At 39.1% G+C, this 140825-nt stretch overlaps 1 protein-coding gene across 1 annotated transcript; it reads left to right on the top strand.

Annotated features, from left to right (window-relative positions):
- Nucleotides 1–25832: 25832 nt before the first annotated feature.
- On the top strand, nt 25833–124904 carry RSPO2 (R-spondin 2). The gene is made up of 5 exons (XM_021546429.3): nt 25833–26443; nt 79366–79554; nt 83636–83779; nt 84415–84603; nt 122788–124904. Exons 1-5 carry the CDS (start codon nt 26350–26352, stop codon nt 122895–122897), a joined length of 726 nt encoding a protein of 241 aa, XP_021402104.1. The 5' UTR covers nt 25833–26349; the 3' UTR covers nt 122898–124904.
- The last annotated feature ends 15921 nt before the right edge of the window (nt 124905–140825 follow it).

The raw sequence follows: 140825 nt of genomic DNA, 5'->3' as shown, positions 1-140825 counted from the left end.
TATTGCTTTGAGGATTGATTCAGATTTTTTTAAGGAGGATGGCAGGCTAGGAATTTCTTGGTTTTGCACTTTAATTCAATTCCTGGTGCTGTCATCACTGACAATTATAGTACACAGGTGCATTTCAGGACAGGATTTCAAAGTTATTCACACTGATTTCCAGAAGAGATATTTGCTAGTCAGTTTATTAAAATAGAAATCATATAATGGATGTAATATTCAGAGCAAACTATATTCACTGGTGACATCTTGGGTAGATGCAATTGTATGTTTTGCTTCCCATTTTCTGAAATTGCAATTTTAGATGAAAGGGATTTTAAGCAAATTATTTCTTTTTAGTACTTCTGTCAGTACACCTCGTCTCTGCTGAGGAGAAGTTTAGAAAATGTTCTTGACACTCTTCAAAACAAAAAATGAAACAGAGAAGGGTGGTTGTTTAGTTGGAGAGTGGTGCATGTGTTCTGAAGCCCACCTGCTGTTACACATATGAAGTAATGTTTCTAAAAATCATTCTTGTAAATGGATAGATCTCCTGTGGTTTCAATGGCTAAAATGCCTCATTCGAAATGTTGTTATGAAGTACTTTGGTTCCAGGTACCTCTGGTGAAGTAAATCTATGCTTTCAGCGGCCCAGTAAGAATTCAGTCTGCTTGGTTTTTTTCTCTTATGTCCCAACACTCGTGTTCAGAGACGAAAGCTTGGCTGAATCTAAATCTCCAAGAACAAGCCCGGTCATGGGCTCTCCTGATGGTGCTGCAACAGCCCTGGGCTCTGCCAGCAGTCACCCGAGGGCTTTTCCATGTGGCTGAACGTGTGCTTGGCTGGGACTGTCCCCGTGGTTTATGGGGAATGGCTGCCTTCCCTGCCTTGGCAGTCACAAATAACTGAGTTCTGATTGAATTACACAGGCTGGGGAGAGCAGAAGGGGGAAGGCAAAGTTTGTTCTCAGGCAAAGGGTGATGCTGGCCAGGGCAAGTGTGCAGTAGGCTGGCAACAGATGAGACTTTTTTTCAAGCACAACAATTGCAAATTCTGTCATAACTTTCCATTGACTAAGCTTTAGCAATCTCATTAGTAGCAATATTTTATAAACGTCCAAGAATAGTTCTCTAAATTGCATGAAGATAAGGTCTACTTCGTGTTTCTTGTTTTGGCTTTGCTTTTACAAAAAAATATTTGTAGTAACTGCTAAAAGACTTGGAAAGGGGAGAGGAAGACTGTTTTAAGACTTCCTTCTCTTTCCTTTAGTTTCTGGGTGAAAGAAAAATTTTGTTCTTCTCCTCCAAGGACTCTTAAAATGAATTTTTTTGGTTTTTTTTCCATAAGCTTCTTGAGCAGAGACAATGTTATAATACCAAGTTTTCCCTCTTTTGGAGAATATAAAGATTGTTGTTTTCACTTTAAGCAACTGTAACATGTAAAGCTATGATTGTCTGGGTGTTAAAATAGTTCATCTATCCTATTTAGAGAACATGTGGTGCCATGTTTGTAGTTATTTTAATAAAATTTTAATAGTTTCAGTAAATGTCTTCTCAATTACCATTGTAGAAATGCCATCATAAATTAAGCCTGCAAAAGCCATTCAAGGATCTTTAACAGGAGGGTTGTGGTAAGGCAACAGTGCTACTTCTGGTAGAGGGCTCCTTTTATAGCGTGTGAGAGTGGAAGAACTGTGTGAGGGACTTCCACTCTTCCGTGCAATTGTTTATGTAACCTGTAATATATAGGAGGGAAGTGAAATCAGATGATTGTAAGCTGTACATTAAAATAAAACTTAAACTAAATCCCACTTGCAGCTTGCAAAGGCAGACATTTTCTGCTCCAAGTCATCACTAGGTTTTATAGCCTAAGACTCTGTTGTGCCAACAAAGAGCACTGACTGCTGGAATTGTTGTGAGTCAGAATGAGGAATAAGCAAACGTAGGAGATCAACAGAAAACACCAAGAGCACAGGGGGGCTGAAAAGTGGACTTGACTTTCCTTGATCATTTTGTAACTCAGCAGAGGATTTGGTGTATGATCTATCTTTGTAAATAAACAAGATGGAAACAAGTAGGTGCCTTCCTCTGTAGAGCAAGACTTCTGAAGCTTGTGGATAACAGCACAGTAAGGTGATCAGTACCAAGAACAGGCTGCCCAGGAGCTATGGGAGGTGCGTGTGGGCTCCCTGCATCTGGATTCATGAATAGGAGTGTCCTTGGAAAGGATGTCAACTGGCAGTAGAAGCCAAATTGTGAAACAAGTTCCTTGCTATGTGTGAGTAGCCAGCTGACCAGCTGTAAAATTACTTCCTTCTTGTATCATGCAACCCTGGCTAACTAAATACATGTGAAAGAAAATGTGAATCTGTGAGCCTCCTAATGAATACTTTCATTCTGTGTGAGAACTAGCAATGGTTTGCCAAGAGCAAAATAACTACTGATTTACAGCTCTTCAAAATACTCCATAATAATAATCCATTAATCCTCCATAAAGAGGATGGCTGTGGGAAGAGTAGTCTCCTGTTGCACGGTTGGGGTGTAGGGAGGCAGAGATCTCTGAAGCTTGCTCTTGGGGGAAGAGGTTTATTGGAGAATTCAGGGATGCCCGAGCCTCGTGCTCTCAGGCGTAGCACGTGGCTGGGCTTAGGAGGACGGGGGAGGGGAGAGAGAAACAGAGGGTTTAGGAGAGGGGAAGCCCCAGAGGGGGAGGAAGTCCAAGAGAGGAGGAGAGGGCCAAGAGAGGGAGGAAGTCCAAGAGGCCGCATGGCCGCTCAGAGCCCCCTTATCAGGGGCTCCCAGGTGGGCTGGGACAAGGCATGGGCCAATGGGGTTACAGACTCTGTTTTAGGGGCAGGTACAGAGGTGCGGGATGAACCACAATCTTTTGCAGGGTGGGAGGAACAGTCCATTTCACTCCAGGATTCATCCAAGGGTAGAAGTGACATCCGGCTAGCTAAAATAACAATCGTATCTATCTATCCTCTGCAACAATTGCCCCTTTTCGTTAAACTTTTGAAAAGGTAAATACAGACTTAATTACTATTTTTGCACAACTTGGGGTACATAACATATTGCTAATGAAACTACACTTATTACTCTAAAAACAATCAAGCTTACTTTACAGAGTTCCTTCAGCCAAGATGCAGAGCTCAAACCTTCAGTTAAACTGTTTAGCTAGATTATTAATTGTAATCAAGGTGGCGTTTATTTCTTTACTGATTGAGCATTTTAACCATTTGAATACTTTAGTCTAATGGAAGAATTTAACTGAGGTAGTGTTATAAAAACCTTTTGGGGAAGGTTCTATAATTGACTAGGTTGAAAAAGTCTATTAGAGCTTTGTATCAGTTAGAGATATGGTATCAGAGCTTGCAGTCTTGGCCAGAGTTACCCAGGCATTTGTCTTTGGTTAACCTATAGGTGAAACTTCAATACAAAAATAAGAGAACAAATGTAACAACAAGCGTACAAAAGTAACATGCATGTGAAAACAAATGTCCATAGTCTTGAGTTGTTTTTGGCAGGTAGTTTTCATCTCGTCTTAGCACAGTTCAAATCTGAGCGCCTGCTTCTTGGTTTGCACCTGCAAAGTCATTGCCACTGGTGAGGGCACTGCCAGATTTTGGTGTATGGTAAGGCTTTACATTCTTTGCCGGGATCCATCTGAGTCCTTCACCTGTAGAGACACAAGCAAACCCTCTCTCCCATGTTACAAGGTTATATGGGCTTTCTATTTCTCTTGTGACTGAGGTTTTGATCAAGACTTTTATTTTTACTTTTTTGTTGTTCAGAAAGTGTCTGTAAATGGGGATGTCAGGCTGTCCTATACAGCAATTTGAAAAATTGTATGCATATGGGGCTTTGCTGAACCTATTTTGGGGTGTGGCCTTATATATTCCCCTTTTCTGTTTTAATAAGCTGCTTTCTAGGGCTTTAGATGTTTTTTCTATGGTACCCAACAGCTGGTAACCATAGGAGAAAGGGAAGCTACTATCTCCTGCCACTACTAGGAATTCTCTCTCGTCCAGAGATGGGACAGCTGTCCACTCTCTGGGACTATGAGGCTTGGATATATGCCTGTCCATCAGTTGGAGGCCATCAATGATCCCCTGAGCATCTTGGGAAACTGAGGCAGCAGGGGTGGTACTGGTAGGGCTAGCACAGTTCTTTGTGGATCCTATACTCGTCAAAGCAGCTGCCAGGTGCTGTTCCTCTTTCCCTGGCTGCATGCTAAGCTGTGAATTAGATGCAGTAGCTGCCAACAGCTGGGGCAGAGGGGCAGGAGTGGAGACTGTCAGCAAAGGCTCATGGGAGAAACTTGAGGATGTGGAGGGCTCTCTCCAAGCTGAGGCTGCAGCTGTGGAATGTGGATGCAGCCTAGGAGAGGAAGTGGGGGCATCCAGGGGCTGTAGGGGCGGCGGTGGGGTGACGAGAACTTGTTGCGCGGCTGGCCGGAGTTCCGGGCGGGCACCCGGCACGGAGGGCTTTAGCAGCAAACCCGGAAGCGACTCGAAATTCCCCGGCAGCGGCGGTGGAACTCCTTCTGGCGGCTCCGGGGGTCCTGCCGGCGCCGCTGCTGAGCTCGGGGGTTCTGGTTGATCGCACATCGCGGCACGGGCGGCGTGGGGATCAGCAGGCTCCATCGGCGGCGGGGCAGAGGCGGCAGGAACTGGCCGGACCGGGGGCACCGCGAACCGCGCATGCGGGGAGGGCGTCACGTGGTCCGCCGGTCGAACCAAGATGGCGGCCGCGTCTGCCGCCCCGCCGGAGCTCTCTGGGGTTGGGCCCGCACCGCGGGGGGTTTGCCGGGAGGCGGGGGGTGGTGGGGTCTCGGCACGGGGCGCGGCGGGAGTGGCAGGCGGCGCGGCAGAGGCGACGGGGACCGGCCGGACCGGGGGCACTGCGAACTGCGCATGCGCGGGGCGCACCACGTGGTCCGCCGGCCGAACCAAGATGGCGGCCGCGTCTGCCGCCCCGCCGGAGCATGCTGACGATGGGGACGTTCCGCGGGGGGGTTTGCGGGGGGCGGGGGGTGGCGGGGTCGCGGCGCGGGGACCCGGGGTGTCCCCCCACGGCCGCGGCTCGGGCTGGGGTGGGCGCACCGGGCTTCCCGGTGCTTCCTGTCGCACGTCCGGGATTGGGGGCGTGGCCAAGCGCCCTCCCGGCGCGGGCAGCGGCGGCAAGGCAGCGGCGGCGGTGATCGCCGGATCGAGCGTTTGTAGAAACGCGGCGAAGGCGCTTTGTAAGGAGCCAACGAAAGTAGCAACAGCCGCTGCTAGGGGGGTTTCGGGGGGAGCCGGGGCGGGCACGAGCCCCGCGGCCAGTGGGGGGGGCGGGGCGGCCGCGGGGGCCGGGACAGGAGCGGCGACCGCGGGGGCCGGGGGTGGGGTCATGGTGGAGTCGGGAGGGGCGGGGGCGGCCGCGGCGGGGGCCGCCGAGCCCGGCGGCAGGCGGCGCGGCGCGGGGATCGGGGGGGTGCGGGGGGTGGTCGCGGGGGCCGGAGCAGCCGCGGCGGTTGGGGGTGGGGTCGCGGTCGCGGCGGAAGCGGCAGAGGTGGAAGCGGCCGCGGGGGCCGGCGGCCGGCGGCGCGGCGCGGGGGTTGGGTGGGGGGTCGCAGGGGCCGGGGCGGCGGGAACCGCGTCACTCAGGGGGGCGGCCGCAGCCGGGGCCGCGGCGGGAGGGGGAGGGGCGGGGCGGAAGGGGATCGCGGCGCGGTCGTCAGCAGCCGCGTGGGCCGGCCACATGGCCGGGACCGGCTTTCGTGGAACGAACAGTTCGGCCACAGCTCTAAAAGCTGGGAGTAACCTGCAAGCAACGGCGTCTCTCCTGGAAATCTCAATAAAAAGCTTATCACCTACTGAGTCCCAGAATTCTTTGGTAAAGGCGGCTGATCGATCAGTATGAGGGAAGTGGGGCAGGACCCATTCCAAGAGGGATTTTAACTCTTTCTTGGGCAAAGTACTATTATGACTACGTAACAGATGGTTCAATTGTTTATAGAGATCTCTATCTTGGGTAGAGTGGGATTGTCCCATATTTTAGACCTGTGTAGCTCACCTCAAATTCGCAAAAGCAGAGATCCTCTCCTCAGGACTCTGCACAGGTCCCCTCAGAGCTCCGGGCGTCTCTCCGGACGGCTTTTCCGTGCTCGGGACCTTCAGACCTCCCCCCTCGGGGCTTCCAGCGCAGGCAGTGCTGGGCAGTGCTCGGTGCGCTCTCTTAACGTGGCCACGTGCCACCAGCTCACAGCTCCTTGCTCGGGCAGTCCCAAGAGCTCCAAAAGCCGGCTATTCACAGGCGATGGTGCTCGAGGGTAAAATGCCTCGGCAAACTTTAAAGAGATAAGGCTTCTACGTTGCTTAGCAACGACAGCCTGTGCTCAGAGCGAAGAGGAGGCTATCACAGGTAATTACCGTGCATGGAGGTGTCGAAATTCGTGGATTCCTTTTTCTTCCACGTTGGGCGCCAGTTGTGGGAAGAGTAGGCTCCTCTGCACGGTGGGGGTGTAGGGAGGCAGAGATCTCTGAAGCTTGCTCTTGGGGGAAGAGGTTTATTGGAGAATTCAGGAATGCCCAAGCCTCGTGCTCTCAGGCGTAGCACGTGGCTGGGCTTAGGAGGACGGGGGAGGGGAGAGAGAAACAGAGGGTTTAGGAGAGGGGAAGCCCCAGAGGGGGAGGAAGTCCAAGAGAGGAGGAGAGGGCCAAGAGAGGGAGGAAGTCCAAGAGGCCGCATGGCCGCTCAGAGCCCCCTTATCAGGGGCTCCCAGGTGGGCTGGGACAAGGCATGGGCCAATGGGGTTACAGACTCTGTTTTAGGGGCAGGTACAGAGGTGCGGGATGAACCACAATCTTTTGCAGGGTGGGAGGAACAGTCCATTTCACTCCAGGATTCATCCAAGGGTAGAAGTGACATCCGGCTAGCTAAAATAACAATCGTATCTATCTATCCTCTGCAACAGATGGCTATGGTTTCTTAGCGGCCTGGGCAAAGGAATAGGCCACATAACCACATCTTCCTTGACTTCACATCACACACATCTTCAGAAGTAGTTTTTTTTTTTCTTGCTCAGTGCATCCAGGCTATTTTGAATTACTATTTTTGAATCCATATCTCCCCTTGTAAAACAGTAGGCTACATGGTAGCAGGCTAGACCAGGCATGGCCCTGTGCCAGTAGAAAAACCTAAATTTCTCCATCCACTGTGTCCCAAAGAATCTTCAGTGTGATGGTTTGTGTTTGTATGTGCACTATGTCCACTGGACAAAGCTGAACTTCAGTGACAGAAATCACAATGCAGGATATATGTTCCACAGTTAAGGCATTTAAAGGGTGTGTGAATTACATTGTCATGTTGGATCTCATCTTCCTGGAGCTAACCAACCCTGAATATGCTAAGTTGGCCATGAGGAGAAATTCTAATGGAAAGAACATAAAAGTTTAAGCTTGTTTCAGTAGGTTGAACTTCTTGTTGCAGTGAACATCTACTGTAAATGCAAGAATTTGCTTTAAAAAAATGAGGTGCTTGTGAGAGCTTGCACACACTGCAGTAGCATCTGGGAAGGTGCTGGCATGCTGCTCAGCTTCAGCTACCTTGGCTGAAGTGGCCACAGGCTGGAAGCTGCACTGTGTGAGTTTGTAAGAGTTGGGAACATGCATATAGTATTTCTCTTATAAGGTCCCTGGGCAAGGCATGTAGAAGCAATTGTTTAGGGCAATTATCTGTTGAGAAGATTAAATTGTGTTCCTGCAGAGATCAGGAGTGATGGTATTTAAGGAAATACTGTGCTGTGCCAAAGAGCCATTCACTGAACATGTAAAAGTATTCACCTTGTGACAGAACAGTGAAGCTGCCTGTATCAAGATTCTACATATGGACAGAGATTTCTTGTTTAATCTCATGGCAAGAAAATGTATGCTTTATGTCACCTTTTAGGAATTAGAAGTCAAAGTACCTCTTTGGAGTTTTGGGGTGTTAATTATTTCTGTATGTTTTCATATTTTACAGTAAGGCCCACAGAAATGCATTTTGTTATTTGATGATAATTGTTTGCATAATGCATAATTTAGGTGTTTTCCTCCCTATTTCTACTGCTTTAAGGTGCATTTTTCCTCCCATGATGCCAGATTGATGTATTTTTGAAGAAACAAAAGGTGATGACATTTAGATAGTAATAGTTTTTCTTTCCTACATGAGGTTAGAGTTCCTCCTTCTCACTTGTTGTATGATTTCCTTGTGTTTGATTTCCTCGATGAATTTCCTAATGAATTTAAACAAAGACATTTTGTTTGCAATACAGGAAATTTTATTGTTTGATCAGTGTATAGAAGAGAGAACAAGCTGTTTATTTCTTTTCCATAGGTTTATTTTTGACCTAAATAGTACTATTTGTTTGGTGCTGTGTCTTCCTTACTGCATATGTTGGGAGAGGCTTATTTCAATTTCTTTTCTTCCCTGTTCCACACTTCATATTGCCTTATAAATCTCCCTGAAGGGTCTGAACCTCATTCATGGCAGTCAGCTTCCAAAGCTTTGAAAACACTTATTGGAAATTATTAGTATGAAAAATATAATCCAATATTTTGTATGATTTGAACATAAAGCAAATGTTGCCCAGAATGGGAAATGTCAGATAATTTCTGTGAGTCTCTAGGAGGTTCATATTAGGTTAAAAGTAACAAGAACACTCATCTATTTTGGCTTTCAACAAGGTTAGATTTTATTTTTCTGGACAAATTCAGTGAGTGTTTTCAACAAATACAGAGTTTAAACTATAATTATACATCTTAAATGTACTAATAATTTGCAGTGTCCCTGCCAAGTAAACAGAATTTATGAGAGGTCGAACACTTGTGATTATTGAGTTGTTACTGGTATAGCCAACTCTAGATTGAGGAACTTAACTTAGACAGCCACATCATTTCAAATTTTGGCTACGTTTAGTGGAGCGTTATAGGAACCTTTTGGATCAAAGGTGCCTGATGTCAGTAGTACAGTGGAGGAATATCCCTGATGTGAAATGAGCTTTCCATTTTGACTTCACTCAATCCTCATCCCCCCAAACACTGACAACATCTTGTGTATATAATTTATCTGTCAATTCTCTCAAAAAGGAGAGCTTATGTTACTTGGAGAGCCTTCATGCCAATTCTAAAATGAAAAGCAATACACACTGCCAATGCAGCAATTGCCTGCAGGCTTATTGAATTTCTTTCTTCACTCCTACTTACCACCAAAACCAGCTCAAGGAAAAAAAATCCCCCTGAAAAGATTGTTAGAAGTCAACAGAACTGAAAGCTGATAAAATACTAAGTGCTTTCCCGGGGTGAAAAAAAAGAGGAAAAATTAGATAATAAACATTATTAATAAGCTATCATGTATATGCTTTGCTCTTGAATAGAGCCATACTCAGCAGGACTGTTGTATGTGCAGGCAGAGGGAGCCACAAAGAGATATATGTGGTGTTAGTTTAAGGCCACATATTCCAGTACCCCACCATGTTCTCTTTATCTTCACTTCCCCTGCAGCTTCCAAGTTGGAGAGAGACAACCCAGCCCTCCCCTTCCCTCTCTTTGTCAGTGCTACACTTGTGGGAAAAGTAAAGAGCATGTAAGGGGATATCCATCAGCTGGCAGACTCCACCTAGGTAACGAGTGGCCTCCAGCCATTAGTTAAATATCCGTGATGCAGGAACCATCAGCTCAACATCACCGCTTCTGGAGCAGCAGGGAATCTGAGATGCAGTGTTTTCCTCCTGTAGGTTTTTCTATCTGTATTGTTCTCAAACTGAGGAATTATTATGGACCCATATAAGGGAGTAAACATAAAGGATGTGAAGGGAAATCATGGGAGAAGCTTCTACTCCAAAAGAGTGTTTAAAAGGGATTTCTAAAGAGACAGGAGAAGGCAAAGGGAGGAGGAGTCTGAGGAAAGTACAAGAACAGTGAAACAACATAGAGCATGTTATGAAAAAGAGAGAAAAGAAGCTGTTAGATAAGAAGAATCAAAAAGTACTAGGCAAAGTTTGGAAGAAATTGGAACAGAGATAAAAATTCCAGATAGCTACAAATATTGGGGAGCAGTATTAAATTTGCATCAGTGCATGGGGCACATTAGCCAATGACATTGGTTGAAATGTAATTTTTAAATATTTGTTGGTGGTAGTGGTAATAACTGGGGAATAAAACCTGGACAAAACATGATGGGAAAAGAAAGAAGATGAAACATGCTCTGCAGTTTGTCTCTTTAATTTTATCTGTTTTCTGTGTATTGGCTTATTAGGTATCCCCCCTGCCTGCCAAGAGAGAAACCATTTTGGATTTGCATAGTTGTAGCCATATGGGGAAAAGATACAGTGTTCTCCCTGAAAAGATTTGTTTTCTTACTAATGTAAGATAAGATATTTTGGACACACTATGCTGTTTGCATGGAAATATTACAGTTGAAGAGTTACATGGCAGAAACAGAAATGGAATAATAAACTTGAGGGAAGTAGTCTGATTGGCAGCTTATTGGAGGTTTTGGTTCGTATTTATGACAATCCAAAGGCTTCTAGTGCCACAAGCATCTTTCTTTTTGGTTTATTTGTGATGAGGGAAGAATGACAGAAAAGATCCAGTTTTAAATTTCCAACATATTTATATTTTTTCTCTAGTGTTTGGAATGATGATTTATTAAGTGACAGGGAAGGAGACTTGCCACTGGGGGAATGGCACACTGCAGCTCTTGCTATGCAGTGGACAAAGCCTCCAAGATCTAATTTGCACAGGAGCTCTTATACAAAATGCCACAAATAACATAATGTGGGGATGGCTGAGAGTAAGAAGTCACTGCAGTCCAAACCTCCCTGAGCTAGAGAAGTCTGGCTGAACCATCCTTTGTTTCAACAAGGGATAGAAGGCTTCTCATGTTGGGGCAGACTGCCAGGAACCTTAAGAATCAATTTATTATTGCTAGACTCATCTAAAATGAGGATGAAAATTTCCAGAGTGTAATTGTTCCAAGTCCTATAGGTGGCTTGTGTGTCTTGATCCTGTCAAATGGCCTGGAATATGGAACTACAAATGTGGCTGTTGTGTTAGGACCTTTCAACTCCAGACCTGCTTTCAAGATCCTTCATGGTGCTTCCAGATGTATGTGTCGAAGTTATGAATGGAAAAGGTATAAAATTCACTGAAAAAATAGTCTATTAAGCCTATTTACATTCTGCTGATCTGCCCCTAAAAGTTTTATAAATAGCCGTGGGCTACCTCATAAAGATATTAGTAGCAATGAGGATGCAATGTCACAGGACTTGGTGCAGATGGAGAATCCCAGGAAGGCCTGGGTGTGCACAGCCCATGGTGAATCCCAAACCACTGGCACTCTGCTAGCACCTGTCTGCTGGCTTACCCTTGGAGTCTCACTTGCAGGACAGGCTTAAATCTGTGTGTTAAAAATCCCCTAAACTATAGCAGTGCTGGGTTTGCCCTGTAAATATCAGAAGGTAAGGATGTGCTATATTGCTGCAGCAATATTGCCCTAGGCACACTGTGTTCCTAAAATTGTTTTGCTTTCAGGTGAACAGCACATCTGTCTATACTTTTATCTGACATTAAGTGTGTGACAGGTTTCCTGCAGTCTTTATTCAGATCTTCTAAAACTGAGAGAATAGTGTTTTATAATTTTTTGTTTCAGCAATAGTTACTGATAAAGAAGCCAGAAGGAAGAGATGTGGTAGTTTGCAGAAAAGGTTATTTTAGTCTTGTGGGCAGAAATGCATAAGAACACAGTATTCAACCACCTTTCTTCAGCCAGGTAGTGGGATTACAATGAGTAGGGAATATCTTTGAAAACCATTACTCTATTTGTCATCACCCCACAGGCTGAAATAGTGATAGAAAATAGTTTCAGGTACCTACATCCAAAATTTAAACCTATTATACCTTTTATGGCTGCAATCTAGCCCTTGAGACTTCTGAATTCCCCATGTGGCTAAGTGCCTAATTTCATACATGCAGGCTGAACTTTGCAGGAGCTGAAGTTGTGTTCCTTTTCCTGGAGTCCATCCTACCTGGTGGGCATGCTCTGAGATCTGTCCTATCAGGAAAACTAAGAAGAGGGATTTGTCAGCTGTATAGCCCGAGTGCGTGCCTAGGACATTTAGCACCACGCTTACATCCCTCTTTTTCCTGATTTTAGAACACAGATTTGCACCTCAACATCTGACCTCTCACAGGGCACTAGGAGGTCTTTCTGGTTTTGCAATTCCTAAACGATTTTTGGATCAGGTCTGCCCCAGGAGTTTGATAATTTCTCCCTTATAATCAATGTTTAAATGCTTTTTTTCAAAGTAAACCAGCTATATCTTAGAAAAAGAAACAATCTATTGTTTGGGAATCCAGTAACCCCAACACAAATGCTTTCTATACCTTGTATACAATATGATGCAGTTTATGGAAAGGTTTTGGTAAACAAAAACTCTCCAGCAGTGTAAACAAAGTGACAAAGTGGATTTATTTTAACTCTGGTGATATCTGAGAGATAAGAGATATCTGCAACAGGAATCATTCTTAGCAAAGCTCTGCTAATTGCTTACTTCAGGTGGTTTACTCAAAGGGTGCCTTTCTTCTACTGCTTATTTGAACAAGTTACAAAGTATTGCAGGTTTGTTTTTGTCCACAGTCTCACACTGGACATGCATGATGTATATAGTTTGGGTTTTAACATCTTTTTTTTACTAAAAATATTAAGTTTTTTTCATTAGCTACTCTGGTGTGCTTTCTCTATATTAACATACTACTTGCTTTTATAAAAAACTCTCCCTTTACAGAGTATCTTGCAGGAAGTTTGAAAAAGCAAATCATGAAAATAATTATGTTGTGTGTGTTGCAGAGTCAAATGGAAAAACAGTTGTTGACAATTTGGCATTTAATTAAACATGCTGCAGCTACCTCAGCCAAATCACTCGCCTAGTGTAAACACCACTACCAGGTTAGATGTTAAAATAATATTTGTAATGTAATTTTTATGGCCTCTGTTCTGCTGGATCTGGGATTGTACAATCGTGACAGTATATCAGCCTCATTAGACTGTCCCCAACCAGGTTCAGATATTTTGTCCTCGGGCTTCCTAAGTAGTCTCAGACCTGATACCTCAAAACAAGTCTCCATCTCACTTGGCCTTTCTGTGCCAGCTCAGAAGACCCACCACTCATTTTCCCAGTTAAGAGAAGCATGGACTTGCTGGAGTGAGCCTGGCAGAGGGGGACTAGAATATCTCACTTGGGAGAAGAGGCTGAGAAAGCTGGGACTGTCCAGTCTGGAAAAGAGATGGCACAGGGGGACCTTATATGTATAAATAAATACCTGGTGGGATGGGATGAAAAAGAGAAAGACAATCTTCCCAATGGGGTCTATGACAAGCTGAGAGGCAGTGCTCATAAACCTAAAAAATTAAATTCAATCTGAACAAAAAACCCTCCACTTTTTTACTCTGAGTTTGACCAAACACTGACACAGATCAAAATTTTTTACTTTGAGTATGATCAAACACTTGTTGCCCAAAGTGTTCCTTGGATGTATTCAAAAGCCATCTGGCCAAACAGCTGTTGCTACACGAGCAGGGAGGTTGGAGCAGGTGACTTCCATTCCAACCTCAGCCATCCTGCGATTCTGTGATAATTTCTTTGTGCATGAGACCACTGCATGGAAATGTGCCAGTACCAAACACTGCAACATACCCAGATAGAATACAGAACTCTAACATGGCAATGCAGCTGTGCCAGAGCTAAACCAGGCCCCAGAAATTGGAGTGTATTCTCCAAGGCTGGCATGACATGGATCCAAGGCCCCTCCTAGTACAAACCATACACCCAAGAACAATAGTTGGAAATGTCCAAAATAAATTTCTCCCAGCAATTTCAATGTGATTGTGGCCAGGGTCTGGCACAGGACAGGGCTGAGATCTAATGCAGGTCTGCAAGAAAGCTGGGTTTAATGGATCATCTGAAGATGGAGTATTATCTTGTGTCTGATGTGAACATCTGAGTCATCCCTGAGCATAAACATGAATGGAAGGGGTCCTGGAGGAATCCTCTTCATTAAAGGTAGTTTGTATTTTACAGGAGCAAAGGGTTTTTTTGGAGTGAAATATTTTTCAGGAGCAAACTTTAATGTAAGAATGATATATGGTCGAGAGAGAGTGAGAAAAATGTCAGCAGAATGGAAAAATCTGTTCTAAGTCTTGCCAAGAGTTTAATGCTTCTACTCTATTGCTGCAACTGCCACAGGTAAGTATGATTTGCTACCTTCCTTCCCTGTAAACTCACATAAGGTTTTCAGGACTTCTCCCTTCTTTCCATATTCCCTTTTAATAATGGCTGATTTTACAGTTGTGAGCTGTGGTTTCCTTTGTTTTAGCAGCTGCTGGATGCCCTGCTGCTGGCTGGGTAAGAGCTCCTGGTCCTGTCCCCTCCATGGATAATGCCATTTACTTTTCTCCAGATGTCCTCCAAGCAGGCAGTGGTAATTTTAGATAAAAAGTTAGCAATAATAGTTTCCTCAAAAAACTATATGCTGTGATTCTATCATCCTGGTCTTAGACATCTTCTGTGCCCACTGCTTTTTGCCCCAAGATCACATGCAAGCACACATCCAACTGAAATTTGGGAATTCAAGTACATGCACCGTGATAACAATCATTTCTTATTACAAAAAGAAGAGCATGGAAAAACCCACCTAGCTAGACTGGCTTTATGTGGTGTTCCTCACCTTTCTTTTCCACCCTCTCCCTGCAGATGATCATTATTTAAGCATCAAGGAAAAAAATCTGTAGTGTTATGTGTGAATTGTAAGCTGAGGTAGCAAAGCTGAGGTAGCAAAGCAAAGCTGTCACCTTTCACAGAACCACAGCCTCCTCAGCTGACCCAGCAAGCACTTACTTGGCTGCATCAGTGTATCAAGGGACATTAGAGAAGCAAATACCAATAAAAAGCATCTTGGCATGGGTTCCCTTTACCTTGATGAGAAGATACCTCAGTCTGAGGCACCTGAATGGGGCTCAGCAAACACTGCTAGTTCTGGGCCACTTTTTTATTATGTTCTCATCCTTGACTTGTGAAGGGCATTTGTTAGAAGTCATGAAACATAGGTAGCTGTAAGCCAGTGATCCACACACCTCTGCTCCCTTCACGTATGCTCCAAAGCTGACACATGTCCAAGGCATCATGTGGGGCTACTAAGGAAACTGTAATGGGAGCTGGGTTGCAGTTGCCTGTGAGTGGTGATCTGATAAAAGGTATCTGGGAGGCAGCAGTGATCCTGCACTTCTCCAAAGAGCCACCCAAAGGGAGATACTGCTTTAACCAGTGAAGAGGGTTGAAAACATGCACCATGTGCACTTATCTAAAGCCGTTTTGTCAAAGGACAGACCCAAATCCATAATTGTCTTTTAAAAAGACTCTCCTTAGGTCATGTCTCTCTTTGATACTGTCTCACACAGCGGGATAAACACATCATGTGTTTACATGTGTGAACAACTGGCTCATGGGTTGGTTACAAAGGGTTACAGTGAATGGGGTGACATCAGACTGGAGATTTGGCCCTAGTGGGGTTCTGCAGGGCTCCATCTTCAACCCTGTGGTCTTCAACATCTTCATAAATGACTTGGGACTGGAAGGAATACTGAGCCAGTTCACAGAAAATGCAAAACTGCAAGGAGCTGTTGAGTCCCATGAAGGCAAGGAGTCCCTACAGAGAAACCTCAACCAGTCATAGAACTGGACAATCGCCAATCACATGCAGTTCAACAAGGGACAATGCTGGATTCTGCTCCTGGGATGCAGCAACCCTGGATATATGGACAGACTGGGGATTGAGATGCTGGAGAGCAGCGCCATGGAAAGGGACCTGGGGGTCCTGGTCGATGGCAAGATGATCAATGAGCCAGCAGTGCCCTGACAGCCAGGAGGGCCAACATTGACCTGGGGGGCATCAGGCCCAGAATCACCAGCTGGACCTGATGGAGGGGAGCTGGTGAGGGGATTGTCCTGCTCTGCTCTGCACTGGGGCAGCCTCACCTCGAGTGCTGGGGGGAGTTTTGGGTGGCACAATTTAAGAAATATATTAAACTACTAGAACATGTCCAAGGGAGGGCAGCAAAGATGGTGAAGGGCCTTGAGGAGAAGCTGCATGAGGAGCAGCTGATGTTGATTGGTCTGTTCAGCCTGGAGAAGAAGATGTTGAGGAGAGACCTCACTGCAATTACAGCTTCCTCATGAGGTGAAGAGGAGGGGCAGACACTGCTGTCTTCTCTGTGATGTCCAGTGACAGGACCCAAGAGAATGGCCTGAGGCTGTGTCAGGGGAGGTTGAGGCTGGATATTAGATAAAGGTTCTTCACCCAGAGGGTGGTTGGGCACTGGGACAGGATCCCAAGGGAAGAGGTCACAGCACCAGCCTGACAGAGTTCAAGAAAAGTTTGGACAATGTTCTTGGGCACATGGTGTGACTTTTGGGGATGGTGCTGTGCATGGCTGGGAGCTGGACTCAATGTGGTTCCCTTCCAACTCAGCTTGTTCTGTGATTCTGTGCAGTAATTTACAGGCTGAGTCCCTCAGCTGGGGGGTCAGAGATAGGTATTCAAGAACATCCTCAGCCTCAATGTATATTCAGAGCCACATCTACTGCTCCCCAGGCACTGGTAGCCATGTGTTCCCCTAGATGGAATCATCAAGAGATGCATTGCTGCCTTCACTTACAGCAACTTCATGGACAGGGTTTGCAGACAGAGCTTGTGGGCTGATTGCTCCAAAGGCAATTTGTAGCTGAGGGCTCTCAGCCCCCCATTCCAAGGTGCTTTTCTGTAGTGGAAGACATAATATTTTAGGCAGTAACTGATGAATGCAAACATAAAACTTTTGGGGGACAGAAAATAGGAAGCCATGCATGGATCTTCCCTAGAATGTGGGCTTCTTTCTCCTGTTTCTTTCTAGTCTAACAAATCCTGATTTCCTGGGATTGTTTAGATAATTTCATCCCCATTCTGCTTTCCACTATTAATTACTTAGGATACATTCAGAGATGTAGGTTTTGATATCATTAAACAAATGGGAAATAGTCAGTTGTGTAGTGTTAGGGTACTGTTGCTGCCTAACAGAGGTTACCACCCATATTTTGCACGGACACCATTCCTGGATATTTTCTCAGAATGCATCTGATAAGCCACACTGGCAGGGCAAGGGGCATACATTGAAAATACTGAGGCACATTACATGTTTGTTTTGCAATTAAGGTTTGAGAATGTGTTTGCTGAAGAGGGTCTCAGCCTTCCACATCTGCCAGTTTGAGGTGGAAGCAAAGCTTCCAGGATCTTTGAAATCAAACTAAATGGTGTTATGGAGATTAAAACCTCCAGCTGAGAAGCAAGCCAAGATACTTTTTAAAAATTATTATTATTATTGGTTATTTCCATTTTGGATTTGGTGCAGCAATTCAGGTAAAATTTAGTTGCAGACAGATATGTTCTTTAGGGATTTAGCCCCTAGTTTCTATCCCATATGTATAAGGGATAAGAGACAAGGCACCTTATCTTTCCCTAATATTTAAAAAGCATCTAAAGTTTTGAAGGTGACATTTTGTAAGGGGCCAGCAGTAGCACAACATGAATCCGTTTTAAAAATTTAAAAAATTTAAAAATTTGCCTAAAACAGTTCCAGCTACATCCCTCTGCATCCCTCATGAGGGGCAGATAAAATGTGGATTTTGATACTTCAACAATTGCTTACTGTGCAAGATGCTGTTCCCCAGAAGTACTAAACAGCAGGGAGTGGACTTGGGCCCAGAGACATTATTAGTTGTACTCACCAAGCCAGCTATCAGTCAGAAAATATTCAGCTGCCAGCTGTGTGCCAAACCAACACTGGGGTAAAGGAAGGTTTGGGACAGTCATGAGGGCATTGAAGATGATGATCAGTAGCTGTTTTTAGACTGTATCATGTGATTTGTAATATTCCCTTTGTTAATTTTTATGCTAGTTAAAAAAATCCTAACTTATCATTTTCCCTAAGGAGAGAAGTTGACATTAAATAATGAAAATCAACACAAAGGTCCAGCTGATCTGAAAATATCCCTCAAAGTGATGATAAAAAAATTTCAATATTGAGTTCAGGGAAAGGAAAGAAACATCTGCATTTGGCATGGCCTCACATTCTCCTCTGCTTTAAAGGGCTCAGTGGACAAAGAAAAATGTCCAAAATAAAGTAGAAATTAAATCTTCTAGATTATCATAAGTATTATTCTGCCAGTGCATGACTGAGTCCTTTAATACTTATTTAAGCCTTTCAGTCCCTAAGGAGCATGATTTATGGGCTTTCTGCTGATCATCAGAAGATAGGCATGGCTACAACTACTTATGTACTGTGGTTCATGCTTTTGGCTCCAGCAGTCTTCTCAGCCCCTGGGGTGCTGTTGAAATGGCAGCCATCACAGTTCCTCTGCCCTATGCTCTAATTTAATTTTACTTTGAAGAATTGTTCTGAAGAATGATGGCCTCAAATTTTCACTTTTTTCCTCATATGGTTTATCTCTATTTTATTGTAAGGAAAGAAATCAGTCTAAATTTGGTTCCAGAAGATAGATATGATGCACTTCTCTAAAACTTGCAGTGAAGTAAAAGCTGACATTCAGCTCCCATCATGACTGGCAGGGTATAAAACTCAAATAAAACAATATTCTACTGTGATTTATTGCACTTTTTAAAAATTAAAAGCTGTATTTTCCATCTCTGACATTTAAAAAATATGTCTTCAGTTGCATCTATACAATTCCTCTGACAAAACTGAATGTAAGCTCTTTTGTTGCCCTTTCAGAAGACCCTTGTTTTCTGTACTTAGGTATTTGTACAAGGTCATCCTGGGGGCTGGCATCCCAAGTGCACAGAGATCATGCTCCCCTTTCCTATTCCTGTCACTATTTACTCCTTCAGGGTAGGATCACCTACTGCTCCAGGCTCTCTCCTGAGCTGGGCTAAAGGAGGTGACAGTGTTTCAGAGAGAATGCTCATGAGTTCTCTTGTACTTTGTTTTCCTGAGCTGTTTGTTCAATATATAAGACAAAGAGTAAGCAATGATGTGACAGTGGAAAAGTATAATATTTTGCAGATTATAAAACTATCCTGAACATATGTTTTTTTGTTACTGGAGACAATTTTACTTTTGCTTTTGAAACTTGGTGTAGATTAACTACACAAATTTCAGGATTTTATCTAAGAATTCTCAACTGTCCAAAATTCTTAAACTCCCTTCTTTATTATCATTTGGCAGAGATATTTCTTGTATATTCCAACAAGTATTGCAATCACTTTATTGCTAAATAGATATGCTCGAGAAAACATGCACTTAACATCACAACATTTAACACTTAGCCCTTATTAACATTCAAGAGTAAATATCTCTAAATTATACTTGGAAGACATCTCCAAAGCCAATTACTAAATTAAAAGGCTACTAAGAAAGGATGTTGAATACAACATATGTCTATGTGGAACAATACTTCTGTTACAAGAAAATAACCCACAAATTCTAACATATCAATAAAAAAGTTTCCACCTTATCACTTTTCTCATTTTGAAAGCCACTTTTGATTGTCATTGCTTGTTGTGGTAGCAATTCTGTGTTTACAGGTACACAATCATCTTTGCTCCCTTCTGCAACCAACAGAAACAGTGGGAAAACAAACTAGACATTTCAAAATTATACAGTTAGCCTCAGATATTTTCTCTATTAGATGCATAAGTGATAATAAAATAGAGGAAAAGTAAAGTAGAAATAAAAAGCAAACATACATTAAACCAGAATATATTATAAATATATATATATATAATTTTAATATATTTATTATATAGATATAATTCAATATATAAATATATATCTACAAACATATATATATATTCAGGTATAAAAGGGAGCTTATAGGAATATGGGCTTCACAGACAAAAGCAAAAGGGCAATAATTACAACTTGCAATGAGGTAAGTTTTCTCTGGAGATATGGCACAAATTTTCACTATAAGGATGGACAAGCACTGGAAGAAGTCACTCAGAGAACCTGTGGAATCTTCCACCTTGAACTTTTTCAAACCTCAGCTAGATAAGGTTCTCAGTAACCTGACCTAACTTTGAAGTTAGCTCTGCTTTGAGCAAGAGGTGATCTTCCATGGTCCCTTCCAAACTCAATTACTCTATGATTTTTTGTGAAGGGAGGGGTGGATTTCTATGTGCATGAGAGATAAAATGGTGATTGCATAAAGTTTAGGGCACATGATGTAAAATCTTTGTAAAAAAACTATGCAAATACCAGCTCACCATTTCATCTTTGCGTTCTTGTTGAGGCCATATTCAAGCAAATTTAAACCTATATATGTGTAATGCAAACCTCCTCTGTAGCTCTAGTACCATGAAAAGCATTGCAAAACAGAAAGCCTGAACTTTGGTATACATTAATTTTTCAGTAATTTTCTGACCTATATTCTGGCAAACTAAAAACATTATTCTCCGAAAGAAGTGAATTTTTTGCAGCTGCCTAGCTGGAATTTGAACTCTCACCTTCAGAATGCAGTATCCACACAGGCGGACACTGGCTCTTGCACACTCCAAGAAAAACATCTTGTCCAAAACTGGCAGGCAGGAACTGGTAGCATGGTGCCAGTCCAAACTGGGAAAGGAGAAAAAGGAGTATACACACCATTTAGAACATATTTTTCTTACTATTTTCTGTTTTTTTTTTTTTTTTTGAAAGAGCTGAAAATTATATTTGAGAGCTGCAGAAGTTCAGAAGTTATTTTAGAGATGTTAACCCTTTTCCCCCATCTTTTCTTCTCTGAGCCCTTAATAAAAACATATAGCTTTGATGAATTGATGAATTTGTTCTTTAGGCAAAACACTCATGGACACTGTTGGAAGCTCTGCAAGAGCAAAATCTGCACAAGGAGGTAAAAAATCGAGGAGTTTGATCATGTTTCAGAGAGGCAGGAGAGTCAGAAGGATGTCAATCTCTTGATCTCCCCAGGGTTTGAATGGAAGAGGTGTGGTGTTGCAGAGGATATAATCATGCCACAGTGTGGGTGTGCAGAGGTGTGCAGGGCAGTCCTCTCAGCCTGTTGTCGGAGCTGATGGGTTTTACAGGATTGACAGATCATGAAGGCTGGCAGGGACCGTGGGAGTCCTGAGTGCAACCCCCTGCTAAAAGCAAGTACAGTCAGCAGAGGCCAGACCAGGCTGCTTAAGGCCTCATAGGAGGGAGAGACCACAATTTCTCTGGCCAAACTACTTCCAGTTCTTCTTCATCCTCGGAGTGAAAATTATTTTCTATTATACCCAGCAAAAATCTCCCATTTTAGTACATGACCACTGTCTCCTGTTCTTTTGTCCAGCACCTCCGTAAGGATCCTGGCACTTCCTGCTTAGGAACCTCCTCATAGGTGTGGAAATAAATGTTTGGTCTCCTTTAAATCCTCTCCTTCAGGGTGATCAAGCCCAGCTTCTTCAGTTTCCTTCACAGGACTAGTGCTCCAGCCCCCAAACATTGTGGTTTTCCAGTAGTCTTGCTCTCATTTGGGGAGACAGTATTCCATTATTTTTATTATTTCAGATGACATTTTGAAGAACTAATGAATTAAGTATATTTTAAGAATTTAAAGAAGGTAAAATTTGACTTAGAAATAAAAAAGTTTGAAGCTGGACTTTATATAAATATATTTATTTTTGAAGGTTAGATATAAATCTTGTCAGATTCATTCTTTTCTTTCACTGAAAATAAATATTTGTCTTTTCTCCTGCAATGTAAGGCTGGTAAGCATTACATGTTATTGATGAGATTCTAGTCTTAGGAAAGATCATGACTTGGACATAGCAATGAGTTACCCAGTTATAAGAATATGGAGAAATTTCTTCTAAAGTAAACCTTAGTGTTGTTCATTTTAAGATGATGAAGTCAGGATACTTACATATCAAGTCCTAGGGAGCCCAATAAAGAATGGAAAGATTCAATTACAATTACTTAATATTGCTAAAGCAGCAGTTCTTCGGCTTTAATACAGCTGAAATGTAAAAGGTAAGATCTTTTACAGTCAGTGAAACCTCTGTAGAGCACAACACACAAAAATTAATTTTCTATGAACTGAAATTTAGATCTAGAAAATATGATTTCTGAACAGCATGTAATGAATCCTCTCAGCACTATTCAAATACATTAATTTGGCTGCTAAGAGTTTTGAGTAATCTGTGTAAAATACACCTGTTCTTAGCTATCCCCATTGCTAAAGCTGTTGCCCAGACTGTCATGATCTGGTATTTCAATTATTGCCACATCATCCACCTGGGCCTTGACTAAAGCATTATTTCTATGGCTATGTTAATTGAACATGCTCAGATAATTTTCCCAGTTCCTCACTGTGACAAAACCAGCCTTAGAGTGAGTGCAGTGTTCATTGGAGCTGCGGTATACGAGGTGCTGTACCTACAGTCAATTCCTCTCTGTTAACTGAAGCTGCAGAGACAGAGATCTACCATGACCTACAGAACTCATCCCAGCTCTTTGCCTTTCTCTGACTTTTAATCTCTTGGAGCCCCTGCCTTTTTTTCCCTCTGACTGCAAAAAATGTTCTGGGCTCTGCAGACTCTGGTTTGGCTTCCAAGCCACTGACACCACACTTGGAGAGATATCAGTCTTTTTGAATGACAGCTGGACACCTGTCAGAAAGTCCTTTCATACTTTTATTTCATACTTTTGTTCCTGAAGTGGAGCTGTGTTAGTGGGGAGGTCCTGGTATCACTGGTTGCCAAAAGGACTCCAAGAGTCTAAAAAAATGGTGTAGAGTCAAAGTCGCATAATTTGTAGATGTGAAACAGTAAAGGAAATTAGTTCCTGGAGTCCTCACAAAAGTGTAGTTAACACCTTTGCTTGATTTCCCCTTCTTGTAGTTTGATCTCTCTCTCCCTGGCATTAAAGCTTGGGAGGTCTCTAGGGTGCTGGACACTTCTTATTTCTGCACCAGGAAATCTCAAGGACATACTCTAAAGTTAGTGCAAAAAGTCTCACTTTTAGCTGTCTAGGGTACACAGCATGTCACATGAAACATGAGTGGATACAGGGACTACACGTATTGTAGAGCTCCAGCTGACAGTAAACACACTTGGCTGAAATAAAATATGGCACCAGTTGCAACAAGTTTTACAGAAAAGTTTCACTGTGTAAGCAGATTGGGCAAAATAAAGACCATAAACCACATATACACGTGCCTTTTTTTGGCACTCTTTCCCTTAGCATCCACTCCAAACCCACTTGAATACCACTGACACTGAGCTAGACTGATCTTGACTGACTTGAGTTGTTAGATCTGTGTTTATTAGTTGACAGGTCACATCTTTGTCGTTCTTAGATTATGACAACATTAAAAGATACTGATGTTCTGCATAGCACAGTGGAATCTCACACACTGTAACTCCATCATGACAGTTATAATAAATAAATATTTTGCATCAGAAAATACTCATATCATAGAATCATAAAATGGCTTAGATCGGAAGGGATGTTAAAGAACATTTAGTTCCAGCGTTCCATGAGACCAGGTTGCTCAGAGCTCCATCCAGCCTAGCCTTGAGCATTTCCAGGGATAGGGCAGCCACAGCTTCTCTGTCTCACACCCTCACAGTAAAAAATTTCTTCCTAATAGCTAATATAGAACTACTCTCTTTCAGTTTGAAGACATCCCCCTTTGTGTCACTACAGCCCCTTGTAAAAATTCTCTCTTTTCTTGTAGGCTCCCTTCAGGTATTGGAAGGGTGCAATTAGGTCACCCCAAAGCCTTCTCTCTTCCAAACTGAATAATTCCAATTCTCTCAGGCTTTCCTGAAAAAGTGCTCCACCCCTCTAATTGTCTTGGTGGCCTCCTCTGAACTCACTCCAACAGGTCAGTGTCTTTCCTGTGCTGTGAACCTCACAACATTCCAGGTGGGTTCTCATGAGAGCAGAGTAGAGGGACAAAATTGTCTGTGTTGACCTGCTACCCACACTGCTTTTGATGCAGCCCAGGACATGTTTGTCTTTTTGGGCTGCAAGTGCATTGTCCAGCCATGGACAATGTCTCATGTTCAGTCTCTCATCTGCCAGCACCCCCAAGTCCTTCTTGGCAGGGCTGCTCTTGTATTGGTATTAGGGGTTGTCCCAATCAAGGTGCAGAACATTGCATTTGGTCTTGTTAAATCTTATGAGATTCCCACATGCCCACTTCTCAAGCTTGTACAGCTCCCTCTGGAGAGGATATCTGAGAGCTTGGGAAATTCAGGACTCAATCTCATATGCCCCTATTTATTTCAGGCAAGTTATTTACCCTTTTTGTAAGTCAGTCTTCAGTATGGAAACTGGTGATACTGATCCTTCTCTGCTCCAAAGGAATATTATACAATAAATGCAGTCAAAAATTCTGAGGTCTCAGGATGGTGTGGCAAACACCATACAGTCAGACTTCACTTATCTATGGTTAGATTGTTCAGGCCATGGATGAAACGCCAGCTTGGGTTTAACACTAGATACTAGCTCAGGCACAGTGGCACATGAAAGGAGTTACGCTCTTTCTAAGGCCAGCTCTGCTGTGGAAAGAGTACATCTGCTTTTGTGAGAACCTAGCTGGCTCCATCCCGAGGCAGCTCAGGTATTTCAGCACCAGAATTATTGGCACAGGCTTTGGGGGAGGGGGCAAGAAGGAGGAGCAGAAACACCCAGCACAGACCCAGCCTTGATCCTGGATCTAGCTGATTTTATTAGACTTGGCTTTGCACCAGCTGTACCAGATCCACGCTGCCTCCCAGCTTTTGCACCTGCTTCACAGAGCCCCAGGTCCTACGGGGCTCATTAGGTCAGGGATGAGAACCACAAGCAAAGAGTCATGGTCTGTGCATACCTGGCTGGGGAACAGCCTGTGAGTGAGGAGCGGAGAAATAAATGGCACTGTGGACTCAGTGTAGTGGATGTTATGAGGAATTAACAGATCTTCCTGTATCAAAACGAAATTCACTTGGAAACTCTTGGTTTTCCCCTTGTTTCAACCTTCCTTATATGTACTATTGAGATTCCCATTTTACTAACTTTACAATACCTTTGTCAAGTTGAGATGTGGTTAGAAAGAAGTACAAATCACTTACTGAAGTCACACTTTAGGACTTCCAGAGCCATTTTGCCAAGACAATGAAAGTGGTTCTTCAAGGAAGAGACTTTGAAATATGTGAGATCAGACTTTAGGAAGCCAGAAGGAAAGAGAGTGGAGGGGCTGTAGGCAGAATAAATCAATCAAGGTCTTAAATCCAGGCTTGAAAGACATAGTTATCAAGAAGAAAAGAAAAAGGAAAGGAAAAATAAAAAAGAGAGAAAGAACAGGGCTAGAAGTGAGGATAACTAAGTTTCCCCAGGCTGTAAGCAGGGCAGAGAAAGAGAAAGGACGAGGAGGCTTTGCGGGGAGAGGGAGAAGCCCGCCGAGGAAGAGCCTGCAGGCAAAAGCATCAGCGGCTCCCGGGCCGGCCGGCGTTAGGGCCCGGCGGGGCGGGGGCGCGGGCCGGGCGGGCGGCGCCAGGGCTGGGCGGCGGGAGGACCGGGGCCGCGGCACCACCCACGGGCCGCGGCACCACCCACGGGCCGCGGCACCACCCACGGGCCGCGGCCCCGCGCCGCCGCGCATCCCCGCGGAGCCCGCACCCCGCCGCCCGCGCCCCCGCCCCGCCGCATAAAAGGAGCGGGCGGAGGCGGGCGGCCGGGGGCCCGGCGCGGACACCGCCTGATGTGCCCGGGAGCCCCCGCCGCCCGCCCCGCCGAGCGGAGCCGCGCTCGGGACGGGGCGGCCGCGGGAGGTGCGGGGGGACGGCTTCGCCCCGCCGTGCCGCGACCTGAGCGCGTGTGGGCGGGGAGCGCCCCGCGCCGGGATGGATAAATAGCGCTGTCCCCCGGCTGACAGCCCGTCCGGGGCCGGGGCAGCGCTCGCCAGCTGCCGTGGGACGGGCCTGGGGCTCTCGGTGACTCCGCTCCACGGCCCCGCTCCTGCCCCGACACGGGTTGTGATTTTTCTCTGTCTGTCTGCTTGCTTTTGGGGAGAGCCAGAGCAGTGCAGGACCAGGAGAGCCCGGGTCCCAGCTTTTCACCTCTCTCTCCCTGCAGCACAGGGGAGATGCTGGAAGCGGCGGTGAGTTCGCAGCGCCCGAGGAGGGCGGCAAGAAGCGTGTAAACTCCTGCGGTCCCCAGCGGCAGCCGCTGCCCCCGACCCTCCGCCGGCCCCTCCTCGCCCCGCACGCCGCCGGCCTCGCCGCCCCTCGCTGTCGCCGGAGGAGGCTGCCCACCCCAGCGGCCCAGGATGCAGTTTCGCCTCTTCTCCTTTGCCTTGGTCATCCTGAACTGCATGGATTACGGCCACTGCCAGCCCGGCCGCTGGAGACGCAGCAAAAGAGGTGAGTGGCGTCGGCTGCTCAGGCGGGACGCCTGCCGGGGCAGCCGCGGGACGCCGCGGGGAAGGGCCGCTCTCCGGCAGGTGAGGCGCTCCGGCTCCGCGGGCCCCGGGCCGGCACGTGGGGCGGCAGCGGGGCGAGCCCGGGGCCGCGGGGCCGTGCCGGCGGGGCCAGCGCTCCGCGGGGCTGCTCGCCGCCCGCTGCTGCGGAGGGCGCGCCGGGAGCGGGCGGAGCGGCGCGGACGTGAGCTCCGATGGGGAGGGAGCGGCCGGAGCCCGGGGCAGCCGGGCACGAGAATGTCGAGCGGCAGGCGCACGGCCCTCGGCCGCACGGCGGGTCCTGCCCCGGGCCGGTGCAGCCGGGGTCTCGCTGGAGCTGCCCGCCGCGGGAGGGCCGCAGCGGGCAGGGAGGTCGCTGATGTCGCCGTCGCTGCTCGTCCAGCGGCTCGCGGCTGCCGGGGGATCGCTGTTAGCCCGCGCAGCTGGAGCCGCATGTCCGTGGGACGGACTTGGAGGCTGCTTTCTCCGGACGATTCCAGACGAGAAAGGCGGCTTTTCCCCTGCCATCCTCCGGCACCGCCGTGCCGCTCCCGCGGGGTTTGGCCACCGGGAGAGCCGCGGCGGCGGAGCGCACCGCGCCATGCCCAGCGCCCAGGGGATTTCTGTGCCGCCAACTTCGCTGAAAACGTGCAGAGCCCTTTGAGGAAGGACAGAAACGGGGCGTTGGGATTTATCGCTGATGTCGGGATGCCGGAGCTTGGGAGCCGGAGCGGTGCAATATGCCAGTACAGCTCCCGTGTGGACAGAGAGGTTACTGCAGCGCCTTCCGGCTGGCAGCCTGGCCCAGGCTTCGTCTGTTTATTTATTTATTTTTTTTCCCTTTTGAGTGGTGGGGAAGTTCACCTTATTATAAAATGCTGTATTACCCACATATCCTGAATTATTTTTCGTTGCCTTTTCCTGTTATTTTCTCGGCCGTGCATCCCCTTTGCGTTTCTAAAAGTTCGCTGAAAATCAGGTGGCTCAAGCTGCTGAGAAATTTGTATTTCTGAAAGAATTGCACTTTTAGTGGTATTATTTGGAAGGGGAGGGACTTAATATCTCCAGTGTTAAGCTACTACAAATAGTAATAAAACTGTGACAAGAAAATAGTTTGCACTTTCATGCATATATCACCTTCAAAGTAGGTACAAATAAAATTGTAAGGCCGTTTGGTTTTGATGGTTTCCAGAGTTTAATTTATGTGTGTGTGGCTAAAACGATAGCAGTCCTTTAAAGTGACCAGACTATCTGTGCTAACAAAGGGTATACTGTGTCTTTAATTAAATGTGGAACTACTTAGAGTGCTGGCTAGACAGCGGAGGGTGATAGTGGTATTTCTGCTTTACAACAGAGCTTAAGGGCTGCATTGTGGGACTACTGAAATGAATAGACATCTAACTCAAGTTGTGTGAATTGTCCTCTTACAAAAACTTAAGCTGGTTTTAATTGATCTCATGTTCACTGATTGATCCTGGACCAATTGTTGTGCTTGTTCAACAGTTGGCTTTTCCAAAGGAGATTGATTTAAATTAGGTTTTAGTTTAATTATGGGATAAATACGATCAGTATTGACTTACTGGCTCTGTTTTGTGCTATCACCTATGGGTTTTGTTTTGGGCTTTGAAGAATGCAGTCTTTTTCAGTTAATAAGTATAAAGAAGTAAGCATAGCCAGTTCTAAGCGCAGAAAGCAGAATCTAAGAATGTATTGAAATTATAATAGGTATTTGCCATGACACATCCAGTCTGAAGTAATGCTTTCGTACAGGACTCAAAATTCCAATAATTTCACAATTTTTCCATATCCCATCTGCAAATAATCAGGCAGTCACTGTGGGGTACTGGCAGTTAAAATTTCTCTGGCATTCTGTTTTGTCTGTTACATGATCTCAGATGCTCCATAATATAGTTTTCTTAATGAAATATAATTTTTGGCATAGATTAAGTCTCCTGTGTGGTAGGAATCAATTGCATTCAGTCTGGAATTATGGGCAAATATCACGTGTAGCTGATTTTTTTAAAGCAGTTAAATGTACAATGGACTTTAAGTGTATATGCCTGCATTGGCATTTGCTTGGATTCGTTGCTGATGCAGAATACTCTAATAAAGAAGACTTCAGTAAATTTGGGGAGGTGTTCCCAGAATTCCTCATTCGCCATCTGCTTGCAATCCTTTCCCAAATCAAGGCTTGCAAAATTGCAGTAAAAGTGGAATAATAAAATAGAGTTTAGAAAGTGATTCCTACCTTGCATTGATTTGTGTTTTGTTAGTCAATGTCACTTCACTAATTTTTTTTTTGTAAATACGTAATAATCAACAGGCTCTGCTTATTCCACCGCTGCTCTTAAGTTACTTTTTCAGCTCATTAGAATATTGCTTTACATAGTTACTCAGAACAGACCCTTACTTTCCTTAAAACACCTCACCAAAGTCTCCCTCTGGAAGTCGCTGCTCTGAGCAGGATTAAGGCCTTTTTGCCTTTCCTGCAGAAGATATTTGAAAACCCATTTAAGGGTTACCTAGCTTAAAGCTTGATGGTGTAATATCACAGCTGGTTTAGCCTAATCTTTCCTTTTCTTGTTGCATTGTGTAACTTGTTTCTTTGTTTCTCTTGTAAGTCTTCTTCAATGAAAATTTATATTTATTTTTCAGATTTCTCTTTAGCAATCAATATAAGATGGGCAGCTTCATGTCTTAGCATTTCACTGAATGTCACAGGGTGTGAAAGACCAGTGATTTTTCCCTTTGAGATGTAATGAAAACAACTTTTCCAAAGAGTACTGCAAGTCAAAATGGGGGTATATAGAAATGAAGATTCTCAGGGAGGTGTGATGGTATTCTGCAAAAGTTTTGACAGAAGAGAATACAGGGATCATTATAAACAGCCATCAAAAACCAGATGCTAACAAAATTCCTCAAGGGAAAGAAAAGTCAATGTGATAGCAGTGCCTGCATTGATGGGAAGACTCAACAGTATACAGAGATGCTCTCCACAGTTGGTAAAACCAACATTGGAGTAACAAAAAATGTGAATGGGACATACTCACATGGTTAAAGCAGAAGTTGTTTATATCCAAGAGCTCAAAACCTGTGGCTTTAAAATACTTGTCTTTCCATTTAGTTCTTATTCATGGAGTGTCATGAGGGCTAGGGTGAACACTTATCTCTTAGATGCTTACGCTCTGTGTTAGAAGTACATAAAGGCAGAATACCTGTGGCAATGAGTGAATAGTGAGTGACAGTGGTGATAGCAAAATAGTCACAGGTGAAGGAGGAATACCTGGGGCAGGAAATTTCCCAAGTGTTTCTTAGACATCAATATAGCTTTCTGCACAGCATTTATTGAAGAATATGCATTTATATATGGAGAGGCACAGTTACTGGGTTCAAAATTATGTCAATTAAATCTTTATCATCTTAATGTAAGATGGAAATCTTGACCACAAACCTGTTATTATTATAGGAAGTTGTTACATGGATTTTCAACTAGAAAAAAAACCTGCTTGGATACTGGGGGACTGTGATTTAGCTTTCCTAATGAGGTACTTACCTGGGATAATCTTGGAACCTATCTCAGCTATATTGTATGGTCCAGCTTTGGGAAGGATGGATGACTTAAGCATTAGGAAAATACTTGACTGAAATAAATACTAACTCTTCTTTTACAAGGACTGTACTATCTCCTAAAGAGTAATTTATCTAAAAAAAAAAAAAAAAAAATCATACTACATAACATTTAATTGTCTAGCATTACCCAAATATTCTAGCTGTTCTGTCATCCTCTCTTTGAGGCTGAAACCTCAAATGTTTTATGTTTGAAGGACAGTTAACTTATTTATATGTGGGTTAAGACTTAAACTTCTATGTGGAAGCAGTACTTTGAGATAATGTTTTTTTTTTCCACAGTTGTGGCATGAAGCAGTTGTAACAGAACCTGTGAAAGAACTGAGATGTGCTAACGGAAGTGATAATTTTTCAGGCACTCATGATCAGGAGAAATGCTTTGGAGTGTAGCTTCTGTTCCTCAGACCTGTAGTTAAGATAGTTACTAATCATTCTTTATACATATATTGTTACTACAGCCGTTAGAATATCCTAACACTTTAACCATTGAAAAGTTACAATTTCTAAACCTTTGGCCACTTATACTTATTGTTGGGTACACCTGAGGAAGTCTCTTAAACTGACAGTAATCCAAATTTGTGTGTGAATGACTGAATACTGAACTAGCTAATGATGCAGTGTTACTCAGGATAAGCAATGCTCAATCAGATTGTGAAGATTTGCAGGAGAATGCTCAAAGCAACAACAGCAGGATTCAAAGTCAAAAAGACATCTAAGTTTACGTGTTTGATTCAGCTTCCCAAAACTGGTTTTTAGTGCTGCTTATAATATTTCAGATATATTTCTGGGTTTTATATGTATGTGACTCTCTTTAGCAACCCGAGGCTGGGCAGGATGCCAGGATACCTTGGGGCAGGTCCTATGCATTTGACACCTTTGGGTTCCCAAGACCTGTTACTGGAGAAGCTAGAATTGGGGAGCATGTTCTGGCACAGTGTTGGGGTGTGAATGCTTTTCCTTGCCTGTATCCATCCCTTTAGGTTCCATTATAGGTCACTTGGATTTAGGATGCAGGGCTAGATGGATGTCCCTGATCAGACCTTGACGTCTGTGTACATGATTTTATGTTAAAATCTGCTGTAAGATTTACACTATGAAGAGCATAGATTTGTATGCTTGATAAACTTGTCTTAACTGTATATTTTCCCCTTTTGGGGCATGGAGGGGATAAACATTTTCTAAGGCTTGGCTCAAGTCTCTCACTAAAGCAGGTCAAAATGCATGACAGATACTGAAGTGAGTTTTCACACTAATATAGGGACATTATGGCAATAAAAGTAAGAATGCAGTTTCTCAATTCAATGTGTCATTTACAATATACAGGCCAGCATAATTACTATGTTAAAGTATGTTAGCGTAGTGTTGTTTTTATAAGCTGCCTTTAAAAATACGGAAAATATGAAATTATTTAAAAGGTAGAAAGTGGAAGAGGTGCTTGCTATCAAAATTCAAAGAATGAAGAAATAAAGGGCTGTTTCTTTGTTGGGTTTTTTCTTTCTCTTGCTCTTTCTGCCAAGACTCTGACTATCCCATGGAGGCCTGCATTTCATTTCTGATCATCTAGATATTTTTTTAATACCAAAAATGTTAGCTAACTAGAGGGACTGTCTAATCAAATCTGCAAATCATCACAGGCTGAAAACATTGCCCAACTTACTGTACCTCCAAACTGAAAGCTTATAACTCACCATAATAGCCTTTCCTTAAAATGCATCTTTGGTTTTGAATTCTGGGGTGGGATTCATGTGACTACCAGTAACTATCTGGAACATGAAGGTCTACATGTTATTTTATAATTGATCTAGTGCTAACTGGTGCAGTCCATTAAGCTGTTGGTACAATTTATCTAATCCTATGGTAGGTGCCTGCCTTTGATCAGATAAAGCATACCGCTAATTAAATAAATATGAGATTACTTGATTACCTTTATCAGTAATTGAAGTGTAGTTTGGCTGTACATGTCTTCAGAGTTAGCCCCTAAACTAAACTGAAATCAGCCCTCAATGAGAAAGCATCCACCACCTATATTAAAATTAAATATTGGTGCAGCTCTTAACTTTAACAGATACTGTTCCTGAAAGTTTAAGTCTCTCCTGTATTAGAGATTGATTTAATTTCAGGTATTTTTTAATATATTCAATTCTTCAAGCATGCCCTTTCTTTTCACCTCAAAGTTTTGTTCAGGCACAGTTGGAGAACCTTCTGTATTTGTCTAGGCTCCAAGTATTTGCTAATCCTTTTCTTAGTGAAGAGCATGACTTCATAAGTACTGGCTGTTGGTAATGCACAAATGTAACAGCTTGATCCTTTCATCATGGACTGCTTTAGAAACTGAAATCAGGTGCTGCCGTGGTCTGTATACTCATTGTGTTCGTAGTACGTGTTTAGCAGATGTAATGCTTTGGTGTCAGTGTGATGCTGCAAAGTAATTTTGTGCAAGAAGAGTAAATCTATTACTTTTTGGGACAGCAGTGGTGTATTTAAACCTGTTCCCAAGTAATTTTTGGTGTAGAGGATGGAATAGGCTTTGTATCACTTTTTGTTTCTTGGATTCTAACTAATACATTTTAGGAAGTGAGGTGTCAAAGTGTCACTTGGATCTTGCTTGTGAGCACCATCAGGCAGATGCAGAGCTCTCTTTCCTGCCTACACGATAGCTTTGTCCAGGCAGCTCCATCCATGATGAGCACTTACTCATCAGACTTTAGTGTTACACTTACTGAGCTTCGCATATCTGTGGGCAGTAAGGTCACTGGGAAGTCTAACTTGAATTCCATCTGTGTCAGTTTATTCTCTATATTAGGCTCCTGTCCATTTTTGCTAATACTTTTCAAAACTCTGAGGAGAAATGAAGTTGAAAGGGATCAGGGTGCCCAAAGAGGCAGATGGTGATGCAACACAGTGTCAAGTGCAGGAGAGGCAAGAGTGAAAACGTAAGTTTGCCAACACTCTAATGTCCTTACCTGACGTTTCCCCCCATCTCAGCCCCCTGAATTATCAGGCTAGCCCAGAGATGCAAGGCTTTGAGGGGAGGAATATCAGGAGAAGGCCAAGATTTCCAAAAGAGGCTCTTACCCCAATATAGGTTGGTGCAGCTCTCTTTATTCTGTGATGTCCATGGGGAGAGCGGGGCAAAAGAGAACAAACAGGAAATGTCAGGGGTTTATATAGACTTTGGACAGGGTGGGCTTCCCTGGCTCTCCACCAACCCCGTTGGGGCAGGAAGGAGGGGTCCAGGGTTATCTGATCAGTCACAGGGTCCTGGGGAAGGGGGAACAGAGTGCCCATGAGCACACTGTACCACTTACCTTTCCAGTGAAGTTTCTGCAGTGGAGGGGCTGGGTGGGATGGAGGAATTACAAGAAATTGGTATTTATATGTAATACTATTTCAAAATACTTAATTGGTGTGAAACCTGTGTTCGGAAAATGGAATGGAGATGACAAGGGTATCTCCTATGAAACAATGGAATATAATGATATTTTCCTTTGTAGATCATCCTCTGAGCCTAAAAGGATTTGAGACTTTAGTTGTATGTCCTTACTTTGGGATTTCTATGTCTTAGCACTTTGATTTCAAACAGCTACATGCATCTCTGACCTTTGTCTATCAAACTGTGGTCTGTGGAGCAGCTGCTAGCATCTTCTGGATCTGTAGAGATCACACTGTCCCATCCTTGTGTGTCTACCTAAATACCCTTGAATGAAACACTCCAGTGAGCTTATATAGCTCTGCTTCCATCTCATCCTCTTTTGATGCAAGTACTTGTTACTTAAATTCAAATTTAAGCTTAAAATTTCTTTTTAGGGGACAGCATACGAAAGATTGGCAGTTAAATTTTCTGAAATTTCCTCTTGTTTGTGTACTTGAATGTGCAAACTGTGACGTTCAAAAGGATGTAAAAGAAGGAATGGAATTATAGTGTGGGGAAGAAATTAATAAAGCAGAGAAGCGATGAGTATTTGAGTACCTTGATTATGTGATCAATGGGTGGCTTTTAAGATCCCATCTGTTAAGATCTGGTGAGAAATACAAAAACCCTTCATGTCCTGTTTCAGTAATTTATCTGTTACGTATTTCTTTTTGAAATACAAATTTCAGTAGAGCCAAGTAGTTGATATATCTCTAAGATTTGTCCTTTTGTGAGGAAATATTGTCTCCTTTCCTTCCTTTTTTATTGAATTTATGGGATGGTTGTAAGACTAACTACAGAAAAGTGAGCAATTACAGGTTGTGCACAGAATATTTAAAAGAAGTGTGCAGGTCTGTAATTTTCTTTCAATCACCACCCTCCCCACCCCTCACAATTTCAGTGGAATTATGTGTGTTATTTGATAAGAATAATGGCAAATCTCATGTACAATTAATATAGATCTAAAAATGAAAGTACTTCTACTGTGATTTTCCTTTTGTAAAAATGTTTTTTCTCTCTAGGATTTTAATCTAAAAGTAATCAAAGGTGTATGCTTTAGAGACTGAGTCTTAATTTTACCTTGCAGAAGATTTTGTCTATATTTTTTTGAGAATTGTCAAGATTTTCTCCATTGTGATGAAAACTGGACCCAAACCTAGATATAGTGAGATGGAGGAAGGGATATGAAAGATAAGTAATGTTTGTGATATTGGCTTTTAGGTTGGTGGTTTTTTTAAAATCACTGGACAGTTGCATGAGCACTAACGCCAAAGCAGACCACGTGTAGCATTGAAGACAATGTTGGTGGCTTTTTATCTTGGAAGGCACTCGTACTGCTTTACACTGCAAATGGACAAGTGTGTTTCTGTTAGAGAATTGCAGTGCTGCCATAAAATATATTCTTCCTGATCCAAGCATATTATTTTCTTTTTTGAGTTGAAATGCTGGCTGAAATATGTTGCACACAAACATATACTCTGCAGTAATGTATGGTCTTCTCAGCCGTATGGTTGCCACCTTTGAAATACCAAAAAACCCCCAAACTAGCCACATCAGACACATGGCTGTTGTGCATGCACAGATTAATCTGCACGTGTATAGCAGCGCTGACAACACCCATCAGTCCATACCAAAACATCATGGGCAGGATGAAAACTACTGAAACAGCAATTGTGCTTAGTAAAGATGGATGTTACTGATTTGCTCATTCTTCTTTCTGGAATTTTTGGTAGATACCATATGTTTTTATTATAAACCTTCCAACTTACACAGTGTTTCCATTGCCAAATGTGTGGCTGTGACTCTTTTGAATGGGCACTAAAGTTCCGTCATCTTTTGCTTTATCAATATTGAGATGGTACTTAAGCATCCCAGCTAAGGTGAGGCCCTGCAGTGCTGGCCATGCTGACATGACAGCCTCTGAACTAAGGTCACCAGAGCTGAAATCAGAAATCTGTCCTGGATTCCCTTCCTATAGCAGACATGTTCTTCAGCCCTTCATGCAAGCTAGTTCAGACCTGGTTCACATCTCAGTTTACACAATGCCCACCAATAATGTGATGGGCATGGCTTCAGTTTTGACTCAGCAAGAGTAGCTGTAAGTTGGCACAATCACTTTGATGCACATTGGGTGCATTAGGTTCTGTTCACAGCACAACACAGCAGCTGGTGGTTTTAGTTTTCTTAAAGCTTTTATCACTTTTTGTGAAATACTTACAACTAGCCTCTGATCTGAGATGCTTCAGTCTTGCAAGAAACCTAAACCTCTAGAGAGCATTCCACAGAGCTTTTTCTTATTTATCTGTTGGCGTCACTTTACGTGTTCTACTTTCACCAGGAACATTTTCAGGAAGTGATTTTACCTCTAAATTTGGGTTCCTATCTTCTCCAAAATGCTCAGCATTCTCTCCCCTGCTTTATTGTGTGCAAGGAAAGCTGACACTCAAGGGACATCTGAGAGAAGGCACTTTTTGGAGTAGAGTAGTTGTGTGCCTTTGCTGCTGTGATCTACTTCTGTGGCAGCAGGACAGTTCTTCAACTTATGTTCCTTGCCTGGGCCATGCAAAATATGCCTGGCCTGCATGCATCTGTCTTGGTCTTTTTTAAGTTGTTCAGCAAATATTGATTGTACATGGGTACAATCATTGTTATGTGTTTGGTTTTACTTGACATGTTTCAGTGCTGGGAATTGTGCCTCCCCGGTTAGAGGCATCCTTTAGGATGTCAGAGGGATTGCTTTTATTGTTAGACTCCCTACCTGTAAGGCTTGTGGTTTGTATATATATACATCAATGAAAATGATAACAGAAAATAAAATGTTATGGCAGTAGGGATGTAAATAATGTCAGCATCTAATTGAAATGGTGCTTCTAGACAAGTGCTTTGGCTTCCACCTCTTATTTCTAACAGCACTACTGCAGTATGCTGGAATGCAGCATCTTTGCTGATGCTGAGATGACACTGGGTCATGATTTCTCTTTTTAGCTATAATGGAACTGCAAAATTATGAGTAGTTATCATAATTCTTTTATTAGTCACAGAATTTGCTGAATTTTGTCTGTGGCCTTCAAAGTTGTTTTGAAATTCAGTTTTGGGAAATGCATATGGCTGTAGTTAGGAATTAAAATGAGAGGGATCTCCAATATTTGTTGTAGTGTTTAAAGTAACTTTTTTTTTGTGGTGGTTTGTTTTTTTGTTTGTTTTTTTTTTTTTAAAGAGAGATTCTTATAGAAGTAGCAACTATGACCTTCTTTGATGCAAAATGTGTGGTGTGAAACTGAGAAACAGATATGCAAAATCTTGTATTTAGGTGAACAGAACTTGTAGACCACCGAGTCTAGTGCTGTACGAATGTGGAGTAGTAAAAATATATATACTCCTTTTGAAGTATTCAGGTAAACAAAACTGTCAAATGGAGAGGAAAAAGAGGCATAGAATAACCTTTTTATTAGTGAACAAAGTTGAGTATCTGAGCTTTAGTTTTGGTTCTCAGATTCATCCATATTCCCTGGATTATATAGCCCCTCTGTGCTGAGGGCATCTACTTGCACAAAAAAAGTATTTTCTCCATTTCAGATTAGTGTTCACCTTCATCCATATCTCTTTGAGCAAGAAAGACCATCTTTCTGCTATTGTTCTGCATTTGTGCTGTACATCCATCTCTTCTGCATGGTGTCTGCAGAGACTTGTGTATTGTGTCAAGGGGAATCTAGTTTTGCTCAGCTGTGAGTACAAGAAGAGGATTATACTGTCTGTTCTTCTGCTAAAAATGTCTTGTTATTTGCAACTTGTGCCAGCAGTATTCTGGAAAATACTCCCAATCCAGGCGACATCAACAAGCTGGAGAAATCAAAAGAAACCTCACAAAATTCAACAAGAAGTTCAAAGCCCTGCAGTGCACCTGGGAAAGAGCAGCCCCAGACATCACTGTAAGTTGTGGGGCAATCAGCAGGAAAGCAGCTTGGCAGAAAGGGCCCTGGGGGGACATGGTGGATGCTGTGCTGAACGTGAGCCAGCAATGTTCCCGTGCTGCCAAGAAGGCTCACGGTGTTCTGGATTGCCAGCGGGGGATCACTCCCCTCTAGCAGCTATGGTGAAGCACAGCTGAATGCTGTGTCCTTCTCTGGGCTGCTCAGTACTAGAGGGAGTTCAGCAAAGGAACACAAGGTGAGTGGAGCATCTCTCCTGTGAGGAAAGGTTGAGAGAGGTGGGGACTGTTCAACCCAGAGAAGGCACAAAGGGGTTCTCATCAATGTCGCTGAAAGGGAGGGTGCAATTAGGTCAGGGCTGGGCTTGCTGGGTGCTCAGTGACAGAACAAGAAGCAGTGAGCACAAACTGAAACACAGGAGGTACCCTCTGAACATCAGGAAAGACTTTTTTACAGTGCAGGTGACTGAGGACCGATATGTGTTGTCCAGAGAGGTTGTGGAGTCTCTGTCCTTGGAGATACTCAAAAGTCATCCACATGTGGTCCTGGGCAGCTGCATTTGTCTGGCCCTAATTGAACAGGATAATTGGACCAAATGATTCCTTTCACCTCCAGAAGTTCCTTCCAACTTCAGCCATTCTGTGGAAGATGGATTGGAAATGTATTGAGTACCTGGCTTGAGCCTGCTTTTTTCTTTTTAGCAATAGCCAGCTGTGGAGAGGAAACAGACAATCCATTCTCTTTAGGAATCCTTAGGATAAGTGACAGAATCATGCACAGTTGCAATTCCCTTAATGTTGGAATACTAAAATCAACCCAGAGAAGCTTCTTGGTATTTAGTAGTAGCGCAGGTCATCATAAAAATAGGATTCTATGTCATGGGAATTTTCCATCCCATGAGTTCCTTGCTCCCCCACTTTTCCTCTCTCAAATATTTGCAGATAGAAAAAAGTGCACTGTGAATGTAATAATTAAGATACTAGACCTAACTCTGGTCTCCCTCATTTTGTTGTAAATCTGGGGGTCATATCCACTCTCAAATAGTGGATATTTCTGAGATGGTGCTTGCTCTGGGATATTGTTGTCACTTTGCTGATGCTATATTTGAGAATTCTTTAATTACTTTAACTCTTTCATCAGACTCTTGGAAAAAGTCTTGCTGCTTTCAACTTTTATTTCAGTTATTGTAATTAGCAGTGGCATCAATATGTAGGGATTTATTTCAGCTCTGGAAGAGGGGATTTCTCTAACAGTTTTCCAAGCAGGCACTAAGTGAAACTGCTGCATATTGAACCTGATGTAACATGAGGCTCATTGAGTAAAATAACATTGGTCTCTGCTACTTAAACACACTCTGGAAGGCTTAAGGAGGAGAGGAAAGAAAATATTTGAAGAGATCAACTGGATGTGGTTGAATACGTGTAATGTCACCTGAGAAGGAGTAGAATTTGCCAAAGCTTGACCTGAACGAAGACCTCCATTTAGGGCTTGTGTTCCTACCAGATCAACTACAGTAGTTTTTCTATGCAGTTCTCTACCAGCAGTCATAGAGTGAAAGAGTTTAGTGATTTACTTGGCTTCTGGCTCTCAGATGTAGTAAGTTAAAAAAAAAAATAAGAAGGCCTCAGTTTAACATTCCTTTTCCTTATTAGCTGCAGCTGGCATTTTCTAATTACTAAAGTCAACATTTTTTTCATCTGCATTCTGTTGCTTTTATCTTTGCTGGGAGCTCAGTGTATACACTCTAGCTGATAAGCAGCTACACGTGTAGTTCATATCCATAGATGTGGACAGCTTAAAAAAAAATACATGCACTGACACTTCAAATTCCAAAAGAAGACCCAGTGGAGTAGTTAGTAGCAATGGTACTTCATCTGCCATGGTATTTGCTTTCTGATTATGTGGTGTTAGCAAACCCAGTGACCTTATTTTTAATAACATGATTACTGTGATTGTGTCTTTGAAAATCATGTGTTTTGTGATGGTGTTTTAGAGTGCTCAGAGAGCTTTCCCATGCACCTGTCAGAACAGATGGGTGTCTCTTAGAGGTGTGGAAATGGAGTCCTGAAGTTACAAAATGAAGTAAAAGAGAATGATAACTGGGGATGCTTAGTACCTCTGAAAAAACAAGTCACAAGTGATGTTCTTTTTTTTACTTAAGTCTGCTACAGTACAGAACTGGGACAGGGGTTGAAAAAAATTAAATGACTGTGCCAATATCATGCAACTAGATAGATGTTCACCACAGCAGGCCCCTATAGCCATACCTGCTAAATCTGAGGTTTGACTATTGAAACGTAAAGTAGGTAATACTTGTACATAGCAAAAAAAAAAAAAAAAATAAAAAATTACAAATTTTCTTGTTATGATTATAGGAATTAATCTCATGCTTCTATATAGACATGAGTATCTCAGACACAGACTGGGAATACTCCTAGTTGGGAGATGAATTTGCCTTTACCAACAGGAGGTTTCTGATACCTTCCTCTTAAAGCATTGGCTGCTGCTGGAGTGATCAATGCTTTTGCTTAGTATAAAGATTTCCATGTAAAATTTTTGTTGCAGAGTTTCTTTTTCCATACAAAATGGTAATTGAGTCTATATTTTTGGGGTTCAGTACAGCATGGGCTTGATCTTAAAAATACCTTAAGTCACAGTTAACTTTGGTGGATACGTAATGAGAAAAAGCACGCAATGAAATGCAGTGCTGTGGAGGAATAGCATGTCTTTCAAGAGACTTATATTGCAATGATTTAATGTCAGAACTATTTAGAGTTAACCTTCTTTTCATTTGCATCTCATACTACTAAATTATGAAATTGTGAGTAAGATTTAACCATTTTTGTTTAGCCACAAACAAAGTTATCACTGATTGTTATAGTGTTTGTTTTTTTGTTGTTTTTTTCATTCTTTGTAACAGAAACACTGTCCTTGTAGTAATTATGTAGAGATTCCCATGATACTCTACTGTGTGGAATAATTTTTATTTTTGTTTATGTATGTTTAGCTAATAAGAAATCTGATTAGTTGAATGCTCTTGATAATATTCAAGTGTATCCTAGAGCTTTGCATTTGCTGTTTGATGTTCCATTTTACAGCTTTACTTAAATGCTCTGCAGGGATTGTGGTTTAGTGGTGAGAGCATGAAATTTGAATCCAAGGTGCCTGGTTCTCTTACCAACAGAGCTGGTCAGTGTGTTTAAAACCAGATTCTTCTACCCCACCACCCCATAACGGATTTTTGCATGTGTTTACAGGTTTTTTTTTCCTCTTTCTGTTTTTCTTAAATAAACGTTGAGCAGCTTAAGCAGGCACTGCAGGTCTGTCTTTCCCTTCAGTGCCTCAGTACCTCTGAGTACTGGGTGTAGAGGGTAGTGTTTCATCACAGTGCAGTTTAAATTATATCAGTGATATGCATGGCTAACAGGTCCTAGAGTGTTAATCTCTAGGCATTTATATGGTTATTATGAAGGATAATAAGCACATAAATAAGTTTCCTGCCTCCAAGTTTATTGACTGAGCACACACCAGCATGTAGAACATTGCATTTGTGGCAATGATTTAGGAGTTTTAGAAAGTGCTGGCTCTATGTGATGTGAAGTCTTTTGTGCTGTCATGTCTATCAGAGCTGAGATAGCAAAATTTGTTTCACTCTGCATCAGTGCTCTGCAGGGTGCAGAAACTACTTCTGCCTCTTTTCATTACTAGGTAAGTGTCTGAAAGTATTTAAATGGGGTTTTATCCTGACATTTAAACTTTCAGATACAAAGGATGGAGCTCTTCAATTGAAAGTAGGTATGTCCAGTAGTCTGTTTAATTGTTATATTAAGAAGTTATATATTCTCAAAAAAACCCCCAAATTGTTTTGTTTCTTTCCAAACTGAGGCAACTGTTATCAGATACGTCAAAACTGGCCTGTGAAATGAAGATGTCTCAAAGAGGCCCACACTTAGAGTTACTAAGCCAAACACCTTACTAAATTTACCTTTTCTGAAAGTGGAAACATAGCTTTAAAATTTAAGGTATTCCCAAAATTAAGAAATATGTATTTCTTATATTAAGAATATAAGAAAATGAGATTCCATCTTTGCCTTTGCCTCCTCAGAGCTTCCACTTCTTTTCTTTAGTTCTCCAGTCCCTCATTATTCACATTGCAAACATAATTTGTGTAATGTCAGCCAAGTAGCTCTTAGTTTTTTAGAAATATGACCTGTCTGTTTTCTGCATTTCCATGGAAGTATGAAAAAAAAAAATCAATAGGCTCTTGCTAAATTCTTATTCTAATTTCTGCTTGAAATGTACTGAATGGTAAGCACTCAGAATACACAGGTAAATATAATGCATTTTTATCTTCATTATGAGGGAATTATCATTTGAATTCAAAAAAGCCCTGTAGTCATTAAGTATCATTTTTCAGGATGACACCCAGCCTGCTGTGATTTAAGTGGACCTGAAATACAGAAGCTAGTACATTTAATTTCATTTTTAGTAGTATTCCTGCAAGATGTCCAGATAGCAATATAAATATATCTGAAAAGCAAATATGCTCCATCTGTTCTAGTTCAAGATTCCCGAGTCTGGTCCATCATCTTTGAAGTCTCAGACTGGTGCCTGGGGTTGACAACAGGGAGGATGACAAGATTTGGTGGATGTTTTGAATGTTGCAAGTACAAGCAGGATGTAAAGCTCAGTGATGTTGGATTGAATTAAAGTGATGTCCTACAGTTAAGTGTAGGTTTGTGTAGTATGGAAATATCCAGTTTGAGTTGTCTTTTTCATGTATCTTTTTCTGAATCAGATAGTTTCATATTTTCAGAGTTCTAATTTTGCAATCCAGCGTTTCTCTACTGTGTTTAAAGACACCTATTCTGCTCTTCCACCTTCCCCTTTCTAGTTAAATTGTTTTGCTCCTCTTCTCAGTACTGTGTGGCTATGGCAGCATAAATAACATTTATTCTTCCTTTGTTTGTCCAACTGTTGATAAACTCTTTTGTTTGGCTGCAAATCCAGCATTTTCTCAGAGGGTATTGCTGAAAACTCCATATTTATACCACCTTCTTGTCTCCCAACAACAAAAAAATCTGTCCTTATTGGGAGTGGTTACTTTGGTTCATTTTTATCTTGCAAGATAACTTTATAGGAATTTTTGACATTTTTAAAATCCAATAATTTGAGTTTTTAAAAGAGCTCTGTGAATTATGGTTTTGCAATTATTATGTTTGGTTTTGCTAAATGTTCAGAGCAGAATGACTGCAGTGATAAGGAACTGTTTCAGGTGCTCAGAAGGTATATTTTCATTTCCTGATTCTCAACATATGTGACCTTGGTGAATTTGAGAAAATGTTCTATATCCACATTTATTTTTCTGGAAAATGAGACATTTGCTCCTTGTGTAGTCTTGCAGCAGCTCTACAGTGGTGAAGAGTCTGCACATCTGAGAAATAAATTCAATTCTGCTGTCTAGTATTTTGCTTTTTCTCGCATTCTGATACATGCTTTTTTTTTTTTTTTGTTTGCATATTTATAACTTGGATGATCTTTTCCTTAGCACTACATATTTTCTTCTTTTAGTGCTTTTATCTGGCATGTTCTTTGGAAGCTTTCTTCTTAGAAGCAACACAGTGGGCAGAATCTCATGCTTGGACTTTAGTGCATGGTATTTCAATTTGCTTAAATTAAGCAAAGTAAGTTTCTTAGGGCAAAGACATAGGGAGAATTCTGGCCTTGTGAGATGAATTGCTCATCTTATGCTGACCTGGGTGGAATGAGAAAATCACCATTGGTTTGCAAGTGTCAGATGAAATGTTGTAACAGTTGGATGTGTTTGTGAAGAGGCTTTGTTTATCCAGTGCTTTTCCTGGGTTCTGGTAGCACTGTTCTCCTTTGCTTATTTGCCCAGTAGTTTTCACATCTTACAGAGATTATAATGGAGCCTTAGGTGCCTTAGATATAGCTGAAGTGAACTGGAAAACAGGCTATTTCCAATACAGAGCCAAGCTTGTTACTAATGCTCAATAAAAATAAGAGAATGGGATTTCTTTCAAGTTTCTGAATTTTATTTGCTCATCTTGGTCTTAGCATGTAAAATCTTATGGGCACGAAGGAGATTAAGTAACACGCGCTCTAGTTAGCATTGTTTCAGATTTGGCAATAAACAAACTTTGCTCTTTTCATCCTCTCAGTAGATAAATACTTCATATTTTATTAGAACAATTTGGCTCCTGACATGAACTGTAAGCCTGTTAAGTCTGTAATATAGTGATTAAAATTGGAAAAATACAGGATGCAAGTATGTTCTTCATTATGCACTTTAATGCCAACCAGATATGTAGTGTGCAGTCTAGAACATGATAGTTGGAGTGAACTAAGCAACTAGCAAATTGTTGACAAGGCTCATCTGCTATTGGTTTGTGTTGGGGTTAAGAGCAAAAGACCTTAAGAAATTTCAACTGTTTGACATTATATCTTGATGCCTGTTGCATCTGGCTGGATGCAGCTTAAATAGACAGGGCCAGTACCTTTATTACCTCAAGTCAGTATTCTTAATTGAAGCAAGAAACAGGACAAACTAAAGAATACGAGAAGAATTAATCAGTAAATCTCACAGAAGAAAAAGACTACTCAGTTATGAGAATGGCTACTTTTTTTACATTGGGAATAATAATAAAAAGTAATTCTAGTCTATGAAGCAGTAAATCCAAGCTGTTCTATTTTGCCACAGTCTTTTAATGTGGAACTGGTTTTCCTTCCCAGATTTAATCTGAGAGTTGTTCAGATTACTTAAAAGGTGAGAAAGAATGAATTCCTAATGATACCATAGCATCTGCTTTGAGGATTTTGGAAATGATGGTAATGGTCTCAGTTGTCAATGAATGAGTTACTCAGTGGGGAAAATCAGCCTCCAAACACTGGTCTCCACATTGGAATGCATGTATCTTATCTGTGGGGAGCATGCATGTGGAAAGGAAGCTTGAAAGCCTTTTGAATACAGTTTTAATTTTCCCATGCAATGTTTTCCTCTTGGGTTGTCAACATATTAGACTTCTGCTTGAAATTTGTGAAAGAATATTGATCAAGAGTCCTCATTATACAATGGAATCGTAAAGTCATTCACCTTGGAAAAGACCTTTAACATCAGTGAGTCAGGCTGTTAACCCAGCACTGCCATGCCCACCATTAAACCATGCCCCTAAACACCCCATCCACGTGTTTTCTAAGTACCTGCAGGGATGGGGACTCAAATGCTTCCCTGGGCAGCCACTACCAATTCTTCCTTACTATGGCTATGAGAAATATGCAAGTTATCATTGGTATTAGTGGTTCTTCCATTTCTGTAGCTAAACGCAGCAATACATTCCTGCACTTGCTTGGAGTTCCCTGTGTAAGCCATTGTCCAGTAGCTCCCCAGCCTTTTTCCATCTCATCTGGCACAGCCTCCCCATGGAGAGCTTGGAAACATGGCCAGCATGGACCATCCCTTTTCACTGGGTGACAAGGACAGCTTAGACCCCTTTTAGATCCTCTTTGCCAGATTAAATCAATTCAAGATCCCACAAGGTACACAAAACGTGTGGGCTGGACTCACAGCTGCTTTCAGGAGATGTTCACTCCTACAGAAATCCCACTCTATTAAGCTGGACTTGCCCCAGGAGAAAAACTGTCCCTCAGCACTGTCTCTGCACAGGACAGGCTGCAGAGGGCTCAGCCCCTGCCCCACCCCAGCCCTGCAGACACCTGAGGCTCCGTGCTGGCCCCATCCATGTCTCTCTGCCCCAGGACCAGACTGCCTGCTCACACAGCTGCTTACAGTGGTGATTTGTGATGTTTCCAAAGGTTTTGAAGTCCATAAATGGACCTGTTCTCCTGAAATAGGTTCTTTCACCCAGCATACATCAAGCTGTAGAGAGAGATTTGTTTTGCTTATACTGAAAGTCATCATCTTTTTTTATAATGTTTCCCTTTCTACTCCATGGAGTTTGTCCTGAAGATATTTCTGTTTGTTGGCTTCCAAGCCAGACAGACTTCTAGTACATTTGCATAAGTGAAAGAACAGTCCTTTTATAAATGGAGGAGACATTATTTTGAAATCACCAAATTAATGATTTAATAATGCAGCAATATTAGTGTATTGCATTAGCGTGATGCTATATTATTTTTTTTCACTTAAGAGACACCATAGCAGAATTTCAGGTCTTCATTAATGGCTTTTTTAAGAATCAGACAAGTTCCATGGCACTGGCAATTGAGCAGTAAGAGATACAGTGAATCTGTAGCCTTAATTTGTCCCTTTCTTAATCCTCAGACCTCTCCTTTAGGACCAAGAACACTATGCTTCCACAGCACAGAATGTGGAAAACGGGTGAAGGAATCAGTGTACTTGGTGAAGAAAAACAAAAAGGTGCTTTGTATTGGTAGTCACGGTTTGGCAAAGAAATAGGAAAAAAAACAACCCAACTTTTTTCATGAAAAGCAGACAACTATCATAGAAAGTATCATTCAGTGAAAAGAGAACCAATTGCCAAACAAGATGTCAGTCTAGAAGCTCACAAGAAGCCCCAGAAAACAGTACCAAATTAATTGTTGTGGGATTTTGGGGTACAGTTTTTATTGGATCTGACAAAGTGTGCTGTGATCTCTTTAGAATGAGACTTCATAGAACTATATTAACAGCCTGCACACAGATTCAGAAAACATTCCTCTATTTGAAGTGGTTTAGCAAAATTCATTTATCCATTAAATCAAGAATTATGTTTAGGCTGCAGGACCTGATGGTCCACATAATGTGGACTGGGCTTCTACCAGTCATATGTAAACTGTCTAATTGCTCACAGCTGTGTTGTAACAAATAATTGGAAACTGAATATCCACCAGCAGCCCTACCTGTAGCTGTAACAGTAGCAGATTTCTCTTACAGTTCTAATAAAAAAAAAAAAAAAAAAAAAAAAAAAAAAAAGAGAACCCTCAGAAAAAGTTTAAGTTTTTCTTTTTCCTGCTACTTTTAAAAGCTGTTGTTGCAGCATGTCTTGCCTGCCTGTTGTCTGTGTTGCATCGCTTTCCTCGAACAAAAGCCAGTTGCCTTTTTGGCAAGTACTCTTGCCAAGTGCACCATTTGAACAACTGTCAGTGGGGAGAGATACGTTTCTGTGTTGATACAATGATGATTTTAACAGCTTGCTGTTGCAGTGGAGGACACTCCAGAAACTTTCCTGTGTATAGAGATGTTTGCCGTGAATCCCAGGGGGCTCTGTGGCGGCCACTCTGTCCTGTCCATTTAGACTTTCATGTCTAAAAGACCAGTAAACAGCCATGGTAGCATTTGATGTTATGCATTGCTCAGTTTATATGTGTGGGATGCAAAGGCAATGAAAAAAGTCATAAAGTCATACCAAATGTTCTGTAAAATGATTGCTTCTGTTTTTGTAATGTTACCTGATCTATTGGAATTTTCCAGATATTGAACGAGGGAACCCAAAGCTGCTCAAATGTATTACAAGAACTGGGAGACTACCCTGAAGGTAGGGTTGTGGTATTAGGTAATAGAACTGTGCACTCCTCTCAAAAACATAAAGGACATAGTTGTGTCAAAAATTTGGAATAGCTGAAGCAAAGTTGTAATGAGATCTCTTGAAAGCTATAATTATATACACTTTCATTTTAATTCAAGTATGAAATGGGAAATCTTTTCTTTCCTTCGTGGCTGTGTCTGAGCAGATGTAACTATTTTGGTGTTCTATAGTTAGCCCAGTAATTAGCTGATGATTGCTCAGCAAAGAAACCAACAAATCAAGAATGTAGAGAGTACAGTGATTCATCTGAGAATATTTGCTGTGTGTTATATTTGATTGTTAATTCTTGGTTATATTAATGCTGTATGAAGTACCCAAGGTTTCATAACTGGAGAAAGGAGATAAAGTGTAAGAGCAGGAAAGTATTCTCTTGAGTTCGTTTGGAGAGGATCTTTCATATTCAGGATAAGCCAATGAGGCCAAAACAGGAATGAAAAAGCTGTAAAAGTGTGACTATGAAGTTGCACGTGGTAGTATGATTTAAAAATTTAATTGTGAACCTTACATTCATCTAAGTCTAGTTGTGTTTGTAATGTTTAACAGATGCTGATGTGTATTAACCACCAACATCTTCCAGGATATGATCACCTGCTCTTGGTCTCCTCCTGATCTGAACTGAGCAGTTGATGGGCTCAGTGGGACATGGATCTGCCCTGTAAAGAACCTGGCACATTCTCAGCTTTGTGGCCTTGTAACACTTCACAGGCTGCAGGTTGGCACATGAGAACAGTCAATCTTGAATCATAGAATCATAGAATGGCTTGGGTTGGAAGGACATCAAAGATCATCTAGCTTAACCCCCTTGCCATGGGCAGGGACACCTTTCAGTAGACCAAGTTGCTCAGAGCTCTTTACACCCTGGCCTTGAATGCTTCTAGGGTTGGGCCATCCATAACTTCTCTGGGCAACCTCTGTTCCAGTGCCAGGAATGTGTGGTCTTCTCTTTCCTCTCATTTTTTTTTCCATGTATCTATTTCTAATGGCCAGCATCTGCGTGAGATTTTTTATTTGTGGACTTTCAGATTGTCTTGGAACACCTAGCAAAAGTTCAAACTTCTTGATATTCAACATATGTTAAGCTGAATTTGGTGATTGTACGGCCTTGAAAATTTGTAGTTGTCAGTAACAGTTCCTTTACTTCCATTTATAAATTTGAAAATAGTCCTTCTTAACTACTTGAGTAATTTACTAAATCTTAGCATTTTAACTACATTTCATAAGAATAAAGGGATGAATAAAAATAAGGAAGTTTTCCCATGCTTATCTTTTTTAGTTACCCTCTGCTGTGATTTTGGCTGACATACATTTTGATTGACAGTCCATATATATATATATATGCATACAAGCGCAGTGCAGCTATATTTTTCTAAATATTTCTTAAACTTTACTTCCATGCTGTTCATTATTTGGGTAGGATGCATTACAAGAACATGGTCCCTTGAATCTTGAGCATGTACTTTGTTCTTTGCCTCTTGGGTTTGTTTATTGTAACCCTTATCTTGAAGTAAGGTATAGTACAAGGTATTTTTTAGGTCTGTGATGAACTCTACTGAATTCAGGAATCGCAGGTAAGATCAAGGCCTAAATACTTCAATCAGGAAGTCCTAAAGAATATAAATAAGGAAACAAAGGTGGTAAAAGATAATGCTAATGCAAGGGAGCAGAATGTGGCACCAAGTGGAAGGAACAGTGAAGGGAGTTTTTATTGTGGAAGGGAAATCAGTTGAGTTGATTAGTTTCATATGTGAGATTCTTTTTTTTTTTAATATTTGTTTAAGAACCAAATGGAAATTCTTTACTTGGGAATATTGTGATTGAGAATGATTATGCATTTGTGGCAGAGGATAACAATGCATACATTAAAAAAAAAAAAACAACCCAAAGCTACTTAAAATATCAGGGGATTTACAGGAGAAGCACCTATTCATTGACTTTAACAGCAACAAAATTGTGTCCCTGAATTAATCAGTGTCAAAGTTACTTGGGTCTCATCATACTGGTCTTCTATTTGTAACAGTTGACTGAAATACAGTTCTCAAGAGTGTTTAAGTTTTAGGTGCTAATGGACAAAGTTTGTGCATCTTATAAATTGCATGCACTGTGTAGAACTCTTATTAATTGGTGCTGGAAGTTACAATCCATATTTTAAATAAGTAGTATAATACAGCCATTCAGAATTACACCACAAAAAAGAGAGGGGTTTAATGGACTCCATATGTTTGCTTTTAGAACTGGTTAAGTAAAACTTTGTTATACCACATAATGGTAAACCATCAGTGCTACAATGTCCTTGGGGTCTTTTAAGAACCTCCTTTATAGACACTCTCCTGACAAAGATTAATTCACTAATGGATTCAAACTAACAGGAATATAGTTTATATTGCTACAATGAACAGACATCAGTGTTGGTTGCATTGTCCCTTTAAATTCCTGGAAACTGAAATGCAATATCCTTGCTCCTGAGGAAGAACTACTTTTGAACAAGCAGCAGCTTTTCAAGTATGTCACTTGCATTTTAAAACAATTGTTTCAATACATACCTTAGTTTATACCTTTCAGAATAAAGACCAGAATAGTAGATGTATCTCGGATTACAGGAACATAGAATGCAATTTTCCTGTATGAGTGATAATTTGTGATATGGAAATGTTAATAGCTATTTCCTAAAAGTTGTTGCATGGTTAAGGGTTTTAATAAACAGCTCTGTTTATAATTTCTAATTTATAAATAGCTAAGGTACTAATGGGTAGCTAGCCTAGGGCCACATTATTTAAAACAGTTTGATGGCCTGCATCTCCTTCCCCCCACCATTTCCCCTCCCTCTCTCCCTGTCTCAAAATTGTGCTTATGCTTGGGAGTATTTCCAAAGCCAGTGAACTGTACATGTGTGCTGCCTGACCTAGCCTGTGGTCTTCTTTCATATTGAAAATCAGGCCACTGGACTCTTGATCAATATTGCTGTGGGGGAGCATGTTAAAAACTGTAGCAATTTGCCCTCCTTCGTTTGCTCTCCTGGGGCACAGGTTAGTGAGAAATGTGCACACTCGCATCACATCACATCACTCGCAGCACATATTCTGCTTCTCCATTCACTCCTGGCTGGGTCTGCTGCTCTGTGCATCAAAACTGCCCAGTTGCACCAACACATCTTCTAGGAGGCAGGCAGAAACTATTGGTGGAAGCTGATTGCAGGAATTCTGGACATTCGCATAGCTGAATGCTAATGAGACAAGCATGTTTTGGTAGAAAACAAATGTCATGGCTCTATTAAAAGGGCCTAGACAGGAAGCTAATAATCTGTTTTTGAATTAAAATGATTTGTGCTTTTCAGAATAGTGTATGTAAATGTGTATGTTTCTAAGTATGTGAGCACATACAAGGGAGTTACTGCATACTTCTGAAATTCTTACTACGTTCTGTTGAGGTGTTAAAATTAAAAAAAATTACAAAACAAGTATATAAAAATTGTCTTTTCCAAGAATCTTTTGAAAGACTAATACATTTCAATCTTTTTATTTTCATTAAGAAATCTCTTTCATATTGAATTATTAATTCCATGAAATGTTAAACTTTTTTAAAAAGGTAGACTGACTTTGAAAGGAACTGTTTTACTACACATAGTTGACCCCCTCAAATTCATATTCAGAGCATTTAATTCTTCCTTTCAAAGCAACTGCCCCATGTTCAGGTGCATCTCCCACTTCCATAGTCCGTGTGGGTATTCACAGTAAGTCTCAGGATGGCTGTGTGTGTCTGAGCACGGTGGGCTGACCTTGGCTGGAGGTCAGATGCCTGCCCAGCCACTCTCGCTCCTCGTCAGCAGAACAGCGTGGGGAAATAGGATGATAAAGCTCACAGGCAGAGATCAGGACAGGGAGATCACTTACCAAACTAAATGTTCTTTTGCTACATGGGAGTAACAGCAGTGAGGGTCTATTTATAACTCCTAGAGAGACAAAAAAGGCATATAGGCTGCTTCTTCAGTGACGTCACAGTTGATATTACTCCTTGTCATAATAAAGTAAAACAGTTTCCTCAAAACTTACTGGAATTGCTGGTAATTTCTATAAAGAAAGAGAAATAAAGCAAAAAATTTGAACAGTTTTTCATGGTCCGTGAAGTAACCCGTATATTTCAAGGCTGTTACACAAACTGACTGCAAACTTAGGCATTGCTTTGTCTATTTTTTCTTCATAGTTTTTTTTCGTGTGGGTTTTTTTTTTTTTTTTTTTTTTTTTTGAGAAGAAAGAAATGTTATAGCTTACTCTTTTATTTATCACAGAACCCAGGACCTGTAGATTTAGGGTCCCATTCTCCCATATCTTAAGTGTTGGCAATACCTTTGAAGGTTCTGCAAAAAGCCAGTTTGATGCTGGAAGGGAATGATATAGCTGTCGGAGAAGGTCAGGATCTGTCTCCTCTCTTGAAAGTTTATTTATTTGTAAGTCATCATTTCTCCTTTCAAAAAGGGCTGATTATTAATTAGTTTAGTTATTTGTAAATTCACTTTTTTCATCAAGAGGTAGTTACTGTAGTAACAAACATAATACATTAGTTATTTCAGATGTTGGGATTGAATACATGCTTGCAATTACCTTCTGCACATATGTAATACATTCTAGCATTTTATAAGGCTGTTGGTTACAAATGGCTTTGAAATAACTACCATGCCTTCCAGCTATAAAATCCCATAATAATTATTCATTATATCATCATCACTTTTATTATGTTAAAAGGGATTCTTCCACACCCCCTCCCACAGCAGAATGTTGTAGAAGAGATTGTTTTGCCCACATTAATTCAGGATTGTTCAGCACTGCAATACAGCCATATCATCTTTGTTTTAGAGAAAACTGAATGGAGTGAGACAGCTGCTCCATGAAACTTCAGTAATTGGATTCATGTTTAAATAACTTGGGCAAAAAAACCCCTTCAACTTCCTAGCTTAATTCTTTTTATTATCTGCATGTAATCTGAGTAGGTTCTAACTAGAAGTTCTCTAACAACTAGGCTAGCTGGCTTTATAGCTATAATTTAGGCATAGTTGAACATACCTCTGACAATTCCCACTTCCTGTTACATATTCAGAACATAAAAGACAAGGATGTTGAGATGGTAATTTGTTTCTGAAAATGAAGTCTGATTATTTTAACCCCTCTTCCTTAAATTTTAAAATTATTTCTGGAGCTTAAGGCCATTTATTTGTTTTTAGTTTTGTTTTCTTCTCTTTTATATTTAAGACTACAGAAAGAATCTGATTTTAACTTAATTTTAATGTAGTATATTCTGTTAAAACATGCAACTGCTTAAGCATATTCTGGACTATAAAATACAGTAATTTAAACTGCTTTGCTTCCAGAGCATCTGATTTAGATACTTGTGCATTCACTTCTTAAATAAAGTGAAAGCATATTGTGTCATACAAGATTATTTTTTTCTTCATTATCTGATCCTTATACATTTGAACTTGGGCTTCTGTGACAAAGGCACAGTTGTTTGTCTGCTGATTGAATTTAACAAGAAGCTGGTGTTCTCTAAGTACAAGTCCCTCATTTCCTATAGCATAGCTGTACAGTAATGCTAAGGGCACGCATGTACCAAAAAGCATTAAACTCCAGAAAATCCCCTTAAATCTCAAAGCTGGAAATTCAACCACTGAAAGGTAATTGTATTGAAATTTAAGCCTGAAGTAATTATCTTACATGGTTAAGGAGTTTTAAATGTGATTAATAAATTGCAATAAAACGGGTCTTTAGAGGTAACTTCAGGGAGAAGTTATGAACTCATGTGCTGATCAGTGATCATTGTTCCCAGCCAAATGTTCAGCAAAAAGATATGTTAAAACCTCTAGGGAAATAATAATAGTAATAATCCATATTTTACTGCAGCTTCTCAATTTCTTCAGTTAGATATTTATGTAAATGAGGTATTTTTGGAGCTGCTGCCTAATAAGCAGGGACTATTGGCAAGTGTCTCTGCACCTACCCCTGAAGTGTGGCCCCTTTGTACAGCAAAGTACACCACTGGCTTAGACTGAAGTTTAGAGAGGGACACATTTAATTTTACTGTGGCCATCTGAAGGTTAGGCTCTGTCTGACTTAGCCATTAGTCAGTGAAACCAAATGGGCAGCTCAGCAGGGATGCTCATCCCTCTTAGCTTTTAGGTTTCTCTCTAGTCAGTGGAACCTGATGAGCATCTCCAAGGGGTTTGTCTTATGCCAAAGGGCTAACCTAAGAATGAATCCTTAAGGTTTTAGCTGCTGAAGTTAGGTGAGGTGAATTCCATCCCTCACTAAATATTGTTATTAGGGCATACTTGTTTATAACTTGAGAGTGACCCAGGATCTCTGTGCTGGATATTAAATCAGCTTACAAATTGCAGTAAAGCAGAACATTTGTTTCAATATCACAGAGCAACAAAAAATTTTGAATTGTGAATTTCTGAAAAGAAATACCTTTGTCAAATCTTGGGATCCCCGTGGGTGCGCTCTCATCTTGGAAGTTTTGATAGAGTCTAAAGACTGAAATTTCAGTGGTTTTTTTTTGAAGTATCATTCCATTATGATAAAGGGCTATGGTAGACAAACACTTTTAAGATGAAACCTAAACATGTATTTTACATTGTGCATCATGCACAGGTCCTGTCCTGTTCTTCATTCCTGTATTTTCTAATCCTGACCTTCACAAAAGTTGGAATCAATATATCCTGCAAGGCTTCAAGTGCACAAAGCTAACACACTTCTGTGAGTGACATCCTTTTTCTCACAACTATCAATGAGCTGATGAAAACACCTAAAACAAATGAAGAAACTTGCTTGTCTGTACTTCTGTTAAAGCAACTAAAAGTTTCAAATTATTCAGCAGTATTGTTTGTGGAACATCTTGCCATAGTAGGTTAAATTTCTGGATTGCCTAGAAAGGTGTTCTGCTAAGCTTCTAATCTTGGTATGTTCACTTGCACAGCAGTATTAACCTCTCTATAATATTCTGTATATGTCAATAGGTTGTTGTTGTTCTCTGGTTCCTGTCTGGCTCTAGTTACCACCCTGGGCTTTTTTTTTTTTTTTTTTTGGTAGAGAGCTGGGGCAATGGATTGGCTCTTAAATTATTCTGCTTTTGGCACTGGTGCCTGGCTGGCTTCTGCCTTCTGTTTAACTCCTATTTTTTTATTTTGATTGTAGTCACTGTTCTTTATCTCTAGTACTTACAATGAGATGTGTTTGTTTTAGAGTTTCCACAGTGTGCAATAGTTTGTTCTTTGCATAGTCCCATATGTTCACCTACTGACTTGGACAGCAAAGAGGAAAAAGGAAAAAAATAAAAAGGAAAGAGCATATGTATTTTTTTCCAACATTTGTAGTCAACACGGAATACACTATGGAAAACACAGTTATTTCAGCAGACTCAAAACTGAGACCTGGGTAAAGTTTATAGTTTCAACGAGACTCAAGGGAACATGTATTTTTCTGCCAACTCTAAAAAGACTTGAAAATGTGTTGAAATCTTATACGAGTTGTATTTGTTTTGTCTGTGCATGCAAGTGCTTCTGTGTGGCCCCTGTATTTCTTGATGTTCTCTACAGCTGACCTTGTAGGTGGGTTTTATGTCTCCAGTGTTGACCAAAGGGAGTTTGTAAAGTGCTTTTTAAAAGTTGAGAGTTGGTGTAACTCGTGTTTCATAGGTTTGAAGGATTTATTGAAAATATGTTCAGCAAATTGATTTTTATTTCTATGTGGAATTTTTATTTAGTTTCTTGAGTGTTAGGATTTTTTCCCCTCTCCACTACAAAAAATAGGGATTTCCAATGGTATTTGAGTGGAAAACTGAGAATTCTCATTTTATAATCTTATTCCATATAACTGAGCATGTAATTTTGCTCATGGCAAAGTTACTGCTCACATGCAGGTGAACATATAAGACTTGTATGCACCTGTACATTAAGGTAAGATTTTTAGAGTGGCATGTGTTGAAACTTCTTACACATCATTAGATTAATTATTTCTTTTTCAAACACATACTATTCCTCTTAGCAATTGTTAGTAAATATTACTCAGTGCTAGGGAAGGGTTAGGGTATTCCACTGTGTATTCCACTGTGCCACTTCAGGTGTCGAGGAGGGAACAGGTACCTGCTGCTTGATGTCAAGTGAAAGAACAGATCTCTGGCACGTGGCTTAATTGATTGCTTTATTGTCCCAAGCATGCTTGTTAGGTATCATATGTTACCTAAACTCTGCTCTAACTTTGAAAATTACTTTCCATACTCATGTTTCCAAACAAATTCAAATGCGTACAGACATAACTGATTTTAAATATCTAGTCAAGGCTGGTTTCAAGACCACTGGAAGTTAGGAGTGTCAGTATACTTTCCATTTTGAACGTGTTGGAGCTGTTTTCATGAAATTGCTTGGTAAAGTGGATTAAGTTGGTAGTGAATTCCTCCAACTGCCAGTGCAGCTGAGCAGATTTTAGCCTTGTCTCTCCATCATAGTGCTTTCTTAATCTGTGGAAAAGCTCTGCACAATAAGTATGTAAAGATGGGAGCTCTCACAGGAACATACTTGAAACTGCACCACATATGTAAGCAGATGTTATTTTGTGGTTTAGAAACATTAAATTATTTTTTCTTTTCTCCAGCTGTGTACCAGGATCTTCCATTTGTGCACTTTCTGGATACAGTCAGAAGTTTATGTATCAGTTTATCAAAAACCAGTCTGTTCTCTCTTGAATTTGTGCATGATATTTCCAAAGACACTTAGATACATTTGGATGTTCTTTTTTACTTTTGGATGAATTTCTATTTGTTTATTTTGATACATGAAAATTTGAGATTGCTGCTCAGCAAGACCAGCAGCCAAAACGAGATGAGACTAATCCTTTGTTTAAACAGTTCAAAGACTAAACTGATATAGTAACTGCTTTTAGGCTTTCCAAATTTCTTTGTAAAAAAAATAATATATTTAACTATTTCCCTGTTTTACTAAATGTAGTTTTATGTAATCATCTACTCTATTTGACAATGAAGGGATTTGGGGTATTGCAGTAGGAGTCCATGTCAGTCTGGGTTTTTGTCTGCCTTTTTTCTCTTCTGTCACACTGAGTCATGGTCTCCTGTTTCTCTAGAACAGCACATCTCTGCTACCAATACCTGCTCAGCCACAGAGATTGAGTGTGTGTGTATGTATAGCTTTTCTTTCTGGGCATTGTTTTCTGAAATTTGTATTAATTCCTGTTTCTAAGGTCAGGTACTTTTCATTGCATTCTCTTGTATTGCAGTGTTGAAACATACCTACTGCCAGGAGATGGAGGTTGATTAAAAAAAACAAATCAATTGGTTGATCAATCCTCTTTATCAAAAGTGACATTTTCAGATATGTTCAGGATATCTAAATTCTTTTTTCCTGTTCTAAATCCCACTTCACCATAACCTGTTAATTTCTGATGGTGAAACATTTTAAGCCAAAAGGGTGTTTGGAGGAAGATCTCCTAAGCTGCAGAGGCTTTTGAGAAAAAGGTGATGAATGGGCAGAAATATTGCAACTGCCCAGGAGGATTCCCGTAACACTTCCTGTGCCTCAGAGAGCCTGGCAACTCTCTGCCTTTCCATCTGAGTGCCACTTTGAGACTCCTCTCCAAAGGAATGAAAATCATTTAAGATATCTCTAAGCTGTGTGAAGTGTCTTTTATCTATTTGCTACAGCAAAGCAAGAGGAGGGAAGGTTTGAGGATTTGCATTAGCAGTTAATAATTTCAACCTTTTTGATCTGATTCCAATAAGCTTTTTTCTTGATCTTCCATTTTGAGGACTTTAGAGATAACATACTACCATGGGAGATCTCAGGGTCAAGTTTCTATTTAGCCTAAGGTGGTCTGGTCTTAACCACTGGGCTTATGAACTAGGTTTGTGTTTCTTCTTGGGAGTCAGCAGCATCAGAAACTCAGGGCAACCTTGAGCTGTGTTGGAGGCCAAGCTCTGCTGCTTGTCTCCTCATTGCCTCTCTGATAAACACAACTTGTAGTTCTGCTGACTCCCTTCTTCCACTTGAGAGCTGCAGTGCTCAGGTTTCTCCAAGGCTGTGCCGTTGCAGGGTGGCAGATGCTCCCAGCCCAGCTGTGCGAGAGGCAGCTGGCTGCATTGCCTCCTCCAGGGAAAAGGCGCTGAGCCAGATTCAGCTTGTTAACTTCCAGCTGCATCCTGCTAGCTAGTCTGTCCCAACATCATGCAGAAATGGCAGCTGACATTTAGGAGATAAGCATAGAACTGCAGACTGTCAGAGAACATACTTTGTCAAAATTTGAAGCATCTCTAAAAGCATCGAGAGGGCTTTCATGTTATGAAGAATTCATCTAATAATCCTTGGATTATTGTCAGTTGTGCATCTGAGCTGGGATAGGTCGGACCTGAAATCAACCAGCACCATGAAACAGACTGTTAACAAACTCCTTTTCTGGCTTTACCTTAGCATTTATTTTGTCTTCCTTATTGCACAAGAATTTTGGTCTACATCCACTCCTCTGCACACCACTTTCTTCAAGAGCCTTTCCTTGAAGCCTGAGGAAGTGGTTTAACATTGCACACAGACACACACAGGCATAAAATCCCACTGATAGAAAAGGAGTGTGACTTCCTGTACACAGCGGGATTGATGGGGGTGGGAATGGCACAATTTCTAAAATGCAAACAGCGGAAAGGCAATCCCCAAAGTATATAAAATTCCTATGATTTAAATGACTAAATCAGCTGAATGCTGGTAAATGTTCTACTGGTTCAGTAGAGAGTTTAAATGTGTAACCCGCAGCCTCCCCACCAAACAAAGTCAGACTGTGGAGCCAAGCAAAGACCATGAGGATGGACAATAAAATAAGGAAGTGGGAATGGTTTTAAGCATCTTACTACACTAACTTATTTGCCATTTTATTGTCAAGTAAAACTAAAAATAGGGAACCTATCTGCAGCATAGGAAACTTGAACTGTAACCGGGGCTTCCTTGTTACTGAATTTCAGCTTCTCCTTTGTTAACATGCATCTGATACAGTAAAGAAATGATGTAAAGATCTCAAGTCAAATGTATCCTGGCCTGGAGTAAGGTTCAAGGTGGAATAGCAGGAAAATTGTGTGAATGTGATGGAATAATTTTAATTTTGAAATTTTTGTCTGTATTTCCCCATACATGTTCTCCTCCTGTAAAATTGTTGTGCTCCCATCTCTGTACAAACTTGTTGAAACTCCTTCTGAATGCCCTTGATGGTCACATGTGCCCTCAGACCAGCCAACTTACAGTGGGGTAAAAAGTTGACGTGACCTGCTTCCCTGCTACAGAACCCATTTAATTTGGTACTTGGACATGTAAATGCCTGAGTGTCTTGCTTCCTGAGATATTCCTAATTCTCTGTGCTCCTAACTAGAGAATGCAGGTTGTTCCACAGAGATCCATGCTTTGCTAGGTGGTTGTACAGCGGCTGCAGGAGGACCTGGTAAGACAGCATTTGTCTGGAACTTTATGAGGAAAAGGGAAGTATAAGCAGATGCTGGTGTAACAAAGAGGTTTCTGATGGCCAGTTGAAGGCTTTAGGGGTGTTTGTCTCTGCAGCAGGCTCTAGCAATACCTGTGCCATCAGTAGGAACAAAGCTATAAGAAAGATCATACTAATTTCTAAGTAGAAATGAAAAGCAATCGGCTGAATAAACCCAGAAAAACGCTTCAGCTTGCTCATTACCAGCCAAGACATTTCTTGCTTCTTAACCACCTATTTATGGGGACAAAATCCATTATTGAAAAGAAGTGGTGTTGAAAAGATCACCTCTTTAGCTGAAACTCCTTCTAAGCCTCATGGTGGTACAGATTTCTAAGAGCACAGTTTGGACTGAGTTATGACGAGCTTTTCTTTCTCTCCTGATCACCAGATTCTTCAAAAAGACTGTCCTAGTATTACTTATTGTTCTCTGTTTCTTTTCTCTTGTGTTTTTGAATATGATAAACTAAGTTTCACCCTTAGATAACCTTGTGTCCCTACAAAATTTTATTTAGATGTCTACATTCCTAAAAATAATACATGAATGAAGTGTTCCAAGAAGCAAACCGCAGCTTCCTGAGGTATCAGTGGCTGTAATGCAGTTTCTAGTTCAAGGATTTTGTTTTATAAGTGATATAACATTGTGGAATCTACATTCAGTATTGCTTTGCTGTGCACTGTTTGTGGGTTTTTAACCATTTTTGGGTGTAAAACATATGCCATTGAATTGACTAACATAAACAGAAGACTGCTAAGGTAGGTTTTCTGTGATATGTGTGCACACTCCTCTACTTAACAAGGTTTTTTTACTATATAATGCTTCTAGCCTGCAATCAAAACACTGCCCACAAGTTTTAGTCATATATTTTATCACTTACATAATGAAAATGCATTTACTTTTGCAGAAGATTTCAGTATATTACTCTGATTCTTGGTATGAATTGTTTTCCTGGTGTCTAAAGCCATGTTTGCTCAAGCAAACTCTTCTGAAAAGGAATCTGACTGGGATTCAGTAGTCAAATGTTTTTTGAAAATGCATCATAAATGGTAAATTATGATTTCAAGTTAATTTGTCTGGGACAAAGCCAAGCTCAATAGGTGTTATGTTCCAAAATTAGTTCAGCAACATAGGGTGGGGGGAGGTGAAGGGGGGAGTGAAATGGTAATTTGGCAATATCAAAGTACTTACTTTTCTTGACAAAGTTCTTATATTTTAATGCAATTCCATTATTTAGACAACAACCATACACTTTTCAACTACTGGCAGTAAAACTAAGGATTTAAGAGCTAAGAGTGTTACAATTGGAGGAAGTTATAATTAAGGCTTGTTTTCTTAAGGAAACAGAGAGTTCAGGCAGCTTTTCAAAGGAGATTGTAGTTGTACGTGAAGTTCTATGTAGACTATGTATTGATAAATACATGTTCTCCAGTCTCAGTCCAGTAAGTTTAGCAGTAAAGTATATCCTAAGTAATGTTTTAATTTGTGTCTCCAGATGTTGTTTCAGGTCTAAGATGATTTATCTAGTCATAATTTCTTCTGATTGTAAATCAGAATTCCTTAATTCTATATCTTTTATTGTTGACTGAGAAGGAGAGGTGGAGAACGAAGTAAAATTTAATGGATATGGTTAAGAAGCAAGCTGGTTCTAAAATATGTACAATGTTTGTATTTGCACTCAATTGCAGCCTGTCTGCTTCTAGAGAGTCAGGGAGACACGGCTACTAATGAACACAATAGCTGGAAGACTGCTAGTCGACAAATAAATGTGGGTGTACTTAAGTATTGTCAGTCAGCAGGTCATTACATACAACTCAGTCTAGACCATCTTGGAATCACTGCAGAAACCACTGGCACATAAATCCCTCTTAGTCTGATGGGCTTCCCTGGGGCAATATTTTTCAGTCGGGAAAGATGCTGTGGAGGCTGGAGCTTGGAGTGGTGATTGCGGCAGCTTCTGTGCGCTGCAGCTCTCAGTTTACCACAGCGTTCCAGGGCTCTCAGGATTTTGGCTGCTTGTTCCACTGGCTTCCCAGGCACTGTGGGGAGAGCAGACTGGTGTGTCCTGGTGCTGAGCCATGTGGGCTTCCCCTTAACCTTAAATATGCTGGAAGGGCATGAGCACCTGGGAAACCCTGTGATACCAGTTCCCAAGCGCCCGTGTTCCTGCTCTTGGTGCAATGAAATGCTCTTGTCAGATGGGCATCACCAGAACTTGGCTTTGAATTATTTGTTCCTATGTTATCCTGCACTGGAATGAAGACTGATTTTGAAACAGGAAGATCTGTAGAGTAGGGTAATATTTTCTCAACATTACTGCAAATGAGAATGACTGTTTTTGTGTCACAGGATTTTGAAGTATTAGGTAGATTCAGCTAAAGAGTTACATAGTTAGGGAACGGAATACCTTAGAAGACTTAATTTAGGAAGTCATCACACTAGTGGTGTAGAAGAATAGTGTGACATATAATATTAATCTTCTACTTTATATTATTTTTCTAATAAATTCTCCTTTTAACAGTCATTGTTGAATTGGTAGATAAATTGTTGTTTGCAGAGTCAAGCATTTGTGGTGATTTTATTTTAATTTTAGTGGAGCAGAGCTCATGTCTCCAGAATTAAGGTTTATTTTGTGAGTGAGTTAGAGTAATCAGAAAATTTTGTGTGAGTTTTTGTAAACAGATAATTTCACAGTGCTGTGAAGAGGATGTGTGATCCACACCTTAGTGTCCTGATGGACAGTGGTGGCAAATGGTATCCCTCAGGGGCCCACGCTAGGCCCAGTACTGTTCAATATCTTCAATATTGACACAGTGGGATCAAGTGCACTTTTAACAGGTCTGTGGAAGACACCAAGCTGAGCAGTGTGGGTGACATGCCTGAGGGAAGGGTTGCCATCCATATGGACTGGGACAAGCTTGAGACATGGACCCATGGGAACCTCATGAGGTTCAGCAAGGCCAAGTGCTGGTGCTGCACCTGGACTGGGACAACCCTGAGTATCAATCCAGGCTGGGGGATGAACGGATCAGAGCAGCCCTGCCCAGAAGAACTTGGGGTGCTGGTGAATGAGAGGCTGGACATGACCCAGCAATGTGCACTTGCAGCCAGAAAGCCAAACAAGTCCTGGGCTGCATCAAAAGCAGCGTGGCCAGCAAGGAAGGGATTTCTGCCCCTCTACTCTGCTTTGCTGAGATCCCACCTAGAGTGTTGCATGCAGCTCTGGGACCCCCAACATAAGAATGATCTTTGTATATAGGACAAGGGATAATGGTTTTAAACTAAAAGAGGGTAGATTTGAACTAGATATCAGAAAGAGCTTTTTTGCAACGAGAGTGGTGAAATACCAGAGCACACTGCCCAGAGAGGTTGTGGATGCCCCATCCCTGGAAACATCCAGGTTGAACAGGGATCTGAGGAATCTGTTCTAGTTGAAGATCTCCCTGCTTGTTGCAGGGGGTTGGAATTACATGGCCTTTGACTGTCCCTTGCAACCCATATTGTTTTGTGAAATTGTTCCTTCATCCTTCTGTCTTTTCATATGTGAATAATTTTTAAAAGCTGAAGTAAAATGAATGTGTTTTACAGCGCTTGCAGCAAAGCAGAGCTAAGCATAGCATCATGTTTTTGTACAGGTATATGCAGGTATATGCCACAATTATGTTTTTTCTCTCGAGCTTTGGAGATGAAGGAGGCAGTTGTTCAATGAAGACCATAGTGGAGAGTGAGGGAAAACTGTTCTTTTGGCACCTGGGATTCTTTTTCAGTTTCTAATTTTTACATTTAACCAACCCTGAAAAAGTACACAAAATGTTGAAACACAAAGTGTTAAGAATGACTTTCTAGGTCACAGGTTATGTTTTAAAGCAGACTCATGTTTTTTTGGCTCCTGATAATATTTTTGGAATTAGAAACCTGTCAGTGTTTCCATTTGGAGATAGGGAGCTATAACTGGCTATAAAAATATGTTCCCAGCCAAGGCATGCCATATGAGGTTGTTGATGAAAAGCAATTAAAGTCTGGCAGCTTTGAAATAAGAGGCACATCAACAAGATTAGGAAATCTGCTGTTTTCTGTTTGTGCTGCATTTCTAGAAGTCAGGAAATGTATGAAAATAGGTATATGGTGGTTGTTGAGGGTCTGCTTTTATGGGTCACTATGCAGAATCAGGTCTGGGTGGATGATTTTGGTTTGTCTGTGCTCTGGATGTCATTTCATAAATTAAGATCTTGATAGATATTTTAACACCTTCTATCCATTTCCTAAATCTTTTGTGCAATTGGTCCTTTTCCTTTGGTTCACCACAACTTTAAGTAGCTCCAGCACATTCTTCCAATTTACGATGTCTCCCTGACTCGCCAGCTGGACTCCACACATAGCCTTGGTGCTCCAGGAAGGAAGACTTGGCATCAAGTGAGTCTGGGGTTAATGAAAGCCTGGAGTGGGAAGTTATAAAAATCAGATGGTTATAGTAATTTTAAGGGGCTGTACTGAGTTTAATAGCTCCCTGGGGAATGGTGTATATATGAGGAGTGGAGAAGGAGAGAATGGGCATAGCAAGGTACCATTATTTATATATATTAATGTGTGTGTGTGTATATATATCCCTCATCCCTCTCCCCTTTCATTCCCTCTTTTCATGAGGTTTGATATGTTTTGGCCAGAATCCTATTCTGACCTGACTGTACTGCATCATCAAACAATCCCTACAGAAAGCTTGCAGAGAGGGGAAGCAGTTTTCAAGATTCAATTTTCTCCTCTGGATGCAGTGAAATATTTGACTCTGATAATCACACATGAGTATCTCTCTTCCATTTGCCGTGGTAATTCTAAATCATCTACTTTATCTTTTGTTATGATCAGGTGAAATTTATCTGTTTCATTTTTTGTTCAGGAAAATGTAAGATAAGTTTCTTTAAAAGGAAAATAGCCCCAAAGTTAACTTGGATTTTGGTTTGCCCCACATTCAGGGCCAGAATCACATGGGCCAATGCTCCTGCTCAGGTGGAAAGAGGTAGTGGCTGGAGGCAGGTAAAGGGTTGGCTGTAATCACAAACTTCTCGTGGCTGGCTGCCTGTAATGCCCAGCATGGAGGCAGGGGTGCAGACTCTGGAGTTCACAGCTCCAAGTGGAGGCACTGGCAGTTGCTGTTTGTACAGGACTTGATGCTCCCATCCTTGTCCCTTTGTGGAGCAGATGCCAGGTGCCTGATCTCAGTGAGATGGGCTATCAAGTCTTGTCCCATCACCCTACCTATAAAGAGATAGTGATGTTAATTTTTAGGCATAAGAGGGTGTGAAAATTAGGAGTTGCCTCATGTTAGGGTTTATGCTGTATCTTAATGATTATAATCTGCAGAAAATTAGTGTTTAAGTAACAGTGAATAGTACTATATTGAGGCATGATGATTTCAAAATAAAAAAAATAGATAATATAACCTTGGAAATATAAAAAATGTTTTATAAGACAAGATTTTCTATGGGACTGTCTTGCATTCATTCTCTGTCATTCTAGTTCCATAGTGTTAAAAATTGGTTGGTTGTCTCGTTGGCTTTGCAAGGTCAGCATTGTGACAAAAAATTCTTGTATATTTAAGAACAATGAAATAAAATTGCAACCTATATTCTGCTTTTGCTTACATCTTTTAATTATGAAGGCCACGTTTTTTGATGTAGTTGGAAAGAAAGCATAGGGAGTTCAAAACCTTTGAGGGAAATACAAGCCCGTTTTATGACATTGTTTAATTAGTTGTTTTGTAGGGCTGGTTTTGGCAGGGAGTATAAATGCATGTGTATATGTGAGCATGTACATATATGCATACACATGCTCATAACTTCAGCAAATTATTCTGGCAAGTCTTTGAGACTCAGCTGTGGAACACCAATTTGTTGTTTTAGCCATTATGTTTTGGAGCTGTACTGTGAAGAATATTCTAACTGCATAATTTACTCCATTTAAAAAAAATATTCTTGAGGTTAGGCTAGCTTCTTTTCTGTGTTTCATAGTGTCAGAAAAGCAATAAAAGCAAACAAGCAAAACCCCAGTACTATAGAGATATATATCTTGAGGTTTCATTTTTAGTAAAGTGTTCAAATAGACATTTGAATACAAATGTGTTTAATGATGTTTTTGCAGAGGCAAAAAATGTGTTATGACTTCCTAAAAATATATCTGGTGGTAGAGATGAAAATGTTCTTATGATTCTCAGCTGCAGCCTTATAATCTTAGAAAATCTTAGAAACTAAAAACTCAGTTAAGTCTGAGCTACAAAGTGAGAAATTTATTTAAATATATTGCTTTCTTCCTATGAAATAATAGTGAAGAAAACAGGTTTATTAGGGGTCATTTGAGTGCACTCTCCTTCCCAGTACATGAGCTTTCATTTCATATGCAATGAAGTAATTTGTTCTGAGTCATTTTGACTTCTCATTTTAGAGCCCAGATGTACCCACATGAAGGATTTTTTAATTACAAATAGTTTTCTGAATGAAGAACCTTAATTTTTTTTTTTTAGGTCTTAATGTGGGACTTCAGACAAATAAATAGGAGAGCATATTTAGTACTATTAATTTTTAGGCTTCTCTTGTTAAATAACAATGTGGCTAGGATTTTTTTTACTCAGGCGTTGTTATTTGGACTCTCCACAGGCTTTCTTGAGTGAGAGTTTTTGCCTATCTTTACAGAAAACTCATATCATCTGCTTTCACTGGGAAGAGAATTTTTCTTTCTTCCAGTTAATTACTTTGAGTCAGAATGTCTTGTAATGGAGTCGTACTCATGAGCAGGTTGAGTTAAAGACCATAGCTGCACCACGGCTGTTCTACACCATCCTTTCTTTCTGGAAAACGACCAGCAAACATTTATCATTCAGAAAACTGTACTGGGTCTTACAAATGGAGCATTCCTGACTACTATTGTCTTAGTTGAAATGAATGGAGTCTGTTCATGTACAGCAATCTTGAAACAAATACTGTTGGAATATTTATTTAGCTGATAAGTTTTCAGTGCCTCATTAAATTTTTTTCTGCATTTTTCAATAGCTGTTTATTTCAGTGGCTTACGTAATTTTTTACATCTGGTGGTCTCTAGAATGAAATGTTTTGAGAACTGATAGAAGAACTTTGGAGGATTAATTTATCTTTTATTAAATGCTCCAGAAATGAAATTGTTCTATTTTTGATATATTGAACTCTTCTCTCTCTCTCCTTTTAAAATAAGATATAAGCCCATGTAACTTCTTACTTTAAGTCGCTGACTGTCTTTCCATTCAGAGATAGTGAAGTTCTATTATTTGACTTTTAAAAAAGAGGGAAGAGTAAGAAAAGCTAAAGTTATTCACCCAAGTCATAAAAACAGCTATGCCCAAATTATTGCTTGAACTTAGGTGTGTCTTATCCTAAGATGAAGGCTCACTGAGCTAGTTCATTCCTCCTCTCAGAGGTACAGCCTTTGTAATAAAAGGGGATAAAAAATAAAGTGATTTATTTATCATATTGTAATTTGTTTTGTCATGACCAGGAAGGACTGTTCCTAAAATACATTGACAAGTATTATTACCTTTTACTTGAATGCATGCAGACTAAAGATTCAAACTGGCACAAAGCACTTCAAGTCAAAGGTTACATAACTATGTGTCACTGACTGTGACCAAGGAGCCACAAACCACTTCTGGTCCTTGGAAAAGTGAGAATTAACTAAGTGAAAATTGCCCAGATAGTCCCAGCTAGTAAACCATGTCACATGCTGCAAGTCTGAGCTGATTTGATGGAAGAAAATTCTTTTCTGTATGTAATCTGATAACTAGCTTGACTCTGAGTATGTTGGAGATATATATTAATTAGACATGAGTTTTTATCTAGCATATTATTTCCTCCTCATTATGGTCAGTCTCTGATCATTCAGAGGAAGAAAAATAATTTTTGTTCGTTCTTGGGAAGCTGTATCTGCTTGATGCTTGTTGAAGTGGGTAACCTTTCAAGGTTATTGGCTGTGCCCTGAAGTACAAGACTATGTGTAATTTATAAACTAATGTGTCTGCTTTTTTCAAGAATTATATCTGTGGGGAATTTTTAGCAGGCAATTGGCCAGTAGTGGATATTGTCTTGTTATTTCCTGAACTTCATGTCATTTGAGCTGAGCTGCATTGCTACCTAAAGGTCTTTTCCTCAGGTAGGCAATTTTTGTCTGTTAAGATGACTCGCCTTGTGTGGGAAAGGTACTTTCAGCTGTGAAGATACCCTTTTTGTTACCTTATTTGCAGCTACAACACATCTAAAATGCTTTGTTTCTTTTTCATTCATTGATACTTGTCTCCCTCCATGGGAACTCCTGTGTAAAGGAATATACCTGGACATCCAGAAAACTTTGCATATCCTCATGTGCTATGTTATCTATTCCTCCTCCATCAAAATCTCTTTCACATCATGTAGCTCAAGCTACCTCCTTCTTCAGGCAGGATCTGATACTTCACATGCAGGTTGTAGGACCACAGGGTGAGTCCTGTGAAAGAGACCTCTCTGGCAGGACTTTGGACTTCATCAATCTCCTGCTCAAAGCAGGGTCAGGTGTGATGGCAGGCCAGGTTAATTGGGCTTTATCTATTTCGGGCTTGAAATGGCTGTGCCTTCGTTAAACTGTTCAGAAGTGTTGTGACACCACTTGGAGTCCTGCACTTACTCAAACTGAGCAGCTCTTGGAATAATCACAGCATCCACATTACTTTGAATCTCATTCCTGGGCAAGGATAAGACAGTATTTTCTCTTTGCCTAGTGCTTCAGGAAAATTTTGACAAAAATTCGCCTTGAGTTGTAATTAATTCAGGCCAAGACATCATGGAAACTTAAGTGCTATCAGTTTTCTAGTGCAAACATAATCATTATCTACTCCTTGCCAGCTGCTGTACTGAGGAAATGCAGTGCTGCATCTACACAGTACCCAACTCCGTTTCTCTTCAGACAAATCATATGTACCAGGAAACTACTGGCTTAGTCCTCCACAATATTTTGAGGAGCAATTTTCTTCTGTGTGGTCAGAGCATCATTCTCAATTTCTGATGCCTAGACTGAAGCCATGGTGCCCTGCATCAGGCTTGGACATCTGGCAAATCTACTTCTACAGGCCCTTACTGAAGCTTAGGTCAGAGCTAGCTTTGCTCAGTGTTAAGAGCTGTGCAACATTCCTTCTGCAAAATTTCTTATACTGTGAATATAACCTTACATGCATTTTAAAGTTCCCTACTTAGTTACTTATATCTAAGGATATTAAATCTTCCAGACTATTAACAGCTATCTAGACCTTGAATTTCTTCCTTCCAAGAGTGTTCACTGCTGTATAATCTGGAGAACTAAGACAAATTCTTCACTGTTACAAATTTACAAAAGCATTTTTTTGTTTCCTTTGTAATTTTTTTATGTGCCAGTTCTATTGAACAATAAAATGTGACACTATCAATAGTTAAGGTGTGGTCATTAGTTTACTGGTACTAATATAACTGCAAATAACTACTTAGTCTTTGCTTCTGTTATTTCTGCTGAAATTTCTGTATGAGTCCAGATATGGTATCTATGACTTTTAAAATATATTTCATTTCATCTTTCGAGAAGTGAAAAGAAAGACTTCGCTTAAACTTCTCTAACTGCATTTTTTTCCTGTTCATCAGTCTTTTTTACCTTTTTAGGAATTTTTCGGTAAAAGTATGAAAAGGTAAAGTGAAATATCACCCATCATGCATAAAGTCTTCTTGTATGTCATTGTACTTTTTAAACAGAGTGTTCTGGATCTTCACATCTATGGCTTCTGTTCTGCCAATAATGTTTTGTCTTCTGTGGTTTGGGTGGATCTGGATTTGGAACTGTGTTTTTATTGGAATGCCTCTACATTGGATCCCTGCAGTTTTCAGTGCTTGGAAAAGTTATGACTTACAATGGAAAACAAAGTAAACTCACCATCAAAGGGGAAAAATTAAATCTCTGTTTATTCACCTGCATGCTAAGATGAATCTTATTGACAGCAGCCTAGCTGAAATATTCTAGATATTAAAATTCTTGGGAAAAAATGATTTTTTAAAAGATTACTGGGACTTTGTTTCAATAGGATTTGTGTCCCAGATGTTGATTTCCACCAGCAATATGCTGGATGAAATTTGTGTTGAATGTGCCTATCAGATAGTGGCACAGAATGTGCGGGAAAAATGCATTACTATGCAATTTTGTAGTTAGGGAATAGGCTATGACAGCCTCTGCATTTATGGGAGACTATAGCATGGGGATTTGAAATGGAAAAGTCTGAGAATGGTGTCCAAGTAACTTTTAAATATATATAACGGGTTGGTCCGAGGTATAGTAAGTCTAACTTCTAGACTTCTTCTAGTTTCCAGAAGAAGCATAACTATTTTTCTGTATTAGAAATGTAACTACTGACCTTGGTTTGAGCATCTGCTCATGCTTCCCAATGAAATTTATTTTCAATGGAAGGCAAATAAAACACCCACTTGAAATAAGCTGGGGAACATGGTAGTTTTCATGTACTGTCCCCCCTGCATATCTCTTCCCACATACAAAGCCTAGAAAGAGCTCCTGTGCCTCATATATGTGTAAGACATAGTAGATTAGATGTAAGTGGAAAATAAATAAAGCCTCAGCTGAGGAATGTGATTTTTCAAAACCCTGTGTTTGGAAGAACACAGCAATTGGTTTTGAAAACCCACCATTTCTGCTGTAGCTGGTCCAAGGTCAGCTCTGTGCAGGCTCCCTGTCTGAGCAGCCAGGCTCTTTGGTAGACACACACTGTGCAGCAGGGCTGCCACTGGTGAGTGACTGCGTGGTGGCCTGATGGAAGGGAGCTCTGGCTGGCCCTGCACTGAAACCAGCCTGCTGGCCTAGTGTCCTGTGAAAAGAGATTTCCTCAACCCTTAGTGTGGGGAGATTTCCTTGACCCTTAGTATTTCATTTGTCTGTCAGTGTTGCAGGAAAGCTGAGGCCCTTGTGCCCAGCCAGTCTGCCAGTGTCCATTACAGGAGCCTTCACTGAAAGCCCTGGATCAGAGGGTGGTGGGACTGGCTGAGCCAGGGACACACCAGCAGCATAAAGGAGACTCCTCACTGGATCTTCCCATTTGGAGTGTGTTACCTGCTGCCAGTGACTGCTTGTGCCCATGAAAGATTCAACACTAACAGTTTACAGAATAACACTCTTTAACAATATAAAATTGTGACAGATTAAGGTTCAAGAATTGCCAGTGATAGTATCTGACTGCAAAAATGTATTCAAAGCAATATTGCTAATCCCCAGTAAAAGTATTCAGTGTGCATAGAGTATGGTTCTTACCAAATAGGTAACCCTATTTGGTAAGAACCCTGTCGGGGGGAAAACAGGTTCAGCCCATTGACTTCTCCCAGCAGTTGAAATGGAGTCTTCCCTAGTGTTTCCCCGTTCTCAGCTTACTGTTTCTTTATGTTTAGGTGGAGCTTGAGTGGCTCTAGTCATACATACCTTTGTTACTGAGTGGTGTAAAATTATCTTGCTTTGCTCTTAAAAATACAATTTAAAAAATATAGCACACATGTTTAGTGAGGGGTGATCATATCTTGGAGTAGGGTAACTTTGGATGGAGATTAACATTATAATTAGGCTACAATGAACAGAGTTCATCCACAGAGAGCAATTTCCCGACACTTGCTGACTCAGCAGCTGGACACCTTCTCCTGTCTCCCCTGGTTGACAGGCACTGTGTAGTTTATCAGCTGCAAAGTACCACTGAGTTCCCCTTCCTCCAAGGATTTCTACAGAGCCTGGCTGTGGTGTCTCCACTCCTCTCCACCATCCCTCTTGGCTGCAGATCATGTGTATGGGGAGTCATTGTGAAGCATCCAGGGAGCAGCAGCTATATTTTACCCTGTAATTTCCACAGCGTTACATTTTATGTTAGAGTGTGAATGTAATTTCTCAGTTTCCACTTATTTTACCCCCAGCCCTCTTTCCACTAAGACAGAAGAGCCCTGTCATTGCATGAAAACATTTCAGAGAGAGCGGAACATTGGGGTAGATCTGAGAGGTAGAGCAGACTGGCTGTCTGGCCTCTGTCTTATCACTTGATTTGTATAGTCTTCATCAGATATAAATAACCTGTGCTGTGGCCAAAGTCAGTGATTGTGATGCTCTTACTCTCTGTCTGAATTGCTGGGGTTTGAGGAAGAATGGCAGCTTCTCTTTAAGGATTGGTTTTGGGGGATTTCTACATTTACTCAATAGACATGGACAAAGGAGGAAGTAATTAATATAAAATCTAAATAGCAACATTTGAAATTATTCTTCAAAAGTACTGCTTGTTAAAAGTCTTGAGTTTTATGATTAGAATTTCTCAAGGTTACTATACATGAAGCTACTGACATTTCATCACATCATATGGGACTTATAAAGTATCCTAAAACCCAATGGAAGTTTATGCAAAGCTTATATCATGAATATTTTTACAGAGACTGAAGATGCCATAAAAGAAAAAGACTTTTGAGATATGGAGTAGACAAAACTGCCCAGAGCTGTGTAAATAGTATGCAATTGGCAGATATTGTCTATGCTTCAGTACTGTTAGACCTATAGGGTTTCTAAAAAAGCATCAATCAACTCATAAGGAGATGAAACAGTGGTCATCTTGGAAGGACTCTTCTCAGTGTGATGAAAACTGAAGCAGCCACTTTACAAATCAGCAACTTTAGCTGATTAAAAGAAGCAGTTGGTTTATTTGTTGGAGTAATGGAATTTTGTACCATATCTGAAATGGAATGGCCAATAAATTAAAACTCCGAAATGGAATTGGCAACATATACATGAATGTGCATCATGTAAGACTTGAATACCAAATGAGTACTTGGTGGGGGATGGGGGCCGAACTAGGCTTCAAAAGAAATGACCTGTGAGTGGTATTTGTGAATTGGTTGGTAAGGCTTGGTTGTTGTGTGGTTTCTTTTTTTCTCTGGACAGATTCTTTAGCTGTCCTGTTTGCATGAGTGCAGTGGACCAGGACTTTTTAAGTTTAATTTATTTTAGCTTTTTTTTTGTCTTTAGTATACTCTATGGTTGTGATATGTGGACCTTTTATCACCAATATTTCAAGTGTGTGTGTTGTTTTACTCTCAGTTGTAACAGGAAGACCTAGAAAAAAACTGGTGAATTTGTGAACAGAAAGTGTCAGTAAAAGCTAACACTTCCTAGGACATTGCAACAGGGAGTATGACACTTTAGCTGTCTATTTCTGTAGTTGTTTTTAGGAAGGCAGGTGATAGGGTGATGTTTGTGCCTGGAACAGATGTCCTGTATTTTTTTTTCCATCCTGTAGTCAGAATGAACTTCCCATGGATAAAATGTAAATTGTTGACAGCTCTGGATTTCCCTACTGGAAAGACAAGTACCATTAGTGAGGAAACACTGGGGAAATGCAAGAGGCCTGATCAACCTGCTCCATTTTCAGGGGAAGAGAAAATGTCTAGAACTAAACAGAGAGAAATTGTGGAGGAGAAAAAGGAAGCAGCATTCCGTAGAGTTAAGGCAAATGAGGATTAGTAGGCTGAACAGCGAACAGAAGAGGACAAAAAGAGATAAATGTTTCCAGATGACAATAGGTATCCAGAAAGTGAACTATGATAGATACTTTTAAAAGCTCCAGATGGTCAAAAGAAGAAAGATGGCTGAGATACCTGTGTTAGTAGCAGTTCATCCCAGCTGGAAAGAAAATCAGAAATGTTCTCAAAATATCTAAGTAGCCAAGCATCCTGAAACCAACATACATGTCATTTTATTGGTAGACTTCTGAACTTGGTAGTTGGTATGCAGTGGTGCTAATGCCTAGAGTCAGTAAATATTGCAAAATATCTCAACATGTAGGTGAGTGGTGAAGGCCTGGTGCCCTGAGAAGGAACACTGGGTGATCTCCTGTATAAAAAAAAGTGGCTGCATCCTACCCAGAACAACATGGTACCTGGGAAATGGCATTTTCGTGGTCAAAAAAAATTACATAATACATGAATGTTTCAGGAGAGTAAAATCTAGGAAAAGTAGAGAAGATATATCACTTCTCTATTTGGCATTGGTACAGTTGCTTTTCCAATGTTGAGCTTTTTTTGAGTATCCATAAGCCTGTTGATAAAATTGTAAGGGATTGATCAAAGGACTGGATACTTTGCCTTGCGGTGAGACATTCTGGAATCTTGCTCTGTTTATCTTACCCATGAGAAAGCTTGGATTTGACATGATCAGAGGATATGCATTGAGAAAAAAAAGCGTTGAAAAACTGTTAACAAACTGGCAGGCAAAGATATAAAAAGGTCCAGTGGTTGGTCCTTGAAGTTCAAAATTCCACTGCACATTTTCAAGAGTGTGAGTGACTAGCCCCTATGATATCTTAACAAAGGTTGTGGTGGTTTTGTTACCACTGACAATTTAAAAATTAAGATTGAATGGTTTCTTAAATTATATGTTTCAGTAAAGCAAAAGTTCTGTGGCTTCTTTGTACAGGGCATTGGCCTAATTGTTCATAAAAATCCCCTTTGACCTTGAATTTTTAAATTCTCTTAAAAGATAATTACTAGAAACAAGCTAGTCTTTCTTTTTTTTGTTAATTGAAGTTTTCTCCCTAAAACTTACTTTTGCTTTTACAGTGTTCTAATGAAAAATAGGTATTTTTAATGGCCAGCTTCTGTTCATACCCAGTCAGATGTTTTTAAGCTGTAGTGGACTTGCAGTGTTACAGTCTCAATGGCTTGATATATTATGTAGTATTGGTTTATCTATAAGGCTGCATTTTTTGTTCAATTCCTTGGCACCCCTGAAGAAATAAGCTAAGCACAAATGTATTTCATTGAGATATGTATGGGATGTCTTCAAAGCATTAATTGAATTCAGGATTATGAAATCTTCTGCTTTGCAGTAAGTGCAGCTTGTAGTGGTCTTTTAGTTCCTCACCTCCTCTGAATCCCATCTGCACATCTCGTGTTTACAGTGGTGTCTTGGAGACATTTCTGCTAGATCTGTACTGAAATCCATTTACCAGCATTCCTGTGGCTGCAATCTCAGTTAGGGTGAGAGTGTCATTAAGCTGGCCATTGTATCAGCAAGCTCAGTTTCTGACTTCAGAGAGCTCAAAAGACCAAAGGCTGCTGAAGAGAGACGCAGCAACCAGATAGCGAGTGATACTAGGGACATAGTGAGCATGTTAGCCTGGCTGTCTAAGGAAATGTTGTTTAGGGAGCAACTTTACAGCTTGTTTCTCTGCCAGGATCTCCTCTTTCTCCAACTGGTTTTGGATTCATTTGTCTATTTCAGTCTGGTTTTTACAGAAGCATAAAAATTAACCAGGTTTTTGTGGTGAGCTGAAGCACCAGGTTCAAAAGAGCTTTGTAACACCCAACAAATGGGTATCCAAGAAAGACACAAATTAGAAGCAGTTGTACTATGGACTGCAGGACAGTAAGATCACAGAAAATCAAATGTTTTAAGGTCTCTTGCTTACAGAACAACTTGTATTCTTGTGGGGAACAGGCTAGACTCATTTTGATTCTCTTGTGATTTCAAATAGTCATAACAACTCACTTAAAACTGCTTCAGCAATGTGGATTAAATACATTTGATCTAGACAAGAGTTAAAGTAATTAGCTGATATTTGATTTTACTTGATATGGATCCAAACCATGAAACTTTGAACACCCTTGGGGTTCAGAAGTGTTTCATTCAGTGTTTGGGTACTAGTCTGTGTTCTCAAGTAACCTTTTGAAACTTGGCAAATTTAATACCAGATTTAAAATAAAGACACCACATAGGGAATCAAGTCTGTAAGTGTTTTTTCTTTAACTGCAGAGGTGCTCTGGATTATCGCTGTAGAAGCAGAAGGAATACAAAACATGTTACCTGTATTAAGGTATGTGCTTGTGTTTATGTGCAGTGTTCACACTAGTGTGCATTACAGTCCTAATAGAGAACCCAAGGCAATCGTGCTTTGAGAGCCAGAGGATGGTGCTAACTTACAGCATGTGTGCATTTTCAGTTTTGTGATGTGATGACAGCAGCACTCTGACAGTGGTTAACATTTGTGGGCCTTGTGGAAGGAGCAAAGTCTTCATGAGGGATTTGGCTGGAAGAGACCTGCCTGCCTGGCACACAGAGATGAGGAGGGTGTTCCTGCCAGGGTTGAAATAAGGATGAGTAACATGATGTTTTACATTGCATGTGATGCACTCAGTAATCTGGAATGTGATAGGCCTTGTTTTATAAGCTTTTTATTTTTTATTGCAAATGAATTTAGTGGGGGAAAAATAAGTAATGAAAAAATTAAAAAGGAAGTTTTCTGTTGAATGTTTCTGTTGAAGGCGGAGGCGTTTGCTTCCTCTTCAAAGAGCAATTATATGTGAACTGGAAAAGCTGTGTATGATAACAATACATCCAATTTGCTATGCTAAGAAACTGAGATGGGAAGGGAAGACTTTGAGGCAAGGAGGATTTTATAGGATTAAATTATGGCCTATGTATACAGGGCCAAAAGATGCACAGTTAAGTGGGTGGGTATTTTCAAGATGTCATCCTTACATGATCCCAAAACCAGTGCTATGGTATTTGATTTGTGAATGTGTATGTTCATTGTCCAAGTAATTTCTTAGCAGATGATATCACAATTTTCCCTGGCTCTGGAAGAAATTGAAATAATGGAAAGGTCTCAGAATTGAGACCTTCCCGTGAAGCTCTGAAAAGAAAACAAGCAACAACAATGTGGAAGGAGATCAGTTTGGTGGTACACATTTTTCAGTAATTTACTATATGCAAATTACCCAGAAGTTATTCAGTTTAATACCTAAGCAGCACAGTTGTAAGTTTTCAGATTCTTTCACAAAGTTTGCTCTTTGTGAAAAAACATATTATCATATTCAAATCTTCCCCTTACCATTAGAATTCTTCAGTGGTTGTTAATTTCTTCATGTGCTAAAAAAAGAATAAAGCTAGGAGACCAACAGGGAAATTAATCAATATGTGACTGTTAATTAAGTGATGATTTTGAACACTGTCCAAAGTCAATGTGTGAATTAAATAATTTTTAATTTAAGTAACAATAAATATTATATATCTGAGGATTTCAGAGCAGTTTACAAGTTCTGAATCTCAGAACATTTCTATAAGAAGTTAAAAATTACAGCTATAGAAATAAAAAAAAAAAAAAATTAAGGCTGCTCAGGAGATAAAGAAGGAGGAGAGTCCAGGTATCATGGCTTGGGAAATCTATAAAATCTACACTTAATATATTACCAAACTTTTTAATATATCTTGAGTTGACTTTAATCTGTGAAAGATGTGCCATCCATTTCCTGAACAAATAATAGCATAGGAAGATAATTTATGCTCTTAGCTCCTTTTCTATGGAGCTGAAGCCAAGAGAAGTCATCATAATTAAATTTGCTTAAAAAAAGAAATGGTTATCAATGGTTATCAAATATGGCTTGCTAGAAATAGACAGAAAAGGTGCTTGGGAAGAGTAACATGTGGCAGTGATAAAAGAAAGATGGGCAGTAGAGTTGGACAGTAGAGTCAAACTCTACAGACACGTTTTGTGGCAAAGAAGTCAGAATTTTCATGGAGATCCATGAAAGAAGATGGCAAAGAAATCTACATGTATCCAAAGCCTAATTCTTGCTCCACAAGTTCATAGAATTGTTTAAGTTGAAAAAGACCTTTAAGATCATTGAATACAGCCATTAACCCAGCATTGCCAACCACCACTAAACCATGTCCCTAATCACTGCATCTACACATTTTTTTTAATAACTCCAGGGATGGTGATTCAACCACTTCCCCGGGGATTCCTTTCCAAGGCTTGACAACCCTTTCCATGGAAAAAGTTTTCCTAATATCTAGTCTAAACTTTCCTGGCACAGCTTGAGGCCATTTTCTCTCATCATATTGCTTGTTACTTGGGAGAAAAGACCGAACTCCACCTTGCTAGATCTTTCTTTCAGGTATTTGTAGAGAATTATATGCTCCCTGACCTTCCTTTTCTCCAGGCTAAACAACCCCAGCTCCCTCAGCAGCTCCTCATAGAACTTGTGCTCCAGACCCTTCACCAGCAACACAGCCCTTCTCTGAACATGCTCCAGCTCCTCAGCGTCTTTCTTGTAATAGGAAAGACACTGAGGAGCTGGAGCATGTCCAGAGAAGGGCTAATGTGCCTAAAAGCCAACAGCAGTTTTGAGTTGTGGCCTCAGCAGTGCCCAGTACTGAGGTACAATCACTGCCCTGGTCCTGCTGGCCACACTATTTGTGGCACAGACCAAGATGTCACTGGCCTTCTTGGCCACCTGGGCACAGGCTGGCTCGTGTTCAGCCACTGGGCAGCCTTCCAGCCACTCTTTCCCCAGCCTTTAGAATTTCATGGGGTTGCACCTGTGACCCAACTGCAGGACCCAGCACTTGACCTCACTGAAATTTGTACTCTCAGCCTTAGATCCAGCCTGTCCAGATCCCTCTGCAGAGCCTTCCTACTCTCCAGCAGCTCAGTGCTCCTGCCCAGCTTATGTCACCTCTAAGCTGACAGAGGGCATCCTCTGTCCCCTCGCCTGGATCACTGATAAAGACATTAAACACAACTGGCCCCAGCACTCAGCCCTGGAAAGCACAACTGTTCAGCAATTGGCCTGGCCCTAAATCAAAATCCTATCTATTATTTCAGCTGTTCTGAACTATAAAAGACACTCTGAGTAATGAATCCTTGCTTTTGTTTTATTCAACTCTTTTGTTAAAAGACAAAATTATTTCTTAGAATAGACTGGAGGTAAAGATTTACGGAGAGTGACATCCAGGGAGACTAAAAGAGAAGTCAGAAATCTACAGGATTGCCCACTATGTGTTAAGCAACAATTGCTTTTGTGTACATGGTCACACATTATTTGATGTGGTTACAGTAAGGCAATCCCTGCCCACAGTGAGAGGAGGGATGCATCCATGCCTAGTTTATAATTTGTTTGTTTGTCTTGTATGTCTTTGAAGAAGTGAATAGGGAATGAAAATAGTTACGAGATGAAGTGTAGGAAAAGTTATATCTCAAGTCTTTTAGGCAACAGGAGGTGGGAATTGTTTTAGGAGTGTAAGGATGTTGGTCTGTTAGGGTGTCTCATTACAAAAGGGTTAATAGAGTCCTGAAGAATCATACATATACTATGAAGGGTAAGGATTCTTTTCCCTTCAAGAGGATCTCACCTAGTGAGACTGGTACTGGTTCCAGCACTCAGAAAGTGTTCCACTGACTGAGCTGTTTCACACCAGATTGCTCCACTTCTTGTCCTGCCTGCCACCCACTAGGATTATTTGTACAAGATTGGAGTTGAATCCTGTCATGGTGAATGTAGTGACTCCTGTGTGGGGGATGGGAGCAGAGAGGGAATTAGAATGTGGTGTACAGATGTGTGAGGGTGAGAGTAAAGCTTATCAGCTACTGGTTCCAGAGGGTGGTGGGCTTTGCCTTGTTTTATTTTCCCTGACTCTGGTGGTGAAGTCATCAGTTGAACAATCTTAATTATCAAGTCATAAAGTCATACAAGGTAAAAGTACTACATCACTACATAAGGGTGTGAATAATTTTAAATATTTAAAAATATAACAATTAAACATAGGCCTTTTTGATAAGCTGCTCCCTGGGTGGCTTCTATTAAAAACCTCTTGAGACCCTAAAGACACTTCCCTTGTTGCATAATATTTTTTTTGTTTTTGGTAAACCAGGTTTGAACTGGCAAATTTCTGTGAAGTTCTGTAGCCAATTTAATATTTAAAACAGACCTGCAAAGTTGTGCTGGTTTCAGGAATGTCTTGAGTCTTCCTCCCTCTGCTAACCTACTGTGCTGACCCAGCACCTGAGAAGGACATGACAGCCCGTGGGGACAAAGGAGCATTCTGCAACTCTGCAGAAATGCAGGATAATAAAAGCTTGTAAGAACAAAGAGTGATGTGGCTGAAGTTTGTGTTGCAGTTATCAGCCAAGCAATTTAAAAGAAAAAAGAAAATAATCCAACAAAATCAGAGCATGGACTTTGAATGCACAGCAGCTGGTGACCTAAAATGGTAACCTGCACTAACTGTGCTCCTTTGGTAATAACATATGGTTTTCATCCTAGAGAAGAAGATGCTTAAGTCAATATATCGAAGGATGGATCGCAGACCGAAGTTGTCCCCACCTCAAACTTGTGATACCCTGATAGACCCAAGGACTACTTCTCTTTTCTTGAAAAATTTGTCTTTATACTCAGGTCAAGAAGATTCTGCAAGAAGACAGCTGTTCTAGGACCCTGAGAGCGAGGGGACTGCACACATTGCTAGTGCTGTACCTGCTCTGCAGAGGCTTCTGTACTCTGAATATTGCTCGCTTCACAAATCAAAAATTGCATTAGTGGTGCTGCTCAATTTCCATGGGCATGTCATTCCATGTGCATATATCAGGGTGTTGAAGTTCTTATATTTTGTTGCTGTTGTGTGCTTATGTCTCCAGCTTTAACTTGGAATCCAGCATTGCATTTTTATCTAACTTTATACTGTGAGCTTTACAAAGCTTCATCTCTCCTTGCCTGTGCTTGTATTTTAAATATGTGTAAAATCATTAAACTGCCCTACATACAATTAAAAATGTAGAGATTGCATTTCTTTTTATTCAGTGCGAGTGCAGATGTCTGAAAGTGAGTTCTGAAGTGAGGGTTTCAGAACCCTCCTTTCAAAACTTTCTGTAGTCATGCAAAAGATGAGTAACACTTTAGAGAATAGAGGACCTCCAGCCAAAATACTTTCCAAATGACCTTAAAGTGTAATTTATATTTTTATTTTGCAGCTAACTATGGGCCAAATCCAATTTGCAAAGGTTGCTTATCTTGTTCAAAGGATAATGGGTGCATCAGATGCCAGCACAAGTTATTCTTCTTCCTGCGGAGAGAGGGGATGAGGCAGTACGGGGAGTGCCTGCACTCCTGCCCCTCGGGGTACTACGGGCTGCGGACACCAGACATGAACAGATGCTCACGTGAGTTATTTCTTCAACCCTTACTCTCACTTGTGTCAGAAGGCCATAATTCATGGTTGGTTTTTAAGATGATAATCTTGTGAAATGCAGTTGTATTTTCACAAATGTCTCAAGATCATCTGAAAACTTCTTTGCTAAGGGAAGTCCCAGCTCATTCTGAGATATATAACATTCAGCAGATTAACTAGTTGATGAATCGACCTATTTTTTATTGTTATTATTATTAGTTTAATTAGAAGGGTAATTTAGGGAAAAATATACAGTTTCACTCAGATACTCCTAGTTTTAAGAAACAAATTCCCGCTATCTGAAAAGAAAAAGGATTCAGAATGAATTGAGCATGTAGGTACAAGTCAGTATAAACACTGGGTGGGCTTCTTGTCATATTTTTTCTTCCCACACAAATTTCAGGTGACCAGACACCTCACGCCAGACATGCTTTAATATGTAAGTGTTGCTAATTTAATAAAACAGATGTACTATTAAAACAAACAAACAACCTTTCACTTTTAGTGAAACATTTTATTTGGAAATTTACAACCTGCTAATGTGCAACAAGATTCCCTGTTTGCATGTTTCTGCCTAGAAGCACAACTGTTTAAATCCACAACTGCTCTGGTATCTCACATTATTTCACCTCTGTCTGGCAGTTGTGCTGATTTGTATTGATTTTTCCATATGCTCATATGGGGAGTATTACCATATGGATTATTAATCACTGCTGTTACCTCTTATTCCTATTTAGGGAGAGAATGTTTTTGTCGTAGTCTAGCCAGAATCAGGTCACCTGACATAAGAACCTGAAGTGAGAAATAGCTTTTCTTTCTTTCCTGCAATAATCAAGTGTCTGTTAAATGCGTGGCACCCTTCCCCTTGTGCTGTGCCATGTCATTGGGAGCACAGAGTTGTGAGAAAGCGTGTGCTGGTTTTCACATCACACATAATCCTGAGCCTCACATGAGGTCACTCAGTGGCAGTCTGGCTGGATGAGGAGCACTTATGGCCATGCTTGGATCTGTCCCAAGCTATCCCACCTCTTTCTCCACATTCCCTGCGTGGGCTCCATGGATATAGTATTCCCAACTGCTGTGTAATATTGCAGAGTGCTGCCTAATCTGTACCAGGTGCTTAAGTTTTGATAAAATATTCAATGAGACAGTATATGGTTCATGTATCCATTCTGTAAAGGAATTTAGAATCTTGGCCTTAATCTTTATAACACATTTGTGAATTCAACAACCTCCGTACTTGACATCTTTCAAAACTCGGCTGTAAATACTTTCCCATGTAAAAATATTTTTGAATATATTTATATATTTAGGAAATTGATTGATATTTCTATTAGCTTGTACTGTGCTTGTGAGAAAGGCAAAATAGTGTGTATTGGGAGTATTGTTTACTTTCTTGAAAATAAAAAAAATAGAAAAGTTAATTGCAGAAGGTTGAGGGTGAATTCAAAGTAATTTTTTTTTTGTTTTACCACTTATGGAAAGTGTCCTTTTCCCTTGAATAACAGGATTGATTTTGAGAAACATAAATACAAGTTCTGTCTAACCCATACTGGCATGTGTTGGGAACTTGATGTTTGTCTCACCCTCATGTCTTTGACAGTCTCCTCCTGTGAGAATAATGATGCATTTGTGGACCAATCTTGGTTCCCCTCTGAAGATTTTTGTACTGTATACTTTTATGTTAGTGTAACTGCTAACTGGTGTATTTATACATCACTTCTCTTTTGTTTTCTTGGTTTGGTGAGCTGGGTTTGTACATATGAAGCATTGTGGACATACAGACATTTTGTTGATTGAAGTTGAGTTGAAATAGACATCCTTAAAAATGGAATAGGTTTCTTCCTACTTGCTCTTCTTAGGTATGCTTACAGATTTCATTGCTCAGATAGTAATATCTCAGCTAAAAATAATCAAAAAATTTGGCTATGTTAAAATCCTTACGGGAGTTAAAGGGCTTGAATTACATAAACTGAAATAATTTCTGCCCTAAAAATGTCTTCATAGGCACAAAAGCTTTTTAATTTTTTTTTTACTGAAACACTTTCCCATTTTTGTTAGAGAAGCTATAGAACATATTTTTATAGAAAATGTCTTGATTTTAAAACCCAAACCTAGTCAGTGCCAAATGTAACACAGTAAATACCACAGCCAAGTGCAGCAGCTCTAACATGATGAGAATTTTGGATTTGAAGACAAAGTTTCTTTTCTACATGTAAGCAGTATGTGTTCTTAGAATTTGCTAAGTGGTTCTAGACTATTTTTCTAGTAGCAGTGAATCATGAAATTTGAGACTGCTTGTCTTTAGAAATCAGTGCAGTTTCCTGCTGGATATGATGTCCACCTTGGACACTGCAGTTTTGCCTTGCGATTCATTAATGTAGGAAAGTTATTTTGCAGGATCACTGTGTAGAAATTGACCAGGATCTTATTCTTTAGGGACTGGCTCAACCTTTGTGAAAAAGAAATTATTATTCTAATGAATTTCCTCTAACCATAAGTGTGGACAAGAAGCCCACTTTGTGCTGCTTATATAAACTGGAGTTTTAAAAGCCCCTTTGAAAAATGCTGGACGCAGGAGTTGGTAGCATTCAGGTTATGAGTGTTTGTGTCTAAATAGAGCTAGGAGAAGTTATCTTTGTCAGGGCAAGGCTTCAAACTGATGCTCACATTCTTTTTAACCAAGCAAAGGCCAACACCACTGGAAATATACATTTTTCTTTTCATTCAATCTGCCTAATTTTTTGCCCAATGCCACAAGAAATCTGATCTGAAATGATCAGATTTGAAATGATCTCATATTTCCCTAATTGCTAACAAAGAATTTTACACAACCACACTCACACACACACAGTTTAAGTATTGTGGGATGCCCTGTTTTGGCCTGCTGAAGTTCAAGAATAAATATTAAAATCTGTTTTATAAATGTTGGCTAAACTTCAAGTGTTGATTTGAGATATTTACTAATTGCTATTTCAGAGTAGTGACCTTATGGTTTGTACTTTTTTTTCCATTATAAAAGAAGGAAGAATAAATGAATAAATTACCAAAATTATTATTATATTGTTGCATAAAATGAATAAAAAAATGCTCCTTGCTGTGGCTTCAGATAGCTGAAGAGAGGATACAGCTATTGTAGCTTATTTATTGTATTTAATTAGTTGAAGGATTAGATTTTAAAAAAATTAATTATAAAATTATCATTACTGTTCCAAATATAATGGCTTATCCTTTTTAATCTTTGGAATATTTTTTCCCTGGTATTTTTTGTAGGTATGTGTAGTATACATATGATCATTTATAACTAGTTCATTTCCAAATTGACATGTTTTAAAATGGAATAGGATATTTCTGAAAAGCCTGCACCTGAGTCTGTCATCTATGGCAGGTTATACTTCTCTTAAATTTTCAGAGAATACAGTATTTTATAAAGATAATAGTTGTTTGGTTTGGTTTGTTTGGGGTTTTAAAAATTTTTAATCTATTCATTATGGTGTATGTCTCCTAGTAATTTAAGAATGGTTATTTTTTGTGGATTAAGTGTCTCAATAATAGAGAGGAGATAAATCCAGCAAAATTGAGGCTTTTTGCACATGCATATGTGTAGACACAGATATCAAATATGAAAGCATCCACTCAGCTATTCATATGGTCAACTCATAGAAAAAAAAAGTATCCTGTTTTCAGTGATAAATTATAAACTGAAGATGATACATATAATACATGTGTACTTCCCAAAATAATTTGTTGCATCTCAGTTTCATTGAAATTACTTACATATGAAAATAATTTATACTGAACATTTTTCCTCCAGAGAGATGTCAGAAATTCAAATATAATTAAACTAGGAGTTTTATCTACAGTTTGATTTAAAAAAAGCAGGATTAGAAGGACATAGAGGAAAATGTGATAAACACAGTTACCTCTAATTCTGTCTATATACCAGATGGATTTAAGGATGACAGTATTGCAGCATTTCTGGCTTTGCTATTTTATTGCTTTATAAGATCCTTCATTTTTAGTCTTACCCTAACTTTGCTGTCTCATTGTTCCTTATGATCCTTTTGATTTAGGATGCAGAATAGAAAACTGCGACTCCTGCTTTAGCAGAGACTTCTGTACCAAATGCAAAAGTGGCTTTTACTCGCACAGAGGCCGCTGCTTTCGAGGATGTCCTGCTGGATTTGCAGCCTTGGAAGAGCTTATGGAATGTGTGGGTGAGTCAAGCAGCTCTTTTGCCAGGTGGCCATATTCAAATATGGCACTACTTTATGATGATGCTTAGTATTTCTTATCAGGAAATATTCAGTAATGAATTATTATTGATTTCTTTACTTATAATACTAGTACATTTTTCCAAACTTTAAAATACACTTTACTAGGAATGCCACTGTCTTGTGCATCAGAATGTTCTGTCCTCTTAACTGTAAAATCACCTTTATGAAGATTTGCAACTCAGAATTCATAAGATTTCAGGACTTGTGTCAGAGCAAACTCTTTCTTTCAAGGGTATTTCTTGCATTTCATGATGGAGAGGGCTTGGAAATGTGAACTTCTGAAGTTTACAAACCCAGGTGACAACCAAATAGGATCTATGTATTAGATAGAGAAAAAAAGTTTGATATTCTGATTTTTTTTTTTTGGTTGGGTTGATGCTGGCTAAAAAGAGTCAGATTCTGTAAGAGACTTTAATTTTGTTTCTAGGTTTTTACCTGCTAATGGTAAAACTGTCAAGTGTTGCTTTCTAATAATGTACATTATATTCTAATTAAAAAATAAAAGAAAAATTAAAAACAAAACAAAACAAAAAACCAAAATAATTGCTCACTTGTGTTTTCTTTTGCTTTATCAGAAGGCTGTGAAGTGGGTCAATGGAGTGAGTGGGGAACTTGCAGCAGAAATAACAAAACATGTGGATTTAAATGGGGCCTTGAAACAAGAACAAGACAAATTGTGAAGAAGCCAGCAAAAGACACAATACCATGTCCAACCATTGCAGAATCCAGACGGTGTAAAATGGCCATGAGGCATTGTCCAGGAGGTAAGTGTAGCCTGAAAAATCTTTATAAGCTGAAGGCCAAATTCTGTCTCTGTTCTGCCAGCCAAGGCTGAAAAGCAGCAATAGTGCATTAGTCCTAGTCTGGGCAGAGAGACTCTGGGGAAAGGCTCAGCATGGGAAGGTGCCATGAGCACCATCCATGAGGTGCCTCATGGAAGAACTGTGACAGGTTGCAGTTTGAGCTTCAGCATGGAAATGATGCTCATGGTGGAAGAGCTACTTGTTCTGCACATGAAAGGAAAGACTATGATTCTAAACCTCTCTGCAGGTGGCACATACAGTGGGTATTTAAATTCAAATTAGTTAGTTACACATGGCATTGTTAGCTGGAACCATTAGCTGGAACATGATATTTTGAATATTCTGGAGCAAGGTGAAACTGTGATAGATATCTGATACAAGCAGAACAGTGATAGATATCAAGATTCTCAGCTTGAGACCAGCCTATGGCAATTGCCCCAGGTAAATAAAATAAAATTTCTTTATCAGGGTGTTGCAAGACTTAAGTCGTGATGCTGATGTGGTTTTTGTAGACCCCAAACTGAAGACACATCACTGCTGGAGAGTTTTTGTTATCTTTTAAGTTGAAAAGTTTAACCTCTCAGGAATGGATCCTGACAACTTAAACAGGTTTCAAAATTTGTAGGATAGGTGAGTGATCAGCAGGTGATAAAGATGCCATGCCTTTCAGAGTCACAGGGTTAAATAAAGAATGGACTTCAAAAGATCTCTAGTTCAGCCTCCTACTGCTAGCTGGGTCAACTGTGAAATCAGAAAAAGAAATAAAGGGTTGAGGAATCCTGAGGAAACCCTTAGCATGATGAATAAGATAAACCTGAAACAGTCTTAGAAAAGATACCTAAATAAGTTGCTTTGTATTCTGGGATTGTTGAAGGTGTCTATCTTGGCTTGAACATTCTGCCTACCAGTGTGTATGTATGTTATACAATAGAGTTTTATCTTATGGATATGGATTAAATCTCTGTAAGCTTCATTTTTTTGTCTCTAAGATGACAAGACAGTGTGGAAGAGTATATAAAGTTGATTGATTCTCTGTTATCCATGCTGACAGTCTATGATGTACTTTCCTTCCCTGTCCCACTCCCTGTATTCATACACACATGGGCACACAGGGCACAGTCACAGTGGCACAGTACAGCACAGTTAATCTGCAACCTGAATGAAATTCTCAAAAGCATTGAAGAGTGGAACCTACAAAATTAACATCTCTGTAGGCAAGAAGAAGAAAAGGTAAAAATGAAGGTTGATTTGGGCTGCCATGGTGTGTGTATCATGGTATCCTTGAATATTAGTCAGCTGCCTCTGCATCAAGGTAGTGAAACTTGCCAGTGCTTGCAGCCTGCTGAGGGATCCAGTTACTTTAACAGATTCTGAAGCCCAAATAGAGTTAGTAATCAGATCAACTGAGGAAATGTTTTACTGCTGAAATTAAAGGAAATAAAAAGGGCCTATGACAAATTCTACTAAATCTCCAGTGTTTTCTTTCTTTTCATTTGCCTTCAAATGCAGGTAGTTTAGCTTGCAGTGAAAAATTTGAGAAAATTGCAGAATTTTTTCAACATCATGTGGTACAGATTTAGTCATTTATATACTCAGTGTGTACAAAGGCAGGTATTTTATGGATACAGCATCCAACTTCTATAAAAACTCCTAGCAAGTAGAAATATGGGTTTAGTCTTAATAATTTAGTTAGGATACAAATTATTCAAATTGTTGTAAGTAGTTTGAGAAGTGTGCTTAAGTGAACCATAATATTCAAGAATGCTGTAGCATGCTCATGTAACTATGTTAATTTGAACATTCATACCTTTTTATGTCATATTATCTTAGATTGTTTCAATTTTTCTTGTCTAGCAATTCAAGTCACTGCTTAAAGGTTTGCATCTCAAATTTATCTTTTCAAAGGCACAGTGGCTTTCCTAAGAGTGAGGATATTTATTGCTTAGTGTCCCTCTTAGTTGCCTCTGTATTAGGATTTGATCCATGATCAAATCTTTGCTTTTTTCCACCACATATCAAGAAAGTTGTTGCTGCAAATACAAAATCATTGTGGTACTTGCAGTACTCTTTCATGGGCTCCAGTAAATCCTAAAGATTACAGTCCTCTCGTCCCATGGTGTGGAATTCCCTGCATTTCTTTTCAGAGATAAAAATGAATGTGTACAAAACTGCAGGTTTGAACTGTCCACACTGAATACAATGTTTAATACTGCTTCTGTGCCATCATAGAAAGCACCTCCCAGAGTGTAAGCTCCTTTCTCTCTCCTAAGAAACTCCTGGGAGAGTGTTAGTAGTGTTTTAAGTGCCATGGGTGAGTCTTCCCCAGACCTGGTTATCTCTGCAGGTGAGAAAGCCACAGAGGCTGCCCTTATAAAACTCCTGCTTTGTAGTATGTTTTAATGTATACTATATGCAGGGCTGGTCTAAGGGCCCGTTCCTTTATCATATTTTAGTTAGCAGCTATTAGACACTGAAAATGTTTTATTGCCTATTTGATCACTGTGACATAGTGGGAGGCACAGACACGGCTTACAGGTTCTGGCTGCTAAGGAAGAGATTCTGAGTCTTTAAAAATATGGTGTTTTCCTAATGTTAGGAATTTGGTGACTGAACTTTTAAACTGAAGAAATAATAGAAAAAAATGGTAAGGTTAGCACTTCTGGGAGACTGAAGAACCATAATCCCCTGTAAATGTCAGCTGAGAGGCTGTTAATAAATCCTTTCATCCTAATGTTCTCAGTACATAAAATCACACAAATGTGGAGAATAAGTAATGGATTATACAGCTAAAATGATTGAAGATTGTGATGGATTAATCTGAGCACAGGAAGTAAGGATATTTTTGGTAGAATAGGGTCAAATAAAGTGCTTTTGCTGTGTGCTTTCTACTTCTCTTTATTTTAAAGTTACTATTTATGGTCCACACTACAGGGAAACATCCAAAACAGATTTTTATGCATTTGCAGTAGAAGGAGATTTAAAGAAGGAGAATTAAATTCTGTTTTTGTACAATTTCAGTTTCATAGTTTTAACGTGCTACCCAGCTGATCATATGGCTGTGGTACAACTTCAGTTTTTAATGAATTACTTATCCCTTTCCCAGTATCTGCAGAGCTGCAGAGATATAAACTGGACTACAAGAGAAAGATTATTTAACTTATTTCCTACTGAAGCCAGCAACATAAGAATAGCATTGATTTAATATTTGTTACTTGGAGATAGTTTCTTAGTGTCAGTAGTTATTGATTTAACTGTTATTACCGTACAGAAATGTCACATTTGTGTATCTGTTAATTTTGTGTAAGTTACCCTGTGGCTTTGACTGTAATGTGATTCTACTTTGAGAGGTTAGACTTGGGCAAAGGAGACTTGGATTTTTCAGGCCACGTTCTACCCATGCTGGTCTCTTCTTGATAAGGAGTTTTCTCCTCTTTAATTCAAAAAGAGAGAAAGCCAGAATTAAAAAAAAAACAATGGGGAAATCAACAGTCAGAAATGTACAATAGACTAATAAATCTTGCTCTCTTCATGTTTTCTATATTTAAAATATTTACTAATTTAAACTATTTACTATAAATAGTTTATTTGTACCTCTTATGGTATTTATGTACCTCTTGTGTATGTTGCTCATGTTTACCTCAGTAATTGTTTCTCTTTTGTTTTTACACTCTCGAACCTGCAGATTGATTTAATTATTCATATTAAGTGTTGCATAAGCAAGCAAAGGAGTTCTCTGCTCTTTTACTGTTCATCAGACTGCAGTTCTTCAAGCTCTCTGAAATTTGAATATTAATCTATGCCAAACTAATACTTCTGCAAGTGCACATTGCTGGCCCATGTCCAGCCTCTCACCCATCAGCACCTCAAAGTCCTAGGTCACCAAAGCCTTCTGTTTTCCAGGCTTAACAAACCCATTTTTTCAGTCTCTCTTCACAGGGTAAACGCTTCAGCTCATGACCATGTTGGTGATGCTGTGCCAAACTCTGTCAATATTTTTATTTTCTTGAACTAGGGGACCCAAAGCTGCATATGGTATTCTAGATGTGGTCTGATGAATGTCAAATAAAGGGAGATGGTTGCTTCCCTTAATCTGCTGTCACGCTGTATTAACAGGTCAGCAGATTGAAGGAAGTGATCACTGCTGCTATGACACACATTTGGCTCAAGTTTCATCAGGGCCTTCCCAGGAGAGCTGTTCCCCAGACAGTCCATATCCAGCCCATAGTTTTTCAGGGAGTGTTTCCTTCCCAGATGCAGGACTTTGCAGTTTGTTGAATTTCATGAGGTTCCTTTCAGCTACAATGAATCTTTTCCTCACAAGTGAAATAAAAAACAGTCAAAATAAATATAACACCAGACTCAGTGAATGATCAGTCAGTTGATCACGTTCTTTTGAGCTTTTTGATACATCTACATTGTAGTACCCAATGTTGAAAAGTTTGTAAGCTGGGACTCTTTTGAGACCATAATTTATATATTGCACTTACTGTCTGTCTCAGTGCCAAATACCTACAAACACCATCTGCCCTTTGAGTCAAGGCTAGGGCATTCTCTAGCTGGGTCTCAGGAAACATAACCACCATACTTTATGTCTCCTATTGGTTGTGCTGTGTTGCCACAAGAGCAGATAGCTTAGTGTCAAAGGCTGGTTCAGGAACAGCAAGAACTGTTGCCTCCTCCATGAGGACTGTCAAGGATTTGGCTGGATTAGTCCAGCAGATTGTGTAGGCACCATCCCTGGAAGTTCCTAAGACCTCCCTTGACAAACTCATGAACAATCTAGTCTGAATGGTCTCAGTCCTACTGAGGATGTTGCACTGGGGATCTCAATCCTACTGATGTTTGGACTGGGGACCAGTTTGGGTTTTGCAAAATTTCTGGTAATTTCTGCTTTGAATTAGAGAAAAGCTGGAATGACTGCTTGTAGAGAAGAGGAGCAAACTAAATCTTTATTGTGGCTGCTATAACATTGAAATATCTTCATTTGGCCTATTTTATTCTAGTTGAAATTATATGCAAAGTATGTGTCATATTTTGAATATAATGCTAACCTTTGTTTCATGCATTTCCAAATTCAGCCTTAACCAGGATAAAATCTTAGTTCAAAGTGCTGGTTTCTTGATTTATTTGTTATTACTTGACCTGTTAACTTAGTTTCCTTTGGCTGAATGCTGCAAACTTCTAAATTCAAAATCATGTATAGGATCTAAAAGATTCCTTGTACAATGTACTTCTATTTTAAGTTAATGCACTATGAAAGTCTAAGAAAATATTAGAAGACCAGCAGAACTATAGAAATGTAGCTATATAACTGTTTTGGAGTTGCTATGACTTTTTACATCTTAAAGAAAAGACTGATTTTTATACATTTTTCATAAATTGAGGATTTCATTCCATTACGAGTTAAGTTATGACATAAATGTATGTGTCAAGTTAGACATAAAAGAAGATTATCCCACTTAGAAAAGATTATCTTTTAATATAGGAAAGATTATCTATTATTATTAGGTTGAGGCATGATGTGACCAGAGATGGTAGCAACCAGAAACCATTGTACTTTAGGGAAAGATGACAAGATTTACAAACAGATTGTACTACTTTGTTAGTATTGCATGGTTCTTTAAGACATTGGAATATTAATTATCACTTTAAGACTAAAATGAGGATTTACAAGACTTATTTTTAAAAAAGACTGTAGTACATAGAATATACAACAATTATACTGTCATTGCCTGCTGCAGCTCTGTTAATTTTGAAGTTGCACTGGTCCAAATCTGCCCTAGTTTGCACTCACCAGACATGTAGAAGCTGCATTAAGTGTAGCTCCACTGAGTGCTGGCTCTGCTAGAATCCTGCTGTCACCAATCAGGTTTCCCTCCTTGATGTGTTTTTTGCACGCCACTCTGGACAAGAAGGCTTGTCCTTACCTTGTCTGAAAATATAGCCCATCATTTTCATTTACAAATCATGACTCAAAGCTTTTGAAGGAGAGAAGGAAAACCAGCTTCAGCGCCAGTTTACAAGAAGTAAACTCCACCAAAAACTTAATTGCACAGAGCAGGGCGAGAAAGAAATAATATTTTTGTGATCAATTTTAGTTGATGGCCATTCTACAAAGGACTAAATAAGTGGGAACAAGAGAGGACAAAATAGTAATCCGACATATTTTGGAGGCTTTCCAGGAAACAAGAACTGTTTTACAGTGTGGCTCAACCCTCAGAGCCTGGCATGCTTGTTAGTACATTTGTTCAGGAAACAGGCCTTTGTCAGCTGCAGGTTCTGCTCGTCTGGATTGTCATTATCTACTTTGTACAGAGAATGTTGTGCTGCAAGTATTAAAATGTGGGTCTTTTTCTACCCTTTAGCTGATCACATTCAGAAGGGACTACAGCCAGTGAAAACTAATTGTAAAGGAAATCTAGATCCTGAAGAAAATGAAACACATAATACTGCTCATTTCAGTGGGAGTGCCTGCAACTAGACTGTATTTTAATTAAGGCACATAGGCAGGAGCTATAGTTATATCTTCAGTAGTCAATTAAGTTTATACCAGCTTCTAAGAAGAGCAGAAAATTTGCAATCTCTGGTAACAATAAAAAAAAAAAGGAAAATCAAATCACAAGCAGTTTCAGGTTGGAAAAGAACATAGAATGTCATCTAGTCCAGCCTCCTGCTTAAATCAGGTCCATTGTGAGAAAACAGATTAGATTAGCCATTACTCTTACAGTCCTCAGACATTAAATAGTCTCCATTTTTTGGTCTTGGTTATGTTCTTCTTCATATGCTTATTTCAGAGATGATGATTTACAACTTGTTGTTTTTATTTGTTTCAAAGTGAAAAATATATAAAAGCACAGTAAATTTGTAGTTTTATTTTCATGACATTTGGATTCATTGACAGATATACATGCATGCATTTGCCTCTATTGGAGTACTTCTATACCTGATGCTTCTTAGATTTGCAGGTAAAAGTTAGGCAGTGTACCTCTCAGGTGATAGCATACTATAAAGTAATTAAAATGAAGCAACAAACTCTGATTTTTCTTTCCTGCATTAAAATACCATGTTTTCTATAATCTTCCTTCTTAGGAACAAAAATTTGCATAGATATTTTTTGTGCTTTTTTTTTGGGTGTGGGGGGGACTGGAAAGAGCAAATTGCTGTGTTATGCATGCATTTTATTCATATTTATTAAAATGAGTTTACAAATAAACTTACTGTGACTTTTAAACAATTGCTTTTATTTTTCTTTTGTATTAATGGGAGCAATCCATTCTGAGTTATTTTCCAAAGAGAAAATGCAATCCAATTGGACTCATATTTGAAAAGTAGTTAGAAATAGTTTTTATAAGCCACATAAACTTGAACGTCAGTTTGAGTAGCAGTCATGTTCAATTATTAAACCAAGTACTATCCATTAAGGACCAGCAGGCAGACTTTGCAGGAATCCTCCTCTTTGCTGCTGCTAGATTACATCACATTGCTTGAAGGTTGAAGTGGCTCTTAAAGCTCTGTGAACAAGACATAGCTGTTGAGTGATCCTCCTTTTTCTACATATTTGGAATCAGGTCTGTTAAAGTAAGTAGTTAAACAATTAAGTGCTCTGAAACAATATCAACACTTATTGAAAATAACCCTTCTGAGATTTATGTCATTTAGGTAACTGTCACATAGCCATATGTCATTTAGGTAACTGTTCAGTGTTTGAGTTTCTCTTTTCCTTGAAAATGGGATGGTGGTTCTTGCATGGGAGTTGAGGAAGTTTGTTACTGTGTGACTGTGCTCCTACAAAACATTTTTCCTGTTTTTGTCTGGATAAATACTACTATAGGTTACAATTACAATTATTAAAATTTGTGGTTTTTGTGAATGTGGTGCAATAATGCATTACTTTTTAATTGATGGATTACATTTTAAAGCTTTTAAGTGACTTCAGTCTCTTTGAATGAAGCAGAATTTAAAAATGCATAAACCAAAAGTTAAATCTGTCTAAAGTGATCTGTAGAGGGTACTTTTCATGATGGTTGCAAAACACTTGTGTAGAAAAGCATTGTTGTAATTTGATTTCTGTTTTAGCTTTCCTCTTCAGTACCACTGCCCAAAGCATATTTTGTAATGGACTATGTATACTGAGCACAAGGTTTTAACTCTACATTCTTTATCAGGATGATAGAGCTTGCGAACATTTATGTATTGTTTTGTCATATTGGCAGGCTACATTTTCAGCTTATTTTTAAAGGCTTTCAAGGGAGTTACTGGCAGTGCAGAAAAGCAAACTTAAGTGCAACTTTCCCTTCCTTCTGAATATAAATTATCCTTCAATTCTTCTTTTTAATTTAAGTAATAGGAACTATTTTCTTGGGAAGACATTAACATAGTTTTCCCAATCATTAAAAGGTACTATGCACAATTTATTTATTTATTGTAATTATTATATCTTAGACCAGATAGGTACTTCTAACATGTGTGGTTTTTTAAGTATACCATATTTCAGAAGTAGCATGAGTATTGAGTGGTGCAGTGTCTCCTATGGGAGTTATTTGTTTTTATTGAATAACTGAGTGTACCAGAGTGTAAATCCTTGTAAATGACCAGAGTATGAGTTAGAATGGTCCCATGGCAATTTTACAATTCAGGGTTGTTTAAAAATACTGAAGGAGAGCCAGCTTCTAATCCACATGGAAATACAAATATTGAAAAGAGCTGTAGCTGATCCAAGTGCACAGATTGAATTTGTCCATAAAAGGTACTTGATGGATTTTATTGTTCATACCCTTGTGAAGTAACTCCTGTTGGTTTTTGTCTCTTGCTCATTTTGAAACCACAATCCACTTGTAGGAGGAAAACTATGTACATACTCTTTCCTAATTCTTGACCAAAGAGCTATTTTTGTACATTATGGTGTCAGCCATTTCAGTTACAGCAGAGAAACCAGCAAATGCTCACCTGCCTGAGATTATATGTTCTTCCCTTAGGATAAATCTGTTAGGCACAGTTCTGTGCATATCCTCTGCCAATCCACAAGCGTGGGTATGTCAGGTCTGGAGAGCCATCTGCCTCAGGTGTGACATGACTAGAGAGCAATCAGCCTTTCTCAGTTTTTAAAGGTTCAATAAGGCTTTCTTTGCACAGAAGTCTCTTCTTAAGTAAGAAGAGACTTACTTAAGGGTATTCTCTAAGTAAGTAGAGAATACCCTTACTTAAATAAGTAAGTAAGGGTATTTGGGTATACAGAGAGTATTTGTATTCACAGCATTGGTACAAGGGCCACATCCTGACTTTGGTATCCTCAGGCACAAAGGTAAAGCTGACATGTCTGCATTCACCAGGGTTCTGCCTCCTGCACTTTTTAAAAGTGAGTATAGTGTTTCTCTTTCTTCAGTCACCTGGTATTCATCTGATTGCCATGATTTTTCAAACATTATGGAGAGGGACGTGGCGACTACATCAGCCAATTCCCTCAGGACTCTGGGATGTATCTTAACAGGCTCCATAGGCTTATATACAATCAGGTTCTTCGGGCAGTCATGAACCTGAACTTCTCCTGTAGGATGGATTTTGCTCCTCCTGTCCTTCCAGTCCATTCTCTCAAGTGGTGTGAGAAGAGAGGCTGCTGATAAAGACAGGCAAAAATGTTGTTGAGTACCTCAGTGTTCTCTTCATCTGTTGTTATCAGTTTGTCAGTTTTGCTCATCAGGGGGGTACACTTTCTCTGACCTTCCTTTTCTGGCTGATGAACCTATGGAAGCCCTTTCTGTTATTCTTTGCATCCCTTGCCACGTTTAAGTCCAGCTATACCTTGGCCTTCCTGACTGCATCTCCATGCAACCAGGCAGAGAGCCCATATTCTTCCCAGAATACCTGGCCCTGCTTCCATTTCTTGGGCATTTCCTTCTTGCCCTTTACATTGATCAGTAGGTCTTGACTCAGCCATGCTGCTCTCTTGCCTTCCTTTCCTGATTTCTTACACCTGGTAATCATGAGCTCTTGTGCTCTATGGAAAGCTCCTTAAAGTTCTACCAGTTCTTGTCCCTGAGGGCAGTTTCCCAGGGGGAAACCAGGGGTTTCTAATGAATAACAGAAATAGGACTGGGGGGTCCTATTGACCAGTTCCTTCACCTGCTGGAATTTCACTTTCCTAAAATTCAGGTTCTCAACTTTTCTCTTTGCCTGACCTATATCCATCAAGACTACAAACTCCACCAGTGTGTGATCAGAACAGCCCAAGTTTCCTCCAGTCTTGGTGTCACTGGTGTCAATGATCATTTGTATTAGTAACCATCAGGTACAGTACTCCTTGTCCAGTACCAATGCAAATTATCTAGACCACCCTCCCACGTGCAATAGGCCAGCAGTGTATACAAGCTAATTGCAGCTGCTTGACTGTTAAGATGGAAACTCATTACACTGCTGTAATTGTGATTGTGACATCTCATCTCTACCCTTTGTAACAGCTTTGTTATTCTGGAGTATCATTTTGAATGCTCTGTGGCCTGCTTGCTTGACAGCTTGTGGCAAGCTAAGGTAGCCTAAGACAGGAGCCTCACAGCTTCAGGCTAAATTCAGCAGAAGTGGTTTACTTCTTATGCTACAGCCAGAGAGCACAAATGTGGAGGGAAAAGAATCCAGGAAAGAGAAGGAGAGAGGAAAGAATCTAAGAAATAGAGTGAATGTGTCTTCCCCTTCTTTGGTTCTTTAGAAAAAAAATCATGAAGGTACAGACATATGGTGCCTAATTAATGCCTTTTTTAGCCAATGGGAGAAGGTAAGGCCTATTAACACATGATGATTCACTGAATGGTTTCCAGTGGCTTTTAAAATCAAGCAAAGAGTATGCATTTCTACAGTGATGTGTAGTTCAGAGACTCCTAAGCCAATGCTGCATAAAGTAGCTCAAGAAACAGAGCTTAAAAGTGTCAGCATAATGCTGTGCTGCTAATGGTCCCTGCTGAGACACACGAGTTATTAGGTCTGTCATGGTGCTGTGCAGATAGAATGTTTTCAGGTCATGAGGTACTGTGTTTGGGATGAAGAATTGTGATTTGCTCTGTGGGTGCATAGATCATCTGGGGGACTCATTCTCTTGTGGGATTTATTCCTGTCTAATTATTACAGAGTCTCACAATAACTCTGGAAGGCCACTCTGCTCAAATGCATAAATGAAGCAGCTTCCAGTACTCTGCTGCAGGCCAGATTTAATTTAATTAACTTGCAGCAGACATCTAGAGGAGTGAAGGGGGAGTGCCAAGAAGGAATATGTGAAGGAGCAATCTCCCCAGCTGCTCTCACTTGTGTGACCAGAGTGCTAGAACTAAGCTGCAGTCAACTGCACTGATTTTAAGGCTGTGCAGTGAAAGTTCTTCACAGAAAGCTTCTAGATATGTCTGCATCTTTATCTCTCATGTGCAGCAGAAGAAGGACAATAGAAGAAGGGGAATGAAAGCACAGATCTGATACTCTTTTATTTTTTTAATTGTTGCTTGTTTTTGCCTTTGTTGTCTTTTTAGAGCTTTTAGAGATAATTTGATATTTTATTTCAGGTTGGAAAACTTGGGCACCACTGATTCCTGTAGTACATTTTGCTTTACACTTCAAAGGTGAATGCAAAGAATTTCATCTTGAACCATTTGAATTCCTAGTTCATTCTGAAGAACTACAAAAATTACTGCAGATAGTGTTTGGCAAAGGAGTGGGATCCTGAGTATAGGAAAAGAGTGAGAGAAAGCAAGAATTTCTCGTGATGGACAGGACATCCCCACTCTGCACTGATGTTACATGGCATTGTAACCATTAAATATGATTAGGTTGAAATACTTTTCTGATCACAGTCTTAAAAACAAATTAGCCTAAAATGAGTAGGAGCATGTAAAGAACAATGCAATACTATGGAGGTATCTCAATACTTTTGTAAATATAAACATTGTGCACCAAATGATCAAACACAGAAGCAGTATTAATTATGATGGACACAATACAGGGCCCTTTTGTGCAATATCTTCAATCTAAAACATATTTATTTTGTGTGTCTAAACTTGTTTAGATTTTGAATGGGCCCCAAAAGTCTGTTTTAAAGTGTCCTCCACTGAGTTAGTATTTTACATCATCTTTGCTATTTAATGTGAGAGTTTATCAGTTTGTGTTTCTTTATAAACTGTGTATCAGGTAGAAGGCTACTGGGGTTCAAATGAGGCTGAGTTTATACAGCTTTACATAGCGCCTTCAAGTTTGACACTTCAGTTGTATGTAGTATGCACATCTATTTACTGTGTAGAAATATTGCAGACACAATAGCCAGCTTTTAGATCATGATTTAAGACTATTCTATTTACACAACTGTATTATCTTGGCTGTTCATATATTTGTCTATTTTAAGCCTTTTATTGGTTTCCTGTGAGCATTCCTTTGCATTCTTAGGTACATACATGTAAGTGTGATGACTTTTGCAAACCTGGTACCAAGTCAGAGGTATCTACTCACAAAGAGCAGCAGCAGCAGTCGGACACCAAAGCAGGTGCTTTACATCATGTCAGATTTATTAAAAACTTTAAGAATTTCAAACAAGGGACATGACTTGCAACTCCAACATAGCTGCTTGGGCTATCATGAACACAAAGATCACATGTATTTCCAATGACATAAATATCCCATGTTAACACCGTGTCACTTGCTAGAGTAACTCCTGATGAAAATTGCAGCCAGCACTTAAATTACTCTGCTTCTCTGTCAGATACAAACGTGAACATTTTGAATGGGTTGCCAACTGTACTTATACAGAAAGTTCAGTAGAAAGAGTACTGTAAAAACTGTCACACTCTTTTAATTCATTGCTTTTAATGTTGCACAATGAAACCTTAGCCGTTGACTAGAGGCGAGTGCCAAGCAGCTTTGATCAGATCTAGCATAGCTGCCCTGAAGCTAGATTGCATCTATACTATAGCTTCTTCAAGACTGACAAAGTTGCTACATTTATCTGCTATTTGACATGACAAATGTTTAAAGGGTTTCTAAAACAAAGCTTGTTATAAGCTACCAAAAAGATGATTAAATGCTGGCTTTTTATTTTTGCTCTGAATTTATGGACCAGATTATTTTGTTACCTCGTCATTTACCATCTGTTCCTTGTAACTTCTAAACAAGAAGAAAAAAACTTCTGTTAGGATTTGCAAAGGAAAACCACAATTTGGTGAAATATAGAGGATAATCTTAAGCCTCGCAAAACATTGTGCAGGGGATATGCACTAGAAATCAGTTTGCAACTCTGCCATATAGCACTAAGAGTGATGTATGAGTAGGACTCTGAGTGTATTTACAACAGGAAACAAGGTTTTGTATTTGATAACTGATGGCTGAAGAAATTTCTGGGCCATAAAAACCTGACAGATGAAAAATATCTACTGAGCAAGTCCTGTGTCAGGCTTCAGGTCATTGCTCTGGTTAGGCAACTGGAGTAACTGGTGGGAGGTTTCTAGCTAAAAGAAAGTACTGTGGCAAAATAAAGGGAGGTGAGTCTGAAGAAAAAGGAAGTTGTTTCAAGATCGTTACAGATTGTGTCAGTGTAATGATACAAATTACTGCCATTCTGATGCGAGGTCAGAATCAGTTTTTCATAGTCACCGAAGGTGATTCTATGTATGCTCTCTATGGGATGAATAGATGCTATCAGCTGTAATTCCCAGCACTCAGCACATGCTTATTCTGCCACCAGACTTTGTTAATCATGTCTGCAATCCAGTGCCAGCTTGAACATATGCTGCAATAATTCCTCTTTTGAGAACAAGGGACGCCAGTGGATAATGAGCCATAGACATATAAATGGAAAAATCCTGGGAGATAAGTTCATTTTTTTTCTTGCAGCTGTGGCAAGGAAAAAGAGAAGAGGATTTATTATTTCTGCAAAAGTCAGAAATAAACATGACCCAAAATACAGCATAGTGTTTTGAGGGAAGGTTTATAACATGCTGAATAGTTCTTTCAAGTGGAATTTTTTAATAATATAAGTAATTGTTCTTCAAATTTCAAGCTCTAAAAAAAAAACAGTTGTTTCGTATGTCTTTTCCAGAATAATGTTTTTTTGGGTGGAGTATGTTGTGAAATAATAATGTTTTACTTTCTCTTAGTTTTCTTCCAAACAATTTAGAGAGATAAAAGAAATTAAATTTCTTGGTGGGGAACTTTCTCCCCCTTTTATTACAGTGTCATAGGTTTACAGTATCTCAAACTGTGACACAAGATTATAAATCATTCACTTCCTAGTTCTTTGGGTAAGATGCTTATCTGGAATAGGTTGGTGTAGTTTCATAGATGAGTTGCTATTTATCTCTTACAGATATGATGAGCATGAACTTCTTGATGGTTATTGCCAAAAATCAGAAGTCCTATCAAAGCCAGCAAAGTTTAATTGTTTGCTTGGTTTAAGTGAGAAGTAAATCTATCTGTTTTGTAAATATTACTTGTTCCATGAAGTAATGAGACCTCAAAACTTAAAAGTGAATGTAAAACAGCAGCCAAAATATAACTAGAGTCCTTCTCACTTCAATGAGCAATTTTAGAACCTCTCTCTATTTCAGTGAAGGTTGTTGTCCTAGAAGAAATAATTAAAAAAACCCAAACAGTGATACGCTTTCCTCAACTGAGTATAGACTAAGAGTTTAAATAGTGTTGCTGGACTTGGAGTTATAACTGTCTGCATCAGTGCTCTTCAAAGCTGGGAGGAACATGCTTCAAAACAACCACTTAAAAATGATTATTCAATTTTAGACCATTGTTCAAGTCAGCATCTCTGTATCATCTTTCAGGGCTATTAAAGAAGGGAGTGGATCTATTGATAGGAGTTTCATTTTTCTATGTGAACCGAAATTTCATGTAGTTGGACAATTAGCTGTGTAAATTCTCTAGAATTGGTAAAGGCTTCCTGTCAGTTCAATAGCAATTGAATTGGTGCATTTACCTTTTGCTCCACTTACAGTAATTTTTCTAATTATCTTGTTCTAAGACAAAAGCAGACATAAGAGAAGGAGATGCCTTCTGAGAACAGTGTCATGTGCAAACTTTTTTCTTCTCCCTCAAGCACAAATGAGTGATTTTGGAAAGACACCTTTCTTAGGGAGTGAAACTCCAATGCTGTCCGTGTAGCAGTGCTTCAGCTGCCAAAGGAAAGGTACAAATGCCTTAAAACCTATGAGAGTATTTCTTCCTTGTGGACACCTTGAGAAAGCTCAGGTACTTCCTTCAGCAGAACTCACTAAAGTGAGAAATTTACCCTGTATCACTTGCAGGAGTTGGTATAGAAAGGTTTTTACCTCATTACCTCCTAAAACGATTTAGAGAATAAAGTAGTAGTGAGGACATTAATGGTAGTGCCCTGTATTGCTTTCTTGTGTAATTTTTGTCACCAGTTTCCTCATTTCTTAAAGCTCAGCTGCTGGAACCACCACATAATACTTTTAATGTTTTAGCTGTTTTTCCAGTCTTTATAGCTGCAGGCAAAAGTTGGAGAAAATGGACACTTTGAATGTTTCAACACCAGAAATTAAATGAAAAGCACTGGAAATTAATTATTCCATTAAAAGCCAGTGGTTTTAAATTTTACTTGCAACTGGCTTATGATTTTTGACTCAATGTGGTTGTCAAACTTTTACATGACATCAACCCCAAAGGGAACATGTTTAGAGGTAGTGTTTTTCAGTGTTTGTTAAAACACTGTCTCACTTAGGTATTAATGTGAAAACTGATTTATTTCTGTGTGAAAACATTTGGTTTTCATTTATGTATTTAATTTTACATATTTACGTAAAACCTATTCAGCAGCAAAAAATCAAGTGTTATTAGTGAAGGAACACTGCAATGCTGTATCTGGCATGCTAATTTGAGAAGATTAGAAATTCATATTCTCTATTAAGCTCTAAAAAATTAGCTAGTGCAATGCATTGTGACTGAGCAAAATAATAGCTGGTAATTTACTTCCTTGGTTCCTGTCAGCTGTTTCATTTGTCTTGAATAGGTATAATTGTGTGTCCAAAAAGAGGTTGCTCTAAACCCAGTTGTGATATAGTCAGACTTTCCAAATCCTCTATTAAGCACGGCAATTTCCTGCTTCAGATAAAAATACTTCAGTCTTCAGCTATATTTATGTTCTGCTAGTAAAACATAGCTTTTTTTTAATGTGAAAAAGAAACATTTCTTCAAAAGTGAATTGATTGAAGTTGTCCTATTTACAGCAGTGTTCACATGAGTATGGTGTTCAGCTGAGCCTAAGTTAAAATCAAAGAACTCATTTTAAAGGACTGTTGAAGGGTAGAGGTATCACCATGCTACCTCAGGTATGAGATTTGGAAAGCAAGCACTTGCTGATTGTTAACAGTTATGAGTTATCACAGAGGTCAAGTGTGAGAGGTTTCAAGCCTAAGCCTTTTTACAGAAAATGAAGTGATAATCGTTACTGCCATTAGCCATATGAGTCAGTAGTAACTCAGAGAAACATTGTTTATTCTTGGCAGAAGTTAATACTAAACAAGCCCCATAATCTCATTTTAGCTAACAAACATATTTTCCCATTAAAAGGGAGCTAAATTTTACTTATGGTGATATTACACTTCTGAAGATAAATACAAGAGGTACTTTGCCTTGTTTGGAAGTTTCGGAGTGTTTTTCTACCAAATTTATAAAGATAATGATAAAAAAAAATCAGATCTAAATCTTCCTTTCTTCATACAGTGTTTATTGCAGTCTAGCTTTATTTTGATGGAAAAATACCAGGAAATTGAGTATCTAATTGTGTATATAATAATAAAATGTAGAAACATTTTTGACTGAATGATTGTACCTCAATAGCCAACACTTATTATTCTGCTTTTATTTTTCTACTACTCAACACATTTGGCTAAGATATGGGAACTTAGATTTTGTGTGTGCTTGATTAAGTTTGGTACATATCATGGTTTTCATTTATACCTAAAGCTTACTGCTTTATCCCAAAAAGCTAAAATCCCCACATTAGAGAGACTGGGACAATAGTCATCTGTTTAGATATAATATTAATACTAAAAAAATAGTGTTTACATATAATACTAATACTAAAATGTACAAGCACAGAACTAAAAGTATTTGTGTGCTCCCAGGCTTTCTGGTATTTCCTAACTCCAGAAGATGCTTGCAGCTAGAATAATTTTAATCTTTCACTATTGGTGTTTCTTTTAATACACAACTGCTGTTGTTCAGGCTTTCAAAAATTTGTTCCATAACAATTTTGTTATTATCATGCCCTACGGAGTGCTGAGCACTTTTGAACATTTGCTGCTGAAGAGTTTTCTTTCTGAGGGACGAGTGTGTTCAAAGGTTCCTTCAGCTTTTATAAAAATGCCTTACTGACTTCTAGATGGACTTGATGCTCTAAATCCCTCAGGGGCTTGTGAAAATGTTCATCATAAAGTTAAGTCTTTTCTGCCCAGAGTAATCGTATTGCAGAGCATGCTGGGAGGTTTTTGTAGTCTAGGTTTTGTTCACACTAAACTTCAAGATTATAAAACGCTAGATTACAAATAGTCCCATAAAATCATATTCTCATGTTTTCCTCAGAAGCAGTGTCCTAATTTATGAAATGCTTCTGATTATGTTACAGTTACACGTATCAGCTCAAACAAGACAAATAACTTCGTGGTCAGGCGTGCAGAACACTCTGCAAGGAGCCCTCCCTGACTGGTTTAGAAATGGGAGTTTTAAACAGTTTGTCAATAAAAATGTTGTTGCACTATTCTTGGAATTGCTTGATATCAGTGAAAATATACACAATTTATTTTCAAGTATTTAATACCCTATTTTTGTAAGGCTTAAATCAGGGGATGGAATAGAAGAAGGACAGAGATTTTTGTGTCATATCTACCTGTGAATTAGATATAATGGTAGCACCGTATGTCTTTGAATAGAGTCTGGATATTAACCCACAGCCCTAGAATCCTAACCATGACCTCAATAATATTTATCTTTGTATATCATTGCAAAAAGTCTTTATCATGATTTCATTTATCTTACCATTATAAAGGAATGTAAAATTGTCAAAATCATGCCATAAGAACAAACTTTCTTCCAGGATTTTGGAGCTTCCAGTACTGGCTAGAAGTAGAAATTGTAGAAGCATATGAAAATATTCAAATTGTGGTTAATGGATTGTGTGTTGTTTTGTATGATTATATTGCTATTGTGCTGTGTATAATTGTGATACTTGATATACAACTATTTTTCTAAATGTCAAGATGTGGCTACTAAATAACCCTAGAACTCCAATTCTTGGTTCCTAAAATAAATGATTTTCAATGGAATAATGCAGTTTGGAGAGGAGACATAGTAGTTGCTCACACTGTGCATTTTTGTTGGGATATTTCTACTTCTGGGTATTTTTTTTTTTTTTTATTTAGCTTTCTACCACAACCACAAAAAAATTTGATATGTTTTCTTAAGTATCTTGAAGAAAAAAGAAAATTCATAGTATTTCATAATATTCCAGTCAAATAATGTATTTTTTCAATCCTGTACTGAGACAAGTTTTGGTATTCTTGTTTGATAGAGAGACTCCCCACTCAGGATGCTTGTACAGAGATAGATCCACTCTTACACAGGTGCTGGCACAGTGCATATTGAAAATCCCAATTTTGAGTATTCATGTAATTGTTGTAGCTTCACCAAAACCTCCATTTTTGAGGCTGCTGAGCTTAGCAGACATGCATAGTGACGTGAGTTTTGTGCCCTCCATAAAATAATTGCAATGTTTGATTTTAAAAGCATTATATTAAATTATTTATTACTTTTTTTGATGGATGATTACAAAAAGCATCACTTAACATAAATTCACCAAAATGCCAACATGTCAACATTTCTTCTGTCATGGTATTGGTTGTGTCTAGTGACTGCCAAGCTTCTAGCACTTTTGCACCTTCTGAAAGTATTTCTGGAGCCTTGTGTGTTTTCTTCTTCTTTCAGTTTTTGACACATTTCTTCCTGTTTAGCCATATTCTTCTCCACTTCCATGGTTTACTTTTGCTTCCTAAGCTTGAGCTTTATTTTTCTTCAATAAACAGGGGTTTCTGCTATGTACATATTTTCTGCTTACTCATTAACGCTATAATTCATTTGTTCAAATTTGCAAGCTCTTTCAATCTGTATAAAATTATTGATGTATCTAGAGTGATAATTTTTATCAGTCTGCCCAATAATTTTGGTACCACTTTGTATTTAGTAGGTAATCTAAGTGGATGGGATATATTTATCTAATCTTTAAATAAGAAATCTCAATTTATTTATGTATTTGAGCCAACAATGTGCCATAACAGCCTTTGCAGCCTAGAAGATTAATGGTGTCCTTTGTTGCATTAGGAGAAGTGTTGGCAGTGAAATGAGGGAGATCCTTCCCCTCTACTCAGCAGTGGTTGAGGACACAGCTGGAGTAGTGTGTCCACCTCTGGGTTCCCCAGTACTGGGATGCCATGGACATGCTGGAGAGAGTTCAGTGAAGATGATGAAGGGGCTGGGTTGTCTCTGCTGTGAGGAAGAGCTGAGAGCGGCAAAGCTGCTCAGCCTAGAGAGAAGGCCCAGGGGGATCTTACTGATGTGTTTAAATACCTGAAGAGAGAGTGGAAACAAGGCAATGGGCATGAACTGAAACCCAAGAAGTTCCTTCTGAATATCAGGAAACACTTTTTCACTGTGAGGAAACCAAGTGTTGGCACAGGTTGCTCGAAGAAGTTGTGGAATCTTCCACCATGGAGATGTTCCAAAGCCATTTGAACATAGTCTGGGGCAAATGGCTCTGCAAGGTCCTGCTTGAGCAGGAGATGTTGGACCAGATGACATCTCTTTTTAAGCTCAAAGTCCTTTCCAATTGCAACCATTCCCTGCTATGAATAGTTCGATTTCGAATTTGAAGTGGTAGTAAATGAATCAAAATTGTTACACTAGCTATCTTAAAAGCAGGCATATTGCCAGAGGTAAAAAAGTTAATGGCTTTTTTATTAATTACATGGTTCTCCATTAAAAAAAAAACTAGTGATGTAACATTTGCTTTCGTGCTATGTAATTTAGAGAACCTGACATTTTAGTCCACCTGACATTCTCAGTCTGTTGCTTTACCAGGGAAGGGCAATTTATATGACAAGATGACTGATGGGAAGCTGTGCACCTCACTGGAACATTGAGGGTGATTGTAGAGAAAGTTTCTGAAAATGGCAGAGTACTATGGAAAAAAATTAATGAGAACTTATGTGAGATATATAATGCCAGCAAAATGTCTGCAGTTTACTTCATGTGGCGGAAAGTAGAATGTAGTTTGTGCTATACTGTGGATGCTTTTTTTCTTACAACTGAGATATTAGCACCATTTGTGTCTTTCTTACTATCCTAAAGTAATTCCCCGATTTTATAGTCACTCTATCTCTGTCTCTTTGCTACAATAATAATAAAAACCAATATAATAAGTGACTAGAACCTAAAAAGATTCTATCTGCCTTGAAATGTCAATGCACAAACCTGAACTCTCTTAGCCACTTGGACTTTGATTTCTGAACTGATCTACATTTTAATTTCCTCAAAATAACATTTCCAAGTGAACATTTGCAGTGTTGGTGGTTGAAGCAATGGGCACTGTGCTTAAAATTCTCTTTTATAATGGTTATTAAACACACCAACATCTTCTGTGTATAGTTTCTTACTTCAAAAAGCCCAGAGGATTTGGCTGTATTATGTTCCACTGCACATCTGCAACAAACTGTTACCATTTGCATTAGCACAATAGTTGGCTGAATAGGCTGGTCTCACAACAGGATATTAACAGATGCCTTTCTCTTTTCTGACCCTATTTAATCACAGTGAAATCACACAGAAATTTTATGTTTTCTTTCCCAAGGGTGATAGAAGTGTTACTTCAGTGTGTTGTCTGACGTAGTCAGCTTATAACAGAAGTCTTAACCATTCATCTTATCAGAAATTAGTATCTCCACATGCTTTCATGTTTTGTAGCTACCATCCTGGACCAGTCTTTCCAAACTGTTGTACATGAAAACCTTATGCAAAAAATGCAATTATTTTTTATAGTAGGAAACTGCATATAACCGAAATGCAGGCACTATGTGTCTGATTTGTAAGGCATTTAAATTAGAGATAGAGTCATGCACACATTTTTGTATGACACTATGGAGCTACGAGTTTGAAGTGGCAGCATCTTGATGGCTACATGATGCTATAGGCTGGCATTACAAAATAAGTAGATTCATGACCTGTCATGTCAGGAATGGACCTGGTGTTCAGGGCATAAGATAATAAATATCCTGATTTTAGCATGAAAACACTGTTATGGTGAACTGTACCTCCACTCTTTCTTTTACTCTCTACTGGTATAATCTCATACAGCAGTTCACATTTTCCCTTCTTGTTTCTGATCTCTCATGTCTCAGGCAGTACCTGTGGGACGTGCAGGTTCAATCCATGTCTTGTGCTTTTTTAATAAGCCTAGATTTCATACATTTTCAGTTTCATGCAAAGTCAGCTATTCCTTTTGTGCAAAAAAGTTTGCCCTGATCTATTATCAGCTGAAAAATTGTAAGTCAGAGTGTCATAGTTAGATGGTCCTAACCTGATTTGCAGGATTAGCATCATGAAGTGGCAAAGAAGCTCCTGAGTGGTAGAAGGTCAGGCCACGGCTTTCACTTACAAAGGTTCTACCAGAACAAAAGTTCTCCAGCAGAAACCTCTTTCCAAGCCCTTCTGCAGTGAGTGCCTCCATATGGCCATGGACATGCCAGGCCTCATGTGTTTTAGGGAAGCTTCTTGTGAAAGGGAGTGCATGTCTTTGTCCTACTTTTATACTGTTACTGACATGTTAGTTTTGGGCTACTGCTGCAGTAGTGGTTTTGGTGGATCCTTGGTTCACCCAGAGCAGCTACTTTCATGTTTTTGTATTCTGATGCCACCAGCTAACTCTTGCAGCCCATAACATTATGCACATAGGCTTTTAAGGATTTGTGAAATTTGAGTTTCAGTGATTGTTCAAGACTTATGGCCAACATGGAATGAGCAAAATTCTGCTAGCAATAGTAACTTATATCTAAGTTGTTTGGAAGCTCAATTATGTTTCCAAGTAGTAATTCTTGTGCATAAGAAGAGAATAAATCAGTTCCTCAAAGATGACCAAAATTTCATTGCCAGATGAAATTTCAGAAGCGAATCATTTATCAAAACAATGTTTTTGAGAAATGATGAGATCAGGCTAGTTAAGTTGTTCATTATATAAATTATGGATGAAATCAATCCCATCTATTATAATTTTAAAAAAAATAAAACCCTATCTTCCCACTTAGTAATACATTGTATTGTTCAGTGTTAGTTTTAGCTTCTGTACTTGGCCTATTCATAGATCTGCAGCCCATTACAGTGGCGCCTGTTAGGGCAAATACTATGAAAGTTTTGCCAATTTTTCTATGATAAACCATGTTTTCCAGGAATTCATACTCAATCATAAAAAAATCCCTCAATGTTGAGACTTGGCTTGGAAAGTCTTGATTCATAAAAATTTCAGTTGTATGTTTATCCAGATATTTAAAAATAAATCAGTCATCTAATTTATAAAATCAGAGGTATTTAAAAATAATGTATTGTTTAAAGATCAGAGAATTGTATTTGTTGGAAAGAAATAATATTATGATCACTTAATCCAAATAGACACACTTCCTGACAATGAATAATTGATTTATTGCTCTTAACCTTACTAATCACTTTTAAATGTTTCTGTGTGTTTTGTCTGTTGGATAGATCCGTAGTTTTAAATGGTCATATTTTTTCATTATTCTAGAAATATTCAAATGTCTAAGATATTTTCCTTTGAAAAACTAGCTGTGTATCAATTAAAATCTAAATATATAAATAACTCTGTAACTTGGGGTATGATGTTAATATTCTGTCTTAATTGCATTTTAAAACTTTTTTTTTTCTAGATATCATGCTTAAAGTGCTGGTGGCAGGATTTTATAGTTTAATTAATTACATATGAATAATGACTACTGCAAATTGTGAATGTTCATCATGGAGATATGAGAGTTAATCTGCTTTGTTATTCTTATCTGGGATGTTTCCATAGTTCTGATAGTGACAAGCTTTAACACTGGCAATTTCTAACTAATAATGCAAATAATTGTTCAGATTTAAATTGCTTGTAATTGACAGACAAACTAGTGAGAATTGCTTATTCTGTAGTACAAGCATTTCTTTTCAACTGTGTGTTAGTGCTTTACATTTCCTGTTGAAATCAGGTTTGAGGAAAGAGCTATTACCTAAAGTTTATTTACACAGAAATGAGCAACAACAGAAATCACATGTTCAAAGACTGTGTATGGGGAAAGAAGTTAAAAGAAGAATAACTTGTTAGCATTAGGGAGTAAGTACTTATTTGGCTACACAGAAGGAAACTGGAAGATATTATGCATTACTGGAAAGATAATAAATTCAGACAGGATTTTGAAAGGGTTTTTGTGAAGTCAGTAAATGAGGAGAAGAAAATGCTTCCAGTCTCAGAGAGAAGGAAACTGGCTGTAATAGTGGCTTAATTGTCTCAGTAGAGAAAATAAACAATTGAGAGAACGCTTGTAACCAATTTGATAAGTATGTCACACCCTAAATGATCCAGTTGTCATCCACTATTAATCTTACAGGACAGTTTAAATCAACATATGGAATAGATTGTGATGATTGTGCTGGCCAAGAAATGAGTATTTGCTGACATGATGAAATAATTAGTGTTTGGTAGAGATCAGTCATACCTCAATGTGAAGAGCTGATAATCACTTAGCTGAGCTTGGTCCAAATTAATAGTTCCTTTCAGCACTTAAAACGATATCAGCCAGTCCAAGTATGCAGCCAAAGCCATACATTTGTGTTAATTTTCTTTCTAGTAGCTGGTACAGTGCTTGGATTTAGGATGAGAATGATGTTGATAACACACTTATGTGCTGGCTGTTGCTGAACAGTGCTTACACTAAGGTGAGGACTTAGCTTCTCATGATATCCTGCCAGCAAGAGGTTGGAGGGGGCACAAAAAGCTGGGAGGGGACACAGCCAGGGTAGCTGACCCCACCTGAACAAAGGGATATCCCAGACCATATGGCATCATGCTGAACAACAAAACTGGGATGAATTGGTTGGGGGCTAGCAGCTGCTTCTCAGGGACTGGCTGGGAAATTGCACTATGCATCACTTCTTTTCTGTATTCCATCTCATCATGGCTGTTGATGTTGTTATTGTTATTTTCCCTTCCTTTTCTATCCTATGAAATTGTCCTTATCACAATCCATGAATGTTACCTTTTTTCCAATTCTTCTCCCCCACCCAGCTAAGAGGACACAGCAAATGGGTGTGCAGTGTTTAGCTGCTTGTTGGGTTAAACCACAGCTTGCATGTCTGGTTTTTAGGACCATGTATTCCAGCCCAGGCATTTATCACTCATGCATCTAATCTGTAAAAATTGTTCAGCTTGAAAAACTGTTGTAAATTTGAAGTTAGTGAAGTCTCAAGGGTTCAGGTAGATGTTTCATCCTCTCTTAATCTTTTGCAAAGAACAGACAAACAGGAAGGCAGCATTCTTGGAAGACAGTTGGCACAAGAAACATGCCCGGAAACCTGCTAATGTTTCAGGACAGTGTTCAAACTTGTGCTCTTGCTCTGTTTATTTTCATATAAGCATAGAATGGTTTGGATTGGCAGGAACCTTAATGACCCTCTAGTTCCAACCCTCCTGCCATGGCCAGGGATGCCACCCACCACACTAGGTTACTATTTTTTTTCATAAAGTGTAGCACTTGCAGCTGGCCACCAGTTCAGGTGGTTTGTGTTGTTGTACTGTATTCCAGTCTCTGACAGCCAGCCTCATTCTGTACTGGTGGAAGTACCTCTGGTGCAGAAAGAATTATTAGCATCAGGAATTTCTAATTAAAAAAAAAAAAATTAGATCTTTAACAGTTTCAGTATTTAAGCTAATACCGTCACAAAATAATAAAGGCAAGATCTCACATACATTAGAAGCTCACCAAAGTAGCCATAAGAATCTGATGATGTGGAGCTGGAATAGCACATGCATTTATATTTTTCATATGGTTAATTAAACCCATAGAATCATTCTGTACATACTAGGGTTTTATTGGTATTAGAATAAAGAATTTCTTTTTTTTTAAAAAATGAAACTGATAATTACTTCTCTCTGTGCTTCTAATCAACAGTCTTTGATGTACATCTGTTTTTTAAGCACATGTGTACTGTAACTTCCAGTCAGGAAAAGCCTTTTATGGCAAGTAGCCTTTAAGCTACATTCTGTGTTTATTTCATGTATTCTTTTTCCTTTTCTTCTTAAGAAAGTATCCACATATTTTCCTTCAACTTTTAGTTTAATTTTCAGTGAATGTATACTTTAAAACATTTTATTCAAGAAAAACTTGTTTTTCAATTTAGTTTTGACATGTTCTTTAAACTGATGGTAGAGGTTATAGTACTGTCTTTCTTGCAGATATATCTCAGAATAAGAAGAGAACCTATTTGTCCAATCCACATGTATTATTGGACAAAATGTTATATTGCTTCTTATATCATATGGTGCCAAATGTGTCTCCAGCTGCTGTGTATATGAGGGGAATCTGAGAGGAAAGACAGCCAGCTGTGGTGCTGAGAGCATCTACAGTGCTAGGCTGCTGCAACTGAGATGCTGCAGACCATTTATTGATTCCCCTAGCAAATCAGTCTCTTACCTCTGGAAGGGGAAAAAAGCCATTTTTTAGTTGTGTTTCTCAGGTCAGTCCTGTATGTAAAAAATACTTGTAAGTGCAATGTGCTTAAACACTGATGCACTTAGGGTTGAAATACATATTCATTATTTAGCATATTTAAGCATGTGAATAGCTCGTGTGGATAAATTTATTGTCATGGTCTTATTTCAGTTTAATGAAAAAAGGTTCAGATAAGCCTTTGTTCAGTTCTGGGTGGTTGCTGTACGTGAGGCCCGCACTGCCCTGCTGTAGGTGCTCCTGTCCGGAGCAGGGACATGGGAGTGCACAGCTGTCTGGAGAGGGGACATGGGAGTGCACAGCTGTCCAGAGCAGGGACATGGGAGTGCACAGCTGTATGGAGAAGGGACATGGGAATGCACAGCTGTCCAGAGAAGGGACATGGGAGTGCACAGCTGTCCAGAGAAGGGACATGGGAATGCACAGCTGTCCAGAGAAGGGACATGGGAGTGCACAGCTGTCCAGAGCAGGGACATGGGAGTGCACAGCTGTATGGAGAGGGGACATGGGATTGCACAGCTGTATGGAGAGGGGACATAGGAGTGCACAGCTGTCCAGAGAAGGGACATGGGAATGCACAGCTGTATGGAGAAGGGACATGGGAGTGCACAGCTGTATGGAGAAGGGACATGGGAGTGCACAGCTGTCCATCTAGTCTCCAGCAGCATGGATGGAGCTGAGCCCTCCTGCAGGCACACTTTGCTTCCATGGGCTGACAATTTTATTACTCCCTCTTCTGCCTGCAAAGTTGTGAGTAATAGTTGCTGGGTTGGTGGGCACTGAGGAGGAGCTCAAACAAAAATGTGCCCAGCAGCTGCAGCTGGATTCAGAAAAGTGCCATTCCCTGTAATTGTAGTAACACTGATTTCATTCTGAAAATATACTCAAGTCATGTTTCTAATGTTTTTTCTTAGACATACATTTCAGTAGTGAAGATAAATAACAGACTTGGGCTCTGTGGCACTGCCCTGAGAGATCACATTTTGCTTATTGCAGCTTCTGATATGAAAGGTGTTAAAGGCATATAGTTAAGTCCAGCCCAGGTTGTTTTGGTATTCTTTCTTTGGTGTTGTCATGCCATTAGAAGTGTCTAATCAAGCAAAATTACTTTAACATAGAATTCTTTTTGTGAGACTAAGCCTGTATATTTATATATTAAAAGCTTCTGCAAGGTTTGTTCCTTTTGGATTAATATTTGCAGCTGTAAAATGAAGCTAACAAGCATCACAGGAGTCATGTCCAGATCTACCTACTGCACTTGAATGTGTTCACACTTCAACCGTTAACAGACCTATTGAATTTTCTTTATCTTTACCACAAAATAAAATTAAAACATTTGCTGGCTGGATATCTAGGAAAAAGTGGTGATGGCCTCTAGATAAATCTGTAAGCATTACTTAATCTTTTAGTCAGTTATATAAACATCTTCTAGAAGAAGAAATCATTTGAGGATAATGGGAAACTGTACTATAGGGTAGACCCAAAGTAAAATGTAGGTTACTTAGTAATAAAATCACAGTTACTTTTCATATAGTTAAATATAAAGTTATTCTGGAGAATCAAAGAGTTGTAGAACTAGGAAAACATAGCTGCAGGATGAGGAATGGTGACCAAAAAACAGTGTTTCTCAAAAGAAATCATTTGAGTCCACTACAATATATAGAGAAAAATTTCAAATGCAATCCCTTTCTGTATAACTTTAGTAATAAGGAAGAAGCAAAATAAATAAATTTCAGAATTTTGCCATCCAAACTGAGACCTGTATTTCATATAAGATATTGGAAAAACAGTTCAGTTGGAAACTGCAGGTACAAGTAGAAAGAATTAGATGAGGACTACAAAAAAACTTTTAAGAAAGGTGCACAAAATCTTCTCAAACATTTATGGATGGACAAACATTTATGTACAGTCTGATCTAGGACAGAAAGGAATAATGAGAAATAACTCCTGCGTAATAAAATTCAAGCTAGGAATTGGACAAAAATTCTGGTACTGGAATGATTAACTGTTGGAACAGTTACCAAAGTATTGGACCCTCCATCTCCTCTTGCCTTTGGATTTCGATTGGACAAATTTCTTCAACAGCATATGAAACTAATGTTTCATTTCTTGTGTTTATGTAAGAAATCCCACTAAAGGTTCTCTTTATCCCAATTCTCATTTGTAATCACTGCATCATCTTAAATTTTAAGCAATAAAACATGCTTCCTATCATATTAATATAAAGTGTAGGCATTCTAAAAGAGACAAATATTATCTCATTTGCCTATGTATTTGTTATTTATTTCACAGACTTTGAAAAGGTATGCAGGTATGAATTATTAGGGCCTCATAGTCTTGGGAAAGTGCTTCTAATTAAGCCAGCAAGAAGCCTACTGTAACACATTTAGGGATAAAGCCCTCAACTCCGAACATCCTGTAACTCCTGACTGGCCACAGTTCAAGGACAGTCACTATCTCTAGGGTATTTCACTGAAGTTGCTGGGGTCTGCACTGCATTGAGGGCACAGGTTGGGACACATCCATATTGTTCAGCTCAGAGCTCCCAAGCCAGGGAGATGCCTGCAGGAGCAGCCCTGGTCTGCTCTGCCTCTCTGGGAAGGACAGGGCTGCTCCAGATCAAAGTCCAGACAATTCAGGCAGGCTCTGGAGATGTTCTCTAGCACTGTTGAATTTAAGAATGCAGTCCTAGCATTACTACAAAGAAGTCTGTGGCCACAGTGTGTGGGATGTACAGGTAAAGGGAAGTCCTCAATGCTAAATTTGGATCACTGGCCTGATCAAACATCTGTGGGGAAGGGAAAGGTGTGTGCTGTATTCAGTGGTGGAGTTCCAGCTACACAGAGACTGCCTGACCAAATTTGGGCGGGCACTGGAACATCCTGAGCACCCTGACAATGTAAATCCAGAGAGGGCCAGGGAGCAGTGCAGGTGCAGCAGCTCACCTGGTACACTCTCCACTGCATGCAAAGAATGGGGCAATGATTTTACACCATATTAAAAGAATACATTCATACTCACTTTCAGTTATTATTCAGAAGGAGTGTTCCTGCTGGACTATACTTTACTTTGATGTCAGGTTTTTAATTTAGCCTTCTCCTGAATATCTATAGGATTTACTGTGCAATACTTAAGGAGGGGCATGAGTGATAATAAAAATAATTCCTGAGCTGTTTCAGTTATAAAAAAGGACTACAATAAAATAAATAAAATAAATAAAATAAATAAAATAAATAAAATAAATAAAATAAATAAAATAAATAAAATAAATAAAATAAAAAGATCCTGAAACAAATATATTCCTCAGTTCTTGACCTGAATCCTTGAAGGGAATTTAAAAAGGACTAACTCTTCATAACTAAATAGTATTCCACAGAAGAAAATATATCTCTAAGAAAAAATTAGCTTCTCAGTATAATTTTCCTCTCTGTAAGAAACCCTTAATTGAATAAAATGCAATTTCCAGTATGAAATTAAACCTTGGGGTGCCAAAAATAAATGTTGATTCAATAAAATTCATTTTTTATTCCCAATATGATGAGATAAACATAAAATTAATTAAATTCACTTGAAAACAGGAAGAAAAATAAAATAATCCATTTTGAAATAGTGAGAAGAAGGAGTTTAAAGTCAGATTAATATCCAGTCAATCCTAGAGAAGTTCAAGCCAATTAGTTTTTAGCTATATATTTTGCCTGTAGGGTTAGAATGTATTTACATGTGTATGCATACTCTTGACAGTGTATACATTTTTTTATTATTATTTTGAAATTTGATTTATATTTCTCTGTAAAAGGAGGGAAAATAAATAAACCTGAACATTCCATTGTAAATATTTGGCTTGGCTGTGCTTGCAAAGTATCTGATCTGACATGGTGTTTATTAAGATAAGAATAGTGAGTCCTCTGCATGCAACTGATATTCGTATTGTTTGAATACTGAGCTAAATTTACATTAGGCAAACATTTCGGTTGCAGTGGAGACTCACCTGTTTTCATGGGACTGTGACTGACAGGGCAGTGGAGCCCAACATTTGAGCATCTGTGTATTCAGTTAAACATGGGGTCTTCTATGAGAGTTCTATAGTTTGCATGTTCCCTTGAGTTCACTGGTTTTCCTCTTCGCTGAGAGTGCTTACTCTTGCTTTCTTTTAAGAATATGTTTTTGAATTTTTAGTCTTTCACTTTCCGTATTCTTTCTTGAATATATACCTCTACAAATAAATAATAATATTCCTTGAAATGTTGGGAGTGCAAGCCAGTTTTCAGTTCGTCTCTCACTGCCATCTACTGTATATGCTGGAAAACTGCACTGTGGAAAATGCATTGCATTTCAGCTGTGTAAGATGCCTCTTTTCCCAGTTAATTTGCCCTAAAGTTGAGGGAAAAAACTCCTGAACTTCCAATAGGCTGTGACATGTGAATTCATTCTTTGTTTAGGAATCAGTATTTCATAAACAGATGACAATGTCTGATTACACCATATTGTCCAGAAAGAAAGAACATCAGGTTAGATAGTATTGCTTAGTTAGTTTGTTTTCAGGCCAGATGAAAAATAGATGGGTAGTTCTGGAGAAAAAAGAATACCTCACTTTGCTTATTCTTGTCCTAAGTAGTAATAATTTTGATTTCTTAATTGATATATCAAAACAAAAGTCTAGCAGGATTTCAATGCAGGAACTTGAGATATTTTGGTATTTCTTTTAGTTGAAGAATTAGTCTTTGAATCTTTTAAATTAGCTGTCATTACAGTAGCTGATGTCTATTGTATGCAAATATCAAGTATATGCAACACTAAGTGCTGGTTGGGACAGTTACAATAATTTATCTAAAGTTGTGACATTATTAAGTTGAAAATAAACTAGCAGGATTCTGGGTGTCAGGAGCTGAGTAAGATATATCACTTGATCAGCTTTGCACTGAGTGATTTTGTAATGGTTTGTGTAGAAATTGCAAGGTTTATTCAAGACAGAAGTTTTTCTGATTTCTTCAGCAAAGCTGACATCAAATAGGAAAGAATGCATACAAAACATCAGACTGTGTTTGCATAAGTGAATTCCACTTCTTAGTCTATTATTAATTTCATTAGGCTGGGAATATACCATTAGTTACCAGTATTACACCAAAAAGAATAAAAGAAGGCCAGTAAGCTTGCAAAGTCAGGCATTTCAAAGCTGAAGTGCCTTCATTTGCTTCTTATTTTTATCTGTTTTGATGATGGCTATAATTATGTTATGATTTTTTTGTATTCTTACTCAGTAATTGTTCTAATACCTCATTTGCTGAACATTATTTAACCCTTGCAAATGAAGAAAGAATGATTAAAGAATTCCTTGATTTTTGTGGTGTCCATTGTTGCCATGTTTCAGTGCTTTGCAAATGTTTATTAACCCACCTTTACACATTCTGGCCTTTGGGGATTTGAAATGGTACTGTGAGCAGCTGATGTACTCTGTGTGATCATTCCATCCCTTCTGGTGTCCTCAGAGGCAAATACCTGTTCACAAGACTTTGTCAAATGATATCAGAAATTCACCCAAGAAAATGAGGAAGTGGTTTCTAACACTTGATCCTTTCTGGTTCATCTCCTGAATCTTATTTCTTTTCCTCTTGAAGCTTATTTCTTTTCCTCTGTCACCATCCAAGACGAAATGTCTTTCACTCCTTGTCCAAAAAGATATTTTACTTTGGCTGATTTCCTCCAAATCATATTCCTCCTAAAGCACATATCAAGCAGAGCAAATTTCAGCCTACATGTTATGGCATTAAAAAAATCCACAACCACAAACTAGCTTAGGAAAACTGTCGTGAATTCACTAGCAGGTGAGGTTGATAGGGATACACATGGGTTGTGGTTTGCAAAGTAATTAAAGCTCTGTATGTCTCCTTCTCGTGGGCCACTTGTCAGTGTTAGTTGGTAAATCATGCTTTAGGAGGAGGATGACTCTGTAGCAGTGAGGATTTTTTTTTTTTTTAAATTGAGTGTGTTTATAAGATTTCTTAACAATTTTTCTGGCAGTTTCAGTATCCAAAATTTTTAACTGAAAGCCCTGGGAAAGAAATTATTTCTGGGGAATAATTTCTGGACCGAATTCTTTATTTGCTTGGTTTGGATTTTTGCAGTCAGTGTTTATATGTTGCTTGATGTGTGGTGCAAATGAGGCATCTGTGGGTCTGTGCATGACCACTGTTCTGCCAGAGGGGCTCCTCCAGAAGCTGACATGAGGAATGGCTGAGGCTGCTGGGGGTATTTCCCTTGGAGAAGGGAGGATCAGGGGAGACCTCATCGCTCTCTGCAAGTACCTGAAGGGAGGCTGGAGCCAGGTAGAGGTCGGGCTCTTCTCCCAGGCAGCAGGTGACAGGATTAGAAGACATCACCTCAAGCTGTGCCAGGTGGGGTTCAGGCTGGACATCAGAAATAATTTATTCACAGAAAGTGTTGCTAAACCAGGGAAGTGGTGGGGTCACCATTCCTGGAAGTGTTGAAAAGACAGGACATGGCACTTAGTCTAGCTGGCAAGATGGTGATTGATTGGACTGTGTTTTAGAGTCTTTTCCAACCTAAATGGTTCTGTGATTGTGACATGGTTTAGTGGCAAACATGGTGGTGGTGCTTTATTGATGCTTGGAGATCTTAGATGATCTTTCCAACCTTAATAATTCTATTACATGATTTTGTGACCTGCCGTCTTTCTCTTGAGTTGATCTCATTGACCAGTAAATCATTAAGTATCTATCATCTTTCCACTGCTGTTGTTAGTTCCCTGATATCCTTCCGTGGTATGTCTTGATAATAACTTTTCTAGCTTTCCACATGGATGAAATGCTGCCACACGTGAGGTCTGTGGTAGAACTGTGGCTGTAGGAGCATGATGTACAAACGTGCAGCATTTAGCTCCTTAAAGGACAAGTGAAAAGGAAGAAAAAAACTAAAAGTTGTATTTAGCAGAGTCTGCTCTTATCTTAAGATTCCCCTGTGCTAATAGTGAAAATTCTGTGTATGAAAATCCAAGGAAGGGAAACAGGCCCACTCATGTAAATCCCATCATTTACTCATCATCAATAGAAGAGAAAAATGTTTTAAATAAGGAAGGGAGTATTAAGCATTATGGTAGCTCTAGTATGATGATTTGTATTTAAGACTGCTGAAATTACACTGTGAAATAAAACTGCAGATGGTCGCTTTTGTTTTTCCCGTTTATTAAATGTTTTAAATTTGCTGCCCTCGTGTGGCTGTATGGTCTGCTTTCTTGCTGAAACTCCCAGTGGACAGGATTCCTTAGGACAGCAGTACGTGCAGCAGTGTTTGCACACCAGATGAAGGACACAGCTCAGACACTGAGTCTGACGGGCTGAGTCAAGAATCTCAAGAAATGTGGCTGGGAGTCCCTGTTTAACTCTGGGGGGCCAGGACTGCCCTGGGTGTTAGGAATCTGCTGCCCAAATTCTGTCTGGAGACAGCTGCCTTTGCAGCTGTCAGAAGGTGATGAAGGCTCCTTCTGAACCAGGTAGTGTGTATCCCCAACTAACCAGGTGGGTCCATGCAGAAGGAATACACTATTGCAGTATCTCCAAGCATCTTTCAACTTGGGGTATGAGACAAATCAGAAAACTGAGCACAAGTGCATGAGTTGTAGGAGGAACACTGATAAAATGGTACAAAAGCAACATAAAATGAAGAAAAATAACCCAGCAAAATCCAGCTTAAGGTTGTTTTTGGTTTGTTTTTTTTTTGGTAGCTGTTATTCTTTGGTGTACAGACAATTGCTGGGTGTATTAGCATAAATAATATTTTTTCAGGAATTCATGTTATACTTACATTATAACCTATATGTTATTGGACCATTACATATATGTTGCCATTAAAATACATGGTTAGCTAATTATAATATTTCATTGCATAGCACATTACTTGCCTAGCTACCTATCAGAACTAAGTGGTCCAAGCAAAAGTTTAATTAATAATACTGTAAAGACACCACCCATTGGGATAAATTACTTAAAAAATAAAGACTTACTCATTGGTAATTTATAAATCAAATTGCAAAACTGAATTTTTAAAAATTGGAATAAAGAGTTTAAATTAATGGCTTTAACAGTATTGCTTCTACAGAAATAACCTGCGCAGAAATGTGAGATAAAGAATGATCGATTGGGCTTTCAGGGCTTTTTTTTGGTAGGTAGTTGAACACTGAATTCAGCTACATTTCACATCTCTCTTGGGCCCTATACATTTCAGTTGATACATATGACTTTACAGAAAATTAAACAAATTATGTAAATCATGTTCAGAGCTGACTTTGATAACAGAAATTGAGGAGCCTGTTTTTAGACAGTCAGAGATAAAAAACGCTTTCCAAGGAAAAGCTAGTTAGCTAGTTAGTATGCAAGGGAAAAGACAGTCAAAAAAATATAAGAATACAGTAACCTGAATAGTGCTAAAATATCCTGCTCCTTGTACAAATTATTTATATTTGCTCCCCTTGCTGCTAGCAACGATGTCTTTAAAAAACAAACAAAAAACAAAGACAGCAGTCATAGAACAAAGATTGAAGATGAGGCTTGATCTGGAGACCTATAACCTGGAAAGCAGAAACAAGGTGCACTGCATCTGCCAGATGACAAGCAGCTGAACATCTTTCCACAAGGAAGGATGTAATGTCACTTAAAAGATCAGGGCTGACTGGATTCTAGGCAGTTGCAATGGATTGTTTGCTTGCTTGTATACTTCTTCTGATCAGGAGAGGTTTGTAAAGTAATTGGATCAGAGTTAATATCTCAGATATTCACAAACCATAGAATGGTTTGGGTTGGAAGGGACCTTAAATCATCTACTTCCAAACCCCCTGCCCTGGGCAGGGACACCTTCCGCTAGACTGGGTTGCTCAAAGCCTCATCCATTCATTGCTGTGAACACTTCCAGGGTTGGGGCAGGCACAATTTCTCTGGGCAACCTGTTCCAGTGCCTCACTACCCTCACAGTAAAGAATTCCTTCCTGATATCTAATGTTAACCAACCTTCCTTCAGTTTAAAGCTATTTTTTCCTGCCCTATCATCACAGCCCTTCCTTGTAAGAAATCCCTCTCCAGTTCTCTTGTATTGTCCCTTTATGTTCTGTACAAAAATATTACAGCCTGTTTTTGATTGTGATAAAACCCCTCTAAAGAAGCAGAGTCCTTTCACTCACTCTCCTCATTTACTTCAGTCAGGAATTACCTTTTTTATGTGCCACAGCAGGTTCTGGTCTGTAATACAGTGCTGCTAAAAAAATTCTACTCCTTTTCAACTGCATGCCACAGAGAAGCATGGCAGAGCCCTGCTGCTTCCTGTGGAGAGAGGAGCTTGGGCTCAGGGCTCTTGCTCTGGGCAGCAGGGATGGAGCGTGGCAAGGTGTGAGGAGCACAGCCTGCACACGGGCTTGAACACACCTGCCCCGACACAGCACAGGCAGCTCTGCCATCCTGCCCCAGGGGAGTCTCCTCTCTGGGCGGTCAGGGAGGGACAGCTTGGCTCACAGATCCTCTCACAGCACAAACGTCATGGCCTTCAAAAGATGTCTGTAGCAAGATATTCAGGAGGTGCTTCTGTTCACTGTGCTTCTGCTGATAAAGTGAACAATGTAATTGAAATGTGCAGTTAATAGAAGTTGTTGTGCATGGGGACTTCAACATCATACTTTGTTTGAACTCTAGTCTTCATAATCAGTTTTTTTCTTGCTAATCTCTAATCTCTGTTACATTTTACTAACAGTATGGGAACTGATGTTTACCCAAGAAATACCTTTTATATTCAGTTTTCTGGTTGAAATGACATTTGGAATTTGAGACTCTTAGCATCACCAAATCATCTGGATTTTCTCTCTGTGGTTTAATATTGTCCTGAAAATAATGAAACGTAATCTGTACAACAATTGAGATATAGTGAGCAGCCAAAGAGCTCCTATCAGAAGAACAAACTATCATTTATCAGGGGCTCAGGGATGCTGCCTCTGCATGGATAGCTAATCCACAGCACAGGTAGGAGTTAATTTGCCTTTGGTATGCCTTGGAATAGAAAAGCAGGGTGGGAGGCAAGTGCTGCAGAGCAGCAGAAGCATTGCAAAGTGCTTGTTGCACAGTGACATCAAATCATTGAGCTCCAGTCCCATTAATTTCTATTTTAAGCATATCATATGGGGAGTGTGCTGGCAATTTGGTTTGATGTTTGTGTTGCAGGAGCTACTTTCTAAGGCTTAAACAGCGATATCAACTATATTGTGTGTCATTTTATCAGCTCAACTCACAGTTTTTTAGAGGAAAAATAATAGGATCTTTCACTACCTTAAACTTAAAGTAAGCAATTAATCAAGTTTTCTGGAGGACATAATAAAGAAACTAGATGAGACACTGACTGAAATTTAAATTTCTTTTACTTATTGGTCTGTTTAGTGAAAAACTCCAGAAGGTAAGATCACTGAACAAACTGGGTAGGAAATTTTCAGTAAAAGCTCCTGTTGATTCTGCTGGTCTTGTAAAAATCAATTGACCAGCAGAACTGGTCACTTTTCTCATATTATTTTCCCTCATCTACTCCTACTTAATAAACATTTCAAAGATTTGGATAAAAAATTTAGCATATTGAAAGTGCAGGTTAGAATACAGTGTTGAACAATAAATTCATGCAAGTTCTGATGCCTTAAAATATACCAACCAGTAGAATTGCATAAAAAAATTATATTGAAATTTCTGTAATTCAAACCACCGTATTGTAATGCCACTTTGTGTCAAGTGTTCCTTCCCTCTGACCTCATTAGGCGTGCCTTGTCATTAGATACACTGTTACTAAAGAGTTTTAACTTAAAAGCTGCTTTGATTAATGCTTGGTTGGACTGAGGATTTATTGTGTAGGATTAACTAGATTTAAAAATGGCAAAACGCCATTAGTAACTTTAGTGCCAGACTTTAATGAGAAGCAGAAGTAAACTCCAAGGGCCATTATGATTTTTAATATGGACTAAACTTATGTGCTCGTTACCCTAATGTCCCGTCCTATTTTATATACAGGTACTCCAATAATTCCTAGAGAATAGTAGCCTAGAAAGTGTATTGCAAATGTGTAACATGATGTACATATTTTTAATGAATCATATTTTTTTATAATTTTATTATCAGATTTATTCAGTATTATTATCAAATAGAGGAAAACTCTTTGCATTGGTTTGGGCCTTTTTAAGTAAGAAACAATATGGAAGTAAGACAAAACTAGACTGGCAAACATTTTTCCCAATAAATAATGTACTGACAGTGTTGATGAAAAATGCATTTTCACATTTTTGTGTAATCTGCTAATCGAATTTCTTATTACTGTCTTCTTAAGTTCATTAAGTGCTCCTGAAAGTTTCTAAAGTTGACATTTCTAGAGTTTAATAACCTTATTTTTTACTATTGATCACGTATTTTAGTATATGATACTGCCAAGAAAATCCAGACCATTCTCACATCTGACAACATTTGGTCGTCTCCTTAAATCCTACTAGACTTGATAGGATTTAAGCGTATACTTAAAAGGTAATGCACTGCTGAATGAGGGCCTTTGTATCTGACATTTTTCTGTCCATGCTACCTTTGCTGAGATAACCAAAGGGCACTGATTTATTATTAGAGCTAAACAGGAAAATCATTCTCATTCAAAAAGCTTGTAAACTTTTTTTTTTCTGAATTGATGGTGATTTCCCAATTTTGTTTATTTTTCCATGAACTTTCAATAGTAGAAGCATGTAATTAAATTTTTGTTTCTGCACAGTTATATACTGTGTGAATTAGGCACAATGTACTAATAAGCAATAGCAACAGTTCTGGTACTGTCTCTGCCAAAGCAGGTAGGATGGCATCCAACCAAGTTCTTGGGCTGTAAGGCCAAATTACACATCAAAATTACAGATGTATTGACATGACTTAAATAGGATTACTCACTCAAGGAAATTTACACAAGGGTCTAAGGAGTATATCCAGCTTCCAGTGGGTAAGGAGCCTGCATTCTCATTTGGCTCTAGGCCTTGAGCACTTGCATAACATTGCTTGTGTAACTTATCCTGCCAAAAATGAAACCGGCATCAACATGGTTACTCATTCCAGAAAAATTGTGCCTGTGGACAAGTGATGACAGTCAGGGATCCTGCTTTCTTTTGTAACACACTGAAAACTTTTGTTTTCACTGGTGATTGAAGCTCTTTAGCCAGTATTACCATTGCAATCCCTATTGATAATTTCTGTACCACTGAGTTGTTTTTGTTGGGTTTTTTGTCACTTCTGGATTCTTTATTTGACTCATTGCTATTATTTGGTTTTCCTTTTTTTTTTAGGGAGAAGGCCAGCAAAAACGAAGGACAAAAAAAAGAAGAAAAAGAATTTGATGGAAAGGGCTCAGAAGCAGCACAGCATCTTTTTAGCAACAGATAAAACAAGCCAGTAAAGACTTGGTTTTCCTTAATGTATTTTTTTGCAAAGTGCACAAAAGCTGCTATATGCTCCTGCTCATGGATGCACTAAATTCAGCTGCTTTGACAGTATTGGTGGCAAATAGCTTGTGAAAATAAAGCCCACAAGCTTGTTTGTTTTATTTATATATTTTTTATTTTATTTTTTCCTCTCATTTTTGACCTGAAGACTTCAAGGTCAGGAGTGCACTGAGTTGGATCAGTGGAAGTGGTCCTGAAGTGCATCAACGATATTGTTCTTAGTGCCTGGTCAACATGTTGACAAGGAAAGAAACCTACACAGCACCAGTAGGTGGACTTGTGCATATTTAAATAAATAGGGGGAAAAAAGGAAGTCTTGGAGGTGTAGGTACAATTGCATTTATGGCCTTTGTTTCCTATATTTGTATATTTCAAGAGTAAATGGGTATGACTTACCTACTTAGTGTTAATGTACATTGTTCTCACACCTGTTACGTTGACACAGTCGTGTAATAAAACTGCTTTAAGACAACGTGCTGCAGGATTCACTGCTTAGACTCACTCAAGCACAACAGGCTCTGTGTGTACATATTACTCTGTCTACATATAAATGAGCATATTTACTGTACATCTATGCATTTTTATGTATAATACTTTATACATGTTTAAAGGTATGTCCTGTTCGTTCTAGTAATGTACTTTAAATAATCCAGTAAATGTTTACTTTTTGCTTCGTTTTAACTATCTTATGTTCCTCAATAGTTACAAACTGGATTTTTTTTCTCCTTTGCAAAGCACACTCATTTCCAGAACTACCTTGCACGGACTCTCACATTGCAGTGTCAGCTCTGAAGTGTACTTGCCACATTGCCAGACTAGTACTGCACAAATTCTTTCTACTATTCAGTATTTCTGCCTCAGCCCCCATGTATTTTGTCTCAGAAAAAGAAGTTAAATGTTTTTTAAGGTGAGGCACAACGATGATAGAAGTTTTGAGTGTCAGGAGAGAAATTACTTGTAAAGTTCTTGGTATCTAAGACTGTGTAGTTTGGGTGTTTTTGTTTTGGTTTGGTTTTTTTCCAATGTAATGCAGTGTTTTATTTCAGTTAGTCCCAATGCAATCAGATAAGAAAACAAATAATTTTTCTCCCTGAATAAAAGAGAAACAAAATAAGGGTCATGTAAGGTCAACTATTCAAAAGTATAGAAAACACCAATTCCCCAGTATTGCCAATTATTTGTAGAAATTTAACAAATTTATTTTGCAGCTGTTGTTTGCTTTGGGTTATTTTTTGGGGAAGGAGAGGTAGAGAAAATTTTCTGTGTAGGACATCAAAATGGCACATGTTATGTAATTTGGTAATCTAGCATTATTGGGCTATTATTCAAGATGATTTTTGGATACCTGACAGGGAAAGCCTACACTAAAATGGGTGTCACTTAAGAGAAATTATTTCACTCTTAGACCTAAAACTTGTGTATGACCTACACAAAAAAATGAAGCAGCAAAATGGATGGCAGACCTCCACAAGCCTCTTTTGACATATACTTTAGAAAAATCCTACAAATTGCAGTTTTAGTTTTATGGGTTATATGCTTTTCAAATAAACTAGGGAAATAAAGCATCTGTAAGCACAAATATATCTGTATTTAGTAATGACAAGTGTTACTATCAAAATGTACATATGTTAGATACATATGAATGTTCCATCAAACTGCTTGTGGACTTCCACTCAACCATGAGGTTTTCACTGTATGTTCATATTTACCTAGAACATAATAATGTTACAGACAGTAAGATTATTCTAATCCTGGGATGCTCTTTTGGACATAAAATTCTCACTTCAAAAAAAAAAAAAAAAGAAATGAGAACTGTAGCTGTCTGTTTGTTTATTGATTATCAAATTTGGCTGTAAGCGCAGTTAATGCCCTCATACAAGCCTTTCAGTAGTGGTTACAAATATTGTATTAGGCATGTCATAGAAAGAATGCTACAAAATACAATAAAATGGTGTCACAAACTCCTGAGTAAAATATTTTTGGTCCTTTTTAATTCAGATACCATATTATTTTGGAATTTCATGCATGTAGAAAAATTGCAGAAGGTGGGGAGATACAGATTTGCTTCCAGTGGAGTAAAAAAATGTGAGGGTTTTCCATACAACTGTTTTGTTTGAGAAGATCCTGAGCATTAGATGTACATTGATTTCTCCTGTCCCGGTTACCCTCACACTAAGAGCTTTCTTGGGAGTGTAGAATGAAAAAAGTTATCCCTAAGTGGCCCTCTGTAGTTCCTCCTTTGTCCTGGACATCCTGCCTTTGCATGGTGGACCCTGTCAGTGTGTTCATAGCACTGGGGTTTTGGAGGATCACACTTTGGAGGTTGGAAAGGACTGTTCCTTGGACATTAAGAAAAAGCTTTGCACTGAGAAGGCATTTGGTCACAGGCTCTTCAGGGAAGTGGTCATGGCACCAAGCCTGTCAGAATTCAAGGAGTGTCTGGACAGTGCTCTTAATAATATGGTTTAGTCTCAGGTACTCCTGTGAGGAGCAGGGATTGGACTCAGTGATCCATATGGGTCTTTTCCATCTTGAGATGTCTTTGATTTTATGAATCTATGACCTTGAGACATCAGCTAGTCAAAATGTTTGCTTGAAACAGGGCTACCTAGAAATTATCTTCAGATACTGTTTCTTGATAAAGTGAAGATCAGGTTTTTAAAGCTAGATAGTGTAACAGTGGCCTGTGCCCACTGTACCTCTTATTTCCTTTAAACTTGATCAGAAGTGGACTTACAAAGATCGTAGTTCTTTTCTGATAAGCAGCTGACCCAAAAGGGTACAAATGCCACCTTGCCCCCCCTTCATAGCTGTTACTGCTTTTTGAATCTGTTTCTCTCAAACAGCAGAAGGTTTCAGTGCAGTGTAACTTTTGTGTTCACAAGGCTTTTATGCTCTAGTGTAATGATTCACTATTGGAAATTTATTTTAAACTACAAAAGATTCAAATTAGGAGGACAAAGAACTTTATATGCTGTAGTCATTGTTTTTAAAATGCTGTTATGTTGCTATGACAAGTAAAAAGTGCTTTTTCAAAACAATACATTATTTTATATCTTGTTCGTGTGTCCCAGAAAAGACAATTGCATAGTTCACTATGTATTTAGGATCTTTCTATTCTCAGTTTGCCTTAGTTTATCCTGGCCTCCTAATATCTATCTCTAAATTGAAACAAAACAAAACCAAACAAAACAAAACAGAAAAAGAAAAAGGAAAAAAAATCTAAAAAACACCCCAGGTGCATGTTTAAAGCAATTATTTTGTGGCTGACTGGTCTTTATTGCATCTCAGCTACTCTTGTCAGTGAGAAATTATTGTTATATGATGTCTCTTTGTTTTTTTCCTGGGTGAAAAAAACAATTGCATTCCACATTATGGTAATGCAAACCTTCCATGTTACGAATGTCAGTCAAAGGAAATTGTTCTCTTACACCTGTATGCTCAATGTAAAGATGCCAGCAAAAGAATATTGAATAGTTATAGAGCTTACATGATGTGTCTTCATTTATCAGTGTGAGTCACAGAAAACTGCAGAGCAGGGAAAAAAAGGTAGATTTTCATCCATGTTAGCTAAAAAAAAACCAAAGATCAATTACGTGCCATGTTAACTATTTTAAACAAAAATGTTGCTAAAATCCTGATTGAAGCCTCTGAAAATGAGAAGACAGATCTTTTCCGGACAGATTAAAATCAAATTCAGTACTTCAGCTTTTCTATGCTGATGAAATAGAATATAGAATAAAAATAAGCAGATATTTCCAGAAAAAGTGCCGTGCTTTTTTAAGTGGGTGATGTTACTGAAGGCTGATGCTACCACTTACCAGAGGGTATGATAGTTTTGAATTCAAGCTTTCTCTCTTCACTAACAAAATGTATTTGTCTTTTGACACCAGTTCACTTTCACGTCCAATGGTGTAAGCCAGCATGAATTCCAGTAAGCTCTAGACTGAAGTTATTTTGGACTGACACCAAGAAGAACAAAATGTACCCTTCTGAAAGTGTAACCCAGAAACCACTGTCAGCTTTTTGTTTAGTTCTTTACCGAAAGCTCTGTGCTGAACCTGGCTTCGTTTCTTTTATGAGAAGCCTCAGCCTCAGGACTGAGGAAAGGACATTAACTTTAGGAAGTATTAGAGCAGCTGATCCGCAGGATATCTGGGGGAAGAGCAGCTCAGTATTTGGAGTGCAGTTCCTCTCAGAAGTGAAAAACTGTAAGAAAAGAGTGACTAGAGAGAGCTTCTGAAGTAAGCCCAGCCTTTAGTCCATTGCCAAACTCTTCCAGACTTCAACTGATTTTTTTTAATGCAAACTAGTTCTGTTTATGGCTAATAAACATATGTCTTCAACCTCAGTGAAGCTGTATACTTACTTAAAGAGCCAGTAATATATCTGTGGCTGTGCCAGCTGCAAAAGTGCTCCCAGCCTCCTTGTTTTCAAATAGTGTCTTCAGTGACACTCATGTAACACTTGATTTTAATTGGGCAATACTGATGGAGCTAACTAACAGTTTATAGACCACAAATGAATAAACACTAAAATTAGGCTGGTTTGTTCTACTCCTGTGATTTTTCAAAGTAGAAATTCAGATCAAGAAAGCAGACAGTAGCTGTTAGAAGATATGTCTTGACTTGCAACTGTTTCTTAGCTTCCCTTCAGACTTTAAGGGAGCTTTATGAGAAAAATAAGAGTTTGGGATTGTTTGGTTTTATTTTTTTCCCCGACATCTTTATTTTTTAAAATTTTATTTATTATTTTTATTTTATTTTTAACTCTTTTTTTTTTTTGTCAGAAACTGCAGTGAGACTTTCTGTTTGCTTTCTGTTTCTGAGTGGACTTGGTTCCATCTACAGAAGCTAAGGACCACAACTGCAATGGCGGTCCTGATATTTGCACCAGAATTCTCTCAGTCTTTTGTTTAATTGTCTTGTGGTAGGTACATGAAAAGTCTCAGGGACATGGAATGCAGCCACAGGATTTGTCTGTCATGGCCTGGTGTTCTCCTTTTGGCCTCATGCTCCTTGTTGTGCTATAGCCTGGCTTCAGCAGGAGCAGTGAACAGTTTTTCTGCCATAAATGTCTTCCAGTCTGCATATTCTCTTGACTAGGGAATGTGATTTCTAACTCTAAGGCTGATCCTAGTAATTTATTTTGTGGTCATATATTTTCTCTCTGGAGAGAATTAAAGAGAAATTCAAGGACTAACGGTCTATAAACACATGATGAAAGGCATGTATGTAACCTCTCACAGCTATAATCACACATGAACAGGTAAGTGCATAGGTAATTATAATGACCATCCCTGATCCAGTGATTGCAGATGCTTAAGGGAGTATGAGATGAATGGACAGCAGATAATGGCTCAGGTATTACACAGTATTGCCCATTGATACTGTTGGAGACAGAATATTAAACTATTGGTTTGACTTGTTAGAGCTTCTCTTTTAGGCTTTTCTGGAAAAATATGTTGTGTTTGCTGTTCTACTAAAATAGTTTAGATAATGGGTTTTCTGCCCTTTATTTGGTTCATAATGGATTTATAAATTCAAATTAGTTTAATTTCAGTTCAATGGGATAATTTAAAATCAAAGTCTTTGATCAGTTCTCTTGGGACTGTTGATGAAGGCAGTCAGTGATCTTAGCAGGGAAAGTAAAAGGTCTTTATCCCCTAAAGGTATATTTGACTTTGAACTAAAACTGTGACAGTTAATGACAAGGTGATAGCTTGTAGAAACTTGGCAACAGGAAGAAAGATATAGAATGAATATTTTTCATTCTTAATTTTACATGCAGTAATGATAAATATGTGTGAAGGTTGAATGATAGCAATTTAAAGATCTATAGTGAGAGGAACAAAATTGGGTTAATTCTGTATGTAACTAACTGCAATTCTGCAGTGCTGATTATTTGAATGAGGGAATATATCTTCATTTCTAATCTAATTTTGAGTTTATTTTTTTCTTTCATGATAACAGTGCGGCACAAGAACTTGGGGGTTTTGCCTACTCTTTCTTCCTCTCCCTTCCTGCTCCCTGGTGCTCCCTGGTGCTCTGTCTGCCATCATTCAAAGGATTCCCACAAGCCCAAAGCTGCAGATGCTTTGCAATATGCAGCTGACTTGGATATGTTTTGGCATGTATTTTCAAGTGACACAGCCACACACTCTGAAGAAAATCCAGATGTTATTCTGAGAGAGAAAGTAGGTAGCACATGCATTCTAGATAAGTATATTAATTATTATTCTTTCCCTGGTCAGTTTCATTCTTTTAGGTGTGATGCAAGAAAGAGCAGATATATTTTCCGGGAAGCCTCCAAATCCACTTAGAAAAGTAAAGATTTTTTTACCATACTAGAATTGAAAAATATTGGTGTAGTTTTAAGCAAAATGCTACTATTGTTGTGCTGAATAGACAGAGGAGATGGAGAACTCAGCTCCACAACATAACGTCATGCCACAAATAACCTGAGCATAAAATTATTTTTGCCCTATTAAAATGGCAAATAACTGATAAAAATATTGTTGAATGTTTCTTGCGCAAATAAAGATCATTTAAGGCTCATGGACTCTTTGCTAACAATGAAGAAAATATGTGCATTTCAGCCTGGACTACTGTACCACCAAGGCATTATTCAAGACCAGTCTTGAATCCTAGGATTGATTTTTTAAGATCTGGAATAGGACTTGAAACAGAGCAGGCCAATTTTCATTCTTTAGTGCAATATCATGGAATCGTAAAATGGTTTGAGTTGGAAGGAATATTAAAAATCATCTAGATCTTTAGAAATAAACTCTCCAACGGGTTTGATAGGCTAGAAAGTCAGCATTTTATTCAGTATTGTGTGTGCATGAGGATAGCTCCACCTAATATACACAAAACTTTCAAAACTTTTCATTATTTATAAATTTTAACAAACAAATTATTGTTCATTGGCTATAACTTACATAATTTGCTTCATTAATTAGTATTGTGTCTTCTATTGGTTATTGATTTCTCACTTCTCATGTTAATTATCCACCCAGACTGGGTTTCAGGACAATTGCTGAATTGTCCTAGTTTCTTTTTTAATCTCAGGGCTCTGAAAAATGTCCTTGTGGACCATGAATTCTGCATTTCTTGTGCCAAATTTCAGCAATACAGCTCTCTCCAAAGTCTTTGTTAACCTCTTTCTAGATCCTGGAGCATATCAAGGTTGATTACAACTGCTTTAGTAAATCTTAGAGTTTCATTAATTTTCCCAAACTGTGTTCCCACAATAGCAGCTTATCATAAACCTTGCTAATTGCTGGCTACAGAGGGATGTGACAGAGTGGATAATTGCACTGCTTATTATTATTTAAAGCAATTAACTAGAAAGTTAATAAAAACAATTAATTATAAAAGTTATTAGAAAAATTATATCATTTACTGTGCTATGTATGGTACAAAACTAAGCATTAATCATGGCAAGGATGAAACGCTATTGTATTAAGGTTAAAAGAATTTTCCAAGGTCTTCCCCCACTGCTGCATAGATGCCTTTTTAAAGAAATACAGCTTGTTCTGTAACATCCTGAACGACTAGGTGTGCATATGGCCAGAAAGAAGATCAGTGCACAGTTGGCAGTTTTTAGTTCTTGTATAAATGTGTCTTTACAGTCGAGAAAGCATGGCTGAGGACTGAGTCACAAGCCTTCTCTGACTTAACTGTGGTAACCAGATGCTTTGGAGTTCCCACCCACCTACTCCACAGATTCCAGGGATCATCAGGATTAAGGAAACTTCACTCTTGAGCCATGCAGGACCCATTCTGGCAGTCACTGTCACACCACAGCACCTGAGCTGGAACCAAGGCCCCTCCATGGCTGCACACCCCACACTCACAGTCACACTGACCAGCTGGACCCTGTGTTGCTCAGAACAGAACATAAGATGTGAAGATCCTTTAAATAATTTAATCATGGTGGAACAATTAAATAACAAAATAGCAGCTTGAGCTGGTGCCTCCCAGAAGGGACCTTGAACAAAGACACCCCTGGGCTTTTATACCCTCACATCCAAGTCCACAAAAACCTGGGGGTCTGCTGAGTCTCTGAGTGTTACCCTGGCCATGCTGCAGTCCCCATGGCATTTGTTGTGTAAAGGGTCAGCAGTTCTTGGCCTCTTGTCTGGGACAGTCATCACACAGAGCTCAACCTGCAGCTGGCACTGACGCACCCCGAGCTACCGGCATGCGCTGCTCCTCAGAATTGTCACCAGCCCTGTCCCCAGCTGTGCTCGCTGAGATCCATGTGTGTCACTGCAATGAAATGCATCTGTGTTCAGCAGTTTATAAATGACAGCACCTCAGAATCAAATGCATCCATGTAGGGTACTGCTACACTGCATCAGTCTTCAGGGTGGAACTGACATCTAAGTGCAGGCGCTTTGTTAGATTTTGCAGCTGAATTTGTAGATCCTGCTGAGGTGAAGCTATCAGACACCACTTTGTTCACTGTGATGGTGAGTTCCCAGAAGGCACAGAGAAACTGTAGTGAATTATGAGTTTGAGCAGGCACAAATCTGTAAAAATAGTCTCCTCTGGTGTCCTGAAATATTATCCCATTTTTTTTTTGAGAAAATTCATAATGGTAGTCAGTCAGATGCAGAGAAAGATAAAACCAGACATAGTCCAAAATTTTCATCCCAAGCTGAAGAATGGTATCATCTTAAGGTAGCAAGAATCCTACCCTTAACCCTCTTGGAAATTATCAGATGTAATCAGAAGCGCAGTCTCACAAGCACTGTTACTCAGTGAAGTCTCTCCATGGGGAGATATTATTTAACTTTTGACCCTCAGACAAAGCACATGCAAAATGTGTGTTTTACCTATATCTTTAACAACTGTTTAACAGCAGCAGTAAGACATGTTGTGGTATTTGCATTGAACTAAAAAATGGCAGTTGCACAGGACAGATCTTGAGAGGAAAGGAGGATATCTCACAGGCTATGGCCAGCTGTGTCTGTAGGGTTGCTCAGTTATATGCCATACAGGGAAGCATATGACACATTTAGATAATTAGCTGGAGATTAGACGCCTGGATGAATGTGGGAAATATTTTATTTGTAAATGTGAACACCATGATTTTATTTTTAAAACCAGGCCTTATAGATGAGCTCTCCTTTACTGCTCATTTGGTGTGTGTAGGTAAACCTGTTGCCTTCTTGGGGAATAAGTCCTTTTTCCTGACTTCATGAAAAGGAATAATTGTGAGGGCAGTTTTTCGTTAGTGGGTGACAACAAGAACTCAAAAACTAGTATAAGCTTAATAAGCCCCTGGCTTTCTGAAAGTCTCCACATTTTTTCCCAAAAGTATAATTTTAACAAATCCTGGATTTCAGGATCATGGGAGAGATAGAAAGCATCTGTGCAAAGATGAACTTCTCATTAGCATTGGAGGCCATCGGCTTGGGCTCAATTCCTTACATATTCAAAAGCATTTCAATGCCAATTATGCAAATTGCTGCTTAGAAGGCTGAGAGCTTCATAATTGTTACTTAGCTTTTTAAAGAAAATGCCAGGTTTTTAATTTTTGTGCTTTTTTTGTTTGGAAAAAAAAGGAAGAAAATACTATTTCTAGCTGGAGTTCTTTATTACAATTAATGATTCAAAGATACATGATTGCAAATTTCTAACAGAATTAAGGTAAGATTGATATCTGTTAATCGGCAAAAGTAATTTTTAAATAAACCCTCCAAATGTAAATGTCTAGTTTATATTGATAACAAGCTCAAAGGATTATTTTGATGAGAAATATTTGGCAATGTGAAGCATAAGAGTATGACATAAATATCAGAGCTGGTAACAATTCAGTGCTGTTTTCACAATATTTTGTCAAAAGTTACCATTTTATTATTCAGCACATACTAATTTATTCTGAATTTATTGTTGGCATGTTAGTGGACATAAGTTGCAGGTTTTAGGTTTCAGAGGGATGTAGTGACCTGTGTGAGGAGACCATGAACTACACTGTGATGTTCACAGCTTCTTCCAGCTGACTCTGAAAGAAGTGGTGTCAACAATGGTAAAACCCACCTGTGATCAAAACTCTAGTTTAACCCAGAAGCCTTTGGTTGTTGCCATTCAAAAATAATTTAGAAGGACATCTGCAACTTGTGGGGACCAGAGTGCACTCTTGGAGCAGGAGATACTCTGTGTTGAAGGGGGTATGGACACAGTAGGTCGTGTGAGCACCTCAGACTGGTGCAGGTACCTGTGAGGAACTGTGCCTCATCATCTCATTGCATGGATCTTGTTGGATTTAATATAATCCAGAGAAGAAGGAAGGAAAATAGTGCCTAGGAACAGAGTGGAGTAGGGGTTTTTATGAAGGATTTTGAAGGATATTTTTTTTGTGTGTGTGTGTGTGTGTTCTTTTTCTCAGCAGCAGATTTGGTAAGCAGATATTTGTGTTCATTGGCACTCCAGCAAAATTCCCCAAATCTGTACTTTGCCCATAACCATGCAGGTTGAAATAGACTGGTAGAATTGATAGGCCTGAGGTCCCAATTTTACCAGCAAAATTCTTTTTTCTGTATGCATTTGTTTTTCAATATTCCTGAAAATTATTTTTCAAATTTGTTGAGTTCTCGTGGGAAATGCTGAAGGCAGCCTACAAAGAAAAACTAGCACCCATCAGATAAAAAGTGATTCATAAACCTCTGGCTTGTGGAATTGTGCCAGCCTGGGAGAGTTTTCAGGATTGGTCCTGATGTTCATGGTCTCCTACTTAGGATCAAAGAAACAGAGATATATATCAAAAAGTTTGTAGCAGTAGAAAAAAAGGCATGTTGAGCTAACATATGATGCTATAGAGAATAGTGGAAGACTGTTTTAGTCATATTTCAAATAAGCCCAGCTACAGTTTTAATTTCAAAACTCTCCATACCCTCAGATGCTTGACCTGACAAATAGAGCCAAGATGAGGGAAATACTGACAACACTCAGATTAGAGAAGTAATAAAAAGGTCCTGAACAGATTAGGACTTTAGACAAGACAACCTTATTTTTTTTCAGTCTGAAAAAAAGCCATAAAGCTACCCTTATAAGGAGGCAGTAAAGGAAATTAACTGTGTTGGTTTTGTTGGCAGCTTAACATTTATTTTGGTTGTTTGCTTCCTTGAAATTTTATCTGAGGTTTTGTGCAAATATTTCCAGGTCATTTATTGTCTAAAAGGATGCATTTGGCAAGAGTTTTGAAGAAACCAATGAGTTCCAATCTTTGATTAGAAATGGAAAAATAACATTTAAAAAGAAAATAATGAAACTACTTCTAATAAGGAGCTTATTTGGTGTTTCCTTTTCTTTATCTCAAAATTTGTGTCAGCTGGTAGTTAGTAATATTTTTTGTAGAGTTTAATGGCAGCCTAGAACAGAAACAGATGCTTCATTTCACAAAAATTGAAGTTTTTAAATCCTCCTGTGTTACAAGATCTCTGATGATACTCTTCTATCTCTTTGGTAAGATTAAATTCAATTCCACTTAACTATAAACCTGTTTTTAAGGGTGCCTTGGCTGAACATGCAGTCCTTGAGGCACATGCCTTAGCAGAGCCAGTGCAAACCATGGCTCCTGCTGTCCACAAGACAGTGCTTGAAGACACGAGGTGGTGCTGCAGGTTTGCTGGCTCAACGAGCAGGAACTACTGTAACTTGTCCCAGCTGTGTGGCATTGTAGTGCTAATCCTCTGCTCCAGAATCAGTCACTCAGGTTAGTGTTGAGTCCAGTGTTCTGCATGGAAATGTGTTTGCACAGAGCTGGAGTTCAGCCCATCAGTCTGTGTTGGAAAGCAGTCAGAGTAGAGGGAAATGCGTAAGGGAAAGTGTTTTTCCCATCAAGAAGATTTTCACATTTTGGTTTCTTCCTCAGATTCGTGGGTCAGATTTTGCAAAAAGACAAAAACAAAACAAAAAACAAAACAAAACAAAAAAAGGAGCCAAAAGATTCACGTGTCTGTGCCCCAAGAGCTGTTCTCTCCTTGCTCACTAGACATCTATGTATACATCACCTTGACTAACAAGTTTATTCTTATAAAAAAATAGTGATAAGAGAGGAATTTCTCTTGATGTTAAGAAATAGTAACAGCACACAACTAGTGGTGCAGCCATCCTTCTGCTTTCTGCTACTTCTTTAGGGAGCCCTCTGGAAATCCTGAGCCTTTGAGGGAGAGACACATGTTTAGCTCCAGCTGGAGAATTGTCAGAGAATGCCATATCTACATAGCACATTTTTGTCATGACCTTAAAAAGACAAAGGAATTTGTCCCCAAAGCTAAAACAAATTAAATGGTCAGTGGCAGAAATACCTTCATGAGAAAAAGCCAAAGCTCTGGCCATGCTGCTGTCTGCCCAGACTACAATAAATTGGAGTTCATCTGTCCATGTTTGTGAAGAGGACGCGGGTGGTCATTGAAGTGTTGCAGACTTTTAATAACTGAGCCTCTATCTCTCTCTTCCATGAGATCTGGGAAGGTCAGGACTTACCAAAACAACCATGCCTATTTAATCAGACTGCAGTTTGAGCATCACTGCTGCATATGCTGTGAAGGAGGACTTTGGCCAACCTGAAAGTGCCCTGTTCACTTCCCTTTTGCATGAGACACAAAATTGTGCTCTTCTGGTTATCAGCTGCAATACTTAGAAAAGCTGTGATTTTTACTTAAGATTAATGATACATGTTCAAGCAGCTGTCAAATTTGAAGAATTTAATATTTTCAAAATCTTCGGTTTCTGTATGAAATCCTCAGTCATGGCTCATGGTGCTTGCTTTCCTGAATTTTCCCTGACTTGCTATCTGGTCATAAAATTCTCCTACCCCTGTCCTTTAATTCAGGTTCTCTGCACAAAATAAAAAATTCAGACATTACACAAGAAAAATGTTTATAATAGTAGAAGATACCAAGACTTTAACTAAAACAATAGGAAAGATGTATTAGTTCAAAGATGCATTAATAAATGCAATATTAAATAAAGCTGAACCTTCAAGAGATAAATATTTAAATCAAGCCAGAGATGGCTCAAATTGTATAATGATTTGAGGAAGCATGGAGTGTTGAACAGAATTCTGCAATGTGAATGGTAAAATTTGCATTAAACTTTATGCAGATTTCTCTGTATCATAAAGCTGAATAGAAATCAAAAAAGATGTTTTGCTTTGTTATGTAAACTGGAAAACAACACAGAACTCAGAGGGCTTGACTGACTCTTGTTTGCCCTCCATGCCTGTAACAAGTGTTGCCAAGAGAATAGCAGCACTTCATTTCTTTCTAGTCTGTCCAGACCCTTGTGGATAAGACAATTGTGAAAAAAAGCCACCCCAGAAGAGGAGGGCAACAACATTCCAAAACTCTGAGCAGAAACATTTTCATCCTTGTTAACATGAAAACTATGCCCAGAATGTTCTTCAGCTTATTATCATCATTTCCTTTAGAAACTACAGAACTACAACCCATATGAAGAAGAGACCTCTTGCCCAGAGAAGGCCTGTCAAGTCTTCAAAGAAAACAGAGAAGGGAACACAGGCTTAATGTCCATCCCTGCAGAAGGCCGTGGAGTGTTTAGGGACTTCTGTGGATCATATTATTGAAGAGGGGCATGGTGCAGATAGAGCAGCAGCAAAGAGTTGTGTTGGAGCCCCTTCTGTTACAGATGTCAAATATTGTCTTCAAGAAGTGTGGAAATAGTTCCTTTTTAAAAACAGTCTTTTTCACAACATTCTCTCTTATTGTCATCAAGAGACAGAGATAAGGACTATTTCAAATGCATCACCTCCTAAAATTTCCTGAAAACCCCTTTGTCTGTTCTCCTTATTTTAATTTTTAACATTTATTTAATTGTCACTCTTTCGTTTCAAGAGTAATATGTCAGTTTTTTATTAATGCATAAAATTATATTTCTGAAAGAGTTGTTTGAAAAGATTAATATTTTATTATTATTTTTTAGTTTGAACAAGAAGATTCCCATTCAGCATGTTCCTTACTCACAGTGGTTTTTGTTTAGGTAGGAATAAAAATCCTTAGAGCATTTTTTGGTTGCCTGAGATTTCTTCTTCCTTAGTCTCAAGTCTTATGAAAAAATACTACTGCATTAATCTATCATCCAAGGCTCTTAATTAGAAATGGATTAAATTTTAATAATGTTATCATCTACACATTAATGAAGATATAGTGATTATAACTCTTCTGCACACTGTGATTCATGCACTTGTGGGAGCTTGCTGAGGGGCACAGCTTACCAACCTTTCTTATCCTGGAATATCATCAAGGTTGCCTAAATCTTCTGGTCAGTGGTTTGGGAAGCCTTTGGGCTCTAATGCCAGCTCTGAGTTGCTCTTGAGGTGTCCCACTGTTAGATCAAGTCCTGTCCAGTTAAATTTCAGTTTACCAGACCTGCTTTTCTATCATCATACACTTTCTAATCATCATACACTTTTCTGGATGGGCTGCTGTCCAGCTTCACTACACCAATTTGCTGTTTTCCACAGGAAGACATCAGGATTCTCAGCACTCTGGAAAAGATTACTATTAATTTTTCATACTTAGTCAAAAGCTTTGTCCCATCTGTAATCTCTAAACAGCCTGTCACTCTTCAGCAGGGTATAATAGAACACTAACAGGGACTATGTTCAGGTGTGATTTCTTGCTAACAGCTTAACAGTTTTGCATTAGAAGTTTAACAGATTAATTTTCACTAAGAACCCACATCACACAAACCTTCAAAAGTAGCAAGATCAAAATAAGCACTTTTTGAAAATAAGGCAGTTGATCAAAATTGACCACTGCTTCCTTTGAGAGTAATCAAATGAAAATTTGTGGGTAAAAGGCATCCTCTGGAGGCAGCAAGGTTGCTTGATATTTTAAATTAAAATCTATCTATTAATAAAGAATTTGAATTAATTATGCCTAAATTTGTATTATATAAAAAGCCCTTCATTTTTGAGTAATAATGAGGAAAGAACACTTTATTGCTTGTTCATCACCTTATAAAAATATAGTAAAGACAGCAGCTGTATGTGCCAAAGGTAGTTTGGACTTCAGAATTTTTGTGAATTCAGATTCAGTTTATGCACAAAATAAAGCACAATTTCTACTTCCCTCATATTAAACATTACTTATCAAATCAAGTCCTGTTTGACAGAGAAAATTTGTCTGCATTTTAAATAGAGATGAGTGATTTTTCTGTCATAGCCTTTAGTTAAAAAACAGTGTCTCATTTACAAAACAAATCTGGCACAGAAGAGTCAGATCTGTTAAATCCAGAAAAATTCTGAAAGAAATCTTACCAGATTTTGGAGTTTTGCATGAATAGAATGCATACATATAGAATATAAAATAAAAGAAAAAAATCTAGGAAACCGCCTCTGAGGATTTTTTCCCAAGAAACTAAAATGCATAATGATGTGCTGATTTCCCCGTCCCCCATCCCCACTCCTGTGGATTAGAGTAAGAGCATTTTTAAGAAGAAGGAGACTGACCCTTCAGATTTATCTCTGAAAAATATCATAACAGTATTATGTGTGTATGCATGTATTTTATTTTAATATTCTTATGCCGAATTAGAAATTCTGAGTTACTAGGGGAAGCCGTTCTCTTGGCACTTCCATCTCGGCCCGAGCCAAGCATAAGAGTTACTGCATAGATGTTGTGCAGCTCTTTTGTTTTCCATTAGTTTTCCGGGGATAGTTTTAAGAAACATTCTGATTTGAAAACAAGATCCTTTTCCGATGGGATGGCCCTGCAGGGTGGGAATGACAGACTCGAATCTCGGGAGCGCCCGGCGGCGGAGCGCGAGTGCCGCCCTGAGGCCGCGGCTGCTGCTGCTGTTCCCAGTTCTTTTTCTTCTTTTTCTTCTTTTTCTTCTTTTTCTTCTTTTTCTTCTTTTTCTTCTTTTTCTTCTTTTTCTTCTTTTTCTTCTTTTTCTTCTTTCTTCTTCTTCTTCTTCTTCTTCTTTTTCTTTTTCTTCTTCTTCTTCTTCTTTTTCTTCTTTTCTTCTTCTTCTTCTTCTTCTTCTTCTTCTTCTTCTTCTTCTTCTTCTTCTTCTTCTTTTTCTTTTTCTTTTTCTTCTTCTTCTTCTTCTTCTTCTTCTTCTTCTTCTTCTTCTTCTTCTTCTTCTTCTTCTTCTTATTCTTTCTTCGTCTTTGTCTTCTTCTTCTTCTTCTTCTTCTTCTTCTTCTGGGCTGTCCTGTTGCGCGCATCTCTCAAGAGGACACAGATTTATGGAGGCCTTCCCACCCCTCAGGACCTTTGTGTTTGCTTTGTGTGAGTGATGCAAAAAGGTTGTGGTTTTTAAACTTTTCATGTCTCTCCATCTTATCAGGCACAGAGTAAGACAGTCCTGCAATTTAGTGCTTCTGCAGGCTGGGCAAAAGGGCCTTTACAGCAATTTAAGGCAACATACACAGGTTCATAATTTTTTAGTGAAATGTAAAATACTTCACATCAGAAGAAAAATAATTATCTTCCAGAAACTCTGGCTCCCTGATTTTCAAACTCTTGCTTCCAAACTTATTAGCACAACAGAAACATCAAAGTGACAAGACATCTGCTGCGAGTTCCTCACAATCCACATTTACAAGTATCTCTCTGCACCCCACCTAAGTTAATAAAAATTTAATATGTTTAATGTTGAACCTTGTTTCTAAATTATATTTCCATTCTTAGTTGAATAATGTAAAATATGTGTGGAAATACTTCTACAAAACTGATGATAAATAGCTGATAATACACATCTATAAGAAAATCTAAATCATAAAACTGTTCAAGCTGGAAAATACCTTTAAGGTCATTGAGTTAAACAATATACCTGACGCTGCCAAATCCACCATTAAACCATGCCCTAAGTGCCTCATCTACACTAAGCCATGTCCCTAAAAGTTGCATCTACATGTGGTTCTTTACAAAGGAAGAATGTAATCCTGAAAGGATGTTATATTTCACACGAGGATATTTTTCATACTCTGTGTGATTAATACTTTTTATACTCCTGCAGAAAAACCCAGGAAATTTTAATTGAGCAATATTTCACTATTGAAGCATTTTTTGTTTTCTATGTCTGAATGAGGCCATATATCCTCCTACATTATAATACCTATTTTGTAGAGACTGTGAATTCTTTTAATTGAAAAAGTCATGAGATCAGTAAATAGATTTAATTATTTTTCAAAAAAATATAGACATTTAGACTTGTTGTAGGTCTCTTCCAGCTGAAATAGCATATTCTATTCTATTCTATTCTATTCTATTCTATTCTATTCTATTCTATTCTATTCTATTCTATTCTGTTCTGTTCTTACTGAACCAAGCTGAATATTCTTTGCAAGATAAACTGGTTTAATGTTAAGGAATATGGTACTTAATATGCTTTTTAAAATTTAATTTTGCTACTTAATATTTTATTGCCTGATTTACATGGGAAAGAAAGCCCTACAGCTAAAACCGATATGTTTGCAAAAATCAAATATAAATTAATTATAGCATAGTTTCCTTTCTTTAACTGTTCAGCTTTGAGGGTTTAACATAAGTTGCCATCATGCCTAAAGAAATATTTCTTATACTTCTTCCAGAGTATCTGGGGTCTCACATTTGCCAGATATGTATTTAAAGAAGAGAAGCATAATATACCAGTTAGAAGTGCTGGTGAGAACATTTACTTTACAGTTCTACTGTTTTTATCACTAGTTACTCTCAGCTGGCCATTAATTTTTAGTTATGTGACAGTACTAGAAATCTTTTACATTTCCAAGATTAAAATGGACTGAAAGATTTAAAATTTTCATTTGCAAAAGCAGGGACATAGGCTTATGAACAGAATCAAAGAACCATAGTTGAGATTGGAAGGGATGTCTGGAGATCCTCTAACAAAACCACCTGC

The sequence above is a fragment of the Lonchura striata genome, chromosome 2 (genome assembly GCF_050655825.1).
Source record: "Lonchura striata isolate lonStrDom1 chromosome 2, ASM5065582v1, whole genome shotgun sequence".
Taxonomy (NCBI): Eukaryota; Metazoa; Chordata; class Aves; order Passeriformes; family Estrildidae; genus Lonchura; species Lonchura striata.
This window is presented reverse-complemented; position numbering and strand designations above follow the sequence as displayed.

Bases quoted from the DNA above. Each gene is read 5' to 3' on its own strand.
- RSPO2 (XM_021546429.3), top strand. From the start codon at position 26,350: ATGCAGTTTCGCCTCTTCTCCTTTGCCTTGGTCATCCTGAACTGCATG. The intron at 79,555-83,635 runs GTGAGTTATTTC...CTTTTGATTTAG, and splicing joins AGACATGAACAGATGCTCAC to GATGCAGAATAGAAAACTGC. The intron at 83,780-84,414 runs GTGAGTCAAGCA...TTGCTTTATCAG, and splicing joins AGAGCTTATGGAATGTGTGG to AAGGCTGTGAAGTGGGTCAA.